The following is a 138,254-nucleotide window of genomic DNA, read 5'->3' as shown; positions in this document are numbered from 1 at the left end:
CAGCCGTTGGATATTTGGAATACCCATTTAGGTCCTTGTCTTCTTCATATATTGTATCAAGCTTTCTCCCATTGAGGTTAACAACTCTGCTTTTGCTGATCATCATTGCTGGTGCTTTCTCCATCACCGTCTGATGCTTTGACCTCCTTTCTTCCACTGTTTTTCCCATCACAATCAACAAACACTGCCCTGCGAATGAGTGAGAGAAATTTTCCATATATTTATATATAGTTAGAGATCAGAGAAATTAATACATTTATCTGTATAAGGTGTGACAGATGTACATGGCAGAAATGCCAGGTGGCGAACTTATTGAGCCCACTTGCATCATAATATCTGTATTATCCGACACTTCGGTTTGTAGGTCAGGATGAAAATGATCAATCATTTTGCTTTTTTTGTTGTGTGTGGGGCCATATATTTAATGGGTCAGTGGGGGACAGGATGAATTGTGTGATCATCAAGATCTTTGATTTACTGAGTTTGATGTGTGGGTCCACTAATTGATGGTGTTGATCGATAGGAATATGCATCCGTTCTATGCTGTCAACTTGTCATCACATAAAATAATAATTCTAGATTTGGGATACGCGGCGTTCGTGCTTATCCAAGTGGAATGGATAGGATTAGGAGAATATTTGATGAAACCCGGCCTCCTCTAAAAGCCACGTGGATTACTTTTTTGTGTTTTTTTTCTCTCATCAAACCTCAAATATATGGCGAACTTATCATATGGTTGTAAATTGGGCCGGGCTTGGATCGGGCCAAATCATAGTAAAAAAATTAATAAAATATGAAAGATTAATGATAATCTGTCGCTCTTTTTTCAAACGCCCCCATACGCTCCCTGACTTTGGCAGTTACAGAATAATAAATATTTTTCTTGTGTATCTCCAACCAAAGGATCAACAATTCTATTATGGGGGTGTACAAGGAGTGTCTGAAAAAAGAGGGTCAGATTATGCCTTTGTACGAAAACATTAAATTTAATATTTTTATCTATAAAAAATAGAGCATTAATGATTTTCTGACTTAGAAATTTTCACTCGGTCTGTACTCGATTGACATTATAAGGGCATAGAACTGTTGATCTTTTCCTTATGTGTCTCAAAGAAAAAGATCAATGGTTTTGTGCCCTTGCCACCTTAAAAGAGTACAGATCAAGTTTTCGAGTTGGAAAATTACGACTCAAAATAGAAAGCTTATATTGCCACACCATCTTTGTCTAACACCACCCCAAGTGTGTACTAATTTTTTGGTTATTTACATATGAATTGGGGTGCGGTTAGCAAAAATTGGTGTGATAATAGAATTTCTCTAAAAATAATATCAAAATAAGTCTGTCAACAATCTCAACCTTTGGAATACCTTGCCACATTTATGTATTGTGAATCCAAAGGTATGTTAACCATTTAGGGTAGCGTCGTGATAATCTGACGCTCTTTTTTTATATGCTCCCATCACAAAACAGTAGATCCTTTGCTTCAGGATACACAAGAAAAAGATTTATAGTTCTATAATTGCTAGGTCAAGGAGTGTATGGGGGCGTCTAAAAAAAGAGCGTCAGATTATCATTAGTCTTTAGAGTATGGTAAAGTCATTGACCATCATGTTGAAAAGCGCTTATTACTTGACTCAAACTTGTAGGAGAACAAGATTGGTAGATCCAAAGGTTGATGCACTCTTCACCTTCTTACTCAAAAACCCATCGATCTTCTCCATGAATGTAAGCAAGGTCTTTTGCCCAACTTGCTGATTCAATATTGGTTAGCTCAACCTTACTAATAATTGTGGCATTAACTATTTGAAAGAGAGAAAAAAAGGTAAGAATTTAAAAAAATTAACAAAAAGAAAATAAGATACGTTGAACTCAAGGCATGAGATTGTTTACTTTAAAACATTATTTCCTCCCTTCTCAAATAAAAAATCAAGTCTGCAAAAGGATTTCGAGCAAAACATTTTTAGGATATAACAAGCTCTATCTCTTGATAACAATTTTTTGTCTTGCAAATACGGAGAATTGCCTCCTCGACAACTGAAACATATTAGGTACGAGAAATGTTAAAACTGTGTCTTTTGATTTGTGACTACATGGGTGAAGAGACACACCCTTTTATGGATTTCTGAAGAGTTTGGATGCGCAATGGTCTAACTAGTATTTTGTGGTCAAACCCTCTCGACGAACATGCATTGTCCGTTAAACCTTCCAAATCACACAATTATAATCCTACACCAACTATGAAACATAGCAACAATGTGTACCTCTCAAACAAATTACTAATTTAGATATGCAAGAGAGATCTTTTAAGTTTTAGGAGAGTATTCTCTTTTTTCGATATGGGACTATCTTTGCACATTTTCTTTAAAGTATAAAATATAAAAATACCCTTCCACTTACAAAAATCAGAATTAACCCAAAAATAATAAAACAAATAATATTCTATTTTTAATTGAATCTAATAAATATTTATTTTATTTAAAAATAATAAATAAATAGTAACATTAAATTGACCTAATCCATGGACCATCTAAACTATGACTTGTCTTTGATCCAATCTGTTAGGGTAGGTCGGTCTTCCATGTCGGGTGAAGGATCGACATGTGAATGGAATTGTCACTCTCATAAGAAGAGAATCTCTGGGGAAGAACTCAAAAGAAATAGTGTCATGTCCCTACTAGTAATTATTCTCTTCTTTTTCTCTTTAGAAACATTTTTTTCAGTAATTTCTTCAAGATTTTTATGTGGAATGTTTATTTCTGATCTTTTGGGGTATAAATGAGTTTGTTCTTCTTTGTGTTTGTGTTGGTTATATCTCTCATCAGTACATAACAAGGCCTTAAACTCCTTTAGGACATCATGCTCAACACGGGCCTCGGTAAATTGATGAGTCCTATTTTCTTCATTTTAGATTGGATTATTGATTTTCTAATTGGAAAATACTATAGCAATTAGTTGACTTCTAGATAATCTGCATGTGATGGATCCACTATTGAGTACTATAGTTATATAGCATTTGTAAAGCTTGGTTACATAAATTACTGTAAAATTAGATTGAGTTCTGTTCAATCCAACTGCTCTACATGCAACAAGTTCAACACTTTGAAACACCAAGAAACAAAAGAACGTAAGCTAAGCAAAATAACAAAAGAATGCAATACAAGGGGTTGGCCTAGTGGCAAGCCGAGCCTTGATTATAAGCTTCTCAGGAAGGGTAGGTCAAATGTTCGAAACCCCATGAAGCAATGAATTCCTTAGGGCCCCCTGCAGGGTCTGGTAGGATTAGTCTCACCCGAAGGGTGGGCATACCCACGATAAGCCAAGAAAAAGAAAAAAAGATTGCAATACAAAGATATTCTTCTCAAGACCCAAGTTTTGAAGCCGCCCCCTAGTCCATTATAACAAAAGAAAGCATCTCTTGTGAAATACTTTTTTTTTCTCCTCTCATCACCGTAAAAACATATAGAGAAAGACAGAAAAACGCAAAGAGGTGGGAATCATGATAAAGAGAATCATAAATATAGGCTAGAGCTTTACAAAGATTAGCCGCCACATGCAGGAAAAAAGATGGGAAAAAGAAGCTAGAGAGGATATCCATGGCATAATCCTATAGCATATGCCACTGCTTCATGGGCTTATTCCAACTTTCGAGCCCAAATCGACATACTTATAAGCTTGCGTGCCAGTCCTTGACATGACCAAGAAGGAGCCTTGATCAGAGGTGCAGTGAGATGATGATGAGTTCGTTCATTAAGCGAAAGAGTCGTAGGGCTACTTTCCGTTTGGCATGTAATGGCTTTGCTGCATTTGCTCCCAATGACACGCCAAAGGAGAGTTGCCCTATGATTGTTTCAGCTTAGTATTATTTAATGTCCTCAATGCTTGTCTTTCCTTTGGCATGATATTACTATTATTAAACATACTTTCAATAACAAAAGACGCGGCTCATGATAGAATTTCAATGGAGGAACAAAATTTGTTTACCCGACCCCAAATCTTTGGGATTGCTCGTTTCTGATGCAAAAGGTATGGTAAGAAGAATAATTGAAGAACATATATCATCTTACTTCTTGCATTTTTACAGTAGTGAAATTTAAAAGATGAACATAGAAGACAAAGGTGTGCCAGCTTGCTAAGCCAGTTAAAGTTTGTGAGTATTGATACCACGATATGGTTTCAAAGCTCGCATTCACCAACAACTGAGAAGTACCAATCTTTCTTTCCTAACAAAACAAAAAAATAAAATAGAAAATAGAAGTGTTAGCATCCTTCCTTGGAAGAAGAGTTGTAGCAACATTGAGATATTCTTGGGTATTCACACCACACAAGCAGCAATTCTAGGGTTTATTTTTCATTTGGTATCATAAAATATATTATTTTAGATGATTAGAGGCAGTGTACGATGGGTGTGAAGTATTCATGGTCTTAAGTAAGGCTACATTTGACATTGCATGTATGGTCATCGCATGCCCTACTTTAGAGTGTAGTTTGTATATCTTTAATTTACATAATTTGAAGTAAGCAGTTAAGTTCATGATGAAACCTAGCTATTGATCACTTATGACGAGATGCGACAATAGTGACAGAACATTGGAGAGTCTAGACAAGCCTTTGTTTTGTTTTATACTCTCCCAGATTTTTTTATAAGCAAGCGGGTTAGTGGTTAGTAAATAGTAGGTGAAGGAGAATTTTGTAACTCGGGGTCATCGCGGTACCAGCCAATGTTTTATGCTCTCAATTGTTTATTGTGGAAACTAAAGAATCTAATGGTGGAAGAAGACATAAAAGATGAAAAGTTACATTAAAAACTAAAAGTGTATAAGATCTGTGTGATTTTCAAGCAAATTAAGGGCAATATGCATTGGTAACGAATGTAAAGAAATCTTATTATAAGACTTGAGTGGAGCACAGCATAACATTAACACTTTTCACACCTCTCAACACCCTTTAATCACTTCACATAAGCATATTTCTTACACTCTCACATCAATCTCAAAAGCCTCACACTCCAATTGATCAATTGGATGCTTGTAACATCTTCTAAATGGAGAAAAATTCTCCAAAAACAATTAGAGAATGAGAATAATCGGGTCCAATAAGAATAAGGAAAAAAGAATTTAAAGCACAATTATTATCAATATTTTCTTTATAATTTATGAGGGGTAAATTATCTTCATTTTCATCCCAATGTATGGTTCTAGCTAAATCATGATTTACAATCACTAATAAAGATTTAGTTAAGTTATTAATGTGTGATCATAACTACTATACCATACTACACATGCTAATAGAAGGAGATGTAGAGGTAGATATATTAGGCTTTTCATTATCCCTAGATCTTTTAAATATATTTTCAGCTTAGGGGGTAATGTAAATGCCCTTTGACTCATTTAAGTATTGTTTTTGACAAGTAGTGTTCATAAATACTTAAGGTATAAATAACATGCATGATCATAATTCATAATGAAATATAAATGTTGATTAACTAACCTTCGTGATATCTTGAATATATGAAACAATGTGATCTTCTAGTATGTGCTTGAAATCCAACAGAGTAGTTCTCACTCAACAGACCAGAGACAAGAAGGAAGAACAGGAGAAACAATGGCACATCTTCTGATTGATCTTCACCTCTTCATATCCCCACAAAGTAATGGGAATGTTGTAATATCGGCAAGAATGTGGGACTTTCCCCTTTATTGGTGTACATATAATGTCTCCCAACTTTGAAACATTATATTACAGAGATAAATTAGGGTTGCACTTTATTTGTTAAGTTGTATTCTTAATGCAATTTTACTCTTCTAAACGCAACAAAATTGCATACAAAGTCTTAAATGTATAAGTAAGTTTAGTTTAGCTTGTATATCTTTTTCAATAGTTGTTAATAAATTCTTATTTTGAAACCATGTTTAGAAAGACTCTGAATCATGGATACACATGTTGTCTCAGTCCAATCTAATATATATATATATATATATATATATATATATATATATATATAATACTCTGGATTTGACAAAAACATGTTGTCCGAGGGCTAGTACTCTTGTTATAAAATGAACTTCACTAATTATATGAATGTTTTTGTTATTAAACAACACTGTTATAATCTGAAATTCTGAATCATGGATACGTATACATGACAGCATCTGTGATCTTAAGTTCGCGTTGATTTATAAATGCAATATTCCCACTTGTCAACCTTTGTGCTTCACATACAACCTTGTATGTGTTTCATTCTATTATATCACAATTCAATCGTCCCATCTAAGATTACATTAACAACCAGAATGAAGGCTTTTAGAAAGTGATCATCATGCCCAATAATTTTCTGCCCAAAGAAATATTAATTACCTTATTAGGCCATTGTTAAAGTAAAATCAATCGATCGAGTTGACGGTAAACCCAACCAGTTTGGGTGGGTTTTCCAGGTCGGTTCAAGGTTTGACATCCTTAAAACACACCCAAAAGCCAAGCAACATAAAGTAAAGCAAGATAATAACAAAAGAATATGACCATGGATATTCCTCTCAATGTTTGCTTTGCTTCCACCTTCCAGTCCATTATAGTAAAATAAAGCATCTCTTCTGAGCTGCTTTATTTGGTCTCTTCACCATGAAAACATATAGACATGGAGAGAGGTCAAAATCATGCTAAAGAGAATCTTACATATTGGAATAGAGCTTACATTGGGGAAAAAAACTATAGCTGGAACTGGATATCCATGGCATAACCCTATAGCATATCCATTGCTTCCTGGGTTTATTCCATCTCTGAAACCCTAATCGACATACTTACAAGGCTTGCAAAGCAGCCTCTAGAATGACCAAGAAGCGGGTAGATTCAGCGGTGCAGTGAGATGATCGATCGAGTTTGTTAAGTGAACTAGTTGTAGGGTAACTTTCCTTTTGGCATATAATGCTTAGCTGTATTTGCTTCCAATGACACGCCAAAGGAGAGCTGCCCTCTGACTGCTTCATCTTAGTATTATTTCATGTCTCAATGCTTTTCCTTTGCCATGTAATGGCTGTTATTAGACACAATTTCAATAATAGAAGATATGGGGTTTTCATTTAGCCGACCCCAAATCTTTGGGATAAGGCTTCGACGATGATGATGATGATGAATATTTTCCTCTGAAGCAAAAGGTATGATAAAACGAATAATTGATGAACACAAATCTTACTTCTTGCATTTTTCAGTATACATGAAATTTAAAAGATGGTGACAATATATAGAAGAGTGTTCGCAAATCGCATTCTTCCTTGGAAAAAGATACAGTAGTAACATCAGGATAGTCATTGGAGTTCACACCACAAACAGTAATGCTATGGTTTGTTTTAGTTTTGTTTCCTAAAATATAGTATATTTTAGATGATTTGAGGCACTGTAATGGATGTGAAGGTTCATGATCTTTTTTATTTTGATTGGTAAATGGTAGTAGTAAGTCGAAGGCTCATGATCTTAAATAGGGCTAAATCTAATATTGTATGCGTGGTCATCCCATGTCCTAGTTTCGAGTTTTAAACTGATTTATGTAAGTTCATCATAAATTATATAAATCGTAACTGATCCACCAATTGTTGACAAGATGATGATGATGATAGAGTGTAAGCAAACCTTTGTTCTATGTTATCTCAATTGGTTATACATAAAAGACAGAAAATTACAATAAAAGCAAAATGATCTGTGTGATTTTCTTGCAAAAAGCTCAATTCATTTGCAACAAAAAATAAAGGAGTTTCACAATTGTAAAGAGCACGAGCATACCAGCGACATTTTTCTCACCTCTCTACACCCCTTAATCACCTCATATGAACAATCTTTCTTACACTTTCATCTCAATCTGAACTACCCCAAAATGATGCTTATAAACATTTCTAAAATCTTAGTTCGATTCCAATTAGAAAGCATTCTCCAAAAAAAAATTAAGGAATGAGACTACTTTGGGTCCAATACAAGTAAGGAAAGAGAATTTTAAACACAAATTTAATCTCATAATGTTCTTTTAATTTCTGTGGGGACAATTTAACTTCATTTGCATCCCAATGTATGGCTCTCAATCATTCTTCAACCATCACTACTTAAGATCTGTTTAAGTTAGGGTGCTAAGCTTTAAGCTTGCATACTATGTAATTTGGCTGTACAAAGGTGTATTAAGTACATAATATTGGATATTTATTTAAAATTGTGGGACTCTTCCTACGCATCTCTTCTTATTTCTAAAATAAAATCCATTTTATTGGCCCTACACATGTAGTTATTTCTAAACTTAGGTTTGAGTTGTTGCCTAAATTACTTAAGGGTATAATTGAAAACAAAGCATGCAATCTTAGCATGTTTCTAATTCATGGGATGTGGTTTCCCCTTTTATAGGAGATTGATATCTACCAAAATCCTCTACCTTCTATGATTGGTTGAAGATTGGAGGACTAAAATCTATAAGTATTGGTAGCAGTCCCCCTCCCAAATATAGATGCCATTTCACTCCCATCACCTTGGCCGTATTTAGGGATTGGGGTAGAGCTACGTATTCTAATCTTGTGTTTTGCAGGTTAAGGTGAAAGATTTTTGTGAGTTTGGACTTTGGAGCATATTGTTCAAAAGCCTTGAGGAACAAAAGAAGTTTCATTATCCATTAAGCTTGCTAATTTACAGGTATGTATCATAATTATGATCTATGGTATTCATGTTCATGAGTTGAGATTGATAGAATGTTAGAGCCAGGAACTGTGTAAATGGGTTTGAGACCCAACACATAACACGTATGCTAATGGGGAGAGGCAGAGGTAGATTAGGGTTTTCACAATTTCTAAATCCTTTTAAAATCATTTTTAGCTCATGGAGTAATGCAGAATTAGTAACAAAAGTAGGAACTGAGATTTACTGTTTCGAAAGTTATGTGTGCTAAGCTGATGAACCAATGGCATGATGCCATGTGTATTAAATGAGTAAAAGTGATTGGTCACTGAGAGAAAATTTCGGGAGTAAACAGCAAATCTTTGTTCAGTAGGAATACAAGCATGAATAACATGGTCACAAAAAGTCATAAATACCATTATCTTGAAAACATGAACAATATAATCTTCTAGTATGCGCTTGAAGTCCAACTCAGAAGCTCTCACTCAAGAAGACAAAAACAGGAGAAATGATGGTGTGCATCTTAACTATTTCCTATCTCTACAATGTAATTAATGGAACTAGTGTAATAGAGGTAATTAAGATCACATTTCTCTCAATTGTTGTATATATAATCCCTCTCACAATGTGAAGAAAAAAGAAAGTCAATATTGAATGGCCCAAGATGACAAATATTTCATTGTAGAATTTCTTTTTTCAATGAGTCCAAATCATCAAATTAATGAAGGATTGGAGAAATTCGACGACTCAACCTTTGAATCTGTGGAACATCAAAATTTCAACAGCCCTTGACCGTCGAAATTCAATTTCTAAAATTTGTCGGCCTTTGCCTGTCGAATTTTCCAGTTTTCAAGTAGTATCTCAACTTCCGAACATTGTATGAGAGACCACTTGGGGTTATACATGCATTATTCATGATCTAGTATTCCTAGAGCAATTTTACTTCTCTAATCATACCAATCTTGTGAGATAAAATTTCACATGCATGAAGAAGTAAGTTTGGTTTAGCTTGGATAAGTTCTTTGTAAATTCCCTAATTTTAAATCTTGTCCAATTTAAATATATTCAATTTTAGAGTCAAAACTATACTTTACTTTCTCCCCCATTGATTCTTACTCTTCTCTTACGTGTGGGGTCTATATGGATAACATTTTAATTTGGACGATCCAACTGTACATTGAGCCATTCTCAACATGGAGGTCATTCTTAAAATAAATAAAAAATTAATTATTACATTCTAATATTGATAAAATTATTAAAGAAATACTTTTGTTTAACAGTTTAAATGAATAATCCAAATTCTTCAAATTCATGTCAAGCTTTAGTGAAGTATGTTAGAATCAATTGAAACTTTACGAGGATAGCGTGGACAACCGAATGTCTATGACATTATCCACATAGGCCCCATAGGTGAAAATAATTGGGAGTGAGATCTATTCTAATTATTTATTTTTTCTTGCATCTTGAGGGAAAGTCAATCTATGGTTATGTACACATTGCGCCATCAGTGCAATATTGAGCGTGGTGTCGTGGGAAGTCAATTAAGAATGGCTCTTATTCAATCTATGGTTGACCACTATGTACTCTTGATATGAAAATGAACTTTCACTTAAATGGAATGTAACAAAAAATATTACCAATTTTGCAACAAAAAACTCATTCCGAGCAATGAAGGAGAAACCATAAGAGATTTTTTATATTGTTCCTATAAAGTAGAGACTAGACATAGGTTCACGAATCCCATAAATACAAATACTGAAGTTGCCTTCAATAAGGTAGGGATGATCAACAAGGAATTTCGGCCATTAACTCCGATGATTCCTTCTCCACGAGTAGAGGGGGGTTTGGAGTAATTATTAGAAATAGTGAAGGAGAAATTTTAACAGCTATTACCGGATGTGAAGTTCCAATCTCTGTCATTTCCCATGAGCTTTGGAGCATTCTTCATGGGATCAAGTTAGCAATCTCTAAATGATGCTTTAAGATTTAGATTCAATCTAATTCCTTGCTCGCTATCCAAGTCCTGAAGGGTAGGCAGAGCCCTCGTGGAGTGTATTTCTCATGATCCTTGTTATAAGGAACTTGCTTGATAGATTCAACAAAGTATCCTTCAACCACGTCTTTAGAGAGGCCAACAAGACTGTCAACATGCTTGCTTGTACTTAATTAAATTGTGAGTTGCTCTCTAGAAACCTTGTCTTATTATTTATCAGGATGTCTGTGGTATCCCGGTTCTTCAGTTGTAGTTGTCTAAGTTTGCCTTAACCCATGACCTTTCAAAAAAAAAAAAGTAGGGATGATCAAACCATCTAACGGAAGACGATTTTCAGTGCTGGAATATTTTTAATCAGATTATCCTTGAAACACATTAAATAACATTATTAAATATACACATGCATGACTAATTTAGCTCTCCTGAACATTACTATTAGTTATAAATAATATTATGCATCAAGTAAGCAAAATGTTGAGATGGCCGAGTTGGTCTAAGGCGCCAGATTAAGGTTCTGGTCCGAAAGGGCGTGGGTTCAAATCCCACTCTCAACATTTCATTTTATTATTTTATAGATCGAAACCACCTCACATTTCAAACATATATTTGAGAGTCTCTTGACCTCACGAACTGGACTCAAAAAATCAAAATCCATCTTCGTCTACTAATTATTACTAACCACCAACCCAAACAAAATACAAAAAAAGTATTTTAAAAACATCCCTTGTTAAATTGGTGATATTAGATTTACCCCTTACAAATGCAAGATTAGGTTTACACCCCTTGACCATAAGTCAACAACTAAATTTTGAAAAAAAAAAATTTTAAATCAAAATTCTCTTCAAATACTTAGATCATTAAAATCAAAATTTATAAAAATTAAAATTTTCAATGTAAAATCATCAAGAAAAAACTTCCTTGACTTAATGATAAGAGGGGTAAACCTAATCTTGTATTTTACAAGGGGCTAAACCTAATATCACCAATTTAATAGAGGGTGTTTCTGAAATACCCACAAAAAAAAAAAAGAGTTTGATTGATAGCTTTGAACATGGTTTGGGGTTTACAAAGATCTCTTTAATAACAATGGTCCCAGAGACCAGAAGGATAGAATTTGAGTGGAGAGGAGATGAGAAACAAACAGGTCCATTTACCAACCCACTTTCATGTGAATCTCATTATTGATGTGACGTGGCAATATCTTTTTTTATTATTTTTTTTATTTTTATGTTTTCTCCTATTTATGGGTCCCTTGAAAACCATTCTTTAGGACTTTTATGTACCAATGAAACCCTTATTCTAGATATAGATAGGCATCTTGAAATACAGTTCTACTTAGCCTATCTAAGCATATTTAGTTACTGTAGTGGGTCCGTAACCATCCTCTCAACGCCAAAGGGGTTGGCCAAGTGGCAAGCCAAGCTTTGATAAACTCCTCGGGAAGAGTGTTTGAAACCCCATGAAGGTATGAATTTCTTTGGACCACAATCCAAGTCCAGTGGACCTTTGTTGTACGTAGGACTTTCCAAGGGGGTGGTGCATGTGATTGCAGGATTAGTCCCTCCCGAAGGGTGGGGATACCCACGATATCAAAAAAATAAAAATAAAATATTAACCTCTCAATTTTATTTTATTTTTCGTTTAATAAACATAACTCTCTCATTTCAGGTAAAGGAGAGTTCAAATGCAAGCACTTAAGTCTATTATGGTATGAGAGTCATGGCTGGTTTTTTATGTTTTTTCATCAAATGGACATGGTCCAGGGATTTGGGTCTCCCTTCTAAATTTGTTTAGTTTTTTTTTTTTTTATTTTTTCAATAAAAATTCTCCCTTGGTTTGTCATCTAAAAAAATTTTAATTTGGACATTCACACCTCACAATTTCTTCCTCTCTTTTATCTAAAATCACTCAAACAATTTTTTTTTTTTTTTTTTTTTTTAAACTTTAATAGCAAAATCTTACTTCATATGGCCAGTGACCACCAACAAGTAGGGCAATTCAATCAATAAGGTTGGAGGTGATATTAAATGTAATTTAATCATACATTTATTATTCAAGAGAATATGCTATTGTAAAAGATATTTAAGTATATTAGCCGCCTCAATCTAACTCACCACTCACATCTATATGGATAGTGTGACCATCAACTTTTTTTTTCTCTTTTTGAAATAATGGTCTTGTTAAAGTGTGCTCTAAGAAATACACTTTGGACTTTAAGGGTATTTTGGTAAAAAAAAACAGATTTTAAAGGGTATTTTCGAAATAAAATCCAATTTCAAAGTGTAGTTATTGCACTTTAAGATGTGCCCCAAGGCACACGTTAACAAAATCCTTAAAATAAAGATGTCTTTTCTTATTGGGTGAAATAATAGTTAGGTATAAACGAACTTGCAACATTAAATAATGAGTGCTGATTTTCTACTGAGAAAGTCTTCACTACTCGACTGGTATGACAACGACACATAATCATAGATTTTTCTCGGGATATACAATTACATCTCTATAAAATATAAATAATTGTGTTTCCCGAGAAAAAGGATATATGATTTCTATGACAAGGCCAATCATTACAGACCATCGAATTGAGTCAAGCGCTGGTCACTATAACTATCCGACTGGTTAATAAGATTAGGCTAACTTGAATCAAGTATTGACGGAGTGAAGAATTTCTAGTTAGAAAATCATTTTTCTTAAATAATACTCTCTAAGTTGTGCCTTGTCAAGTCTAACGAGAGTAATTCTATAAATTAGAGATACCAAATACACGCGGCTTCACGTGATTGGTCGATCCCGGATTCTCTAAGGAAAAAAAAAACATTTTTTCTATAAGATCTGTTTTATGACTTTATTTATCGCATGTTTCTCACAAGATAAGAAACTTAACGATGTATCTAATGATTCATCAACTGTGACACATGGCATCATGAATGAGTGCCACGTGGGAAAGTATTATCATCTATCTATCTAGTTTTAAAAGTAGGAGAGACTTGACAATTGACTTGTCTACCCCTTTATATTGAAATTGAAGAGGAGACTTTAAAACATTAAACCACGACTTGGTGCAGAAGAGGACAATGTTGACTTGGTCCACAGGTAATTCAGAGATTATGTAAACAACCTAAGGGTATAAAGGGGTAAGCATTATATATACGTTAAGAAAGAACCTTCTCGCCTGCTAAGTGCCGGCCACTACAAACAGCCTACTTCTCGTCCATTTCCCCCTTGTTGCCTTCCACTAAAAAACCACATATTACCAAAATGCCCCTTTATCTCTTGGGCACAACTTCTAGAGAGTTAGTTTGTTTTCATTGTAAGGAGTTTAAGATACCCCAATATCCATCAGGATTGATACTCCCATCTCCTGAAACAAAGCATGATGCCCTCCAAGTCGTGCTGATGTCAAGTTTCTGATCGAATCGGCTTCTTGGATAGATCAAAGTATGAAAATAAAATTAATTAAGCATCAAACTTGGGATGATCAAATCAGCTTCTTAGATCATTTAAGGTAATAAAAATAATAATTTGTATTTTGTAAGAAAAGATGAAAAGACATGATTGAATAGAGAAAAATGATTCATGTTTCCCACACCAATATTTGGCGTAAAAAGTAAACGATGAAGGCAAGTCATATTTTTTTCTCATCAAAATTGATGATGGGTTCGTGGGTCCACATGGACGATATCGGGTGTATGCGAATATCAAATTTGATAAAACTAGAGAGCATCATCATCATTTACTAAGGTCTTTTGAACATAGAAAGATAAGGCTGGTTTAGTAATCTGACCCTTTCATGGATTGGCACTACCAGCCAACCTTTCCAAAACTCCAAAAACTTAATGAGACTTGGTACTTTTTTGTGACCAACAAATAATTGAATGTTGAAAAGAAGCAGCAGCAGCAGCAACAACAACAACTACTACTAGAAAGGAGAAGAAAATAAAGGAAGAAAAAAGTAGAGTATAGTGAGGAGAACAGAAAACAAGCAAAGAGAGATGCAATCACCTTGTGTTGGAGAAGTCTCAGAAGCTTGCTTTCATGGCTGCTGCCTTGCCCCTTTACTTAGCTTGCCTGAGCCCTCCAATCCCAAGTCCAAGTCAATTACGACAGTCGCAGCTTCCCGCATTGACTTCGTTGCTGCAACAGCATCATCTCTCTTCCCAAACACCCAATTCACCAACCATGAATCCCTCCCTTCTTTGCAAGAATCTTTCCCTCACTTCACCAATGCTTACCCACAATACACCCAGACCGATGAAGCTGACCATATCCGAGCACAAGACTATTACCATCTCTCCCTCTCCAACCATGTCTGCCTAGATTATATCGGTCTAGGCCTCTTCTCTCACTCCCAAGAACAACAATCTCAGTCCACATCATCTTCTCCGCCGCCTCCACTCAAATTTGAATTCCCCTTCTTTGATATCTCCTACAAGTCTACCCATCTGAATTCTCAGATACTTTACGGAGGTCGTGAATCAGAATTGGAATCTGCAGTCAAGAAAAGAATCATGGATTTCCTTAATATATCCGAAACTGATTACACCATGGTTTTCACCGCCAATCGTGCATCGGCTTTCAAGCTTCTATCAGAATATTACCCTTTCCAATCAAACAGGAGACTTCTAACAGTCTATGATTATGAGAGCGAAGCTGTCGAGGCAATGATTGATAACTCGCAGAAGCGAGGAGCTCGAATCATGTCAGCTGAGTTTTCTTGGCCAAGCATGAGAATCCAATCGGCCAAATTAAAAAAGATGGTTGTGAGCAAAAGAAAGAAGAGAAAAAGGGGGCTGTTTGTGTTTCCACTTCAATCAAGGATGACTGGAACACGGTATTCTTATCTATGGATGAGCCTGGCACAGGAGAATGGGTGGCATGTCGTACTTGACGCTTGTGCACTTGGACCAAAGGACATGGACACATTAGGTCTCTCACTCTTTCGGCCTGACTTTCTTATATGCTCATTCTTTAAGGTTTTCGGGGAAAATCCATCTGGGTTCGGTTGTCTCTTTGTGAAGAAATCAAGTGCTTCGGTCTTAGAAGCTTCGACCATGACTAGAAGCATCGGGATTGTGAGTCTTGTCCCGATAAAGAGGGACGATTCTTCGGGTACTGACTCAGAGACGCTACAAATAAATAAAGTTGAGTCAGAGGAAGATTTATCTTTCACAAGCTCGTTCTCCGGTCCTATATCTACTCACATGACCAATGGAGCAGGTGAGAGATCCTCAAGTTCGACAAGGAGACGGCAATCTGGGGTACTTGAACATGGTGAAACCTCAGAATTGCGCGACCCAGATATGAGTGCGGAAGAGAAGGGACCATCATCATCGGAAATTGTGGAATTAGAGAAGTCCACCGAATCTGTGCAATCGGAAAACACCGAAACCAGTACAAGAGAAATGGATAACGAGTTGATGATTGAATGCAAGGGGTTGGATCATGCAGATTCTTTGGGATTGATACTCATTGGTAATAGAACAAGATGCCTAATCAATTGGCTAGTACATGCAATGATGAAGCTCCGACATCCTCATTCAGAAAACGGGTTTCCCTTAATCAGAATTTATGGGCCAAAGATTAAATTTGACCGCGGACCTGCGGTAGCATTCAATGTGTTTGATTGGAAAGGTGAGAAAGTTGAACCTGTGCTTGTACAAAAGCTTGCTGATCGAAGTAATATATCTCTAAGTTATGGGTTTTTACACAACATCTGGTTTTCAGACAAGTATGAAGTAGAGAAGGGGAGAGTGCTAGAGACAAGAAGCCATGAAGTGGCAGGAACAGTAGGAAACAAGAGAGAGAAAACTGATTCGGTGGTAACTGTTGTTACAGCTACACTTGGGTTCCTGGCCAATTTCGAAGACACTTATAGGCTTTGGGCCTTTGTTGCCCAATTCCTGGATGCAGACTTTGTGGAGAAAGAGCGATGGAGATACATGGCTCTTAATCAGAAGATAATTGAAGTCTAGACAACAACTTATTCATTTATTCTTTCAAATTATTTGGATCCATAATAAAATACCGCGTGCAGTTGGCTATATCTTAATAAATCCAAAGATACAGACATCAGAATTAACAAAAGAGATTATTGCACTACTAGCTCATTTTTCTGTTTCTTTAAAGCACTTGAGTTTTACTTTTTTTCTGAACTTGACGTTACAATATACTTTCATTAACATTGTGGCAAGGGCAAATATATGATTAAATCCCGCAGCCCACTGACGTAGTTGAAATTGAATCTTTGCATGCCAAGGGTTTTTTCCTTTTAAAAGAAAAGGAAACAACGACAACAACCCACGATGTCTAAGGCATGTTTATGTCATGTAGTATGAATTTTAATGTTTATTAGTTGGACTCACAATTAATTAAGTCCTCTTCCAATTTTTTTGCTTTGTTTATAGACATTGAGGTAAATCAAACAGGAGTCTGACGTACTTCAATCGGGCATGTGCACCGTGTATGTGATTCAACAAACCCTAGCAAATAAAAGTTGTGACCCTAGCACTATATTTTAAATAATGTAAAACAAAAATAACCTTTTTATGTAAACATAAGGAAAATAATGGATAATTTGATGGGACATCTTCTAATTTGTGTCTTATATCTATAGCTAAGAGAATGCATGCATATTATGTCATATTCGTTGCATGGAAAGAACTTCAAGTGGAAAAGATACAAACATATAACCAATGGCCTGTCTGCAACTGCAACACTAATTCTTCTCTGTTCTGATCCTAACCTTATGACAGATACTGAAATTAACCATGAGATACCTCCAAGACTGTAATTGCTCTGTCCATGTTGTAGAAATTTTAGATCTGCATAACTTGGTATCTCTACCATTGAAACAAATCTCGATACCAGAACCTGAGCAGCTACTCTGTAACCAATTTCATTTCTTTCATTCGTAGCTTGAGTGCTCTTTACTTGTTTCAATCTTCTAACTTCCCAGCTCAACTTCTTTGGCCTTTTTCACTCCATACAGGTCTTTCTCTCTGTAAACAGGTTGCACGGTTTGTTCCAATGGCAAGTAATGTTACAGATCCAGAATCTGGTTAACTTGAATACAAATTATACTTGGGATCTAGTTCCTCATCTCGCCAACAAACCTGCCTTTATGTGCAAAAGGGTCTACAAAGTAAAATCTAAATCATAACTAACCCAAATGCAACAATAATCTTGACATCCATAATCTTCAATGAAAATTATCCCTACAGCACAACTTGTGACCTACCAACGCACCGAACACGATTTTTTATTGAAGGTGCTCAACCATGGGGAATAGCCCCAAATCAAAGTGATTTGAGGACCCTTTGACCGGTTGCTTTATAGACTATTTCCCGAAGCTTTAACCTTTGTCATCTAAACATTCAATTTTAGATCCAGCTTTTCCAACCAAAGCAATTTGGCTTCCTATGATCCCGTCTAAATTCTCCTTTTCCATGTGGATTGCGTCTTTGGCCAAACTTCCTACTTTGGATGATCTTAGGCATAGGGGAGTTATTGTGGTTGATTTATATTTTCTTGCATAAGTCTAGTGGGGAATTTGTGGATCATTTGCTTATCCATTCAGCATTTGCTACCTCAGTGTGGTTTTTTTTCTCTCCTTGTTCCATGTTTCCTGAAGTCCCCCTCGGTCAATTATACAGGTCTTCCATTGCTAGAGGTCCACGAAGTTGTCTGGTGGAGAGAGGTTCTTTTGAAACCTAGTTCCTTTTGCTATTTGTTGGGGCTATTATGAGCTTTATTTTTCATTGGTGTAAGCTAAATAGGGAGTTTAGGGGCTTCTCTTTTGAAGATTTTCATTTTTAGGTGGGATCTTGTTATTGATAAGAGAAGTTAGCTTTAGTAATTTCGTTGTTTGAGGCCATCTCATCCTCCTCTGATAAATTTTTGGATTTATCAAAAAAAAAAAAGTCATATAATTTCTTCATTATAAGTCTGGCTACCCCAGTGTTAACAAGAACGAAATATTTAAGATACAAAGACAGTAAAGCATCAATATCTAAAAACATTTCCTTTCATATTAGACCCTTGGATCTTGATTGGAATTAAAATACAAACTATAGATATGGTATTTGAGAATTGAAGATTCAAACTAATTCTCTCGCACTCTTAATTAGACACTTAACAATGACACTCATTAGCAGTGAGAATGTCACAATAAAGACCTTGATATTTAGACAGTATCTAACTAAACACAGCAATCGCATCATCACTAGCATAATCCTTAGATATTATCCACCATGTAAAGTTGAAATAAAAACTACCACATCCTTCTCTTCTAAAGTTGTATCAAGCTGACCACTTAGTTCCCAATCGCAATCATTTACAAGGACTAGAACACCAGGTCTCCTGCAGACATTAGAAGTAAGAAACAAAAGTTTCATCATAACACGTCAACAAGGATCCAAAAGAACAAAAGATGAGAGAAAGCAATGAGAAAAAGAAATCGGGATAATAACATAAAGTACTTGTAGTCTCTTTAACATTATTTTAAGGAAATCCAATTGTTGGAACTTACACAGAATCCCCTTTCATGAACATTTCAGGCCTCTCCTTGATCAGATTAATGCGGACCCAAGATAACAGGTCTTTCATTGTTAACTGAGAAGAATAATAGAAAATGTACATTCATTCAGTAAAACATGGAAAATCGAGAACATAATTCCAGAAATTGTTGAGATATATTCTGTTAACAAAAGGAACTCACCTTCTCTTCTTCGGCTTGCGTATCAACATCAACATTGTGGATCTTCACTGACTGGCAAAGAAGCTCAAGTCCACCACTGCATTGGAAGATTACCATTAATACAAATGGTCATAGTAGGGTGAAAAGAAAAACCAAACTTAACATTTAGGAATTCCATGTACGGAAGGAAATTATGCCATATGTCAGTCCCATATGATGCGACATGGGATTTTTCAATTGACCGTGGAAGCTAGAGTTCTGGAAGGGTCCAGAAAATTCTAGAATGTTAAAAAAAAAAAAAATACAATAATCTAGAAAAGAATGAAAAATAATCTAGAAAATTCTACGGGACTTGAATATACCATAAGAATGATACAGAGTAATGATGTTCTAAAATAGGTCTAGGATAGTTCTTGATGTTCTCAAGAAGATTTCAGATAAATATATTGATAATGGAATATTCTAGACAATCCTCCCCAAGTCTATATAAGAGGAAGAAGTCTTCATTTGTAATCATCCTCTTTGGGATCACCCAAGTTTAAAAAAGGAGAATAAAGCTTTAAGGAGTTCGTGCATTCTCTCGAGTGTGTGCGTACCTTAGTCAATCAAGAAGATTAACATGAGCGCCACATGGATGCTACGCAGCAAAGGACTACGTCTATGACACAACACAAACTAGGAGTGTTCACAAGTCGAGTTCGGGTACCAGTAATTTCATACCCAAGCTTCTTCTTTCTTTGCATAGTTTTAAGTTTCTTTGCATAGTTTTAGGTGTGAAGGTGGGGTTTTGACCCATCCCCGCCCCTAATAATTTTTCTAAGCCCCGCACCCATCCCACCCCTTTTATTTTTCTAAGCCCCGCACCCACCCCACCCCTTTTTAATGTTAATAAGTAAAAGAACTATGGTTGGAGGTTTGAACCTAAGATGTTGGAAGAATTTTTCACACATCTTACTACTTAGCTAGGTGATACTTCTTGACAGTAACTCTAATAAATGATATATAATCGGGGTGCCCCCCCCCCCCCGAAACCGAATCGGTTTTTTATTTTCCGTCTATTAGATACTTTAGAAAAAAAAAACCAATATGAGTATTTTTTTGAATGAGATAGTGATTCTTATCCTATCTACACCTTCAAAATATCAAAAAATTGTTCACGCTTCAACAAATAACATGGATTCTGTGGTTTAAACTTGAATTGTTGTTGAGGTTCAATTCTGCATATAAGCCTAAGATTGAGATAGCAATGAATACGAATTCAAGAACCACAAAGCTCAAAAAATAAATAGATTAAGAAAATACAGATTCAACAAAGAGAGAAAAACAAAAAAGAATTAGAACAAATTATTACCCGAATTCGAGGGTTAGTTGCATCTCTACTTCTTTTCAAAAACCCTAGCTCTGCTTCCCTCTTGGCGTTTAAGGCTATGTTTGGATTGAGAGAAGAGAAGAGAAACCTAATTTCTCTCCACCCTGTTTGGATTGAAAGAAAAAAAAAGAGAAAGAACCAAGTTTCTCCTGTTTGGTTAACATTCATAAGAGAAGAGAAGAGAAGAGAAATTATACTTGTCAAATGGCTATTATACCCTTCATAGTCTAAAGAACAAAGTTCTACTTGTACAATGATACAAAATATAAACACCAATAAACTCATTTATAAAGAACATGATAAATATTCATCTTCCAACCAAATATCATACCAAGCCCTATTCGGATAGATGGAAGTATAACAATACCCTTCACGACGATTTCCCAAAATTAATTCAGTTCAATTAGAATTGAAGACTTTGGATATTAATTTAGTGTTGGAAGAAATTTTAGAAAGTAATGATGAAGATAGGTGAACATCTTCTGACATTTTCCATGATTCAGCTAGTTGGGTGTTTGAATGCAAACTTAAATTATTAGATTTCAAACAATTGTACTAAGACTTCACGAATATGTAACGATGCTCAAAATACTTGAGGTTTGAATTCAAGTACACAAGAATAATGATGCACGCCTTGTCAAGAAAGAATTAGAAAGAAAAAAAATCATTGGTTTCCCATGCTGGTGATGAGCATTATCAATCAAACCTATTGTCACTTCATCTCGACTGTGTCCCAAAACCACGTTCATCAATCAAAAAATACTTCCAACAAAAAAATCCTACAAACATAATGCATGCTTTAGAAGATTAAGTGTTCCACTGACCTAAATTGAGGAATGAGAACATTTAAACTTTTAACAAAGCAAGGCAGAATACAGTAATTTCCATATTGCTCTCGGGTAAACAATCTATCACAAACCAATAAATGAGTATCACAGAAACTAAGAGAGATGGCTCATGTCGATCGAACTAACACAAAGAAACTCCTCTCTTTTTACTTAAGAACCAACAGAAAGCAAAGGAAAGAAATGCAAAGAGACTCCCCACGAAAACGTCAATAGTAATACTTTTATCACTTAGTACTCGATTCAATTTCGTTTAAGTAAATACATCTTATGCAAAGAAAATGGTACATTTTGCATTGGGCATCTACATACAAGTAATCAATCAAAACAAGGTTAAATGGAGCGACGATTATCAATAACAGTACCTATAAGCAATTCACTCAAATCAGGAAGCAAGCTCTATTGTCATAATTGAATCCAAATGCTAAAAAAATAAAAATTAATTATATATATAATTATAATAACTTCTTTATGTTTTAAAAAAATGGGTTTGGTTGTGTCAAAATTCACTGTTCTCCATTGTCTAGCCATCAGTTTCTATACATAGTGCATGTTACTAATCATTTTGAAGAAAAGCCTATATGACTTAGACAGGCTTGGGGTACGAGTTGTGTTACTAGCAATCCACATCTTCTTTCAAGTCGAAATCTAGCTTTTAGAAAACAGTTATAAAATAAGTTTAATTAATAGGATTAAAAAACTAGAGGAATATTTGAGGTTATTGGGAGACCTATGAATCATTATAATTTTTATAAACCAGTATAGCATAATTAGGGGCGGAGCCAGGATTTTCTTGTCGTGGGGGCAAACTATGGTTAGTTGTATAGTTGAAGAACTTGAAGATGAATGGTTTTAGAGAGAAATTCAGAGGTTTTTGGTTAGAAGTTGAAGAAAAGGATATTTAGGTCATTTCCAATTAGTATATGAGAAGGCCCCGGTCAAGAGGCAACGTCATCAACAAAAAATTGAAAGGGGGGGGAGGGCAAAAATTGGAGGGAGGTGAGGGTGTGGGGGCAAATGGGGAGAGAGGTGAGGGAGTGGGAACACATGGGGCATGTAATTAGCTAAAAATATAGGGGTGTCTCAAAGTTCTGTGGGGTCAATTGCCCCCACCAGCTCCTTACTAGATCTGCCCCTGAGCATCATCCTACTGTCTTCTTGTAAGAGGGACAAAAGGAGATATTAGGAATATGATTAATGAGACTCGCTAAAGAATCGATCTCCCTGCCATTAATATTTTTCCTAAAGAAGCATCTCAACAGCATCCTAGCATACGATCCTACAAGTATGACATGAGCAAATTCCATTAATATTGAATTCTTCCAGCATTTAATGCAAACTCTGTAGCCCAATGGGCGTGATAACCACAACTAATAAAATCTATAGTTGACAGACCAACAATGTCTATAGATCATCGAAGATGCTAAATTCTAATACATAAACATAAGTCAGGCTGGGCTACCTACGATTCAAAAACTCAAATCCCACATGCTTCTACTTGGTGAATCCAGCGATGACTTGGTAGAGATAAAAATAAAGATCACCAAAGATGCAGAAGAATGCCCAAAAAATATTCGTCATTGGAACCTTAGGCCACTCTAATGGAATGCAACCAGTGTGGATCAAGGTCCGGGACTTTGCCAAATTTTCTATAATGCCTACGTAGGAATATCTTCCCATTTGCGCATCACTTCTCTGTCAATCTCAAGTTGTTTCACTACCCATAGTCACTCCTTCATTTACTGTCTGTCAATCTGGAGTTGTTTATGGATTACATTAGCAAATAAAAATGTTCCACCATTAAAAAAATGAGATTTACTTATATATAAAAAATGAGATTTACATCACAATAGACTGAATAGGGGGGAAAAGTAAAATAACCAATGGGCACAATGCAGTGTTCAGTGTAATTTTGTACGAAGAAGGAAACTCAATTCTTTCATAAGAAGTTCCATTATCTCAATCGGCTGCTTCCAAGTTATAGTAATAATAAGTCTTTATTCATAACGCTAGAAAGAAAATTAAAACATAAGCATTGATTCCAAAGGGCTTGCTGGGGATCACGCTCTGTAGTATACAAAAATTATTTGGAAAACAGATCATACAGGTTAGCAGATTAAGCGGGGTTAAAGTGATGTGAGAGCCTAACTTTGAAACCTCTCTATTTTTTTTTAGTATGAGGACAGCATTGCTAGATGGGGTAAGGAACAAGAGCAATAGTTTAATTTTAACGGTCACTTCCATAGTTCCACTACAAATATTAGGCAGTAACTTAATAAACATGTTATTTTTTTCGATGGAATATCTTCCCATTTGCGCCATGTGAACCACCACGCTTTGGTCTATTATTAATTGTTATGTGTCGCTAAGACCATCCCTATGGGCTCATGGTTATATTACTTATCAGTAGTATAAACAAGGTATCAAAATACTTATAATTATGGTTTGTGCAGAGTGCTGATACATGCCCAATCAGACAAAAGTTTCCTGATTTTTCGACACTAAACATCTGCACATGTTAAATACTATTGTAATTGTAGTGGTTTAAGAAGCAGAGAATCAGAAATTCATGTTTGAACTTATCCCGAATGATCCCTTCCTATGTTTTTCAGATTCCAGCATTTGGGGCATACAAAATTTTTGGTCTCACAAAAGGATTTAACAGGTTTGGGCTTCTTAAAAGTAATGGACAGAGATTCTACATTTTTACAAAATAAATATATAAACGCACGTGTGTGGGTAGAATCAAAATATACAAGAATGACACATAAAAATATATAATGCAGCTATTGTCTCATTCACAATGGTGGACTATTAGTATTAGTAGAAGGGTGTGGAGGAGGGGATGAAGTTGAAGGTGGTGATGGTGGTGGACTAGTAGCACTAGTAGTTGGTGGGACTGCAGCAGGAGAGGAATTTGGAGAAGGAGATGCAGACGACATCTTCACCAAACCACACAATCTCCAAATCTTATTTGATATAACTTACAAAATTAGCTATAAAAATCCCCCCCAAAATTAGATATCTTTTTTTTAGACCTCATCAGTTGTAGAGAGCCTTCACTGATACCAAATCAGCAATCTATTCTATTGAGCAAAACCCAAATCTCTAAACTCTCAACTACAAATTCCCAACCACCAAACACTCATAAACCTCCAAAATCTACAGAAAAGAAATTCAAACCCAAATCAACAAACACGCTTTTAAGCACAACCCAGATTTCCAAACACAATTTTGGGGAAAACCTAGATCACCTCAACTGGAACAGAAACACACAAATCTAAAGAAAATGACTAAATTCCAAAACTTTAAGGGAGCAAATGCAGCAAACCCAGACCATCAAAAATGAGGAGAGAGAAAAACCCAAAGGCTCAAAATCCTGCAACCTTACCTACATCTCTTTTGGTCAAAGCTCTAACAGCTATGAATGATGTTTGAAAAATTCTGGTCGAATTCCCATGAAATTACTTCTTCTCCAGAACAACAATATTGAACCCATATCATTTGATAATTTATAGTATTGGTTTTTTGAAAAAAAAAAAAAAAAAAAACCAGAAGAATGAGAGAGAGAGAGAGAGAGAGAGAGGATACCTTAAGTCGTCTCCTACTCGAGTTCACCTCCTTCGTTCCACGTCTCTAGGGTTTCTTCGCCTCCTTCGTTCCACATCTCTAGGTTTCTGAAATCAGATTAAATTTGTTTTGATGCTTGGAGTGTGAGTAGGAATAGGTGGCCTCCCAATATTACTTATCTTTGAAAGTTTGAAACTAATGAGGAGAAACTTGAAATGTGAACTTTTTTCTCTTCTCTTCCGTCCTCGTCTCTCCACTTTTGGAGAGAACCAAATTTGATATTTTTTCCCTCCTCTTCCTGCATTTCTCTTCTTTTCTCTTCTCTCTCCACTTAAGAATCCAAACAAGAGAAATGCAAAAAAAATTGCAAATTTTATCTTCTTTTCTCTCAATCCAAACATGGTGTTAGTTTGAAAACGAAAGAAAATGATGCGTAAAAACTAGGCACAAGTATTGAACAAATTATTTATAGTGTCTATTTTACACAATAAATAAAAAAAGTCTCTCTTTAGATTAGACATTTGAGCTAGACATAGTTTTTCGACTTGGCCAATTGATTTTACGTTTGCGAAAAGTAAGTCCTTGTTTACTAAGACTTATATTGAAACCTACTAGGCCTAATGTTAGTTAGGGTTATCAATGGATAGGGTTGAGGTTGATTTGGTACCAATCCAATAAGGATCGGATTTAGGACTGATCCAATAAGCATCAGATCTAGGACTAATCCAATAAGCATCAAATCAAACCCTTATTGGATCGAGGTTTTATCGGAACTTTAATGTTAAGATCCAAATCTGATCCATTAACAACCACATCAAATTTGGATCGGATCAAATCCAATTTTTATATACAAAATCTAAATAAACTTCATCCATCTCAATAAATATATAATATATTTATATACTTTTTAACATACTATCGGATCGAGACATGATAGATCCAGGTCCAATCCAATAGGATATCGGATCAAATCCTTATCGAAATCCAAAACATCAATCCAAACTAAGAGTTATCGGATTGGATTTCAGTCTGACCTGATCCATTAACAATCCTAATTTCAGTTGAGCAAAAGGTGTTTAACCTAACTCAATTTACAAATAGTGATATGGATTGGTTGGATAGTAAATTATGTTGGGGTGGTGTCGAAAGTGTCAAGCCAGACAAATAAGAAAATAGTAAAAGATTGTTGATGTGGTTATATCACCTCTAGAGAAAAATATATATACCTATATATATATATAGATATAGGGTAGTTCATTTAGATGTTTTTTAGTTGATTTATCTCAAACAACTTGGAGAACTTTGATGATGAGCTTTCTTCTTTCGTGAATACACATGGACACCGATGTGGTACCTATCAAACTCCCTTCAACATTCAAGTTAGAATGGAAAGTTTCAAAGTATAATAACTAGTAGCCTTGACTACATTTTAAAAGTCCTTTCTCCCAAAGTTTTTTCTCCTATTTACAAAAGTCAACCCCTTTTCCTTAGTTGCATTTTTAGCCACATCATCTCCTTTCCTTATTCGTGGAGATTCAAGCTTATCATGGAATTATCTTCTCTTTAAATCCTTAAGCTTGTTAATGAAAAGTTCTTTTATAATAGGAAGTTCTTTTATATAACAAAGTGATTCCTTGAGATTATTTCCCACTTGAACTCAAAGATAACAAGGACAGCTTGTCTATTACTTTGCTTTGGGCTGCCCCTCCCTATCTGGGATGGGTAGACACTCAACTCAACTCAGTTACTCCATCCGAGTAGAGTCAACAAACTTCTTAGGTACCACATATTTGGGCAGCGTCAGACTTGTTTTACTTGGCTGCCAAACCTATCTCAGATTCTAACACATATTTCAAATTCTAACACGTGTAAGGTCCGGATCAAACTCATCTTTTACCCTATACAGTTTAAAACTATTTATTATGATTATATATTTGTTCAACTAAAATGTTTGGCTAATTGTATGCTTCTTATGAAAAAAAATGTTTCTTATATCAAATTTTTAATAAATTTGTTTTAACCTCTATTACATATTGCACACAGCTAAAAGCACTGGACCATCTCTCTCTCTCTCTCATTTTTATTTGCATCTTGAAAGATTTCAGCAAGGGTTTTAAGCTTTGATCTTACTTGTTTTTCTTACCCAAACACTTTCAATTAAGTCGAAGCTGTTCACATGAGAAATTTATGTTCAGTAGGTAACTATCGAATCGATTTTATAATGGTAGGTAAAAAGATTTGTTCAGTTTACCAAACCAATTTGGTAATATTTGGTAGGTACCCATCGAATTTTCTAAAACAAGTTCGATTTGAACTAACGAATAGAATTATCAAGAGTCTTCAAATTCTTTAATTAAAAAATCTGACATTTTGAGGTTTTAATAGTGTTTTTTTTTTCATCTTCCTTGCTGATTAAATGCACAAAAAAAAAAAAAAAAAACATAATGACAAAAAATTATGATTTTTTTAAAGGATCATGATTTAATCATTATTTTGATTGATGTCGATTAAATCACAATTTTTTCAAAAAATCATGAATAATAGTGATTTAATCCTGAATTTTTTAAAATAATGTATTATTTTTTATTGTTAGCATTTTTAAGTATTTTTTTATTTAATATATAAAATACATATTAGTTTTCATACTTAAAATAAATATTTTTTTTTACTTTTCAATCTATCTGATGTTTTCCCAACTTTTATTGATTCTTTTCAAAGTTTTTCTTATCGAATTATTCCTAAACTCTGACTTTGCCTCTATGCAAAAAAGTTATAAAAAATAGAATAAAATAAAAATCAAAGAAATAAGATAACCTAAGAAAAATACCTAAAACCTAATCTCCATCAATTCAACCTCTTATAAAACTCATAAGAAGATGATGAAGAAGATGAAGATGAAGAAAAAAATGGGTTTTGTGTTTTTGTTAAGTAGGTGGGTGGTGTGTGCAATAAGTCAAAACGAAAAAAGTTAAATGATAATTTACTTTTATTTGTTTACAAAAGTCATTTTAGTGGATGCAATGAGCCATTTCGATGTATACAAATAGATTAACTATATTTTTTAGTAGTCATAATATTCTAACTAAAAAATTTTCACTCAATCGACATGGCAAGTGCACAAAATCATAAATCTTTTTTCTTCGGGATACACAAGGAAAAAGATCTACGATTCTATGCACTTGCCACATTGGCCAAATGAAAATTTTCAAATCAAATTATGATTAATCTTTTTGTTATTATTTTAATCATCAAAGTTACAAAATGTGTTTTATAAACATAGTTATTTTTTATTAGACTAACACTTTCCTGACTAACATAACAAGGAAAAGGGCCTTACTAAGCATGGTTTTAAATCTTGTCCGATAGACTTGATTTGTCCATCCATCTCATTCGTAGACAATATCGAGATTTATGGGAAAAGTCACCACAACAACTTATTGGATTACTAAATCAGATTCTTATCATGCCACAATCATAAGAGTCATGTTGGAGTATTGAGATCTCAATGAAAAGCATCAATGATTCTACACACTTCCACGTCAGAAATGTCTCTACCATGTTACAGCATTTTCCCAATTTTAGTTGGTCGATCTGAAATTATCGGGTCAAGTCGGATCGGATTTAAGGTCCGATCCGATCCATTGGCAGCTCTATCATCGACAACGATGGTCCTCGTGTTCAATATGGGCAATCCACGTGCACCACACATCCTACCTACTCGTTGGCTGACAGTAAGCTTTTATAAGAGTTACCGTCATCCCTACCTTCGGATTTCGGACCACCGTCCACATCTTTGGAGTCTTGCTATTTTACAATGCGACAAAGTAATAGATAGTAGGGCATGATTTGACAAAGGTCATTTTCAAAAGAATCCAACTAACCTTACTAACTTAGTAACAATTTCACCCTTACAAAGATTTTTGGACTAACTTTGTGACATCTAAAATTATGATCCAATTCTTCAGAGTTGTAGTAGACAAAATTCTATAAATTAAAAAAAAAAAAAAAATTAACTCTTAAATTTTAATTTTAAATTTGAGAGTTAGATTAAAGTTCAATAATCGTCCATTCTCATGAAATCTAGAGATTTGTGAATTTTTCTTGTATCAAGAATTTTTTATTTTTATTTTTTGAATTTTTGTTATTTAGTCTGAGTTTTCCCATGAAATCTAGAGATTTGTGTTGTTAGATTGCTACTGTTGTAATACATTTGAGCAAAACCACCCTTAGTAAGCCTTAAAATCTTACTATGACAGTAAGGAAAATATTTCTCTTTTCCAAAGTTCATGTGGGACCCACCCCTCACATGTTGAAAAGCGAATTCCTATATACTATTGTAGATCCGCACTACGAAACTTTGGTGAGACAAGAACACAAAATAACTTTGGCAAACAATTCTTAATATCATTTTACCGAAATAGCCTTTGTAATATTTGAAATTTCAAAAATAACATTACGTATAGAAGTTTGGTCATGGATTGGGTTTGGGTAGTGTAACTACACCAATTTGTTAACTTTGAAAAACTTACTTATAAATTAAAAATACTTAAGACCATCAAGGAATTTGCCCCCTCACAAAATATTTTAAATTTTGAAGGAGTTAATAGTGATTTAATTTTTATTTTATAATGTCCCATGTTAGAATTTTACCCCCACAAAGAAAAAATCTTGGCTTTGCCCCTACCTCTTCCCATAAGGTTTCAGTCCTTAGAATGCCATTTTAGTAATATGGAAGCCAAACAATGTTTGAAATCTCCTAATTAGGAAGCATTCATTTGTATGTTTATCCTTAAATCAATTCAAATCAATTGGAATGAACACGACATCGACAACTCCATGACATGAGGCTTGCTTCAAATCAATGTTTATCAATTGATTGCAATCTGGCTCGAAAATAAAGATGTTGAGAATAACCTCCTAAAGGTAGGAGTCCAATCGAATGGAATCCTGACAAAGTAATCATCGTTAAAAAAATATGATTCTTGAAAAAAAAATAAAAATGCTCATAAAAATGGTGTCATTGGCATGACCGCAACACTAGGAGATAAATCAATAGACTTCAAAAAAAAAAAAAAAAAAAAATTTAAAAGAGAATGAGGTTAATTAAGGCTGTAAATCCGACTTAAGTATTAGATACTCATTGATAGGTGCATCGATGCCGGGAGACAAAAGGGAAACCTAGGAGTGAAGACCTCATTGAAAGCTTTTGAGTTGTTTGATTGACAAAAAAATTCCACTATAAGATAAATATCCAATTTTTAAACAATTTTGTTGAATTGGATATAAATTTTTGAAACTATGCTAACATAACATTTTCATTATTTTTTGATTTTTTTTTTGTCAAACTTTTATCTCCATCATAGGCATGTGACATGAACTACAACAACATATCTTCAATGAGTCAAACTTGATACGAGCTTTTTGGCATCAAACTTATGCGAAACCAGAGGAGAGTTAGTTACGCATCATCATATGCGACGTACGAGTTGCATGTCCTCCCTTAATATAATGTGGCACATTCAATTAGACTCACGATCTCTATGGGAAGATCTTTTGAAGGAACTTAAAACTTTGGTGCTAACATTCCTTTACTAATTTACTCCACATTATCTCATTATGTTAGAAATTATATAAATAAGGTCACCTAAATCAACAAATAAATAAATAAGTTTTGTGGACTTTACGAAAAATTTAATAAAATTATTATGTCACGATGGACTCAAATTTTATGAGGATGGTTTATGAGGTATGTATGGATTTAACCCACCGGGGGTTAGCTGAGATGGTAAAGAGGGACTAGTTATACTCCTTAGGTCCTAACTTTGAGTCTTTATATATATATATATATATATATATATGAAGAACAGTGTTATTACGACCCCTATTACGATTCATATTGCGACACACCATTTTGTCTTATATGGGCAAAAATGTTTGAAATGGGCTGATTTTTTGTGAGGATGATCTCTGTGATTAGAGGATCATCCTGGCAAAAAATCATCCAATTTCAAAACTTCTAACCCCATCAAAATTGATTTACAAAAATTGGACGGTCTAGAAATTTCATAATGAGCTGATTTTTGGCAATGATGATCTCCTCACCATAGAGATCATCCTCACAAAAAATCAGCGCATTCCAAACATTTTTGCCCATATAAGACAAAATGGTGTGTCGCAATATGAGTCGTAATAAGGGTCGTAAGAACCCGACCCATATATGAATATATATGTGGGAGTGTTTGGAGGTCCTAAAGAAAGCCAAATACTTTTCAAAACATGGGTTAACAGTTTTGGAATGGACTGATTTTTTGTGAGGATGATCTTTATGATGAAAATATCATCCTCACCAAAAATTAGTTCATTTCGAAAATTTTAACCATAATTTACAAGTTGAAGAATCGTGGACCATCTAATTTTTGTAAATTACTTTTGATAGGGTTAAAAGTTTCAGAATGGGATGATTTTTTGTGAGGATGATCTCATCATTATAGAGATTAACCTCACAAAAAAATCAGCCAATTCCAAAACTTCTAACTCATGTTTGGAAAAATGTTTGGCTCTCTTTACGACCTCCAAATGCCGTTCATACATCTATATATGAGGAATAAGAATAAGAATAAGTAGCAACACATTTGTTACTTGTAAGAGGAGTGGGGATCTAATAAAGAGGGTACTATTATTTGCTATAAGTGTAATATATCAGTCTCATGTGTTTGATTCTCACAATGTCTTTATGAAATCTGAGAAAATCACTGATTTAATAACAAAAGCACGGTTGTCTATAATCTAATAGGTAACATCGATGAGAGGAATGGTGTGAAAAAATATGATAATAAATGTGGTAGGTAACCAAAAAAATATAAAATAAAAGAGTGGTAGGTAATTAAGACTGGACTCCACCGTTTAATTATTTAAACCAAATAATTTTAATTTATTTATGCCATATTAAATAACATATATGATCTATTGTTAGTTAATGTGAGCTACCAAAATGGGTTGAAGGGTAATCTAGACATATCCCTCCACATTTTGGAGAATAATTTAGATACTTTATGTTTTTAAATTGATGGCATATCCCACTTAAACGCAGCCTTTAATGATTGTTTAATAAAAAAAAATGACCTAACTGCTCTTATCTTCGGCTTCTTAGTCAAAACTTGAAACTCATTTATTCCCTTTCAATCCCAACTATCTCTTAATATTAATTTTTTATATATTTAAAATCAGTAATTTTCAATTTTAAGAGTTTACCTGCTTCACCATTTAAACTAAAGACAAGTTATAAATAAAATTAGGGTATACATTAAAGTGCAATAAATACAGTTTGAAAATTGGTATTTAAAGATATTTTGGTAAAAAATAGGTTTTTTAAGTTTTTATACAAAATCCAATTTTCGAAGTATATTTATTGCACTTTAACATGTACCCTAAATGAGTTAACAAGACCTATAAAATTATAAAATTTGGATACAAAAATCAATTTTTTTTTTTTTTTTTTTTTTTAAGATGATAAACAGAGGTTAAAGGGTATGCCATCAATTTAAAAATTCTATCATTTTTATCATCAGGAATTAACTAAAATGGTAAAGACGACTAAATTTGTTCTTCAGCTCCTGCTTTCGAATTTTTATATACCTCTCCACACAAAAGTGACTATATTTAACTATTGAACATGTGGTAGGGTGGTTGGTATATACGATCCGCCAATGCAGAAAATAAAAATGTTATCAATTTAAAAACAAAAGGGTATCTCAAATATTCACCAAACCCTAATGTTGTACACATGCAATTTTTAATATTCCAAAATTGGATCTAATTTGATGATCACGAGGTTGTCTACGTAGAATTTTTCTTTTGGGAGTGGGGGACCATTGGTAATAATTTTGGGCACTGTCGTTGATGTAAACTTCCCATGAAAAGTTGGACTAATCAGTGATTTTCAATCGTTATATTTTGGCATTATTTGTGGACCCCATGATTCATGAACCATTTGATGGTATGCCACTTGGCATTTTGGTTGGACTCATGACACGTGGTGTTTTGCTAGCAAGTGTAATAAAAAAAACAAAATAACTGTGATTCACATGTTACTAGATATTAATCATATTACACCATTGATTGATATTTCGAGGCCCACGAGCTATTTAAATATCATAACTAACAGCCTACCTAATTTTTTGTATGGAGACAATGGAAAAAACTTTGAAGTCAACAGGTCGCTTCAAAATTTTGAAGAAACCCTTTCCATTGGACTGCACGTGGCATTTTCAAAGAGGTGTTTCAAATTTTGATGGAAATATAGGTTCAAAACGTCACGTGTCTTGTAATGAAGAAGGTTCTTTCAATATTTGAAAGCGGCATGCTCGCTTCAAAGTCGGACTCGGAGGCAATTGCCAAAAACAGAGGTACCTAACTTCATCCTCATTCCATTAAATTATCATTAAAGTCCAAACGATCATCTGTCCCCCCCACCCCCCACTCCCCACCCCACCCCACCCAACTATATTCCTAAAGATTTGTACACATCTTTAAGATCATTTCAACTCATTCATTAATATAGTAGCAAACCACAAATTGGTACCAATCAAGCCAATTCGATGTTCAATTTATAGTGGATTCATAAAAGATAATGAACCTAACAAACCCCCCTTAGTTAGTTGAGTTTTGGACTAGTCGTGGTTTTCTGATGCCCCCTCTGACATACTCCTTGGTGTGGCATGGGCTAGAACTTTTCCTCAGGATATACAATTGCACATCCCCATAAATATGTGTAATTGTGTATCATGAGAAAGAAGATTTATGGTTCTAGCACATGCCATGTCAAGGGAATATGGGATTGTATGTCAAAGGGGGTGTCACAAATCATTATTCATTTTAGACATACCCGAATGCTCTGGTCAATATTAGATAGAATCCTTGTTTTAGAAATTCTAAGAATAAATCAATATTTAATATATCCATTTGTTTTTAAATCGATTATATGCCCTGTGGCTTGAATCTTCTTTTATTAGATTAATGACTTAAATACTTGTCATGAACTAATTTTATCAATCGGGTTTATTCAAGAGTGACGAACCATAAACCTGAATTCAATTTGAGCCAACCAACCATGTAACATGGGTTTGGATCTTATGTAGATGCTCATGATATCCTTGATGGGGCACGAGCATCCTCTTTTGCGTTGAAGGGGTAAAAGAGAAAAAAATATTAAAATTAGAGAAATATTATTAAAAAAATTTGGGGTTGAAGGGGTAAAAGAGGAAAGATTGTAAAGTCATGGGGTATTATAGAAAAAAAAAGAGGAAGCATCTAGGGGAGGAGGATTTCGCTTGGCAGACAATGTTAGAGAGACAACGTTTGTCCCGTATGAGTTAGAAGTTTTGATTTGAACAAATTTTTTGTGAGGATTATCTCTACGTCGAAGAGATCATCCTTACAAAAATTCAGCTCAATCTGATACTTCTAACCCCATCAAAAGGGATTTAAAATTGTAGATTTTCGATTTTTTATTATTAATTTGTAAATAATTTTTGATAGGTTAGAAGTTTCAGATTGAGCTAATTTTTTTATGAGGATGATCTCCTCACCATAGAGATCATTCTCACAAAAATCAATCAATTCTAAAACTTCTAACCCATATGGGATAAGCATTGTCTCCTAGCCTTATTAAGTTAATAAGGATTTCACCTTTTCTAAGTGGCATCAAAAACATGATCCGATTCTTTAAGGTTGTAGAGGAAAATTTTCTATGAATTTAAAAAAAAATAAATTTTCAAGAAAAATTATTTTTCATCATTGAATTTTAATTTTAAGTTTGGGGTGTTAGGTGGAAGTTCGATAGCCGTCAATTTTCAAAATTTTGGATTAAACTCAAAATAAATTATTTTTTGAAAAAAAAAAGAAATCTGAATTTTTCAATGAAACTTAAAGAGTAAGACCCTTACTCGTAAGGTTTAAAATGTTTCCCATGCTATGTAAGGAAAGTATTTCTCATATTTTTTTTTTTTTGTGAGTTATCATGCGTGCATGTGTACTACCCAAACGTGGTACATTTTTTTATTATTTTCTTTCGTAATTGGACAGCGAGGGTTCCTGATTCCCTGCACACTCACATGGAGAGACAATTGGATGGGTCCCACCTAATTATTTAAAGAAGGTCCCACCAAGATTCAAAAGATTGTGTTGATTTGGATTCCATCCACTCTGCTACTTCAGGTTGTAATAATTTTGCTATGTTCCTCTTCCACTAAATTATGATGCTACGTTTCCTTTCTTTCGTTGAAAAAAATTAAATGTACGAATACGATTAGTTCAGGTGATCTTGGATGTTTGCACCTTTTTCATAATCAATAAATCTCTGCCGCTTAGAGCACTCAACTAATTCTTGGGGCATTTACGCATGAAATTCTATAAAATTTTATTTTAAATAATGTAAATGACGTATATTTGATATTATTAGTTATCTATTTATGATTTTCGAGTATTTAATCATAAAATGGATTTGTCTGATTATTTTAATTGTAGAGATGTTGATATGTGTCCGTATTAAAGTTTTGTTTTGTGATTTTTTTCCTAATGTTTGCTACATGTCGGAACAATGTTATACTTTGTCATTCATTTGGGCGTATGTTACAACTCAAAGATTTGCGTCTTAAAATGTTACCTATCAAATACATTATTACAGCCAAACGAAGCCATCACAATCTATCTGTCAATTACGTATCTCGAGGCTTAGTTCTAAGTGATGGAAACATAACAACATAGTTTTAAGTATCTGACGGTGTATTGGGTCATTTTAAAAGCTAATTGCAGTAGGTTTGGTACTCAAAATGGCATAATTCGTAAAAACAAAAAGAGTCATGTCTGAAAGAGTAAAATCAAATCTTATAATTTTTCTATAGCGAGTCTCTGGCCGTTGAAATTCATGTAGTCTGCATTTGGGGTCCTCCGGTCCTCCCGTCTCTTAGTTCTATATATACTGCTTTGTCACTGGACCTCTGCATCTCTCTCTCTCTCTCTTTAGAACTTGAGCTCCGTTTCTAGGGTTCGTAAGAGAGAAATCTGATCTTAGAGAAGATATGGGTTCGAACCAGAAGGATGTTGGAATTCTCGCCATGGAAATCTACTTCCCACCTACTTGTGTTCAACAGGTGAGGATCGATTTCGTCTTGTTCTGTTTTTTTCTTCTTCTCATTTTTTCCTTAATTTATGTGAAGGAAGTAAAAAAAATTGAATCTTTTATGTCTAATTTGATGTTTTATTTTGGTTTGGTTCTATAAATGTAGTGTTTAGGAATGGATTTTACTGCATTTTTTTTTTTTGCTTATTTTTTACTTGATTATTGGATTAGATTGTGTTTTTTTTTGGGATCAGTTATCATTGAAAGAGGTTTTTGGTCGATTGTGAAACTTTTTTATTTTTTATTTTTGATTTTGCCGTTTGGATGCTTAGTTGAGTGAAATGGGATGGATTACTGTTGCTTTTGAATGCATGGTGGTACTTATTAGCTTTGAACATTCGGATTCATAGTTAACTCTGATTTTGGAAGCCTACGTATGATTTCGCTTCGCAAGAGCTTGAAGTTTATGTTTAGTTGTTTGTTAATTGTACTGAATTTTTTTTTTCTAGTTTTATGGCATTAATTTTAATTATTTTGTGTCACACTGTTGATGGTTTTATATAGAAATACATAATACATCCTCCAAGCTAAAAAACATATGTGAAGGGAAAACATATCCATGGTTGATGGTTCAAAGCATGGCACGTTCTCCTTCGACTGTCTCGATCCAGTAGAGTAGTGAGATATAAACAATGCATGCATTGTCTCATACTAATCCTAAATTAAGTAAATAAAACCTTCTTTTTATGATTTATGTATTTAATAACTTGTATAAAATACAAAAGATGTACTACTTGACTTAATTAAAGAACTAATCAGTGTAGTGTCTATCGTTATCAGTAGATTGGGCAAAGTAGCACCCCCCACCCCACCATAGTGCCTACATGGCCACCGTGACTCAAGAGTTTGCTTCCTAGTGGATGCTAGATGAGAGGGATCACAATGAAAAATGTAGGACCCTCAAATTTGATCAAAGGGAGATGGGGACGGCCACACTATAGGGAGAATATATATATATCCCCACGCATCGGGTGAAACTAATTCCACTCCACGGTCACACGCACCGCCCCCTTGAAAAGTCCTACGTGCAATTGGTTGAGTTGAGGGTCAACCAGACTCTGGAGGGTGGCCCCAAGTAATTCATAGCTTCGTGAGGTTTCAAACACTTGACCTACCCTTCTTGAGGAGCTTATCAAGGCTCAGCTTGCCACTGGGCCAACTCCTTGAGGTTACATACATATAAGTTCCCTGGCCAAAGTTTTTTTTATATGAGTTAAAAGTTTTAGAATGGGCTGATTTTTTGTGAGGATGATCTCTATGGTGAGGAGATCATCTTCACAAAAAATCGGCCCATTCTGAAACTTCTAACCCCATCAAAAATGATTTTCAAAATAACGGTAAAAACTAACAGTCCATGATTCTTCAACTTATAAACTGGGGTTAGAAGTATCAGAATTGACTGATTTTTTGTGAGGATGATCTCCTCACCATAGAGATCCTCCTCACAAAAAATCAGCCCATTCTGAAATATTTAACCTATAAAAGACAAAACACTTTGGCTAGCAAAGAATATGCTGCCACGTGGTAGGTGAAGACACCTAATACAACCTAATTTCATGGTTGACAGCCTGTCACGTTAACAGATATGAAAGGAGAGATACTCCTCAGATGTCAACGTTGACAAGGGTAGGTAGGATAGTTGGCAGATTCGCCATGTCATCGGTTGACATGCCAAGCCTGATCTATGCTAGAGTAGGTCGCTACACCATGAGGTGCCGGATGTGCAGTGATACAACTTGGGGATCTCTTCCTTGAAGCAAGTGAATGTGACCTCATCCACTTACCTTTGACGAAGATATGACCGAGGAAACGGGGACGGACTTCAAGCTTTGTAGTATAATGCATGCCCTTAGGCCAAGGAGAAGATACTGGATCGATCAAAGAAGAAGGGAAGAAGACTCCCATCAACATCAATTTTTTTCACATTGCATAACTTGCCACCCTGGGCACTTCCCCAAGTAGGTCTCCCAATGGCACACAAGTGGTTTAGGTGGAAGCGTGATTTCCCTTTTTACGAATTCTTCACGCCTCATGAGCTAAGTTCTCATCTGCGTCAATCACCTCTTAGAATTGTATCTTAATGTCTTGTCTTGCTATGTTCTTTTTATTTTTTATTTTTCGAGTGTCTCAATCAAGACTTCTCATCTCTGAACTTATCGAGATGCTCAACAAGCTAAGATTTTGAGTATCGCACAAATCATGGTCAGTAGAACTCTTGGATTCTTAAAACAAGAGGTGGGCGGACAATGATCAATATCATTGACATTGAGTGCTTCATCACTAATTCGTATGTGTAATCATAAAATGTCCTCCGTGTTCACAACATAAAGTGCAATCTATTATTCTATTTGAGAAAAAGACTCGTTGTTTCGTGCCCACTTCTACAAATGTATCATATGGGGCATACATTAAAATAATTCTACCACACTTTAAATTTTCAACTGGCTTCAATGTTTTATTCAAAGTGGATGGAATTTGCTATTTTAAGTTCAGCAGGGTTTTCTTGGCAAATTATTTTGTTGTCTGGGCTGTTCAAGCACATTCCTTGGACACATGTCGTTATGCATCATATTTCTGTGATATTCCAAATTATATATTCACCCATCTTTTTTGGTCATCATCAAAGTTTTATCACAAAAAATTGGGGTCGGCTGAATGAATTTTGTTCCTTCATTCAATCTCGTCTAAAGCCCTGATAAATTTGGAGGGTTGCATTCAGTTGGCAGCGGGTGTAAAAGCTCTTCCATGTCCTAAAATGAATCCTAATCCCACTATTTATTTTTGGTAGGAAAAATTGAGTACAATGTTTTGGTTCTAATCCCAAAATTAATGCATGTTGGTTGGTGTGTTTTTTTATGTTCCCTTCAATTTAACAATTACTGTTTAAGTTAGATATTCTTTTTTGTTTATACAAGGGCTTGCTAAATTAAAGTACTTAAACTGTGCATTATTCTTTGTATTTACCTTTCCCTTTTGTGTGCAACTATAGGAAGCATTGGAGGCTCATGATGGTGTAAGTAAGGGAAAATATACTATTGGTCTTGGGCAAGACTGCATGGCGTTTTGTACTGATTTGGAAGATGTCATTTCAATGAGGTTTGAACTCTCTATTTGATCCCTGACGTTCTTTTACTGCCAATAGTTTCTTTGCAATTCTTTGAGGGATAAAGGTTGTGATAAACATTTGTTTATTCTTATAACTCTAGAAGCATAGAATTCTGTAGTAGGCAGGACATACTCCTAATATTAGCTTTGCATTTGAATCCTCTTAATTTTTCAAGAAATTCACGCATAGTTTGACATGAGACTACATGTGAATTTTGAAGGGGTTGTTTCTCTGTCTTCAACTTACTTACACATCAACAGTGTTTTGAAGAATTTTTATTGACCAATGCTCCCTCTTTCTCTCTCTCATCCAGTTTGACAGCTGTTACTACCCTTCTTGAAAAGTATGGGATTGACCCTAAACAGATTGGTCGCCTTGAAGTAGGCAGTGAGACTGTTATAGACAAGAGCAAGTCCATAAAGACCTTCCTGATGCAAATCTTTGAGGTATTATTCCAATTCCTTTGGAGGAGCATGCTTTTTCTCAATTGAAATTAGAGCCAAATTTCATTTTTTTCCTTATGACATTGAGTGGTCTATAAATCCAAGCACTCCACCCCACTATAAAAATATGTATTGCTACATATTGAGCCGACTGACTGATTACCCAGAATTGGGGACCTCCTCCAGTTGTGGGTCCCTAAGAAAATCCTACGTTTTCCTGAAGGGTGAAACTGGATTTAGCAGCTAATCTTATAATTCACAGCGAAGACCTAGGTTTTATTATCATGATCAAAGCTTTATCCCCAAAGTTTGGGATTAGCTGAACGAAGATTGTTCGTCCATTCAATTCTGTCTAAAGCCATAATACCTGGGTTCTATCAGTGAGGTTAATGTTAGCCTCAACAAGGTAAAATCTACGGTTTTCGCAGGGCTGAATTGGAGCACAACTGATGCAGGCAGTTCCAGTTTTTTTTTTTGAAAAGTGATGCAGGCAGTTCCAGTTCTTTTGTGATGTAACAAGTTCCTAAAACAAATTTTCCTGTGTGTCCTTGCTTGCTATTCTGTAGGGAGTTCCTTGATTTGATCCACAACATTTAAAAAGAAAAAAAATTATTTCTTCTCTGCGGGCCTTATTTTGTTAATAACCTTTTTTTTTTGAAAGGTATCAAGGGTTGGAAGAGTGGAACTTGAGACATATTGCACCCGATGCAACTATCATACCACTCTACCATGAACTTATTTGAATTTTGTTAAAAACTTGCTTTTGCACATTTTGTTATTACCGTTCTACTGTTCTTAACTTCATATTCTTTGCTTTGCTGACATCTTCTGCTCTCAACCTAATGTAAAACAAGCAGGAATCTGGTAATACCGACATTGAAGGAGTTGACTCAACAAATGCATGCTACGGGGGAACTGCAGCTTTATTCAATGTTGTGAATTGGGTGGAGAGTAGTTCTTGGGATGGGCGCTATGGACTTGTTGTGTGCACAGATAGTGCGGTAGGCCCTTTTCTTTAGACATTTGCAATTTACCTTCCAGTGGAACCGATCATAAAAAATCACAAGTTCTTTGTATGTTTTAAGCGGTCATGATCTTAACATAATCAACAGCCTGAAGAGTATCTGGCTGTAGTGAATTTGCTCGGCTCTGTCAACAGGAACTCTTAGTGTTTCAGTTTTGATATATGAGTTTTATGTTCAATTTACCTTTTTGATGTTTCATTATGTTGACCATCTGTCTCATATATCTATTAATGGGAATGTGCATTCATATAATGCTAAACTTGTTTTCATGTTCTAAATGTCCTATTTTCTAACTGGTATCTTCTTTATTTAGGTCTATGCAGAAGGACCAGCCCGGCCTACTGGAGGGGCAGCTGCTATTGCTATGTTAATAGGTCCAGACGCACCAATTGCATTGGAAAGCAAATTTAGAGGGTCACACATGTCTCATGTCTATGATTTTTACAAGCCTAACCTTGCAAGTGAATACCCGGTATGCTTTTCGATTCTTTTGTTGTTTTGTTTTAGTTTTATATGAAACATGTAAAAAACAAAAATTTCACGCTACTTTGCCATTATTTTTAGTAGTGACTTGCTTGTCATGCATCAATATATAAGTTTGTTCTCACTTCATCTACAATTATGTGTAGGTTGTTGACGGGAAGCTTTCACAAACTTGCTATCTCATGGCACTTGATTCTTGCTACAAACGTTTCTGTGCTAAGTAAGTTTCTAATGAAATTAGTTAAATCATTTCTATCTGTTTTACATTTTTTGATTAACTTTTTATGTTCCTTGTCTTGCTATCTGTAGGTTTGAGAAATTGCAGGGCAAGCCGTTTTCAATGTCTGACGGAGACTATTATGTATTTCATTCTCCATATAACAAGGTATTGCATTTGATGAAGTCTTAATCTTTACATCCATGTTTCCTTGTGTTTATCAATTAAAAATCATGAATATGAAAGCAATATAATTGACGAGTTATTTCTTGAACTGGAATTGCAGCTTGTGCAGAAAAGCTTTTCTCGATTGTACTTCATCGACTTCTTGAGGAATGCCAGGTCCCTTACTTTCACGACTACTTGATTATTTTATTTATTTCTCTTTTTTAGGTTAATCAGAATTTGTAACTATTGGATGTTTATTCAACGCACACACACACTTGCCATGTAACTGATTTTATTTTGCATCTGTGCTCATATCGATCAGCTATGTTGAGGAGGATGCAAAAGAAAAACTAGCGCCATTTTCAGCTTTGTCTGACGATGAGAGCTATGCTAGCCGGGATCTTGAAAAGGTTACTCCAGCTTTCCATAACTCTTTCTAGTGCAACCCTGTATTCTACTAAAAGGTTTCTTTTGTGGAACTCATTTGCTGATAATTTATCTAACGTCGTGTATCCATAGGCATCCCAACAAGTTTCAAAAAAGCTATATGATGTAAAGGTGCAACCAGCCACTTTGTTACCAAAACAAGTGGGCAATATGTACACTGCATCACTTTATGCAGCATTTATATCCCTTGTTCACAACAAACATAGCACACTGGTAACATATTTTATCTACTTTTTCTGAGTTGGTGTTTTGTTCTTATGAGTCCAATATGATTCACATTTCTTTCCTAAACGTGATTCTTTTTAAACTTACAGGACGGTAAGCGTGTAATGATGTTCTCATATGGGAGTGGTTTAACTTCCACAATGTTTGCTTTCCGAATGAGGGAAGGTCAACATCCCTTCAGCCTGTCAAACATTGTAAAAGTGATGGATGTCTCTGGGAAGTTGAAGTCAAGGCATGAGGTGGTGTTCTTGTTCCTTAATTTCTTAGATGTGATTAATTTTTGTTAGTGGTCTGTCAACTATGATAATTGATTGGTTTTATATTTAGTTTCCCTAAGCATAGTGAGCCTTTCATGCAGGCTTCCCCAGAAAAATTTGTCGAAACTATGCAACTAATGGAGCATCGGTATGGGGGCAAGGACTTTGTGACGAGCAAGGACAGGAGCCTTTTAACTCCCGGCACTTTCTATCTCACCCAGGTTGACACCATGTACCGGAGATTCTATGCCAAGAAGGCCGCAGACGACACCACTACTGCTGCCAAATGTGAGAATGGTGTACTAAATGGCCACTAAAGCTAGTATGCACGCATGTCAGGAATGGAATGGAATGGAACGGAACGACACGGCCGGTCGAAGACTGCATTTTCGAAATGTTGTTGTTAGTACTTGAATAAAATATGTGGTTTATGTTTGTTTGTTGCATATGTTGTAATGAGAATGTTCTGTTAGTGCATGATAATTCATTGAGAAAATTGCCGTTTTAGCATTTAATTTCTTGTGATTGGGTTTGAGTCTAGTGACCAGAAAGGATTTACAGTCTTGTGTTACTAGAAATAGTGCTTTGACTTTTGGTGTGTAAGTTCATCAGATGGTCAAACAAAGATGGGTCAATGGGTCACAAAATAGTGTATGTGGATTGATGTGCAAAATCAGCAATAAACTCCAACAAACTATCGAGGGACACGAGTATGCACGATCGATGTACAAGACTACAAAAGAGGCATCTAGAAGTATCTTATCTATTATTTAGTATTTTTATGCTATACAAGGTAACACAAAAAATTAGGGATAGCAACAGATCGGTTCAGTGGTGGATCAGTACCACTTCAATACTGATCCGATTAATGAATATGTAAAATTGTAAATCTCATCCAATCTAATCTGTTTCACCAAATTGATCCGATTCAAACACATGCCTAATTTTTAAATTATCAATGTTCAAAATATTTACAAAAAAAAATTTAAAATCACATAAAATTAAAAAAAAAAAAATCCATTTTTCAACTACAAATATAGAGGGTAATAAAAAAGACTAAAACGTTTGATCTTATATGTATTTATATGAAATCAAGAATAATAATAAAAATATTAAAATATGTTCGAATCAGATTTTTTTGGGAGTAGATTGGGGTATATCCGAATTTATATCGGTTTTAAGATTTCAATCTGAATCTGATCCAAAAATTTGATTTTTCATATTTTTTTCACAATAGATCAGATCGATTCAAACATCAGATATATTTCGTATCATTGCCAACCCTACATAAAACATGAGAGAATCCCGGGTTGCTTAAGTGATCATGACACAATCATTCATGTTAAGAAGATTGACTCCCACTTCAAGCTTCGGTGATCCCAAAGAGGATGGTTACAAATGAATAGCCCCTTGTACAAAGTTTTTGGAAAGTTATAATAAAAAACTATAATTAACCATACTTTCTATGATCTTTCTAAAACTAACGTTCTAAACATATAAATGGTTTATATAACCATTTAGGTACATAAGAGAATCTTTTAGAATCATTGAGATTCTTTTAGATCTCCCAAGAAAATTTTAGTCTTTTAGAATTGTTTATTAACTTGAGAAACCATAGTAACCAAAGTCAGATCCAATGGTTATTAGGTGGGAGGGGTGTTAATTCAATTAATTTGGATAAATTTAAAACAGTTCACGAGCAAATTTCAAGAAATGTACAAATGGTGTTTTTGAATTTTTTCTTATAACAGCCCCATAATTTTAAGGTACAAGTAACAAAGTTCAGACTCATTAATTATTTGGTGGGGGTTTAGTTCGGTTAATTCGAAAAAAAATTATGAAAATTCCGACAAAATTTCTTATATTAAAATGTTTTTGTGTTTTTTTTATATCAAAACCCATCATTTTCAATAGAGTTGTGATAATTTGACTACCCCACGTGGCATACTCTATTGACTACTTGACGTGACAAGTTCGACAATCGTAGATTTGCACTTCTTGAAATACACAATTCTCTCGAGATACACTTTTTATGGGGAAGTACAACAGTGTATCTTGGTGGGCACAAGTCTAAGTTTCCAAACTTGTGATGTCAGGTAATCAATTGAGTTTGTCAAATGGGATAGTTAGATTATCACGATTTTTTTCAATATGTATATATAGGGCATGTTCGACACTCTATTATTTATCCTACGTTTTGTCTTACGTGTTTTGTCAAAAAATCAGATCATTTTGAAACTGCTAACCTCATAAAAAATGATTTACAAAAAATGAATGATTCATAATTTTTCAACTTGTAAACATAGGATTAAAAGTTTCAGAATGAACTGATTTTTGGCGAAGATGATCTTCTCATTATTGAGATGATCCTCACAAAAAATTAACTCATTTCAAAATTTCTAGCCTATGTAAGATAAAACATGTAGGTTTGGGTAAATAGTAGGACAAGGAATCAAGATTTTCTTGTACTTAAAAAGGTAAATTACGATTTTGTGCTTCAGTCTAAAAATAATCATAGAAACGTGAGTTTTACAGCTACCTTCATATTCAAAAAAAAACCCTCATCGATTTCTAAGTTCTAATTGGATGAAAATCAGGATTAGAGACCATATCTGTAGTTTTGACGGTCAGGATTAAAATATATGTTTGATGCCAGGATTAGAGACCATATCTGTAGTTTTGACGGTCAGGATTAAAATATATGTTTGATGCCTAGAAGGTTAAACATATCGAATAATAACTCATCTTCTGGCTATTATTTGTCTATTTTTTCTTCTCTTCGAGGCGTTTGATCACAGTAGAGATCGGAAAGCAGAATCGAATCAAAAAGGAAGTTTTTTTTTTTTTCGAAGAACAGACTTACGTTTCTGTGTTCTGTTCTTTGGGGTTTCTCTCTCTGCGAAACAACTCTACCAAAGTACCACGGTCCACGAATGAAATTGTAGATATATAAATTAGGGTTTTTTTTTCGGTCGAGATATAATATTAGAAGGGCTGAGTCCAATTCTGCAAAATTTTGAAGTTATGGAGGCTTACAAGAAATGGGTTAGGAGGAACAAGGACTATGTCCACTCATTGGAGTCTCTGGCCAATGTAAGCTCTTTCTCCAGTCTTATTTGTTTGTTTTCTTAGTTTTTGGCTTTGTTGGGGTTTCTTCTTGCTTTTCCAATTCATCCATGATAGTTCAGTGATGTAAAAAAACTGAAAAAAGTAAACTTGAATCGTTTTTAAACGTCTAAATAAAGTTTCCTGATTTGGGTATTTCAAATTAATGTCCAGGGGTTGACATGGCTTCTCCCAGAACGCTTCTCAGCATCAGAAATAGGACCAGAAGCAGGTTTTGTGAAACTTTGGTAACACTTGCTTCTTCTTGGTAGCTTAAAAACTGTAAAACTTGTGTGCGTGTGTGTGTAATTTAGTGGAAAAGGTAAGAATTGAAATGGGTATTGAAGAATGTGTGGAAAAATTTGAATCTACCTTTTGTTTTGTTTAATGGGTTTTAGTGTAAAAGGTAGGAATTGATATGGGTATTGAAGAATTTCAATTTTATTATGCAGTTACTGCTATTTTGGGTATAATCACTGCTACAAATGAACATATAATCGATACAGCTCCAACCCAAAGGGAAACGGGTTCTGTGGAGACATCGCCGTTCCCTTGGTCCTTATGCATTTCCATGCTTAAAGACTTGGAGACATTGATTGAAGTTGTGGCTCAGCACTTCTATGGTGATGAGAAGAAATGGAATTTCATTGCTGTCACAGAGGCTACCAAGTAAGCCATATGTCAAATATAGCGAGGTTTTATTGTTAGTTGAAATTAATAAAATATTGGCTAAGAATTGCGCATACTGTTTGATTCAGGGTGTGTGTTAGGTTAGCTTTGTTCAGGGATAGTGGATACAAGATGCTCCTGCATGGAGGGGAGACACCTAATGTGGAAAAGAGTCCTAATGCTTTGGATCGCCAACATAGAATGGGGGGTTTTGCAAAGCCGGACGGGCATCATGGGCCTGGTTACTTACAGGACTATTATGCTCGTGATCCAAACAATCTGGAAGGAAGGGCATTGTCTGCGTTAAGTAGGTTTGGAGAGAATGCGAGGATGGCCTCTGATCCGACAAGGTTGAACAAGCTCCAACACCGGCAAGCTTCAACTGTGGGGCCTTCAAGTAATAGTGTTTTGGAGAACATAGTATTTGGAAAAGATAAAGAGTTTGAAGGATATTTATACCCACTTTATACCCACTTTTTTTTTGTTGGTTCTTGCAGCTTTAGGGATCGAGAGGCCTACACTTTCCACCATTTGGTCTGAGAAGGGAATGTATGGCGGCTTGTTTTTGACGGCGGAGGTGTTGCATATCATGAGACCACTAATTTATGTTCTATTTATTAGGAAATTTGGAGTGCGGTCATGGATACCTTGGCTACTTTCACTATCCATGGATGTGACCGGAATGAGCATTCTTTCCTGTCTTTCACATCCATGGCATAGTGGAAAAAAAGGATATTTTCCTCTTAGCACCCTTGAAAAGAATGAGGTGAGTGATCTTTGGCTTCTTACCTTGTAAACTTTTGAGCTCAACCCTCCATTGTCCTCTTTGGGTATCACAAAGGGTTGTTAGTTCCTGATGGATAAAGTCCTCTTTTAATATTTACATGGGATTCCATAATATGGGCTTGATGCAGGTAAATAGGCGAAAGCTGTTGTGGGCACTTTACCTCATGAGAGATCCATTCTTTAGCAAGTACACCCGGTAATGATTTATGCTATCTTCAAGCCAATTTCAAATTTGTGCAGTTTCTTTGCTAGATTTGTTCACCTTACATCTAATAATATTTCAGGCAAAGACTTGAACAGACCGAGAAATTAGTTGAACCTGTTCCTCTTATAGGGCTCTTGACAGGTGTGTTTAGTGTTTGCTTTTTTGAGTCTCTTATATTTATTCCTTCATCTTGATTTTTTCGTTAGTTATGACTTGAAGGTTTCAAATCAAATTTCATAATGGGAACTCCATTTATTTTACATGTGCAGATAAACTTATTGAGCTTATTATTGGAGCTCAGACACGGTACACTTACATGTCGGGATCATAAGAATGAATTTGCATAAAGTTTGTTTCTTCCAGTCGGTCCTTGATGAGGTGTAGTCATCTTCCTATTGTAGGAATAAATTTGGATCTTTTTTTTTTTATTATTCTCAACATCCTCTTTTGGATAATTTTCGAAAAAAGAAGAAAACATTCTCATTTGGATACAATTCTGTATCAAGTTCACCTAATACCCAATATAAATTAAAATTCAGTTACTTGTAATTCCATCACATTTTACTGTGTGAAACAATTTTCACGTGCTACATAATCTTTTTTTCATAGTCATTATTTAAAATTGTGCATAGCCTTCTCCTACTTATATGTTAAAAAAAAATTGCGCATAGCCTTTGTAACAGATTATTTTTTGTTAATTATGTCAAGCAACACTAATCATCTCTTAGTAATTACCCTTATTATATTGATGTCCCTTGTTCTTCTGTGGTTAAATCTTAAGAGACTTTTGTAATTATTCTATAAATGTGTGCACGAGGTATGAAAAGATTCTTCGCAGCCTGATGGTAGATATGCCTCAGAGATGTGGTAAGTGTTAGCATGGAGCTTTCATCATGGGCATGTGTGGATCGGCAGATATACATTAAGTTTTGTTGCCACTTGTCACAATTAAAACATTTTGACTCTTCATTTTGTTCCATTTACTATATCGTCATTGGAGCCTTATCTCAACTATTCAGCATCAAATACAAGAATCACATTCCACTGGTTCAGTTTATCTAGGTCTATATCTTTTATTGAAGCACACACCTGCAACTCTTTTTCATACAACCTTGATCAACATCCTTTATCATCTGCCCATTGCCATTTTTGGTTATTTGTCATCCCTATGTTTTTTTCCCTCAATGATCTTCATTGCACATGATTGAACCATCCTCTCTCTCCATCTCTCCTTTTTTTTTTAATGATAAAACCAAATAATCTCAGTTTTTAACTTTATTTAACACTACTTTCTTGTATGATAAAGACGGTAGTAAGACAGCTATGCTTTATGGAACTTAATATTGGGTGGTCAAGAGAGATCATGTTACTAAATTAAGCATAATTAGAAGATGGTGTTGAGATGGATGAGTGGAAAGACTAGAAAGATAAAGTTAAAATTGAACGCATTTAGGTAAATGTAGTAGTAGCTCCAAAAGACGGTGAACAAAGAAAAAGTCGACAGATGGTTTGGGAGAAGAAATATGAAAATTGAAGGTCCTAAAAGAAGTAAAGGAAGACCCAAAAGAATATTGATGAAGATAGTGGAACCATATATAAACCAACTCCCTTTCAATAACTAAAGGCTCAGTTAGCTCTAGACGAAGTGGAATGGAGGAACAAGATTGGTTTGGTCAACCCCAAATGTTTGGGATAAGGCTTTGTTGTTATTGTCTTCTTGGGCTGTTCCTAGGTTTCTTTTGATCATTCACTTTTAATTCCCCCCACGCCCCCCCCCCCCCCCCCCCCCCTCTTTTTTTTTTTTTTCTTTTCTTGTTAGGCAAAGATAGTAGTTTGCTTCCAAAAAAAAGAAAAAGAAAACATATAGTATTTGTATTATTAGGGAAAACTGACCTAGATTATGCTAGAAGCAAATTTCTTTTCTTCGCTAGCACTTAAAGTATACGCATACACATTGCAACCAATACAAACTGCTAGTCAAAGGTACCATTAACTAATGTATCCCAATCTGGAACTAGCATTTCAAAATGACGATTTTGAGCTCCTTGAAGATCAAAAGCCAATGGAAAAACAAAGATTTAGTCCTAAGTATTTACCATCTTTTCTTCCAAATTATATTTATCTTGAGATACCATTTTTTTAATTTTCTTTTGCTTTCAAGTGCCCAACAAACATGAAGAGCATTCCCCATTGAATATGACCTCTATCTCATATTGAAGGCACTTAAAAACTATCTAATGGCGAAGTGGCATTACAATGTTTTCCATACAAGGGTTGATGGCCAAGTAAATGGTCCAAGGTTTAACAAATCCTTTGAACACATTATTACCATCATCATAAATATCATAAAAAACTGGGGTTGGTTGTTTGAATCCTATCCCTCCATTCAATTCTATCTGGAGTCATGTATTTTGTCAGTTAGTGTTGTTAAATCTATTCTTACTACCTTAATCCTCATTCTTTTTTATTTTCATCTCGCTCTTTTAGGATCTTCAATACGCACGTGCCTTTTAACTAGGGGTTGTTATTGGTCTTTGTTGTCATAATCAAGCAGTTTACTTTATGATTTTGAGTCTTGCACCTTGGGGACGGGATGGTTCCTGAAAATAGACCGTCGGATAAGATATGTCCACCTAGTTTATAAATATCAATTAAGAAAATTGCAACAAAAATACCCATAGAAAAAACGAAAGCAATAAAAATTGCATTTTATTTGATCTTCGAACGCACCTATCATTATTATGATTGGGTAAAAAAATAATGCCAACGTGAACATATCTTCATCATACATAGTCCCAATTATTGGGTTTAGAAACATGAATATTGCTTTGCCATTTTACTTTATCATGAATTACATCTTCAGTCAAGGCATTCTCCTTTACATCGTTTTTTAGTTCCTCTATCCATTTTATTTTCGGTGTTCCTTTTGCCTTTTAAGAGTCCTTAACTTGCACCTAGATGCTCCTACTCATTAGTGTTTTTATTAATTTTATCTGTACATGTCCAAACCATCTCAAATGACTCACTTATGTTATCTCTTATTGTACCTATTCTTAAATTTCCTCGAATGTACTCATTTTTTATTTTGATATTTTTGAAATAAAATTTTGGTATTCCTATTCTTATAACTCAGCTATCTCAATATCCCCATATTTGCTATGCTCATCATATGAACATTTTTTCTTGACATCCCAGCATTCAGTTTCCTAAAGCATTGCTATTCTTATTGTTGACTTGTAAAATTTTTTCATTTACTTTGATCCATGTTGATGATGTCATCCACCCTATACTAATTGTAGGTCACATACATCTTCACCAATTTCTCCCAATAATTGAAGACTCCTCTAAACTTCGGTTTCTGATCGACCTAACATCTTCCACTACATAGGAAATCACTTTCGAACGCTTCTTAATGGTGTATTGTACTATTACCGATAAAAAACGCTGTGTCATCATTAAGGTTCAAAATTATATTTGGGAGGAGCATCCTTACACACTCATCCTCTTGGAATCTCATTTATTCTATTCTACCTTAAACCAAATGGCTTTATGGTAATCTTCGTAATATTTAAAATTTCTTTGACACATACTAACACATTGCATGAACGAATTTCAGTAACGTGCCATCTAATGTTCTGTTTTATATTCTTGCTTTCATTAACCCTCCTCTGAAGACTTCTGATTTCTTCTCAAACCTAGAGGGCCATTACTAGCAAGTTCCCACCTATATGTCCAAGGTCTAATGCCAAGGCCATTGTCCTTGGGACAACAAATCTTCCATAAACTATAGATGTTATTTCTCTCATCCTAATTTCCATGCTATCATGTTCAAGGTTTCTGTAGCCCATTTTCTATAGACAACCAAATTCAAAGATGGCAACTAAGTGGGAAGACTAGAAAACATACTTAGGGTCAAAGTAACCTTAACCACAATTCATTAGATATCCTTTCTTTCAAGAGTAAGTCGCCTTTCAATGCAACCCAAAGCATTAGGCAAGTCTATTGCATAATCTTCTCCACCCATAGTTAAAGCTATGTTCTTACCAAAAATTTATGTTTTGGTCCTAAATCACCCCAAAGCACTCCTTGACAGTAATAACGTGTATGATGTAGAAATCAATGGTCATATTAGAATTCCTAGCCTGTGAAGTATCAGAGATGAGAGAAGATCCTCGCTAATGAATTGGGCTCTTAGCGTGGCTAAAATTTGGTCATTTGCAGAGAATAATCCCACATTCTTTTAGGTATACCCATTGAGCTTCCGGAGGTGTTTGGTTGATTGGCGCGACTTAGCAAGTCTTGACACCAATGAACATTAACTTTTTAGGAGATGGTTTATGACAAATTCTTTAATATTTTACAAGACTTTACAGTGCTTTGCCTTTTTTTTTTTTTGACTTCTATTCTTATAGTGCGTTTGGTCTGCTTTATTCTTTTTAGTAAATGATTATTGTGATAATTCAAAGGTGGGTAGTCGTCATGTGTTTGGTGTGGACTACTAATTTTTTTTGGTTTGCCACCCATCGTATCTTTGTTAATAAATTTATTTTTTATTAATTGAAAATCTATCTGCAATATTTTCATTTGTCTAAAAAATAGTATTTTGTTGATCTTCTGCATGATTGTAGCCATCGTAATCCATGTTTGAGATTTCTTCGTTTTGTTAAAAAGATAGGTTTAGAAACTTGTTCCTTATTTCCTGGAAACCGAATTAATGTATGCTGTTGGAGTGGTCAAGTTCATGTACTTGCAGATAGCTCATCACTTGAAGTGCTCCTCATGTACATGTTCACATAGTGACCTAATCTGACAGATTGGGTTCTATCAATGAGGCCAATTTTGAAGTAAAAAAATCGAAGTGGCTTGTGAACTGGATAATGCACCCTCAAATGGAAACTTTGTTCGAAAACAAGAAAATAATTCTGAGTATCAAGGCCACTATTGAATCCAAGATTCCCCGTATGGGGTGGTGATATTGTTGAAGAACTTTGTCGTTCATCAAATTTGGATGTCATGTGTCATGTCTTAAGGTCTTAGTGTATCGAACAATTTTGTGAGTTGTATCGAACAACTATGACATGCCAAATTTTATTATATACAAAGATTGATTGCCTATCGGACCAACTTTAGACATGCGTGTGCATGTTGGACATGTTGCACATGTAATGAAAGTAGCACGGCATGATAAAGAAAAGAGATGGTCGAGATGAGGATTTTCTTGACATGGTTTGAGCATATTCAATGAAAATCGATTATAGGCCCATTTAGAATAAATATTTAAATTTGAAGAACTGAAAAGATTTAGAGGAAAATGACGTGGATGGAGATACTAAAAATTTACATGGATCTCTAGGTAGAGTATAATAGAGGAACACCCTTCATCTAACCAACCCTAAATCTTCGGGATAATGATTTATCGATGATGGTGGTGAAGAGGATTTAACAGATCAGATTGTGGTTTTAAAAATCGTTTGAGACCTAAATTAAATGTGAGTGTTCCATGAAAGAGACGAGACGGTTTTCTGAGATATAAAACAATGGATCAGATTGTTTTTAGCATTCTCTTTAGTTGTTTTAGAGGTGGACCACTACTGAATTGAGTCAGTGATTATAACTACAATAGGCAGCATTTGAGTCATCAAGTGGTTGTAGAGCAGTGGGACCATGGTACCATGGTATTTGGACCACCACTGGATAAGTTATAGTTTCAAGGGTAAAGAATAAGGGGTGTTTGGTTGCCGATGAAAGATATAACTTGTATCCAAACATAGTTTTCAGTGCAGCTAAATGATCAAAAAGTCAAAAGTCAAAGTTTATAGATTGGATAATGAAAGATGGCTTATTTCTCTGATTGTCTAGAACAGTGGAGGGGATCCAATGGTTGTGATGCTCTGATGGATGGTGGGAGAGATTAGATTACTGTGTTTATCACTAATACAAGTAAGTGGTGTCAAATTATTCTTGGTTTGGATCACTTTATGTTACATCATCATCAGCTTTACAAGAAAGACATGTGGACATAAATTGGGGTTGGGGGTTGGTGGGTCCTATACCTTCTGATCATCAGCAATAACTAATGGTGTTGTACACAGGATAACAAAGTTGCCTCTATTAGCAGGGAACAACCCCAACTTTTCCTCATATTCTTTATTTGTTTTAGTTTGCTCTGAAGTGCTATAGTGAGACAAGGGCTCTGTGGGCCCATCCACTATCCCATGGTCCTTGATACATACTTATCTACACTTGTTAAACAATACAACTTTATTGTGATATATATACATAGAGTGAAACATTTTTCTTGCTAACTTGGTAAAGATTTTAAGCCTTATTAAGGGTCGTTTTGCTCAAATTGATTACCACCTTCGTACTCCAACACTAAAGCCCTCTAGATTTCATAGAAAAACTTAAATCCCCTGAACCCTTAAAAAAAAAAAAATCAATTTTTTCCCTGTTGAACTTGATCCAAGGTCTCAAAAATGGACGACTACCAAACTTCTACATAACTCCCAAATTTTAAATTAAAATTCAACGGTGAAAAATATATATATTTTTTTTCAAAATTTATAAAATTTGATCCTCTACAATCCTGAAGCATCGGATCATGATTTTGTATGCTACAAGTTGAGCCCAAGGACTCATAGTGAAGGTGAAATCCTTACTAACTTAGTAAGGCTAATTGGACTCATATATATATATATATATATATATATATTTTAACTGATGGGAAGTAAATTTCGATTTTATTTGTTAAATGGTTCAAAATCATTTAAGAGTTTTCCACCGAACGGTCTTGCTTGAAAAAAAAAATTGCATAAAGAAAAGTAATTCCTTGAGAAGTTTTTATGTATGAAAAAGTCAATTCGAAATTTCACATAATCAAGGATGTTGTGTGTATTAAGGATATCCAAATTTACAAAAATATCCCTATTAGAAAACTCTCAATTTGTTGGACGTAAAACCACTGAATCATTTCTCTTTGGTATATAAATACAGTATTTATTTATGTTCCGGGAAAATCAAGAGATCGCGATAACGTTGCAATTTAGAAAGCTGGGCTACACTTAAATATCTCCTATTAAAATGATAATATATTAGAAATTAAAAAAAAAAAAAAAAGATTAACACGTGTCAATCTTTCATTTGGTGGATTCACTGGGCACTTTTCTAATACAGGGGCAACGCGCATGCGAAAGTTCATTCTTTCAAGATGAGTGGGGACAACATTAGCAAGTGGGGTCGTGGTCATTTAGACGTGGCCTACGAGGTGGCCCCCCACACAGCATCAGTGGAGGGCCAGGCTTCGAGACGAACAAGTGGGCGGGGTCCACCCCACTAGCCCTAATGGGTGGACCACCAAAACTTTGTTTTGGACACGCATGTTAATGGGCCCCACCTCTATTTGCTTCGGTAAAGACGTTGCTGGGTACAGCAGCCTTTAAGCCCTTAATCCTGTCGTAAAGAATAAAAAATGATAAAAAGAGGTTGTTAACGTGTGCCCTAAGGGCATATGTTAAGATGCATTATATACACCCTGAAAATAAGCATTTGAGGGTATTTTTGGTAGGATATTTTTTTTAAGGGCTTGTTCAGGGTGTATTTACTGCATGTGAACGTGTGGCCTTAAGTGCACATGTTAACAGTACCCATAAAAATAAATAAGGGTTAGGATCTGGTGAGAATGACTCTTGAAAACAAAAAAACACACCATCCCTTCCCTTTAAACACAAAATCTAATGATTGAGATTTAGGAGTATCTTGATAACACAAATCTCGGAGATACGTCAATCATTATATTTTGCATTTAAAGAGTTGGGATCTGTGTTTTTTTCATTAGTCATTCCTAGGGAGCTGCTATTGGCACCTCAACTTTTACTTATTACACCCCAATTAAAAATAATGAAAATAAGTAAATTTGTTGACAGTAAATAAAAGTTTGGGTGCCAATAGTAACTCTCTCTAGTTAATTTTTTTTCTTCTACATTTCTATTTTTTTGGGTTCAAGATTTTACATGAGGTTAATCATAATGGTAAACAAATGTTGAACTTGTTTGAAGAAGTTTTACACTCTTTTGTAATGCTTAGATAATAATTTGATCCAAATCTTTGTAATGTTTGAGTGAAGTGTTTTAATCTTTAATTGGGGTGTGATAAATAATTTAAGAAATTGGAGTGTAATAAGTGAAAGTTGGCAGTGTCAATAACAGTTTTTTTTTTTTTAAATATATCTGAGAAATATTTTGTCCAGAAAAGCAATTCGGGATTTCTCATAATCCCACAAGACCTAATTTTTTTTGTTTGCTTGTTTGTTTTTTGTCTGTTAATTAAAGATGTCCTCAATACATGTGGATTCATGTAATTGTTTGGATTCCGGATTCTCTAAAGCCTTATATTTACTATTCTATAACATTTTCCCCCTTTTATTTCATCCATTCAAGTGCACTTTAGTATTTAAATAGAGGCAATTTTTTGCGTGGTGTGCATAAAGTGGGAAGTCAATTTTTTGTCTCTCTGAAATTAAGGTATCTGAACTTCTTAGAACACCCGACTAATTCTTAGGACACGTGCAATCCCCTTCCCCCTGCACACACAAGGTGATTTCTGTGATAAATCCCTGAGTGTGGACCCTTGGGAGTAATTTGAATTCAAGACCTTTGAGATGTGGTCTTGGTCATCTCACCACCTCTTTCGGTTTGGAAGGCAAAATTTGTGGTGATTTAGTCATGTAGCTCTATGTTTTCATGAATATTCTAGCTATTCACCTTGTTTTCAAATTGATATCATATCTCCTGAACTCAGTCTTCTCTAATAGATTGATGGAAAATGACCTACATGCTTTCATATTCAACCTTTATACCTCACAAATAAGATAGAGTTTTGAAGGATAACAACTTTGCAAAGTTGATAAGGTTTGACCACTAATCTCCTTGTTTACCTATAGAGAGAGAGAGAGAGAGAGAGAGAGAGAGAGAGAGAAAAGATTAGATATAATTTGACGTAGAAGATGGAATATTGGGGAAAAAAAAAATCAATGATTTTCTGCAAGAGATTAAATTGACGTTCAAACGATAGATTGAAGATGAGACTAATAGATTAGAAGTAATTTATTATAAAAATTGAAGATAAGGGCATTTAAGTCATTTTCATTAGTCTAAGATGAAGATCGAGGTCAAAGGGCAGAAGAGTAACTAAAATATTGGTATACCAATACTTTTGCCATGTGCCCCTAGTGGGGTTCATGATTTGAATGGATGACCAACATTGACCACCATAGTGATCCTATGATTAGTAGGGTAGGTCCAGTTGATTGGCAATTTTCAATATGTGGGACATCAAGTTACGATAATGATGCGACCATCTTGCAACCTAAAGAGCTAAAACCATAGCCAATAGGTTCCATAAATGTAATCGTATGGGCCCAGGGTTTCGATAAATGATGATATGGCTCTCGTGAAAGTCAGATACGATATCTATTGAAAAATCTCAGCCATCAAATCAATAGATTTTTTTTTTTTAATCTAGATTAATCAAAAGATACTTTTGATTGGTCAGCATGATTGGTATGGCTAGAAATAGAAATGGAAGGCTGTGAGAATGGGTAGGACCCATCAAACAGTAATTGCAAATGAAGAGATGTCGTGGAGTTTGGTTGGGGTCCATCACGATTCACCATTCACGATCTGTCTGCATGCGTAGACAACATAGCAAAAAACAGGTCCCACCCATTACCTGCTTTAAATGGTCTGCCAAGTAGTGGTAGGTCCTCACAAGAAAGTATGAAAGATAGAGATCCAAATCCTCAATCAACACAAACCCTTTTTAATTTTTTTAATTTTTTTTAATTTTTTAATTAGTATTCCTGTAATTTGTATCGTTGATAGTCGATTGATTTCTCCTTCTTCTACGGATATAGACAATTTGTCGAATCATGTAAATTCTTGTGTTTTTTGTGTGATATACCTTGCAGAGGAATCTTTGAGCATCTATAACTGTCAAATTCCTGATCTATAAGAGTCTATATAGGCTTAGGTCCTCAAAACTGCCGTGTGGATCATTCTAGGGTCGTCAATGGATTGGTCCGGATTGGATTGGAGTCGATCTGTGACCAATCTGGTAAGGATTGGATCTCAATATTAATATCCAATCCTAATCCAATAACAATTGGATCAGGTCAAGATCGGATTTGATATACAAAATTTGAATAAACTTTATAATTTTTTTTCACATTTTATCTATTCGGTATATGGTTGATCCAAAACCAATCCAATTGGTTATTGTATTGGATCCTTTGGAACCCAAATCCTCAATCTGTATACGAACCAATCCAATTGTCTTATAAGCTTTTGGCCCACCGTTTGACTGATCTACTTAACCAAAATCAGCCTGATTGGTATTGGATTTGAAAATTTTCCATGTGGGCTTGAAACCCTTTGTTTTTAACTAATGGGCCTAGCTTATGATTAAAAAAAAAGTTCAAATCAACGGCTATATATCAATCATATCGTCGGTCGATGTCCTGGGCCACCGTTTTTTGGTGGTGCCTATTCCATTAGATAGAGAAACTATTGTATTATTGTGATGTGGGGTCCAGACACTATAGAGTATAGATCATACAAAGTCTATGTTCAACAGTTGAATTTAGCCATCAAACATTTATCTATGTTTGTGGCAAGTGGGCCCCCAACACCTTTGATCAGCTTTGCGATCATATTTTAATAGATCAGGATGGAATTGGTACATTGTGGGTCCAATGAAACGTCGACATAATGGTGGACACAAAAATCCAAACACCACTAGTGGTCCCACAAAAGTTGGCCATCCCATTGCCTTTCAAGAGATAAGGCCTGAAGCTACTTTATAAAGGTATCTTGAATTAATTTTCTAATATTGCAAATTTAACATCTAATAATGATGTTTAAGTTAGTTTGATTTCATCATCAGCCACGTATTTGATGAGGTCAGTCTGTTTCAAACAAAATTTATTTTAAATTGGAAGCAATTTAATAAGGTATGTAGCAGAAGAAAGGTTTCAAAACTCTTTCGAGATCGAGACCGAGACGTATCGTCCGAGTCGTCTCGATATCAGGCATGGACAAGACGGACAAACTAATTTTTCGGACGAGATTTAAAATCCCAATTTATTTTTCTCATTTTTGAATGAGATATTTCAAATATATCGGAAAACTTGTCTGAAACTACTAGGTATTTGGCATGGACGAGACAAGAAGCAAAATCGAGTTTTAAAACCATGAGTAGAAGACTACATAATTGGGTTGGATGTTTTTTCAAAGAGACTTACTAGTTGCACATCATCTAAGTACCAACTGCACTCCATCTTGAATTTTTTTTTGTGGGCAAGTGAGATTATTGGTTGGTAATGAATATTATGGGAGATCAATGAGTTGGGCCAGATCTATGGACATAAGCCGTTTGATCACAACCTAATTGGAATCGACAGATCCTAACCAATTTGTCGACGTTGTGGGATGTAAAAATACATCGAAAGGGAAGCGTTTCACCTAAGGGAGAGTAAAGATCGCTTTCTCGACACATCATTTGCTAGTATGGAAATACAGATCATTTCGTCTACTAACTGGCATCATATTTAATAACTGCTTCATGGTATTGATAAAATTCCAATATCTACTAAACATTCATGCACACTTTACCAATTCAACGTTTACATATCTACTTAGGGATTCTGGTAAAAGCGTGTTCAAATTGCATGACAAATGAAGAATCATACGTTGGGAAATATTTTTTTATTTTTTTTCTCTTGAAATCAAACGAACAAATTGAAAAGTAAAGGGAATCTTTACAATATTTAGTGTAGTACAATAGTGTTTATTTTAGGCCGAAGGTTGCACGACTTTAAAACACGTTATACCATGTAAGATTTGGTTTGTCCTAGCATACATTTTGAATATTTTCATGTTCGATGTGGGAGTAATCACACCTTTTCTCGCAATTCCACCTTAAAACGTGATGGGTTTACTTTAATTTTTAAGTCTCTGTAACCCTTTTCACATCTAGTCAATGATACATCAACGAGATTGTGAGAACCTGGATTTAAGGGCAAACTAGACCTTATATGATACAATGCATTTTTAAGTCATGCAAACTTTGACAAAAAATGAATAATATTATAATATTGTGGGTCTAGGATTTATATTTAAAGTAAGATTTTATCAGCAATTTCATGACCTATTGATAAACCTCAAGACCTTCTAAAAAAAGGACAGATTCTTGTAGTGGGGCCATCCCAAAATCATACTGATCGAGTATTTCTTTGCATCTAATAAATGGAATAATGTAAGGCATTTCGTAATTCCGTGTTAATAAGTACAACATCAACATAACCTTATCACAAATATTTGGGGTCAGTTAAACGAATCGTATTCTTCTATTTGACTCAAAAGCTTCCTTCTCACTTTGTTTAAAGTGAAGTATTCTATTACTTAAGAGTAATTCCACCTTAGTAAGTCATAAACCAATGTGAAATAAAATAAAAGGGCACTCAGAAAAGTCATTGATGCCAATTGTTTGTTGGTTATCAAGAAATCTTCAAGAATGTTATATATTGGAGGGGTAAAATTGAAAATGAGAAAGATTTTGAGGCACATTTAGAAAGAAGGCGAGTCAAACATGAGGTTGCCCACTAAACGGTTTGTACTTTGCCCCATTAATGGCGTAAGTGCGAAAATATTTAAAAACTAAAGGAAATGATTCAGTGTTGTGCAAGTACAAAATCTCTTCACTAAATCAATGATCTTCCCTATCGATGATCATATGATCAACATTTTTAGATCTATGCTATTGCACATTGAGGGTTTGGTAATAGTTGGTACTCTAATGATTATCCTATTCGAATATTTTCACTCGATCAATACTCAGTTGACGTGGCAAGGGCACAAAACCGTTGATCTTTTTCTTATTTATCCCAAAGAAAAAGATCTATGGTTCTGTGCCCTTTTCACATCAATCGTATACAAATCGAGTGAAAATTTTCTAGTCAGGAAATCACGACTCTAGTTGGTTAAATTTGTGAGAGTTGATACCGTCTTCACCCCTCTAACGACTAACCATTAATTTGTTGATCTATTAAAAAAAAAAAAAGAATAATGGGGGATTAATTGTATACAACACAACTATAAGACAAATTTATAAGGCATGGACTCTTATTACATGTTTTATTAAATTATATAATTATGTTTCTTGATTTTATTAAACTATTAAATATGTGACTTTACAAAGAATTGGATGGAGAAACAAGAATCATTCACACACTAATAAGTGTGGAATAGGTTTATTATTTGTCTCATCCCTTGAGATACGTTAAGTTGGACAACAATGTTGAGTCTTCCTACTTTGACTGTAGCAATGTTGCTGCAATTCCATTGATGATATACCATAGATCTGGGTAAGGTTGGCAACGGATCAGTTTGGTACCCATATCAGATTAGTACCACTCCAATACCGATCCAATTTTTAAACATGTACCCAATCTAATTGGATTAATGAATATGCGAACTGAATCCGATCTGTTTCATTTCATCCTTAATCCAAAATTGATCCGAACACATGCCTTATTTTCAAATTATCAATGTTAAAAAAAATTAAAATTAAACAAAAAAATCTACTTTTCAACTACAAATATAGAGGGAAACCAAAAAGACTAAAACGTTTTTTTTTTTTCTATATGTATTTATATGAAATTAAGTATTAAAAAAAATATTAATATATATTTGGATTAGAGTTTGTTTGGAGTGAATTGGGGTATATCTGAGTTTAGTCCAAAAATCTAGTTTTTCATGTGTTTTGGATTAGTTCAGATCAATTCAAACATCAGGTATATTTTGAATAATTGCCAGTTGTAGATCTAGGTTCATACTTACATATATATAAAAAAAAAAAAATCCAACAACAGTTTGACAAGGTTTCAAGAAAAATTAAGAAAAAAATTGCATATCATATCTTTTAATAAGGGTAGCTAGATGTTCCATCTACCGCCTTGTATACTATATAGTTAATGAGAAGTCATCGCACTTCCATGCACTTGATCGCTTTGGTCCATACTCATCCATAGAATATGACTCAACTTGTAACTGTTCTGCATTCTAAATATCGTAATTGTCTTGTCTTATTCCATACACTAATGCTCGGGTGACATTTGATTTACTGTGATTCTCATATTTCTGACGTGGATGTGCACACATAACCATAGATGTTTTTTTTTACTTGTATTTCGAGGAAACACATCTACGATTATGTGTGCATCCCAAGTCAGAAATGTGAGACTTGCAGTAAATCCCAATGTCACCCAAGCACGACTCTATTTCATATTTGCTTGTTGGGCACATGTGCTCCTCTTTAAAGACCTGAATTACTCCTAACATGTGTCTCATTTTCATAAGTCGAATCAAGAACAAGAAGTTGGACTCAACTCCCATCTTTGAGATGACATATTTCCTTATTAGGCTAATGCTACTTTCTTATCATTAGGTTTAATTGGTAGAATCTTCCATTTGATCACTATTCCTCAATATATTAAGTGTTCAAGTCCAACCTTAGAACCTCTTTGGTCATATCAAGCCTAAATAAAATCATCTTCATTATTTTAATGAGAGAAAGTGGAGTAGAAGTGATTCACCTTCAAAATTTTGAAGTCACAAAAGCCGTCACTTTTATATTTAAAGTTAAATACAATTAAGGTCATTTTAATCAAAAGCAAAAAAATTGCAATTCCAAACATTAGCTAGTTTCTAAAATTACAAAAATACCATTTTTCTCAAGTAATCTTCAAAATCTCCTTTAATTAACATTATAAATTACAAATAAACTCTTATGAGATATGTGCATTTGCACGTGCCACCTTCTAATTTAATTATAGAGTATTGATTTTATAACTCAACTTCAATGGGTAACTCAAAAACTCACTAACGTGGTAAGTACAAGAATCGAAGATTTTTTTTCTTACGATATACAATTACACATGTTTTATAGGGATGTGCAATTGTGTATCTCAAAGGAAAAAATGCAAGGTTTACACTTAACTATAATATATATATAGTTTTGTAACTAAGAAGGGTAGCACTGTAAACTAGGAATGCTATTGAATACCCGTGAGCTCATGTGGTTAAAAGATCTCGGATTCTGTGAGCAATGTGAGTAAATTTTTTTTACCTCAACTCCAACCTTAAGTTAAATTAGGGTTCGTAGGTTTAAAAGCACAAACCCAATTTTGAACTAACAAATTTTTAAAAACTTTGCACCGTGGTTTAGTGGTTAACACTTTTCAACGTAACTTATTCGTCCAACTTTAATGTCCCATGTGGACAGTTGAATTAAGCACGTGTCATCAATCTGTTTTTTTTTTTCTGTCGAGAGAGATTTATTGGTCGTTGGACGTTGAGTGTCCAACGACATTGTACACCTAAAATTTTATAATTTATATATCTTTCAAGACATATTGGATGGCGTAAATGGTATTTATTGAGAGTGTGTGTGGGTGTGGAAGGAGAGGGAGGAGGTGTAGGGTCGGACATTTGAGTCTCCGAGAAGGACAACAAGAAGAGGTACCACAACCAATACAAATTCTTTTTTTTTTTTTTTTGTTTCGAGATGATGACTTCGATTCAGAAACAAGAAGCATACGAAGACGAAGAAATGGTTACTAATAATAGCTGTAACGGTCAACAAAACAAGAATCCTTCTTCATCTTCTTCTTTTGATGCTCCAATGGCCGCCACGTCATCATCACCACCACCACCACAATCAGTCCCACTTGCTTATCTAAAAGAAGAACCCACTGAAGAAACAGAACCAGATATAGAAGAGATACCAAAACCAATTGGACTCTTATCGGTAACAAAACCGATACCAACGCCTCTACCCATGCCGATACAGATACAAAAACCAACAACCGCTACACAAACAAAAAGGGCATTTACCAAGGATCGCCACACAAAGGTCGAAGGCCGAGGACGAAGGATTCGTATGCCAGCCACATGTGCGGCACGTGTGTTCCAATTAACAAGAGAACTCGGCCACAAATCTGATGGTGAAACCATTAGATGGCTCCTTGAACATGCCGAACCAGCCATAATTTCCGCTACGGGAACTGGTACCGTTCCAGCAATCGCCATGTCGGTTGATGGAACTCTAAAGATCCCAACAACATCTTCAAACCCAGAATCCGAAACAACGAAGAAGAAAAGAAAACGACCTGTAACAAGTGAGTTCTTCGAACCCAACAACAACAACAACCACAACGATGGAGTCTCGATTTCTTCAGGTCTCGCTCCTATTGGGCCTCAAGGGCTCGTACCCATGTGGGCTGTGAGCGGTGGAGGAACATTTTGGATGATTCCGCCTTCGGCCGCCATTGCTGGACCTTCGAATCAACCTCAACTATGGACGTTTCCTACAGCTATGACCCCTCTCGTTAATATCTCTGCCAGACCTATTTCTCCTTCTTTCATCTCTGCTATTCAACCTGGAATCAATTTAGCTACAGCTGTTGAAGTTCAAACTCCATCACCAGTTTCGGTTGTTGGGGTAAAACCTGCAAAAGCATCAACCATGGCTTCGAGTTCTAATAACTCTGTTACTACGACAACTACTACTCAGTTACTTAGAGATTTCTCTTTGGAAATTTTAGAAAAACAAGAGTTTCAATTTATGGGTCGATCAGCAAAGCAACGTCAACAACAAGATCAAACTACCCATTCGAATTCTTGAACAAGACAGGAGTTAATTTTAAATCTTAAAAGAGCTGATTTTTTCATCTCGAATCGAAAAAGGTCTGTAAATCTTCGTTCAATCCGCCATTGTTGAGCTTCGTTCGAGCTTTTCTCCTAATTTTCGACCGTAAGTTAAAGTTGGCACGTGTGCCCGTGGACGTTTTAAGCTTCGCACGTGTAACGTCGGATAAGTGGAGCCCACACAGACCATAATAGCGTTTTGTGGTCCCCGGATTTTTCTCTACTCCCGAGGTAGGTGCAATACGTTTGGTAGATCAAAAGAGAGAGATGTGAAGCTTGGCCATCATTGGTGACACGTGTCTGTGATTAGAGATGTAATGTTTTGATCAAGTTATTTGTGGTATTTACACGTGGAAGCTGTATGTATGTATGTATGTATGTATGTATCATCTTTGATGATGGCATCTCTGATACAATGGAGTTTTCTAGTTTATCTTATTGTATTTCGTCACGATGTATAATTTGAAACTCAATTTCTCGTTATTTGGTTGGTGGCAATAGCACAACCATCGATGGTGGTGGGCTCCAAGACATTGATGCACCAATTCATTTCGTGAAGGGCCAACTAATTGTGGGTCCCAATATTCTTAACCACTAACTCTTCCATTTGGTGAAGGCCCACCTGTAATTTGACGTTGTGAATTAAGACCCTTTGGTCCTACCAAAGAGTCTTCCATGTTAAATCATTAATTAATTTAAATTAAAGAATTAATCCTTTTTTATTTATGAATATTTGAAGGTGGCATGTGCAAATACATGTCTCTAAAGGGCTCATTTGCAAGTTAAAATATTAGTTAAATGTTTTTATAATTTTAATAACTAACCAACATGATTTAAGGGACATGGGATTGAAAATGTCTCTATCTTTGATCAAAATGAATTTCATTATATTAATTTTATATGTTAAGATGTGGGCATTTATGCCAACTTTAAATTCGGTGTTAAACCACTTCTACTTCACCTCCTCTCATTTTCATAGTAAAGATAATTATCTTCTTTCTTAAGTCAATCTTTAATCTTTAGAATTTACGATAATCAAATCCTTAGATTTTATTATTATCCAATAAGTAGTTAGAGTATGTAGGTTGTGTGTTCGATACCCAGTATGAGTACTGGCTCATTTAGGCCACTCGTGAGGGCATACCCTCACTTGCCTTGGTTTAGACGCTGGCTCACCGATCCCACTAGTTGATTGTACGTTTGGATATCCCTCTAAAAAAAATCCTTGGATTTTCAGCATCATTTTGACTAAATATTTTATTTTACAATGTCGATTAAGTCATACACGCAAATGGAAATTTCACATCTTGTCTTGCGATATAGAATTATAGATTGAATGAACAAAGTTAGATATGCCCTTACTCAGATCATTTTTGTTCCAAGGTACCACTATCCATCCCCTGTTTTCATCGAACTATCTAACACGACATTTTGATCATCCTATTCAATGAGAATCTCTAACTAATCACGTGTACTCTTGATTTAACTGCATAATTTTACCTATACAGTAGAGGATGATACCCAACAACTTCAACAAAGACATTTTCCTTTTCATTTGTAAAAAAATATATCATTTTTACAAGAAAACATTTTGATTATTTGAATTTTAATTGTAAAATAAGATGTTAAAAAATATTTAAGAAATAAAATCTTAAAAAAATTCAAAATTTGAGACTATTTATTTCTTTATTTTGATTATTTATCATTTGAGCCAACGTAGGGGAGGATTTAGAATGGGTGTTATGGGGGCACTTGCCCTACAAGAAATTTTAAAGACTATAAATTAGTGAGATATTGTAACATATTTTAATGACGGATAAAAGAAATCTGTCACTATTACCTCCACAATTTATTTATTTTTCAATCTTAATTACCCTCACAATTTTTTTTTTTTTTTCACTTCTAGTTGTACCCACAAAAAATTTCTTCTCTTTGATTGCCCCACCCCACATGGACAAAACAAAATGCTAGCTCGGCTACTGAGCCTACGAGCGGATTAGATGAGACGCATACACCAAAGCTAGAAAATAATAGATTGAGAAAGAAATGAAGTGAGAGGGTTGACAATGAAGAGGGTTGACCATGGTATTTTGACCATCTTTAATTTTTTGGGAGGGGGAGCTAAATAAGCCTGTAATTTTATTTCCTCTTGGTATCTTAAGTCTCTACTTGCTTATCCATTGTCAAAGTCAACCAATTAGAAGCTTTTTTTTAAAGTGACGTCAACTACCTAATATGATTCTTAGTTGAGAGTTGACTGTTGAACTAGTGAGGCCGTTGGTCCAATTGGTTTGGTCAAAAACTGACGTAATTAGGTAATTGAGTTGTTCAATTAAGTGGTAACTTTTTTTAATTTTTTATTAACTTCTAATAAATAGTGACCTAAATTTTAATTTTTGTGAGCTTTACCTATTAAGCAATTAGAGCCTTTTAATTTATTATTATTATTATTTTATGTCGACCCTCACGAGTTTATTTCCGATCAAATTCTCTCAATCATTTTTTTATTTTCAATTTATAATTTATTCTACGATTTCCTCCTTTGTCGTCATGCCATGTGTCACGTTTCAAGGCAAGATGCTTCTTATCAATTGACCAAAGCCAACTGCATCCACAATTCTGAATTGGATTCCCTATTTGACCATTTTTTAATCAAAGATCGACTTGCCACCGTTCATAATTCCGCCACTAAAATGGTAATAGGGTTGTAATCTCAAGATTGACTTCAATTCACACTTTGCTGACGTGGAGGTGCACACAAAATCATTGATTTTTATTTATTTATCGGGATATGTTATTCATGGCAATATCTAAGGTGAGGAGACCCCCAAATAAGAGTCTTAAGCTTTTAAGGCTTCTTATAATCTTAACTTGTTTGGTCAAGATCACTGAAACTGTCTGGCTATAATAGGAGAGAGCATCCAAGGCAAAGGTATGTAATACTTGATCAGAAGATCGTGACCGTCAATAACTCCTACTTTGATCACAAAGACTGTAAATAATCCTTGTGTGTGGGGACACGTGAATGCCTACTTGTATCATTGTGACCAATCAAATTTGGGCCCACAATTAGGTTGACAACCTGGACCAGTGCATTTTGTATGCCACGTGTTAGCTGAACATAATGCTCTAAGCAAGTCAATTGCTGCTCGCTCACATGCAAATTTTGTTACGCTAGCCATTGTTTTATTTAAGGAGAACATGGACCAGTGGCCCATCTTCATCAACACTTCCACCAACAAATCTAATCAGTAGGTCCACCTTGTTTCGGATGGACCATTTAGCAAATGTATCGAACTAGTAAGATTATCTAGATCATCAATAAGGTACATTTTCGATGATCAAATTTATATAAAATCCAATACAATAAGGACATTTTTTAAGAGAAATTACCTACATTTTCTTTCAAATATTATATTATTTATAATAGAGATTGTTCGATTAAATATCATCACATAGATGTTGATACATATATGATAATACATGTGTCAACATTATATCAAATCCTACCCTTTATATGTCCATATGTTATGGACATTCGTTAGTGTGTTAATAAGCATGTCTTGTGTCGATTAACTTCCTCGATTCATGATAGAGTGACATTGATTTGCAACAAAGATTAGTGCACCTAGTTGGGCAAATCTACTAATTAAGTTAGTGCCCGTGCATGGATAGGTTACCGACACATATTTCTCAGGCTCAATTCATCTCTTGCCTTATCGATTGGATGCCTTGATATCTCAGACTTGGACTTGACGCCTCTCATTTGAGTTTGAGTGAATTTTTCATATCCAACAATCGCAATTCGACGGATAAAAATAATTTTTATAAAATAAAATACGACAAAAATCAATGATCCAATCGTATAAAAAATTATTTTTAAAGGTAAAGATACATAATTTTCTACCTTAATTTTGTTATAACGTCAAAATTAATATCATAAAAAATATAAAAAAGAGTTGAAGGACTTGTTACTTGAGGGGTGAGAATAAAATTTCATCGAGATATTTTATCCACCCTTGGTTCTACTTAAAATCACTGCCCTATATAGTAAGGAATCGATACATCGTAAGAGATGTATGAGATTCACAATCTTAGGTTGGGCCCATTATTAGACGATCAAAATGATGGGCGGGTCCACAATTTGGCGGTAAGAAGTGGAAAGCGCACCCATCTTTCCAAACACCATATTTCCACCATTGACTTTCCACAGTGGTACCCTGGACAGGCACACAGAGTTGAGTCCCTGCGGAGGCATAGTGCTTATGTCTAAAAGCCCATACTGACCTATGTATTAAAACCAAGCCCATACTGATTAAGCCTAAAGGCCCATTGACATCCATTGGTGCTTGGGTGGGATAAATCCATGGCCCAAGTTGATTATGTTGGAGAATAATAGTTTTGAATCTAAAAATCTAAGAAAAATTGTGCACCATGGGGATTGAATTCTAGATACATAATCGATGTCTTTAAAACGTTTGTTTATCTATTCGAATATAAACATGATTTTACAAAATGATTCCAACGAAATGTCTCCAAAATACGATGAATTTGATCTTTTGGTGATCATAATTCGTCATTTTGCAAAGATGGAGAATTTTAAAATAACTTAATTAGATTGAGCACCAAAAAAAGATTATAAGAATTCGGGAGTTACATCCATTGTATGCATTATGTTATAATAATATGATTTGTTCCTATATGTTCCATTTTATAAGAGTCGGGATAATCTCCCCCCCCCCGACATACTTCCCCATCACAGAATCGTAGAAAATTTGCCTCAGAATATATAAGAAAAAGATTTATGATTCTACGTATCCCAAAGTAAATGATTTACGGTTTTGTGATGGGAGTGCAGAGGGGCGTATGTCAGAGGGGGGTGTCAGAAAATCATTATTCATTTTATAAATCTAAATGTGACTGTCCAAACAGTTGTCATGGTTGTTGCCTCGACGATTATGATTTAGACACCCTGGATCACTTTGATTAATTGACCATAAGAAAATAAATCTCACACTTTTGGCAGGACTCTAAGTACCAACTGTCAACTTAGAAGATTGAAAACTACTTAACAAATATATAAATAAATAAATATGATATCCTCTATATAGTCTTGCAAGAGTTAAATATAATCAAACTTTTACAAAAATCCTATTAAGATTGAAAATACTAATTATTTGAATCTAATAAAATTATTTATATTAGTTTCTAATGGAAAGTCTAAACTCTGAACAAGATCTGTCATATTTCTGCAATCAGATCTTATAGATCAAATGGTAACAACCAATATGGTCCTTTGTTATTGAGTTAGGCCTCATCATCATAACCATCATGGAAGTCTTATCCAAAAATTTGGAGTTTGACTAAATGAATATTGTTGGATTATAAACAAGTTGGATTGCTTTGTTAGGAGTCTGAGGTGTTCAAAATTCCAACTAAAGCTTGCCATGTAGACATTGTTCCTATTTCATAGGAACGGGACACCATATTGGATCCTGAGTCTTTTATAATTTTCAATTTGCACATTTATTTTGGTGTGAAATGAGGTAGACAACTCAATCTTAACTTATACGTTTGTTGAGTTAAGTTTTTTTTTTTTATTTTTTATTTCTTTCTGTTTAGTTGACTCTTAAAGTTATAAATATTATAAACATTGGAGATAGAATTTATTGAAAGACAAAATGTGATAAAAAAAAAATGTTAAATAAATATTTTTGCGATAAGCGAGTCAGCGGGAATTGAACCCAACTCGTGATTACTATACTCAGACATTACCAAATTGGCACCTTCAATGTTTAAAAATACATTCTTATAAATTTTTTTTACTTTATTCATGTTCCGTCGATAATCAACTTAAATTTCGTAATTGATTCACAATGTTACTCAACATCAAAGCCTTAATTGTACGAATTTGGGATTAGTTAATCGAATTTTATTGAGTAATTGTCATGTATTCTATTTTTGAGGATTTTCTTTTTAGGATTATTAAAAAGAAATTATGAAAAAAAAATCTAAGGGTATGTTTGATTGCACATGGAAAATAGGGTGGAAAATCAATTTCTATGGAAAATGACATTTTTCAAGTGTTTGATTGCACATGGAAATGGAAATTCATTTTCCACCCCATTCAAAAAGTCCACTAAATCATGGATTTCACTTTCCCACTCATATGGGTGGGAAAATGAAATCCACTCATATTTTCCATCCTTAATTCTTCCCTACCACCACCACCATTACACTAACCTCGCCGTCACCGTTGTCGTCATCGCCGTCGCCGACCACCTTTTTCTCTCTCTCTTCTTCTTTTTCTTCTTCTCCTTCTTCTTCATCCCTCACCTCTTCCGCCACCACTACCACCACGTTCTCCCCCCATCTTCCTCACTTACCTCCGCCGCTGCCGCCGCCACCGCCACCGTCGCCGTCGTTGCCGCCACCACCTTCGTCGCCACCACCACTTTTGTCCCCACCGTCACCACATCCTCCCCCCTCCCTCTTCCTCGTCATCTTCTTCTTCCTCTCCCCCTCCTCTCATCTTCTTTCTCTTTCTCCTCTTTTTCTTTTTTCTCATGATTTTATCCAAGTGAAATCAAATAATGGAATTTGATTTTCCAACCCTACCTATTTTCTACAACTAATTTTCCATGGATTTCAAATTCCATGGAAAGTGACTTTCCATGCAATCAAACATACCCTAAGTGATTTTTCTATTTTGGGGTTTTAGACATATTTTAGTAACTCCAAGTTTCTAAATAAAGATCTCTAAGGTTGTAAAAATTACAAGAGATTTTCTTTTTCTAGAATTTAAAAAGAAAGGTGTTTGGGCTTGGCTTGGGATTAAAACCCTAAGTGTTTTTCTTTTTTGTAAAATTCTCTTTTGATTTCTTAGTGACAAAATTAGTTTTGATCTGCGAAAATATAGGCACATTGCCAAATCACTTAAATCCTTGTGTCTTCATGTGTGATTTTTTTTATTCTTAACTACTTCGTTATTTCACAAATCCTATTCCTCCATTTCATTTTTTCTAAAGTCAGATCTTCTGTTATAGAAAATATGTTCATATCCGATTTTACTATCTAAATCCAAATTCTTTTGGGATCTTCCTCAAGGTCGGTTAGAATAATTATTTCTTCTAATTGGGATTATAACAAGTTTAAATTAATCTTTTTAAATGTAATCCAAAATAGTCAAAATTCTTATAAAATCAAGTCCATAAGACCTGGTTGTGAGTTGAATAAAACTTTAATTTATTCTCTCTTGTGAGCAAGATGGAGCCCACAAAGCTGGCCATCCTTCATCAATTAAACTACCATGCAAGACATGATCTAAACAGCAATAATAACAATAACTTAGCCTATCAAACAAACAAACAAACAAACAAAAAAAAAAAAAAATCCCGATAAGAACAATATGAATGTTTGATTAGAGAGAGAGACCCACCAAAGGAATAATTTCTATGTTTTTAAGTACATAGTGTGGCGATGATCACAATCTAAAGTCTAAACTACATGCGAGCAAGGACGGCCTTTTGCCTTGCAATGTCCCATATGAGATATGTAGCGGATAAACCAAGTTATGTGTAGTAGCTCACACACATAATAAATACATCACATATCTAATACTTGATAGGACACAACCAGCCTACACAAATATTTCCCAATAACTTGGAATCTGGCTGGACTCAATGGCCACAACTTGGAAGCTCACTCTCCTCTACCCATTGTTGATTGCAGCTCTTGTCCTCAATTGCCATTGCCATGACAAGAAAGTAAGTTGGGTTTCTTTTCGAGAATTAGAATTTTCAGTGTTAAGGGCCGATCCCATATATAGTGGTGCCACTATGGGATCACTTATATTTGCAGAATGAGTCACGATCCAAGACGGTGTCCCAGTCCTATAACAACATACAGCGTCTACATGGCACATGCAATTTGCTTGGAGATTGAACACATTGGGCTATGTACACTACGCGAAAAAAAGGGATAAATTAAATGTCAAGGTTGTCGAATTATGCTAAATTCAACATGCCTTGATGTCAGATTTATCATTTTTTCACGTAATGGTCACATGTAAAAAAAAAAATAGCTTGATTAAGAGCCGGATGTTTTTTAAACTCCAACCAATACGTGCCACATAGACATCATTCTTATTCGAGTGGTGATAATATGACTCCCCCACATGGCATACTCAATCGACTCCCTTGATGTGGGGTGTGCTAGAACCATATACTTTATGCCTCGGGATACACTACCGCACATCCCCATAAATCTGTGCAGTTGTGTATCCCGATGAAAGAAAATCTAAAGTTCTGGCACTCCCCACTTCAGGAGAGTCGATTGAGTATGCCATGTCGGGGAGTCAGATTATCATGACTCTTCCCATTCTTTCAGTATTTCTAACTTAGGTGAGTGTGTGCAGGTTCATGTCGTATATATGGGAGAGCGTCTCAAGGAAGATACATCTTTCTCGACTGTGCATCATTCCATGCTAGAAGATGTCCTTGGAAGGTTACTACTTTAATTACCATACAACCACTAATTAATGCTACACTAAGGTCTTGTACCGAAGCTTAGAAATATTTTGTTTTAAAAATTTCCAAATTCCTATTTAATTTAATGGATTAATTGAGAGGTTGAAGTTTAGATTGGTGATCAAGGGATGCAAGAAAGAGTGTAGTGTAATAAGAAATATTTCAGTACCAAAGTTTTGACAACAATGGTCGGGTGTGAACCCCAAATAAGAGGTTTACACCGGCTGCTAATCCGATGGATTCCTCCTATTTCACTCGTGCTCGGGCACATGTATTGATTGTCTGGTGCCAAGAACAAATTGACACAAACAACTCAGAGAATCCATAACTTTGTCAATGCAAGTCAAGGTATCAAATGATTTCGAAAACCATGCTTGGGACTGGGCAATTTATTGGCAAGTAACATTAAACCGACCGTCAAACCAACAAACCCCAACTAATAAATCTGCTCACTTCAGATTCAATCCATTTGAAAATGGAATTACCATGCCATGGCTATATATGAAATAATGTGAGGTTTCTCTTCATTTTCTAAGACATAAACTTATCAAATTTCAGTCACTCCGCGGCAAAAGATTCACTAGTTCACAGCTATGGGAGGAGTTTTAATGGATTTGCAGCTAAATTATCAGATGAGGAAGTTGCAAGGTTTTCAGGTGAGATGATTATACACTTGTAATGGAACCGATGCATGTCTTTTATGACTATAATCGCTACTTATAGCCATTGAAATGGGGTTACAGAGATGGAAGGAGTGGTTTCAGTGCTTCCAAACACCATATTTAAGCTTCACACTACAAGATCGTGGGAATTCATGGGTCTTACACAATCCCATGTTGGTGGGTCTCACGCAGGAGACATCATTGTTGGTGTTCTAGACACAGGTGAACTTATAAACACCATTGACTCTTATTATTTGTTTAATTTTTAGATTTTTTTTTCCTTGAACTTACACCCTTGTGTGTGTTATTTTCCTCAGGAATCTGGCCAGAGTCTGCGAGCTTTGACGATGAAGGATTTGGCCCTCCTCCGGCAAAATGGACTGGGACTTGCCAGACTGCAAATAATAATTTCACCTGCAACAAGTGCTCTCTCTCTCTCTCTCAATGCTTTTATTTTATATAATAAATGTTAAGAGCATTTTAATATTTTATTTGGAACAAATACTTTGACAATTAATGCAACAATATTTTTATAAATATGTCAATAAGATTTTTTATATTTATAACAACGTCATCGCACAAAGATCAACATATCTTTATCTTTTTTATTAAAAAATTTAATGAGCAAAGGTATTATTGAAAAATAAATGTGGTGGAGAATACTAACATCCCCATGAGATCTTGTATGGGTAATTTTGATCCTCATATTTGTTAAGACTGATGAAATTGTTGAATTCTCAGCAAGGTCATTGGAGCTCGATTCTACAATAGTGATGACGAGTACTATGTCACTGACATCAAATCTCCGAGGGACTCCGAGGGACATGGAAGCCATACTGCTTCAACCGCAGCAGGACAAATTGTGAATGGAGCAAGCTACTATGGCCTAGCTGAAGGAGTTGCAAGAGGTGGAGTACCTACCGCAAGGATTGCTGTGTACAAAGTGTGTTGGGCCTACGGATGCGCTCTTGCAGATATCTTGGCTGCCTTCGATGATGCTATAGCAGATGGTGTTGACATCATATCAGTTTCACTTGGAACTGATCAGCCGCTCCAATACTTTGAAGACCCTATAGCGATTGGGTCATTCCATGCCATGAAGTCCGGAATATTAACATCCAATTCTGCCGGAAATTCTGGTCCACTTCCAGCGACGGTCTCCAACTACTCACCTTGGTCTCTAACAGTGGCTGCCAGCACCATCGACAGGAAATTTGTGTCCCAAGTAGTGCTTGGAAATGGGCAATCGTTTGTCGTAAGTTCTTGTCAAAGATTTTTAATTCGTAGTAATTTATGGTTTGATCTTCACCAACACCATTCTTGTTTTTTTTTTAAGGGAACTTCCATTAATAGCTTTGCACTCAATGGAACCTCTTTCCCCTTGATCTATGGAGGTGACGCTCCAAACGTATCTAGTAATGCTAATTCTGAAATTTCAAGATTCTGCCTCCCCGAAACTCTGAGTTCCCTCAAAATAGAGGGAAAGATTGTCTTTTGTGATGCCCTATGGGATGGTTCAGGGGTTCTGATGTCGAAGGGATTGGGCGTCATAATGGCTGATGTTGTCGATGACTTTGCCTTCTCTTTCCCATTACCAGCAACCCTGATTAGTAATGAAGATGGCGCCCAAGTATTGGACTACATTAAATCTACCGAGTAAATAAATCACTAATCCCATTTCTGTCACTCCTAGAAAGGTTGGACAAGATCATAACCAGCTTACTGAGTCACCATTTTTTCAGGAATCCCTTTGGAACCATTGTGGTTGGTGAAACTCCGAAGGACTATGTGGCTCCTAGAGTAGTCTCTTTCTCGTCTAGAGGGCGCAACCCGATCACTCCTGACATTCTTAAGGTAAACTGTATTTAGAACTTGATTTGACTTTTTTGTCATTGTTTCTCAATTGATAGTGTTTCGAAAAATGTTTTAAGACGTTGAAATATTGGATGAACAACAAACAAACAGCCTGATCTCACAGCCCCCGGTGTGGACATCCTTGCTGCCTGGTCTCCTCTTTCACCTCCTTCAATCTACTATGATGACACGAGGAGCGTTAATTACAACATTATCTCTGGCACATCTATGTCTTGCCCTCATGCAAGCGGTGCCGCAGCATATGTCAAGTCTGTGCACCCAACCTGGTCTCCCGCTGCCATTAAGTCTGCCCTCATGACTACAACTACGGTCATGGACCCAAGGAAGCATGATGACTTAGAGTTTGCATACGGTTCTGGTCACATCAACCCATTGAAGGCTGTGGACCCAGGACTAGTCTTCGATGCATATGAGACAGACTATGTGGATTTCCTCTGCAAGCAGGGTTACAACACCTCGACATTAAGACTCGTCACAGGTGATTCCAGTGTCTGCAACACTACAGCTGGCAAAGCCTGGGACCTTAACTACCCATCGTTCTCTTTAGCGATAGAGGATGGTCAGCAGATCATGGGCACCTTCACTAGGACGGTCACCAATGTAGGAACAAACTATTCGACCTACTATGCTTGGGTCGACATGCCCAGTCCCCTCACTGTCAAGGTAGTGCCTTCTGTTCTGCCCTTCACAGCCGTGGGAGAGAAGAGATCGTTCACAGTTAAGGTGTATGGACCTAAGATAACGCAACAACCTATCATGTCAGGTTCGATCGTGTGGAAGGATGAAACTCATAAAGTGAGGACCCCACTTGTGGTTTACACAGTCCTCCCTTCTGATGCCTACTTAGTTACACCTACTCCATTCCAACGAAGAAACCTAATTTCAAAGGTTCCTTCAAGAATGGGATCGTTGGAGGAAACTAAATCCTAATTGCCTAATTAAAATGTTTTCGCGGTGCAAACACCGCAAAATTGGAATAATGCCACTGTCTTGAAACAGTGATTGAAATGTACTTCCTATTTCCTCATGCCTTACTTCTGTACTGAAATATCAATGCTTTGCTTCTTTCTCAACCACAGATGCAATTATCATGGAAAAAAATCACCTTCAAGTTTGTCCCATGAGCCTGTCATTTAGTGCATAAAAAATCTGCTGGGAATCATTGAAAAGATCTTCACAAAAGATTCGTAGATTTGAAAAAAAAAAAAATTTACACACACACACTAAAAAAGGGAAAAAGAAATGAAAAAGAAAGAGAGTCTGTGTTGGTGAGGTGGGGGAAGAGGAAGAGATTAATTTACAACATCATCGTTTAGGAATGAATAGTAAAAATTTTAAATACAGATTTCCCCAAGACGCCTATTTCTCAACCCACTCCATTTTCATACACTAATGTCTCTTATGGGTTCAATTTGGGCTGTGTGACCCGACCTTGGCCAATCCAGACTTGAAGTACTCAAGCTCAAAACTAGCCTAATTTTATCAAGTTGGAGTAAAATACTTAATCCATGCCATTTTTTTTTTTCTTTCTGTATCAGGTCTTAAACTCAAACCAATGATCTGATCACAAAAGCCTATACTTCTGCTGTTATTTGCAGTGTGAGGATAGGTGATAACCCAAATCACCAATCCAATGATCTAAGCCATGGTGATTGCCTGATTGGCCAGTTAGGCCCTTCCCATGTGGGTAGACCATACATGTTTACAAAACCCAAGGTTTTAAAACACAGAACCTAAACAAACATTGACTACTGGCAGACTTCATCAATCCCTATTATAAGATTAGAAACAAGTGAGTGCCACCAAGCCATTGCAGTTCTCATGGTTGACCCTCAAAAAAGTATTAAGCAACTCAAGACTTTCAACGACAACGAGAAGAAACTAACTCAACAACAACTTCCACCAATTTATTTCTGATCAAGAAAAATAAGAATACACAATTAAGATAAGATACGACCCTTCATGCATATATAATGAGACTTTGCGCTGAGAGAAGTACAACAGCACAACCCCATCAACTCCACCATTCCTTAGTCCATACCCATACCCCAATTCATAAGAGCTAGAGTTCATAAATAAGACAAGTGAACCCAAAAGACTGAAACTACAAATTTCAAGCTACAGGGGTCTTCTGATTTGGCTTGAACACATACTGTATGAGCGACTCCTTAATTGGTAAGAGTTCAGGGAATTCCTTCTTCAACTTGGAAGCATCCATCTCATTGTTGCTCCTTTGCGCAACGATCACCTTCGCCTGCTCCTCCAAAGTGAAATTCTTCCATGTGAAGTTGGAGTCAATGTAGTCCCTGTACATCTCCAAGACCTCGTTGTGGCTGACCACTCCAGGGTTGGTGAAGTTCCAGATGCCAGTGAGGTTCCTTTTCGCCATTTCAATGGATATGGGGATGAGTTCATCCAAAATTGTCATCGAGTTAGGAATGTCGACCACCTTCTCATATCGTGAGATCTTCGTGATGAAGTTGCGTGGGTTGGTCAAATCAGAAGAAATGGGCATCCTGACACGTAGGGTGCAAACATTCTCATAGTTCTTAAGCAACTCTTCCACCTGTAAAAAATTAGGGAAGATAAACCAACAGGGAAAAAGGCTTAATCATGTAATTTATCATGCAAGTTATTTTGAAAAAAGAGCATTGAAAAGGATATTAATGGCAGATTTTGTGCATATATGATTATCTCAGTAGAGTATTCCATCCATTCCCTATAAAAGATGACGATGTTGAGTGTGTCAAGATGCTTGCATGTTTGGGTTGGTATAGGGAAGAGAGGGTTTGGCTTCACTTTTTGTGGGTTCACTCCCACCTCACGCAAAAGTAAATGAAAATGCCCTAATTTCATGGAATGGAACAAATTATCATCAATGCTCATTAGTAGATTTCTAGAACTTAAAAGTGAGCAACTGATTATTTTGGAATGAAATGAGGGTATTAGGAAACCAGCCTTATCTTCCACAGTTTCCAAAGGAAACTCCTCAAAAAGACCAATGGTGTGCATCATAAAAGACAATTTAAGGAAAAATTACAAAAGTAAGCATTTTTATTCATAATTAATATGCGATCTTCAAAAATATGGTTCATGAAATTTACAGATCAGAGCATTCCACCTAACAAAAACAGATCAGAAATATACAAAAGTAAGCATTTTTATTCATAATTAATATGCGATCTTCACAAATATGGATCAGAAATATACAGATCAGAGCATTCTAATTAACAAAAACAGCTACAAAACTTTAAAACATGCAATAGATCAATCCTTCACAAATCGAAAATGCAGATATAATACGTTTAACAGATCCAAATCTTGAAACACGTATCTACAAATATTCAACGAATTAAGATCCCAATTAGCCAGAATTACACATACTAGATCAACTAAATCTTATAAAAGTAAATCAACAAGATCAAGATAGAGAATCAAGAGATCACCATAGCCTTGGTCTTGGAGTAAAACGAGCCGATGAAATTCGGCGTATCTTCCTCCTTGAATCCAATCCCCGATCCGAGCGGATGGTTCTGATCATACTCGAAGATGCAACCAGTGGCGTAATTGATCAAAATCAAACCTTTCTCTCTGCAAACATCAGCTAGGGTTAGGGTTCCAACAACGTTGGTACGGATAGTCTCCACCTTGTGAGACTCGCACCAGTCCACGTTGGGCCTACCGGTAACTCCAGCAGCGTTGAACACGTGAGTCGGTCGGACCGTTGCGAGGTCCGACTCTAATGAGGATCGGTTCTCGAGTCGACCTGAACCGTAAATGTGCTCGATGCCCTGAGCTTCACAGCACTTACCAATTAAACCGCCTAACCATCCGGTCCGACCGTAGATCAGGAACTTCAATGGCTTATTGGATTCAGATGAACCGTTCGATGGATACCCCATGAGAGAGAGAAAGAGAGAGTGTGTGTGTGTGTCTCAGTGGAGTGCAGAAAGGAGAAAGCGAGATCGGATCTGGAATTACTCTTTGGGCATGTTGAGCTTTAAATATTGACGACATGTCAGTGTGGTCTCGAAGTTGGAGATCCTGTACTCCCGGGAGTTCAGTATCAACTGATTCCCTTCAATTAATCACCACGTGTCAATCTATGTTCCTGTATTTTTTTTTTTTTTTGTAACCGAGGGAGTATCCCATGAACACTCTCACGTAAGCGTGACGGACTAATCTCCCTTGGGGGCCCCGCATGACCAACCCCATACGAGATTTAAGGGGACTAACCCAAACCCATTTAAGTGCCACACAAGGTGGTGGGAAGGGGATTCGAAGACAAGACCTGGGGAGCACACCCAGTCTTACCATTTATGTTCCTGTATTCTTCCTCAGTTATTCGATTAAAGTAATTTTTCTTCGAAACTTTGACCAGCAGTTAAGATTCTTTTATGAGTCGTGCTGGAGTTTAGGACATTGTTGTGCAGAGAATCATAGATGTTTCTCACTCGTATCTCGATGAAAAGAATCTATAATTCTATATTCACATCCACGTCAACAATGTCTGAAACAATATCAATTTAACGGTACTTCAGCATTTTCCTTCTTTTGAGAAAGTATAATATGCTTCTTGGAGCACTAAGAATAAATGCTTCCAATCTTTTTTAGCGTAGTTACGCTGATTTAGATGAACGATGATGCAAAGTATATGAAGGTGTACCTTTCTTAATACATAGATGAGGTATTGTAAAATCTCCTATTTGAAATTCATAAATAATAAATTAACTATATTTATTTATTTGGGATCTTTTGTCCAGAAAAATGATTGTTAGAAAAAGAGAGCCTAGTTTTCGGCAACCCTTCAATTTTGTTTTGGTTAAAAATAATAAAAGTGGATCTGCCGATTCAGAGATATTTTCTAGTGCAGCAGTAAGTAGTGTTCCAAAATTTGCCCCCTTCCAGTGATTGAAAGGTAATTTGAGCGGGAAAATTTTGATGGGGACCATTTTATATGTGAGAGATTTACAAGAAAGACCCTACTGTTGCATTTTTATTACAAAAACTCCGGAGTTTTTGACAACCCCAAGGATACCTTTATTTATTTATTTATTATTTTTTTAATGTAATTTCTTATATTACCTTAAGATCTTCATCTTTTGCTTCATATTTGTAACTCCTATGCTCATATGTGTATCTGCAACACAATTTCTTTGACGCTCTAATTAGATTGAGTATAAAAATTGATAAAATTTTGTGTAGGAGAAAATACATACATTTTAATATCTCTACTCCCGATATTTATAGAGGTGAAATTCTATGATCCTTTTATTGATATCATCTTCCTTCCAATTCGGAATTAGAATCCAAAGTGGAATGTATCTCCTTTAAGATCAAGTCTAGATTCATTGGACTAATTTAACAACGGATTCCCCACATCTAGGGTAATCCTTGATTTTTCGAATCTATAGTGGATAATATCTTAATCAAATCCCTTACATTTCAGAATTCGAATCTCTTATTGCATCTGATTCGTTTTTCTGATTTCAAGCTTCGAGCTGGACATCTGTACTAATCTGATTTGGAACTATGAGACGCGATTTGTTTTGTCCCTTAGACCTTGGCTTTAATCCCAGGTGTTTGTTAACCTCCTTTAAACTCAGATGATGTGATGTCACATCCTGATCTTGGGACTCGATTTCATTATCACATGTCACTATGTATTGCATTCATGAAAATAGTCATCCACACCCACCAAACCTCACTTTGACACTTTATCAAGTTTGTTACCATGCAAACTTGATGATCCATGTCATAAAATTCATGATTTTTATTTCTAATTTTTTTTTTAATATTTTGAATCTAAATTGTACCATAAAACTTAAAAGGTTGCGTCGTTGGATTACTAATTTGATAGTGGTCCAACGATTTGATTTGAACTCTTACTAAGTTAGTCATGATTGTATGATTTATAAAGTAAAGTTTATTCTATTGATAAAGTAAAGCTATTTTTATTATAAAATTGCAACATCTCTTTATATGTGGAGTAGTTGACCCCACCCCAACAAAAAGTTTCGGTGGTGCGTATTTGGCTTCTTTTATGAGGTTGAATCCACAATTTCACGTAGAAAACGTGGCCATATTAAAAAGTCTCCTGATTTTCTTAGTTAAAATTATCATTAAATGAAAATTATTTGAAAATAAATAAAAGATAAAAGCATCTATACCATTCAAACTAGATGTGCCACCGAAGACATCGTCTTCTTCAAATAAATTCAAATTTACCTTAATTTTATTTGTTATTTATATTATTCGATCTGCTTCATTCTCTTTAAAAATTGCCTCATACCATTGCTCTCGATCCTTTTTTTTTTGTTTTTTCAATAATTTTCCTACATAACTCATACCATAAAATAGAAATAATGAGAGATTTGTGATTTTTGTATGCTAGAAAATACTCATTTTTATGTGCCTAGATCTATGTCGAATCACATTAGATTCAATCTAATGACCTAAGGTTATGTTTGGATTGGGAGAAGTGGAGAAAAGAGAAGTTCGTTAAGAGAAAAGAAGAGAAACTCAATTTCTTTTCACCATATTTGGATTGACAAAAGAGAACTTGGGATAATTTTGAAATTTTAAAATACTTTAAAAAGATATTTAGGGGCAGAGTTGAAATTCTAAAATATTTTAAAAGGGCTTCTCTCCATTTCTTTCCTCTTCTCTCCACTTTTGGAAAACTCACTTTTTTTTTCTCCTCTTCTCTCCAATTCTTTTCTTTTCTCTCCCCACTTAACAATCCAAACAAGAGAAATGGAGAGAAGCTCATTTATTTTCTCTTCCCTTCTCTTCTCTTCTCTCCATTTTTCTCAATCCAAACATAGCGTAAGGGATGAAAAGAGACATTCTTTCAACTTTTGTAGAGAATTACAACTATTCATGAACCAACAATCATTTGATTCGAACATGATCAAACCTCTTTAATCAATAATAACCTCTTTTGAGTGTTGCCAATGATGTGGGTAGTGAAAAGTACACCTCGAGAGCATCTACATACAATACACACTTAGTAATAATAAAGTATTGGTTCTTTTACTTACATAATTAAATAATAAGTAAGAGGCCCTATATAAACTTATGGAAACTCTTTTATTTTTTTATTCAATATGAGACCATTTTTTAGGAGTAAGTTACTTAACTTAAACATTAATCTTTTTAAATATACAATACAAAAATAGTCGGACGCTTACGAAGATCCTTTTTACCCAAACTATAAAAATAAAAATGATATTTTATTTTTAATTAATCTAATAATATCTTATTTTATTTAAATAAATATAATAATAATAAACACTTACAAGGGATAACACCAACTATGATATTTACAAGAGAGGGAGAAACATTGGTTTTATTTTTAATAGTTTCAATCTTTGCATATGGGATCCTTCAAATTGACTTAAGAAGAAAAAGAAAACCTTTTTTGTCCCTTTTTCAAAGGAAATCTTCAATGCTATATACATTTCAATTTTACACTAAGTTATAATTCAAAAATAATTGAGAAATAACAAAAATATTCCAAAAAAATGTAAAAATATTTTTAATGTTGTCCATGGATTATTGAATTCGTTAGTGCCTAAGTTCACACAACTTATATTTATGAGGTAGGGTTCGGTGACCCATGGAGAATGAATCATGAGAAAAAAAAATATGATCCTAATTATGTAAAAACAAAATACAACTATTGGGATTTATATGTATCTTGATAATACATATATTGGGGATTCTTACCCTAAAGGATAAAACCTGGTAGTTGGATTTCATTTTTACAGAGTTGGGGTCATGTGTTTTGTCCATGAATTAGGAGAATTGAACATGGAAAAAAAATAAAGAAAAAGAGAGAGAGAGAAAGCAGATGTATGATATTGTTTAAGAGGATGAAATTAATAATCTCTTTCTTTTAGGAAGTCTTACTTTTTTCGGTATAAAATAATTGAAGACATTTAAAAAATTATATATCATCATTTTTTTCAAAATTCATAGGTTACAATAGTCAATGAGGTCTGGGGTTCATTCAGTTAATATTCATGCCTTTTGTGTCAACCGACCATTTTTCCTTCGAAAGCGTAGTGATTATGATTGCCTCGATGTTCAATGTTATTTAACGTGTTGACCTCGTTGCATACCTTGATATCTTTTTTCTTAAATTCTATTTCTATTTCTCCATTTTTTTTATTCCTCGTTTTTATCCATGTACTCATTTTTTGTAATAACAAATATATTTTCTTATCGACCCTTAATGGTCAGCCTTGGTTTCTCTGTGAACTAAAGCTCCTAATCCAATAAATCCAACCTCCAAAGATCGGACTTTGTTCCCCCATGAACCAAGTCTTAAATAATTGACCCTCAACAATTGGGCTTGGTTTCCCAAATGAACTAAGTCTTAAGTAAATAAGAACAAAACCAAGCTTGGTTCCCCTTATGAGCCAAGGTTTTAAATCATAAATCGACCCCCATACGATTGAGCTTGGCTCTCCTTTATGAGCCAAGGTTTCTTGATGTAAACCGACCCCAAATCGGTCAGGCTTAGCTTCCCTTTATGAGCCAAGGCTTTTTCAATCCCGAATGATCGGTATTAGTTTCCATAATGAGCCAAGATTTTTTCAACCCCCAAATGGTTAGGCTTAGTTCTCGTAATGAGTCAGGACTTTTCCAACCACCAAACGGTCGGGCTTGGTTCCTATAATGAGCCAAGACTTTCGTTGTAAGTCGATTCCATTACGATCGAATTTGCCTTTTTTTACGAGTTAAGGCTTTCATTTTAAATCGACTCCCTTACGGTTGGGTTTGCCTTGACTCCCTTACGATTGACTTAGGATGTAAACTGGACTATCAAATAAGTTTGGTGTGTGTGCGCTAAGTGATCTCATACAACCAACTTAAGATGTGGACCGGACTTCCCATATGAGTTGAGTGTTGTACTAAGTGGTTTCGCACAACTGACTTAGGAGGTGGACCAACATATGAATCGGGTGCTACATTAAGTGATCTCATACGATTGACTTATAATGTAGACCAAACTCCCCATATGAATCGGATGTTGCACTAAGTGCTCCCATACGACCGACTTAAGATGTGGACCGAACTCCCCATATGAGTCAGATGTTGCACTGGGTAGTCCTGCACGATTGACTTAAGAGGTGGAACAGACTCCCCATATGAGTCGAGTGTTGCATTAAGTGATCCCATATGACCGACTTAGGAGGTGGACCAGACTCCCCATATGAGTCGGGTGTCGTCAAGTTCTTCTACAACCTGTTAGTATCACAATTGGTGTGACATTGTTCCCTTCTGTTCATCAAATCGTGAGTTGACACCACCAGCCCGAGCCATTGTGTTTTTCCACCCATGGTATAAGACGAGTCCAAGGGCTGCTTGTTGGGTCAGGCCACACCATCACCTTACTTTCCTTGTGGTCAAATGAATAATAGACCAAGCACACCAGCACAACACCTTCCTATTTCTCAATGGGTCTCAAATCACCAAACATTATACTAGGCCAACAATTCCATTGTACTTGGAGCCACAAACTCAACTCGTCCTTAATTATGTATTAACTTTGTTCTACCTTAGTGCTACCATTATGTTGTTACCCCTTTTATCTACTTTGTGTTACAAAACAAAATGAAACTCCAAATGTGAAGGATAAGTCGGTTAGTATCTTTCTTGAACCCTCCCCTTCTCCACCACATACACACAGGTAAATTTCTTACTTGAAAGAATCCACTTCCAAAATTGATCTCAATTGTTGAAGAAGAGATGGAAAAATGTAGAATTCGTCCATAGACGTATCTCATCACTTTATCAAATGAATCTAACCATTTTTTGCTAATTGAATAATTTTAGTCTTACCAATCTTTTCGAGCAAATCTAATGATTAAAAAATTTCCTTCACCAAACCTAATCAGTCCCATTTGCACCACAAAAACAAACAGAAACCCTAAAATTGAAAGGGTTGATGTTTAGGGAAACCCCATCTCTGAAACACATGGTTTCTCGTGGTTCATCGTTCCTTCCCACTGATGACATCAAATTGTAGATGCAGAAACTTACACTACCTTAGGATCTATGACGATATCTTATAATCTTCACTCCTCGTGCCCTAGGTGTGCTTGAACAACACCTCTCCGATGTCCAAGTCAGAATCTTAGTATAAAAATAATGTAAAATTTAAAGGGGGGAGAATCCTTCCCTTGTAGTGCATCTGTCTATATATTTATAGAGGTCAATTAAAATCTTATAATCTTTTTTTTTTTTTTTTATCCTCTTTCCAATTGTGTTATTATTTATTTTAGTAGATTGTTTTGATTAGGAATGTCTCTAATTGATATCATTTCCCTATTCAACCCTTCTTTTTTGGGATTTTTCTTTGAAAAAAATTCTTACTTCATTAGTCACGTCTAATCTCAAATTTTGTTAGGATTTGAGTTGCCTAAGTCATTCTACCACGTAATCTTGACCCAATATTTCCCCGATCAAAAGGAATCCGATTCCATGGTCAATTTGCGATCGAGTTACCGAACTTACCCTCGAATCTCCATACTAAATCCAAATCTTTAAGTGCCACATGTTACCCCACATGTTACCCCTCAATACCCAACGAAAAATATCCTCTACTAGTATTACAAACATTCTCAACAACCTCAAAATGCCACATGACATACAATTTCCAGGCCAATTAGTACCATTGTTTTGGCATTTCGTGGTGTCGTGGTGGTAGTTGGAGTCTTGTACGCTGTATTTTAATGACTTTACAGACATTTGGGAGCGGTGGGCCTAACAATCCAGATTCCTTGAGTTGAGGACACTTTATTGTGGGAAAGTATAATTTGCTTCAAGGAGCATTGAGAATAAATGCATCTAATATCCAGCGTAGATAGGGTGGGGTGATTAGCTGATTGATGCTTCAAACAGATAAGGGTCAGGTGTGAGGTGTAGGTTGTAGGGTGTACCATTCTCAGTACTAAAATCTCTTATTTGAAATTCCTATAATGTAAATGAGCTTCGTCGCGGGTTACTTTCCTCCAGAAAAAATAAATAAATTATATATATAGTTTTCGTTAACCGCTAAATTATTTATCTTTCTAAAAAAAAATAATAATAATAAAATCTCTATAGAGATATTTTCTAATGTAGAAGTAGTAATTCAAATTGGTTTCTTTTAAGACTCCGAGTCGGACTTTGAAGTGGACTGGCCACTTCAGCATTTTGAAAGGACTTCTTCGTTACAGGTGGGAATTTATTTCACACCCTTATATTTCTATTAAAATTTAAAATACATCCTTAAAAATACCACGTTTAATCCAACAGAGAGGGTTCCTTGAAAGTTTTGAAACGGCCTACCCATTTCAGAGTTGTTTCCCCTTTCAGGGGATTAAAAGTAGAATAAAGATATGCCATGAGATGTGGCATGGGCTAGAAGCATAGATCTTTTTTCTAAAGATATACAATTACACCTATTTATGGGGATGTGCTGTTATGTATTCCGAGAAAAAATTTATGATTCTAGCCTATGCCACATCAAGAAGTGTATGTTAGAGGAGATGTCAAAAAATCACAACTCATAACAAATAATAAGAGCGGGAAAAATTGGCGAGGAGTCATTTTCTTGGTTAATTTACATTAGAACAATGTTAGAGTGATTGTACAAAATACTACCTTTCACATTGAGCTAATGTAGTGGTATGCACGGAGACATATATAGATGTTTTGCTTGTATCTCTAGGAAAGCATATATGATTATGAGCACACCTCCACATTAGCACAGTGTTAAATGCAATATTATAGGAAATCACTTTAGCATTTTTCATTACTTCATGAATATTATTGAATACAAAATATAAAATAATTATAGAAGAAAGTAACTTTGGGATAAATGTACCATTCAGAAAATAGAAAATAGAAAATAATTTTCATTTTTTACTATTAAAAAATTTGAATTTTTTACTTTTGAAAAATATTTTTTAGAATTAATCCAAACAAATTCTTTTTAATTTTTTAAAAAAACTTTTAAATGTAAAAAAATTATTATTATTATTTTTTTTTATAATGTGGGTTTCAAGAGTTACGTCCGATTAGGGGGATCGGATGAGCCAAGGCCAAAACCAAAGCCTATGGGACCCTCCCTCAGGCACGTACAACACCTGCACGTCATGTTGCACGCCATCACATGCAACAGGTAAATGAGAGAGCCTTCGCAGGTGGCTTGAGGAAATATTGCTCGTACTAGGTATCGTAACCTGTGGATTATCACTGCATTTTTATAATTCATTAATAGGGCTTAAAACAGGTTTGGAGAGAGATATTAATCACTATACCAATCATTGTTAGTTGATGAAAGATGACTTAAAAAATATATAATACAACTTGTAAAGTAATTTATCATTCAGATATTGATGGATATAAGGATGAACTCGTATCTAATTTAGATCCGACTCGGATCAATGAACATCAATCCATATCCGAACCATATTTTAGTTCAGATATACTTTATGAAATCAAATCTATTAAATTCAAATTTAGATCATTAGGTTTTCGGGAGAAAATTCGTACCATTTTAAGCCCTATCCATTAATTAATCTTTTTTCTTTCTTTAATGCCCCTTACCTCTTTCAAACATTGAGATTGAGATTTGATTAGATCCAATTGTGGAGATCTGACCATTTACGATCGTTTTGATGAATTATTTAAATGGTGGATCTCTTCTCAACCATTTCAATTATCGAGGATTTGATCTTAATTTTTCATAAGGTTGAGAGAGCATAAAGAAAGATTTTTCTAAAAATCTGGGAGCATTAAGTAAGTTTTGCATTTACTATGGGAAGCAGTGGTCCCCACACCCCCCAAAATGCCGAGTGGCACTTTTGGCACCTACTTTTTTGTCCCGATCCCAGTACAAAGTTTCACGTGAATAAAATGTGCCCACGTCATTTTAACGAGTTGCGATCCAGAGCGGTGACGTGTCCCCACAACAACATTTTGTTGTCCACGTGGTAGGTTTGCATCCAAACTTATACACATCAAGTCGTGTGCTTAAGTAGGTAATAGATGTTTTAGACTCCAACCAAAATGTACCACGTAGACATTGTAACTATATTACAGGAACATTCTATATTCTATGGTATTAATGAATACACATTTCTGATGAAAGAGGGAATCTTAAGAATATTCTATTCCATCTCTAATCATCATTACTAAATGTATAACTAAAAGGAAAATTTTATTGACTCACCGTGTAAGTCTATTGGCCTCCAATTTTTAGAGGCACCCTTAAAGATCAATTTTTTTTTTTGTTTTTTTTGTAGGCACTCCTCTCACCCTATAACGACTCTGACGACTTAGGTGAGGAGGAGAATCGAAGGAAAGGGAGGGGGAGGAGGAGAATCAAAGGTTAGGAGAAGAAGAAGAAGACGAAGATGAAAAACAGAGAGAGAAAGATTGGAGGAGGAAGATCCGAGGAAAGGGAAGAGGAGGAGAAGAAGAAAATAGAGAGAGATTAGAGTAGGAGAGCCCTTAAAAGAAAAAGAAAAAACTAAAACTTTGATTTGCTTTTAAAGTTCATGGCGTGTCAATATAACTTCTCTAACTAAAAATATATTACATAATAATAAGTTTATTCTCATCTCTAATCATTTTTCAATTAGAGCAGGAGATTGGCCCCTAATTTTTTTTAGAGAAATATTTTTCTTACTAAGATAGTGAGATTTTAAACCTTACTAAGGTTTTGCTCAAATAGATTACCACATCTGTAATCCAACACCATAGCCCTCTAAGTTTCTTCGTAAAACTCAAATCCAAGAAAAAAGAAAACAAATTTTTTTTTCTATTGAGATTGATTGAAGGTTTTGGAAATGGACAGCTACTAAACTTCCACATAACTCCCAAACTTCAAATTTAAATTCAATGATGCAAAATAATAACTTTTTTGGAATTTTTTTTTTTCATAAATTCATAGAATCTTGTCCTCTACAACTCTGAAGCGTCGGATCACGTTTTTGGATGCCAAAAGGTGAGCCCAAAGACCCTTAGTGAGAGTGAAATCCTTACTAACTTAGTAAGGTTAGTCTGACTCTATTTCCTATTAAAAACCAAAAAAAAAAAAAAACAGCTCATGATGTTTTTGAAAAGTGCATGGATTTCCTTTCTTTTATAAAGTTTAAAAATCAATTCGAGCCCAACCTTGTTCCAACCAGGTTTGGGCTTAGCCAACTCCGGTCTATAAAAGTTTAAGGATGGTCTAAGACACAATCTGCCTCTTTAGGCTTGGGCTCCACGAACCTCGACCTTAACCCGTCCATTGACATTCAAATGATCATAGTGCTTCTTGTTCATCGAATGCAAGGTTAGATCATCGGCACTTGAATAAAAGTTAGCATGATTGAATATTAGAAAATGATTTTGCAGAATTAAATATAGTGTTTTTATTGCCACGCCAGTTTTTACTAATGCCACACCAACTGTGCATTTTTTGCATGATTTATATACATATTGGTGTGGCATTAGTAACTCCCTTAAATTACCATTTTAATTTTTCTTAAGAGAAGAAAGCATCCCATCGTTAGCTCAGAGATCAAACAGTTGCATACAAAATTGCTTCTCACATAAATGATGGAAAACCCTGCAATTAAATCCTTATGTTCTTGCAAAATTAAATCCATGTCATTGATCATAAATCCTGAACAAAGAGAGCAAACCAACCCCCTAACCAAACATTATTGACATATACAACGTCAGGAAGGTTATTCACATTGATCGAAACAAGTAATGCTATTGTATAAACAAATGGAGTGATGATAACTCCATGTAATTATATATTTATAAGAACATCAATCGCCAACCTTACCAACATAACATTTGCAAAAAGTTCAATTCCAGCTCTTGCTTCCATCAATTTCCACGGTGCATAAGAACAATCCCCGAATCAGATGGTAAGATTTTCTTGAATGGCAAAAAAAGTTCCTACTATGGTCCCTCCGACATCTGGAAAAGATTCACATCCAGGTAGAGGCTTCACCTTGCCTTTCGCATCAACTTCAACCGGGTACTTCAACAAGTGACCCCTCATTTCTGTTACATCATCTGACACAAATTGTCTCCAATTCAACTCTCCCATTGACCTAACCCACCGCACACATTCTAGACTTTCAGGTTGTGTAAAACATTCCTCGAGGGTTCCTGTGTGCTCTGCCCACAATGACATTCTATAACCATAGATCTACACGAACACAAGTAAAAAAATTAGGTAGAATCAACAATAGTAAATCAAATCTACAAAAATCTATGAATCAGTGAACTTAAGCTAACATAATGTACAAGTTATTTGTATGAAAGATTACCTGTCCAAGAGGTCTAGAGAGTTTACTTGCCCACGTGTTCCGAGGCTGGTATGCACCCATCGCAATTTCTGTGTCTCGGGTGCCCTCCATGGAGCGCTGATTGATGTTTGCAGACCCTATTATGACATACTCATCATCCACTATCATGCCTTTTGAATGAACATAGATCATGAAGCGCCGACTCTTCCGTGTGAGTGCCTATGTACCAACATATGAAATTTATTTTTTAAGTCATGTTGAACATAATAGAATAATAAATTTGGCTGAAACATGATGCGATACCAATAGGCAAAGATTAATAAATGTCTTGCAGCTGTAAGAAAACTTGACTGATGGATTTATGGTTGCAAAGTATTTAAATACTTGCAAAAGAACCAGAGTTAGGCGTCATAATGTAGTTGTTATTACAGCATATGGTTTCAATAAATTTGTGGTTTAGAAATCATCCAAAACAACAAAAGAGAAAAGAAATTTTAGATTTTTATCTTTTTAAATTTATCAGATGGGTTTGTTAAATTAAGAGAGAAAAAGATACTTGAGGGGTGTTTGATGTAGTAGGACTGCCACCATCATTTCCGTTTGGAGCCTCACGATTGCCAAGGCAGAAGAAGTTCAAATAGTCTTCTGGCACGTATGTCTTCTCAAGCCCAACCTCTTCTAAAGCCTTGTAAATAGTCTCGTACATCATTTGCATAGTTTTATTCTGCAGAAATCAACAATGACTCAATAAACCGAACATTGAAGTAAGAAGTTATTGGTTGTCCATTGAAACTAGTAGATTTCATGAAATTAAATTAAATATCAGTACCAGATGGAACTAAAACAAAACTACAATGGCATTCCAATCTTTTTTTCTTCTTTTAGGGTAGGAAAGTGGGTGAAAGCATGGTTTTGATCCCAGACTGGTATTACTTCCACAGACTTCAGCATGGCACCTTTTGGCTTCCACTTTTTCTTCGACAAATCTTGTGGCTTCAACTTTCCATTGGTGAATAATACGTATTCAGCTTTTTTTTTTAAAAAGGCACTTAGGCTTTGATACATATGAACGTGTGATATGCTACAGTTGACATACACAAGATTTGAGATTTATAAGCCAGTAGGTAGTTTAACGCATGAATCTATATGCCATGTTCAAGCTCTTGAGGTCATATGTTGCACCTACCATCAAAATTTTAGGGCCTTGAGTCTACAGCTCAATTGATTGAAGTTCAGGATGGCAATTATAAGGTCGTGGGCTCTAGCCTCCATGCCAGCTAACCCACTCGAAATGGGGGACAAAAGGATAAATTCTATTGCCACACCAATCCTTTTGAAATTAAGTATTGTTTACATGTGGATTGGTGTATTTTAAGTAAAATTTGGTGTGCTAATAGTAGCTCTAAAAAATATCCCTGGAAAGTAAGTCAAATTTGTAACAACTTATTGGTTGAACCACTTTCGCCAAAAGAATCAGATTTCAATGTATCAATGATCTATTGGTATACTGACGCTTGTAAACTTCAAGATAGTTGTTGGACCTTACCTGCCAAAAAAGAATCCTTTGTGTAGCAGTACCTGTCGGAACACCCTCTGGCCACATTGGGATAACTATGTAGACAGCAAATCTCTCATTTGCTCTAATTTTATTAGCAATTTTGAGAGCAATTTCCATTGGTATTAAATTGTTTGCACCTGTGTGTAAAAATGCTTACAAAAATCAGCAATTTCACTGTTAAAAGTTTGCTATATAAAAGATAAACTAAGAGACTACTTGCTACATTCTGTGTCACATAAATATGCTATAGGTCATTGTATGAAAAAACATGAATAAATGTTAAATTCTCATAAGAATGACCAAGGTATTAAATTTCAGTTTTGGTGTCTATTTCGGTTAGTATAGAAATGAAAATGTTTCCATCAGCGTGAAAAAAATTGCTGTTCTGTGGAGACTAGCGGATTTAAATCACTTACTAACAATTTTTATTGTTTTTTTTTGGTTCTTTGTATTCTTCTTGTTTGGGGGCCCATCTCAGCTCCCTTTTTCTCTCTTTCCTCTTAATGAAATTATTACACTTATCAAAAAAAAAAGACTTGGCTATCTACTCATGGTTGATGTAAGAATAAAAAAAAAAAAAAACAGCAGATGTGATTTTCACAGTGAAAAAGAACTCCCTTGCTAGGAAAATATCTTTCCAAAGGGGAAAAGAATGAACTTGATAAAATAGCTCTCTTGCTAGTATCTCAGTCTACTTTCTCTTACTATTCACAATGCCTAGAAATGCAGTAAAGAGAAAAGATAAGTTTATTCGGGATTTTCTTTTGTGTGACTGATCAGGTAATCGTAAAATTTATTTGGTGAAGTTGAAAAATATTTTTCAACCCAAAGAGCAAGGGGTTTGGTTTTCCGCAAACTAAAAGAAATGAATGTGGCACTGTTAGGTAAATGGTTGTGGAGGTTCGGGTTGGAACACAGTTGTTTGTAGAATGGAGTTACTAAGGCCAAATTCAGGGAAAAATTTGTGGGTGGGAGAGTGGGGAACCAAGGTCATTTGGATGCAGGGTCTAGAAAGGTATCTGTAAGAATCTTCCAGCGTATAGGAAAAAAGTTAACATTTAGAGTTAGGAGGGAACAAAATCCGACTCTGGGAGGATAGATGGTGCAGCTCAGTCAAGAGCTTCATGAGGTAAAGCAGAGAGGAGTGTTGTTGGGATTTGGGATTCAGAAAAAATTTCAATGATTGGGTAATACCTCTAGCCATTCGACTTAACAGAGCTACTATCCCATGTTACCATAGTCCCCATTGAGGAAGATCGACCAAAAACAAAATTCCCTCAAGAGTTTCTCTCTTTATTTGGTCTACGGTGGCGAATAAAATCTTTTACAATTGATAATCTTATGTCTCATGTACAAATCATCCGGTGAGTAAGTCAATCTCATCCTAACCAATTCGATATTGCATATATATTGTATGGTCTTATTTTATGTCATTATTCCATTTCTTGAGGATGTCTTTCTTTATGTTCAGTCTTGTTGGTGTTTGAAAGTTGGCTTAGTCAGGCCTTTCAAGAAAGAGAGAGGATTCTATGGCATTTACCATCTTTTTTCTGTGTTGGGACCTTTGGAAAGAGATAAATTCAAGTGTCTTCGAAGGGAAGGAACCATCGGTCCAAGAGGTTATCATTAGTATTTTGAGTTCTATATACATTTGTACTTTTGTGTTTAACAACCATTTTTAATACAATATTACACTTTATCTTTCAAAAAAAAATTAAAGATTAAAAATTAAAAATTAAAGGTTATAGCACGCACCTAAGTCTTTGTATGCAGCCCAATTATACGATGACCCAAGGAAGTATTGGTTCTCAATATAAATGAAATGTTGGGCAGCTCGAATGGCCTTTACATATGCTGTATGAATACTCATATCAATTAGTACATTCTTGCCACAGACCAGGTTCTGCTGCATAAAGGAAGTAGTTAAATAGCTGCCACAGAAGAAGGACTTAGAAATACAGTAATAGATGTAACGGTTAGCTAATTATTGAATTCTCTCTCACCTTGAATCTAGCATCTTTTGGATCCTTTGGAAAGCCTTTCACAGAATTTGAATCAATTGAACGAAAAATCTTCGGTTGTTGGGAGTTATCACCAAAAAAGATTAGAGAATTTCTCAAAAACCAGCACAAAAGGAAAAGTGATACTGGAAATGGGTATTTTAGAAACACCCCTCTGTTAAATTGGTGATATTAGGTTTACCCCCTTGACCGTAAGTCAAGGTTGCTTTTTCTTGATGATGTAACAGTGATTTTTTTCCTCCAAATTTTGATTTAGTAATTTTAGTATTCGAAGAGCATTTTGAAAAAAGAAAAAAGAAAAAAAAAAATTCACCATTAAATCATCAAGAAAACGGAACGTTGACTTATGGTCAAAGGAGGTAAACCAACTATCACCAATTTAATGGGTATTTCTAAAATACTCTAGTGGAAATTAATTGACAAGCTATATTACCTGGACATCCCAAGCCTCTGGATCATTCTCATTTAGACATGGAGCTTCAAGCATCCCAAGAATATCAGGAATTCTTTCAATTTTTAGCAAAGCATCATCGCTTGATCTCTTGAGTTTTTTTATCCCATGGCGATTTGAAGCCTTGTCCCAGCGCTCCTGAAAGTTGGTGAGAACGTCGTATGCTGCTGGACCATCGATTTTACTGTGCAAATCATGCCACGGTTCTCTTGGACAACCAGCAGTAGGCCCCTGCGTAGATAAACACCAAAGACATGGTTAATGTTAAAAAAAAAACAAAAAAAGTTCTAAGTTAGAAAACAGCAGCATTGAAGAAAAATGATGGAAAGATCAATCACCGTAAAAGTAGGGTTATGATAGTCATCTTTATGCAGTGTTTGTAATGTCTTAAATAAGGGATGTTTTGGAGTATCATATCGCCCATCGCAAAGATCAAGTCCTCCAACAAAAGCAATGATTTTCCTCTTATTGCCACCGGCATCAGCATCGACAATCACAGTTTTCTGATGGTGCGTATAGATTGTTCCAACTTCCTGATAATAAATTGGGGACAAGATTCGTGCAAATTTCCCATATGAGAAGGTTAAACTGGTAAAATAAAATAGTAAAAGACATCCTAAACAGAAATCGAAAAACACTACAAAAGTAGCCCAAAATATGTATTCAGAACAGCTAAATAGTTACACTGAAAAAATGGCAATAATATAATGTCGCTAAACAACGCAATTTTAGCAAGGATTACATTGTGAACGGTTTTATTGAGAAAAGAAAATATGGGGAAGATTGTTTCCTATACGCAAGGACTTCATGTCTTCCAATGAGTAGGCTTGATGACAGCTTATTGGAAGAATACACCTGTACAAAATGTCAAAGACTCATGAAATCTACAATATGATTTCACATGTTATGTATCAATAAATCTCTCAAGAGATCATGTACATATACACACAAAAGAGAAGAAAAATGGTTTGATGACTTTTGGTTTTGTTCTTGCATTTGGAATACTTCATAGAGATCTTAGAAGGTTGCACTCTAGCTGTATTCTAATTAAAGCTTATATTTTCACCTGAAATTCTGAGTTTTTTTTACATGTACGATGCAAAATTTGGGCTATTTGCAGGCAGACCAAGCAGGACCATAATTTTATAAGCCCGACAAAATGCACACCCATAAAAATTTCCTAAAGTAGTATAACACATGTAATTATTCTAAATATAATTCAATCTTTAGAAAAATGCATATCAAGATAAATTCTGCAACGATTCAAGAACAAAAGAATAAATAAAGAAGAAGACTTGACAACCATAGGGTTTTGTAATATATGGGGTATTCCCCTTATCATTTAAAAAAAATATATTTTCCCTTGCTCGATTAACAACAGATGCTTCGGTGGAGATAAGTAGACTGTGGATTCCAAAGAAAAAAATTTCCCATCTAGAGTCCAATAGAAACTTAGTGGGAAAAATATCACCACTATATGGACAAACAACATTTCAAGCTAACAAGCTTCAACTTTCCAGTCAAAACTAATTAGAACTGGCTGATCCCAAACGAATTTGGAAAAAAAACAATGAAGATTAAAATCAAACAAAATTATGCATAGTATCATTTAATATCTAACCTGCTGTTTGGCCCAGCTATGTCGTTTTCCAGCAGATCGAGGACAAAGTAACACTTGCACTGAAGAGTGCTTGAAAAAACGCCGAGTCTCCTCATCATGTGTTTGCATGAGTCCATCCTGGACATCATAAAAATTTGATGAGCAAACTAGTAAAAAAAAAAATACTATAAAGCTCTCACTAACTTTAAATAGGTGAGGAAAACACAACCAAAATGAGAAAATAAGTGGAATATCTAAGGATACTAAGCTAACCAAAAGTCATCAAAGAACCATTTATGACCAATGTTAAGGAAAAAAAGGACAGTAGAAAGCTTGCACAGGGGCATAAGCATACAAAATAAGTATGCTACATGAAATGCTTTGTTGTGCCAGCTGGATGTATATAATTTAATAGCTGAAGGGATTGTAACAACCATTGATAACTATCAATACATACCTCACTACTTGAGAACAATTTAAAAGTTTTGAAATCCTATCTTTGAAGCCTTGAAGTTAATTTTAACTTATACACTCTAACCTTCAAACAAGCTTTTGGGTACTCATCCTCGTCATCTATGGCTCATACCAAATATTTGGGTCGCAACACGAATCCATTTTTCCCATTGAGCCCTATATAAAGCTATATCTTTGTCAAGAAATTCAGTTCAATCATCACAATATATCCCCTTATCCCAAATATTTGATTACAATTAACAAACATTAGTCTCAAAAGGATCGAATTTACCCAGAATGGCAAGCTACCAAATTACAATGAAGGCTAAAAGGCTCATTATTTTCAATGTCTTTGCAACTCATACAGCAAGCGAGGAGTTCCTCTACGAGTGAAAAATCAGGAGCCTTCCGTATACTAACTTATGCTAGGTTCTTCCAAAATCACCAAATAGGAATATTCAACAATCACACTGAGAAATATAGTAAACCAAGCAAAACAATTTGCATGCCATTTGAGATTGAATGATGCTAGGAAATAAAATACACCAACATCATTAATAAAAACAAGGCTGATTCACCTTACCGTTTGATAACCCAAGATGCTCCTTGAAGTAGGATCATCCCATACAAGAAGCAACACTCTTACACCCTCCTGTGACTTGGACTTGAGAAGATCCCCGAGGGTGCAGTCTGACAAATGACCAACATCTCGAACCAATCTGACTTTGTGGTACACGGACCACCCAGTAATGTAAATTAAACGACGTGCCCGACTAATTGCATCAAAGATATCAAGCCAACACTTCCCATGCACATAGTTCAACCCGTGATCGAGCTTTAGAGCCGGAAGGCTACCATCAGGAACATTGGCATCTTGGTAAAGTGTAACTTTTCCACCTCTCCGAAGAGGAAAGTATGTACCTGGAACCCCAACCAAATTTGGACCAGAACCCACTCCATACTGGTAATCTGTTAGTCTATCAATTGGTGTATATTGGATTGAAATCCTTAATTCAGCTCCGGGCTTACAAGGCTTCCCATTTGAATTGAGAATTTGGAAAGATCCCTCAATTTTTGCTCCTGAGTAGATTTGCTCAACTGGGATTGCCACAACCCCTATAATCTGGGAACCTACGACGTCGCTATCTTTAACAACAAAATGTACTTCCGCAGCACAATGTGCAACGGGCACATAAAAATGTTGCATCCAAACCGGATTCTCACTATTACTGATCACAAAAGTCCGCCCAATTACAGCATTGGACAGCGAAATCGTGACATATGGATCGCTGGTTATCATATTTGGCATGTGCCCATCAATTTTGCTTGCTACACTCCCTGGTAACTTCTTCCCAAACATTCCAGTTAACGTCTTATGAAACATGTCCATGTTTGGAAGGTTTTTCGCCTCGCACACCCAAATATCTAAATTCCCATGTAATAGCAAAACTTTCAAAGACCCTTTAGATGACTGAACCGGCACTATTTGTAGACACTGACTATGCTGTGAACCTTCTGAAGACATCGGCGACGAGGCATACCCACTACTTGAGAGTGAATTATTAGTATAACCATGCATATCCATTTGGTTATTACTGTACCCCGCGCTGCTCTGATAATTAGGTGATGAATTCGAAACTGACGAAATTGATGGTGATTGAGGGGCAGAAGGGTAATTATCAGACAATCTTAAATTATCTAATAGATTGTCCAAAGGAGGATAAAGAGAAGGGTGAGATGGGGATGTCCACGTCGACCCATTGATGCTATCCTGATTGGTTGATGGTTTAACACTTATAGAAGCCAAATTATCCTCTCTGTGATAACCAGAGAAGCTATTTGCACGGGCGGGATGCTGTGGGAAACTTTCGGGCTGCTGATAATGCGACGAACCATATTGAAAACTACTATGTTGTTGTAAACTCGGCTGAGGAGAAGTCTGAGTAGCCGAGTGGGGAAATTGAGGATTCGGGTACGGGTACGGATACGGATACGGGTGGGGGTTTGAGGTGGTGGGGGGTATAGATACTGATAATCCAAGGGTCCAGAATGACTCTGGTAGGGTGGTGGTGGTGGTTGATGATGTGGGTATGGGGGAGAATAAGATGAATTGTAGGGATAAAGATGAGAACTTGGAGCAGAGGGTTGTGGATATGGATCTGGGTTTTGAGGATGAAGAGGTGATGGTGGAGGATATCGATATGGGTCTCCGTAAGAATACGGAGAACTGTAATTCTCCATCAAAATTTGGAGGTTTTTGTCCCCTTTTAATGAATTTTTCTATGCTAAATTCTCAAGCAAAAAAAAAAAAAAAGGGGGATGAAGAAGAGAAAAGAAATCAAAGTGGATACTTTAATTCTAAGTTTTGTTCCTATTGTTTGGGTGTTTGAGTAGAGATTTTTAATGGGTTTGTTGGATTTAACTTGAATTGGGTTTCTGGGTTTGGGTGATTTTGTAGAATTAAGAAAAGATAATTATAGAAATTGAGAGAGAAAGGTTACCTGTGATAATCATTTACAAGTTACAACAGCTGAGGAGAGAAAGGGAGAGAGAGTTGTTATCGAATCCGCCTTTTTCTTCGTAGATGAAGTTTCATCTCTGTTTTTCAGCTTTGGAACGAAATCTTATTGGTTGGAAGAATCAACACTCTACAGTAAATTTAATGTAAAAGAGAAGACGTTTCATCGGTAAACAAGAAAAACATGACGGTGTTTTATTAACTCGTAAGTTACGTAATAAGGATTAAAACTTTTAAAATTAATTTAAAAGATTATTTTTAAAAAAAAATTAAATATATGATATAATTTTATAATTCGTTGTTATGTAATAATTTTAATGTAATAAAGAGTTTTTTTTTTTTTTTTTTAATTTTATAAAATAATTAAGAAGCGTGATAATCTGACTATCCCATTGGCAAACTCAATCGACTACCTGACCTGACAAGTTCAAGAATAATAGATTTATGCTCCTCGAGATACACAATTGCACTTATTCATAACAAGTGTATCTCGATGGAATTGTGTATCTCGAAGAGGATAAATCTATTGTTTTCGAGTTTCTCACGTCAGGTAATTGATTGAGTTTGCCACATGGGATAGTTAAATTATCATGACTCAATAATTAATTATAATTTTTGTCAATAATGCTCACCCTATAATTATAATTTAAAGAAATTGTTTGTTATGAATTTACTTTAACAGTACTTATATTTCTTAATATATAAATGATAATGATAACAAGATCCAAAGATAATTTTGAAAATAAATGAAGGTGGATTTGAGCAAAGAATACTCACCTTCTTTCATTATAATAATTACAAGAAGGTGGTATATATGCAAATGCAAATATATTAAAAAAAAGATTTATTTATAATTTAAAATATTGATTAAAGGATTTCTCAAGATTTTATTAATAAAAAGAAGATATTTTTATAATTTTGAAAATTAAGAAATGTAATTGTATGCCCATGGGCTACAATTTTCTTTATTTATCATAAAAAGTAACTCCATTTATTTTAAATATAAATATAAAAATAGGGGCATTTATGACCACTCAAATTTTGGTGATGAACCACTTCTTCTCTGCCTTCTCTCATTATAGATTTTCTCTATGTTTAAAATTTTATAATAAGTTACGTGCGTGTATTTGCAATGACATAGTATTTGATAAATCAAAAGAGTTGCTATTGCCACACCAATTAATAAAATTCCATGTGCCCCACTAATAAAAAAGAATGTGCCCACCATTTACCGTTGTTTTAAGTACACACCAATGCTTTAGAACAAAAAATCTGAGATGAATTGATACTCCTTTGCATCCATTCTTCTTTTATACATTTCATTAAATACCTTAACGATGAGAGATGTGACATGGATTCTAGAGTTTCATGTTCGAGCTCCTCAAATGAATTGACCAACATAAAGAATGATTTTGACAGATTATCGAATTGTCCCAAGATGACTTTCTTTAGTGAAACATAGAGAGTTGATGGAATAAAAAAAACTTGATACTTTGTCTAATTTCAAAGTGGGCAAACCAAGGAGATTTGGTTGTTCTACTGTTAGGAAAGATGTTAATCGATGGAAATGGTGGTAGTAAATTGAGTAGACCGCACATGATTGAACCTGTAACATGGCATATGGGATCCCCAAATTGGTTGTCACATTAGACACCCAAGGTACAAAAGGGTTGTTAACGATGCAAGAAACGGATCGAGCCTTTTCAAGCTTATTTCTTAATGAGACGAGTGAGTGCGTGAGTCACTACAGACAATCTCGAGTTGATGCATCCATCCATCCGTCTAGATCAAGTCATTTAGGTTCATCATAGTCCCAACCATCTGTGAAGACCTCAAATTTGAGGTGACCATCACTTATAGGGGTGGAGGTGGTGTTTTTGTTTGTGGCATTTTGCATCATTTGGCCGATCGATTCCAATCTCCAAAGACTTCATAGATTTTGAGTTTCTTCAAATCTCTGATCTTGGAACAAACTTTGGGTTTTTGGAAAGAAGGGTTTTTTGGTAGGGTGAAGATTATGAGAGAGAGAGAGAGAGAGAGAGAGAGAGTATCTCTTCCAACTTGTTAGAGAGAGAGAGTATCTCTTCCAACTTGTTCTTCTCTTAGATGAGAAGGAAAAAAACAGAAAAAAAAAGTGTTTTTTGGATTTACTTCTCACACCCCATATTATTTATTGGAGATTTTAAATTGGTGTGACAATAGTAGCTAAATCAAATTAGATATGAATAATTTCAAAATCAATTTTATGGAGGGTGACAAATGCAATGTAACTTTAATAACTAGAGATACAACATTATTAATTAATTAATGTCGTAGGACGTGAGTTTGATACCCACTGTGAGCATTAATTCCTCAGGGGCACTAGTGAGGGTGCACTCTCACTTACCAGACAAGTGTGATGTGAGGGTGTTTCACATGCCCCAGGAGTAGACCTTGGTCTATGGCTTGGACAAAGCACAATTACGGGCTCAGCCCACTGTTTACAAAGATACCTGATTATCGAAAAAAAAACATTAATTGAGGGCTTAAGGTAAACAAATATATATATATATATATATACTTCTTCTATTATTTAAGTTCACTAATACATAAAAGATCGAAAAAAATAATTAAGGATGTGATTTATAGAATCAATACTTAAAAATAAAATGGACACTTCTTCGATATTATGTAATTGACATATTTAGATTGGATTAAATATATATAATCATCAGAAGAGTTGAATGATAATGATTAATAAATATAATAATGATAAACTGGCGCGCTTGATGTGTCATGTGCACAGAACCATAAATCTTTTTCCTTGTATTTCTCGAAGAAAAATATCTATGGTTTTGTGCAATGCCATGTCTAGAGCATCAATCAAGTATGTCAATTTTGCACTTCAATTTATCACGACTCTAATAAATAACAAATTCATAGAACGCACTTCTAGAGGGGTTTGGATGGCACGGCATATGAGTTATTGGGAAAAGATTTAAGAGCCGCTCTAAAGCAATTTCTTATATACAAGGAAAAATCTATGGTTATGTGCGCACTTCAACATTAGCGCAATGTAGTAGAAAGTCAATTTAAAATTTTTCTCGAGAAAATTTTGAAATAACTCTACTAGAGAAAACAAAAAAGAAATGTCGGTCATGTGTGCATAAGGTCAATAACATTATTGAGAACATATGTTTTTCATAAAATTTGAGAGCTCTAGAAAGAAGAGAAGAAGGATAATAAATAATAATAATTTATATTAGAGTTAAATAATCAAATATGATTAATAATAATTTTTTACTATACCTGACAATATAAAAAGGATGACTGACAATAGCACTATTTTTTCTTTTTCTTTTATTTTATTGTATTTTTGATATCTAGACCTGTCAAGGAATACAACCCTCCCAAGTTTCTAACAACCTTATTTATAATAAAAAATTAATTGGAAATAAGCATCTGTTCTAGAATTAAATTAGATTAGATAGGAATGACGACTGTGACCTAGAAATTCTAGAATTTGACTAAGTCAAAGTCTTATTTATATTATTTTCATACTTTAGAATATAGTTTAATAAATCTAAGTATGCAAGGAATGATGTTATGCTGAATGGGGTACCATATTAACAATATCTCACCACTAAGACACCATCCGATCGGATGACCATCAATCAATTATTTATCATTGTTTTTATTTTTATTTTTTATTTTTTTTGCTGAACAAATCTCCCCTTAGGGACTTTTTAACATTTGTTTAGTTTAGGTACATTAAATACACTTTAGAAATAAGTATTTGAAGGTATTTCTCATATATATAAAAAAAAAAAAAAAAAATCTTTCCAGGGTATTTATTTATTTATTTTTTGTTAGGAATTTCAATTTACAAAGCATATTTAATGCACCTAAATGTTTGCCCTTAGGGCACATGTTAAAAAAACGATCCCTTTATTACAAAGTTGCTATTGCACACCAACTTTTACTAATGTCACACCACTTCTGATGTAAAGAAATTACAGAGTTTGTGTGGCGTTAGTAAAAGTTGGTGTGGTAATAGTAACTCTCCTTTATTATGTTGAAAAAATCAAAGCAGGTTTACTGGATTGCGACATTAGAAGAATTTTTTTTTCTCCAAGTGACTAAGTCTAACAATTATTAAACTTATCGTCATCATTAAAGGCTTATGGTGAAAGAATCATAAATGTTCCCCCATTAAATCATGAATAATTATTTTTTGACTCCCCCATGTGGCGTATTCAAAATACTCTCCTGATGTGACATGTGTTAGAATCATAAATTTTTTGCCTTGGATACACAATTACACATATTTATGGAGATGTGTAGATATGTATCTCGAGGCAAACGATCTATGGTTTTGATACATGCACATCAAGAGAATATTTTGAGCATGTCACGTGGGGGAGTCAGATCATCACGACTCTTAAATTATATATTGTGACCTTTGTCATTGTGTTGTGTGTAGGGGTGACAATGGGTCGTGTTGTGTTCGTGTCATGTTGAGGTAAAGACATTATGAAATTTTATCAAACCCAAACCCATCCCATTTAATAATCGTGTCAGAAACTTAAGTCAAACCCATTTATAAATAGGTATACTTGATCCAATCCATATGTAACATGTTTAACAAAATTATATTTTTTATTGAAAAAAATAAGTTTCACTTTCTTGATAAAAAAAATAAAATACCATTACTAAAAATAAAGTCACACAACCATAAACTAAGTTCAATGGTGAAAATTGACTTTCTTTTAATAATTTTTTTTTTCAAAATTCATATAATTTTGTCTTTTACAAACCATTTGTGGCATTGGGTCATGTTTTTGGATGTCATAAGATGAAGTGGTGAGAAAACTTTCCTTAATAACTTAGTAAGGAAAGGAAAGTGTTTTTCATTATTATTGGGAAAGCAAGGCATATTTCATTATGGCATACTTACCTTATTTAGCAAGATCATAAATCTTACTAAGGGTCATTTTGCCCAAACACGGATCACCATATAAGGAATCAAGCATTACACGTCCTTAAATTTCAATGAAAAAATAAATTCAAAAAGTATAAATAAATAAATAGACAACTTAATAAATAAAATATTTTTTTTCTTTCCCAAATTAAATGCTTAACTATTAATTATTTGAAAAATATGTTAAAAACACCCTTTATATTTTATAGAATTTGAAAAAATAATGTATTGTGAAAAAATTCTAAAAAATTTTAGTACAAAAAAAAAAAAAATTGTAATTTAAAACAGGGGAATCCTACCGTCGAAGACCTCATGGAGATATTAGCATTGTCCAACACTTTTTTTTTTTCCAATAATACTCCTCAAAATTTTGTCTTTTAATGAAAAAGACAAGGGGATGTTAGTCTTTTACACAATAAATACATTTATTACTTCAATAATAAATACATTGATTATTATATCGGTATTGATTGCCAAAGCATTTACTACATATAAAAAAAATTAATTCAAAATACTTAAATACTTATAGTATTTATTATGTAAACAATCATTTATAGTGTAAAAGACCAATACATTTTTTTCTTTTTCACTAAAGGACAAAATGAGGAAGCGTATTATTAGAAAAAAAAAAGTATTGAATAATGTTAATGTTCCCATGAGGTTTTGGACGTTAGCATTCACTTTTAAAAAATTCTTTTTTTTTTTTTTTTTGATACATATAAAACTTCACGTTAATGATAGAATAACTAAACGTGTCAAAATGGGTCAAACGGGTTGACACCCCTAACCTAGACCCGATAGGACTTAAAATGGTACGGATTTAATCTGAAATCCGAGTGAAACTTGCTCTCTATTGCTTATGTCATTCGCACCACATGTCAAACTTCTATTGGACCGTGACAAAAAAAATCACTCATAATTGGAATGTATAATCAATTGAGGGTATCATGGTAATTTCATAAATAAAATTTAAAATGTGGTGTGTGATGCTTAAACAGTGAGCAATGTTGTTAGGTGACGTTAACTTGTGTCTTGGTTTCTCTCTAACATAAGCAATAAAGGGTGTTTTAAAATGGGTAGAAATTAAATGGTATTAATTAGTTTCCTTTAGACTTTTCTTCTTCATTGAGAGGGTTTAGTTCTTTTTAGTTTCCTATGATTTCGTGTCCATCATAACTTCTATCTACTGCTGCAAAAGTCTAATTTACAATGGTCGAAAATCCAAATCAAGGTGAGTTTCTCTAAATAAATAGTTTTTTTTTTTTGTAACGAGGTGGCCCCTGTGGTAACGGGTCAGCCCTTGGTCCATCGGGTTTTGCCCTACCCAAAAATCAACCTTATCCAACAGGACTAATCTCTTGACCGCACGCACCATCCCACCTTGTCACATGAAGCCATAAAATAGCTACCTTTTGGTTGAGAGGCATATAGAGATTTGAAGTCATGACTTGGGAACACTCCTAGTCGCTTCTTACCCTCTCAACTAACTCCCCATGGGTAAGTAAAGAGTCTTGTTAATGTGTTTGTAGGTGCATTAAATCCACTTTGGTATAAAGCATTTGAGGGTATTTTTAGTATGAGAAAAGTCTTTTGAAGGCCTTTTACAAAAGACTTTTTTTAGTAGGTCTTGTAAATGTGTGCCCCACACGTTAAAGTGCAATAAATATACTTTGGAAATTGGATTTTGTATGGAAAATGACCTTTGAAAAAAAATAATTTTTATCAAAATATCCTAGATTCCAATTTTCAAATTGTATTTATCGCACTTTTAACGAAATCCTTAAATCATATATTGTGACTCTAGTTATGTCTTTTATTATCACTTGTGTTGTGTGCATATCCTCTCAATAAAATACACCTATAAAATTAAAATGTTCTACTCGGTATGAGCATTAACTCCACATAGGCCTCTCGCGAGAGTGCACCCTTACGGACCTGATGCGTGTGATGTGCAAGCGTGCACATGCCCCGAGACTAGTCCTTGGACAAGACCATGATCTATGGACTAGGCAAAACCCATACATACGAGCCCAATCCGTTGTCTACTAAGATACCTGGTTATCAAAAAAATATAAAAATTGTTCATCCGCTAGTCCCTTGAAAGTGAGAAATTTACTTCCGAGGGGCATTAATTTGATAATATAGTTTTAAAACTCGATCTCACCCAAAAACTTGGCTTGTGATCTTTCATCAAGGACTTTAAGAACTTCCAAAACCCACAAAGAAAATGCTTGAATCCAACATTTTAAAAATGTATATAGTCACAAAATTCTCTGAAATTTTCAAAATTTTGACAAATTCCCCAAATAAGGGACCAACCAATTAATCAGCAATTTATTAATAGGTGAATATGGTCAAATTCATATCCGTTATATATCTTCTATATTTTATCTAATTTCTTTGACCTTTAAATCTCAAGGACAAAATTTGACTTTTATATCCAAAACATTATTCATATAAAAATAATGATAAATGCATGCGGTTGGGTATGTGACCAATGTGACAAGGGCATAAAACCGCACATCTTTTTCTTGTATATCCTGATGAAAAAGATTTATGTTATGTGCCCTTGACATGCCAGTCGCGCACTGCTTTCATCACGACTCTTCATATAATCACCCCAAATTTTCCCAAATGTTTTACGAACTCATCTAAATTAACCAAATTGAAACCCCAACCAATAATTGCCGAATCCGACTTGGTTACTATGCTTGGAAATTGCTAGTCAGGCTGACCTTTAAGCATCCACCTCACAAAAGGGTGAGCCAACCCATAGTTTTAAAATTCGTTGAGTCAACTTAAAATTCAGTCGATTCGATTGGACTTCAGGGTGGTTTGCATCCAAAATTTAATGGAATTAACTAAGTCAATTGAAGAAATAATCTAGTAAACTTATCAACTCAATCGACGCACTTATTTGGGACCCGAACTTAGTATATGTATTTTTTCATGGTGAGTCAATATTTGAGTTTTAAAACTATGAGCCAAACATGCATGAATCAATAGTGTTTAATTAAGATGTCATCTAACATCAGAAATTTTCAAAGACCCCATCCTTCTATGAAAATGCTACATATGTATCATATTTCAACAACATATATTACATTTTGTATTTGATTCCAAACTTCTAATCAAATTTCCAGAGATTTAGTGATGTTTGGGTAGAACCACCTTTCACAGATCTTACATTTAACACCTATTATCTGCAATAAGTATTATGTTCTTGTTCATCATTTGGAACAAATAGATGATTTGGTCTACCTTTTTCGCTTAGACTTTAACGCTGTAACTGATTGAGAGTTACTGTGCCAATTTCTTTTTCTTTGGTTGATGAACCAATTGTTAATTTGTTTCAGCTGTAAACCTGTCTCCTCCACAAGTTTGGCTTTGTCGTCTTCCTGTAAAAACATTACATATCAATCACCAAATGATCATCAAGAACTTCCCATTCACTGAGGAACAAATCACCAATCAGTCAGATTTTATTTTTTAAAGTCTAGCAAGAAATGGGTGAAACAATCGAAGTTTTGGATCCCAATGAACTCATAATAAATATTTTTTAAAAGAGAGAATAAGAAAGAGCACTCGTGCATACAACAAAGATTTTACATGGTTCACTACTAAGGACCATATTCAAGAGATTTCACTCCAAGTGAACTAATAGTCCCAAATCGATAAGGAAGACCAATGAAACATCACCAAAAAAATAATTCGATGTCGTGATAGCCCCTCCACCCCTTAACACTATAGGCCGTGGGATCACCACCCAATTGGATCACAAGCCTCACCCGGAAGATAAAATTCGAGATACCCAATTCACATGCAATAAAAGATAATAGAGCTCATATTGTGACACAAACAATAAATGAAATATGATGCACAAGACGTGGCGAGTAACCATTGTATTTTTTTTTTCTTAATGATCGTGATTCCTTTTCATTTCTTTTTCTTCTTCGCTCTTCGATCATTAAAGGACTGGTAGTTAATGAGAGTGACAAAGTGATTTAGGAAGAAACTGAAGGTTCCCTTTTTTTATGTGTCTACATCCTTATTTGGTGGGCAATATATAATTTCAGTTCTAGTTGGTGTGGCAATATATATGCTCTCAAAGAAAATAAGGAATGTAGTTACTTTACTTACAGTTGGGTAAGGCCATTTTGAGTGTTGTTGCCACCAATTTTTCAACACTGTAGTTGTATCACCAGGCAACTTGCCTGCCCTTCTCTTTCGAAGTATCTCCTCTCTTACATCTTCAATTCTAGATCGAAAACCCTGCACCACATAGGAATTTTTCTTAGTTCAACTGCCCATGAATCAACATAGATTACAAAGTCCACTCGGTTTAATTAAGTTCAATGTGAAAAGAATCACCTGTTTCAGTTCAATCTTCAATTCTTGTCGAACTCTCTCCATTAGTGACCTCTCAGATTCTGTAGGAACCAATGGACCGAAACCCATCATGTCATGTCCATCAGCACCTAATTGATCTAAAGAGCAATCCATCTGCAATTCATCTTCATCGTCAGACATTGTTGCACTGCTTCCTTCACTGAGATTTACGCCTGAAACATGTCATGGAATTTTTTAGGAGAATTTAGTAGTTGATGGCCTATAAAATTTTCACATCATCCTCTTTTTGTCGAAAATTTTGAGATGTGTTTGGAATCCTTCACGAATCCCGTAGGACTATTTTGGGAAATATGGCAACCGCACCAAGGGTGGGCCTACACTCTCTTATGTTGAGCAGAAACCTAGCATTGGGGCTCCGGGATTCAGGTTTTCCTTGTAAAAAAAGGGGAGAGGGACTCGGCACAAGCATGGATCCCACACAATGGAGGCGTCCCAAGGTCTTCTACAAGCCTCCTAGAAGGGTTACAAACATTGGATATGTATCTCCATATAGACTTGTGTTTAAAATCGGCCCTCACCCATGTTACTGATAAAAAACAGCCTTACTCGGTGGCAACACCGAAATGAAGCTAATTAAGTGGGAGATGCTTCTTCAAGAAGTTCTAAGAAGAAATTAGTAGTTAATGGCTAGTTGTGATTAAAATGACGTATTTAATAGTAGTGCTACACATATACTATCCCATAGGTCATGGGTTAGTATTTATGAAGTTTGTGAGGGTGGCCAGGTGTTGATGGACAATGACTCCAAATGGCGATAAAGAAAGTTGGTTTTCGTTCACTTGGGAATGCTTAATCACTCCATTCAAATGTTCGAGGACAATCAACATGGCTAAGGTTGAAGAGGAATCTTTGTTTCTCTTTGTTACAAGTTCCTTGAGCAATATGGAGTTGTGAGAAATGATTTAGAAGTCATATGGTGGAGTTTTGTCTAGGATGGCATGTCTGAAGCTAGCAAAGAGAGTTAAGCACGATTTCGGTTTGTTAGACAATTTAATGGCCCATATATCACACCAAAACTCAGCATTTCAATTGCTGATCTACATTTATCCGAGCTAGAAAACTACTTATTATGGTACTAGAGTTCTGGGGACCAATTTTTCCCATAAATAAGGGTTGAGGAACGTGGCATTAACACTCTATATCAATGTAGAGGCATTTCAAAATGTGGATCTCTTAAATAGATTCTGGGAGGGCTACAGATATTGAAGAGAGATTCGGATACTCCATGTTAGTGGAGTTGGATCCAAATGATTAGGGTGGTTCATGCATCTTGGAGAAGGCAAGCAAGAGAGTTTCTATTAGGGATTAAATTGGGATTGTGAATCGAGTGTCTTAGACTCATAGGTTTAGAAGGGTAGGGTTTGGGTCACTCTTTTACCATGATCAACCAAATAATGGAATTTCTTGATCATCAACACCCATGGACTAACCCTGGTGATTAGTTATGTAAGTTCGTTATTTGCTTTCTTTTTTTCCTATTTATTTATTGTTATTATCACTTGTTTGCTTTCTAATTTTATGAATTCTATAAATTAAAGAAAATCGTAATTAAGGAATCCAAGTTGAATTAGAATTTTAGAAAGATCCTCATTATGTTTTACAAATTCCATTACAAAACACTAATAACTGAAATCGTTGAAGGTTTTTTAACTCGAAACAAAGTCATCTCCATCAATCACAAAAAAACCTAGCCGTTCCAAGCATCACGAGAGTAGAAAGTGAGTCTAGTATTCAAGGAAGATGAATCAATCTAAGTCAGAACACAAGAGGTATTGGACATTATTCTACGAGTTTTTTATTGTTTGACCAACCGATTCAATGGCACAAGGTACGCCTTCTATTAACCCTAACACTAGGATTAACTTATTGTAGGAATTTTTTTAGATAAAGTTTGAGTGTTTATTTGGAATGGATTTTGTATATATAGGAAAAAAAAATCTCACAATTGTGGGACAAGTACTAGGCCTTTTAGTTTTTCCTAGCAAATCTTAGGAGAATGCATACATTTGGAGAAGTGTAGCTTGGAATCATTTAGGTGGAATTAATAGTTTATATGTTCCCAAGGCTTGCCTCATTCTCTATTTTAACTATAGGCAAGGGGGCACATTCCATGTAGAATTGAATTGGAGAATTGTGTATTAGGACTTTTGTCCTTGAGAACACCTTTAGGTGGATTGAAATTGATCCCCTCTAATATTTTGTAGCCAACCTCATCATTTGGTATCAGATCTTGCACTCATCATGCTCTCCTTGGTAGAAGTCTCTGAGTTCCATTGTCGATTACACGCCGGAGAATTTCTTGTTTAGCTTGGTGCCATGGAGAAAATTTTGAATTTAAGGAGATTATGAAGAGTTTCGCCTTAGAAAAGGTAAGCCTAAAATATCATCATGGGATAAAATGAAGTCAAGACTGAAAGAAAAGTTATTTCCCATTGATTATAATAAAATCCTATTTTCTCAATTTAACAATATTCATCAAGAATTAAAAGGTATGATCATCTACTAAGCATTTCGGGGAAAAACTCATGGTTCAAAATGACATATGAGAAATTGAAGATAAATTCTCAGCTCGATATGGGGTTATGCTCGTCATTTCGTGATGACATCGAGATGCATTGTATAAGGAAACTTAATGATCATAGCGATTCAATTTTAAAATGAAGGCTAAGATTGCTCTAAAGGGGGAGCAGCATTTGTGGCGAATCTTCAAGAGGAAGGGGTGGTAGTCTTGTCAATAACACTAAGAACCCTACTAAAACATCTACACCAATCTGAAACCTAATTGCATTCCTGCTAATATGGTGGTTGTGAAAATCAACCATTATATATTTTTTTTCTTGTGGCCAAGTTAGTTATTGTGTGAGGGATTGTCCCAATCGTCAAGTGGGCACTCGTGTGAACTATGTTAAAGGGGAAGAACAGGATGGTGTAACTAATGAGTCTTTTGATCTCGTTCATGATAATGATGTAGACGAGGAAGAAATTAAACTCACAGCTGAAAAAAGCTTGGTGATTCCTCAAGCTTTGACTACTTCAAGAGTAAGTGGTGATGAAAGCTAGGTTGTGGTGCAAACAAAAATCAAGAAGATCAAATTGAAACATTTTGGGGAATTTTAACTTGATGGGGATCATTTTGGACTTTTGTTCGATTGACTTATGAATCCATTGAGCCAAGTCCAAGGTCTTTTAGGTTTTTTGCATTCCCTAAGTCGATATTGGAAGAGTGCATACTCTCAGGAAAAAAATACCTAGGATCCATGTTGGTGGAAATTAATTGTTTCTTTGTTCTTGAGGCCTAGTTTATTCTCTATTTAATGGAAAAAAACTTTGAAGTTGCCATCCCGCTTCAAAATTTTGGTAGAACCCTCTCCTTTGTATAACACGTGATGTTTCTAAGGAGATATCCCAAGTATTAACAAAAAAGTAGGAATGTGAAATAAATACAAAAAGCCACATCATGTTATGGTCAAGAGGATTTCTCCAAAATTTTGAAGCGGCCTGGAGACTCCTATTTAATTGAGTCCGGATCCTTTGCACCCAGGGTGGAAGAATGAAACTCTACCCCCACACCTCAATACATCTCATGTAAGCCACAACCTTAGAAATTAAAGCCTAAAATATCTCCTTTTCATAATTTCCTAGGATTGTGGCTTATATAGCATGTAAATATTGAGGTTTAAGTGGAGGGTTTCATTCCTACACTCTGGATGCGCAAGATTTGGGCTCTTTTTAACTATAGCCAAAGGAGGGAGGAGGAATATAATTGATCCTCCGCTAGTTTCTCTTTGTTTCAACAAGTTCTTGTCTCCAACCTCATCAGTTTATCACTTGTGGTATTCCAATATTGTTATGTTGGCTTACTATATATACTATGTGGCAATTGTTCTAAAAAATGGTACAAGGGTGAAGCAGCCTCAATCCCTATATAGCAATTAGTATCTGAGTTACATGATTTTGGGGTGTACTAAGGCCCACTTACAACTTATTCAAACTTGTCATCTATTTTTATCTATTAATCCTTATTATCTCCCACATATAATAGCTTTTTTTTTCTTTCTTTTGATATTACAACAAGTCCATATAATGGGTTTTTTTTTTCCATTTGTATTAAATCTATGAAGACAAACTATTACCAGTTTTCTATTTACTCTAAATGCCACATTTTAAACCTTAAAGTTAGACACATGAAGCAGATTCTAATCAAGAAGGTTTCATTGCTTAACTTGCAATCAAACAGAATAAAAGTATTCTAGAAATCCAATCTTAACCAGCTATCGTCACTCTGTTCCCCTCCAACACCTAACTAACTAACCCTCCTAACTAAAATTTATATATATTAGGTGGCTCCCACTCCACCCAACTCTTATACCCACCAAACGCACCAAACATTAAAATTAAGAGAATCAACTTCACCATAAATAAAATCCCATTAGAGATTTTATCTTATTTAATAACATTATCATCTCTAACACCAAACCAATAATTATATTTTATAAAATAAGTAGAAATAAGAGAGAGAGAGAGAAAGATACCAGTGAGAGCTTGAAAAGATTGTTCAATCTCACGGCAAGCCATTACAGCTTCCACAGCATGGACTCTAACATGTTGTTGGAGCTGTTCTTTAAAGGAAGACAGTAAAAACAAATATTGTTCCTGTAACACCACATCAACAGATTATTTAAAAAAAATTAAAAACATAGAGGTGCATAAGGGTATAAAAATCACCAAATCAGAAAATATGGCAACTTATGGTTGTAATTTAGAGATTAATAAGAAATAAAAATTTTAAGCAACCTCTAAAAGTTAATAAGGATTTTTATTTAAAAAAATTTCAAATTAATTTTATATTTTTTCAATATGTTATCAGAGCCAGTTCTTCCCCGCACGATAAATTAAACTTTTTTTTATTAAAGACTATTGAACATAATGCACCAAAATGTTCTAATAAATTTTTTTTAAAATATATATTAATGAAAAAAACTAGGAGAAGTTAATTACCAAGAAGTTGTCTAGGACTTGTCTCTCATGAGGAGGGAGAAGATGTTGATGATGATGTTGAGAAGCGTAGAATCGAAAAAGATGATGAGATTGAGCGAGCTGCGCATCGATAAGTGGTAAGTGATCGATAGGTGTAGCGACACGGAGACACCCAACATGGGCTCCTAGTAGTTGCTCATACAAAGGGTGTGTAACAATTTCTGCCTTGAGTTGCCTTTGATGCTCAGCAGATAAGGACACAGTTACTTCATCGTTTAATCCACTAATTCCTCCACCACCCAACATACCCAAACCTTGTTCTTGCATTTCTAACTCTTAACAAGTCTATAAATGAAGTTTTTTTTTTTAAGAATTTAAAGACTTTGGTATAGTTGGAACAAAATACAAATGATGAACAAAAGGTTAGGCTAAGAATGAAGAAAAGAGAGAGAGAGAGAGAGAGAGAGAGAGAGAGAGAGAGAGAGAGAGAGAAATACGAAAGAAAAAGAAAAGAACACACACACATAAATGAGCAAACAACCCTAAATGATCACCAGTGCGGTGAGAGTTGCTTTTGTAAGAAAAAGCAGGAAGTTTTCTCGATATTGGTGTAAGAACTTATATTGGGATCCCAAACACATAAACTTTCTGCACCATCTGCATCCAACACTGATCCTACAAAGAAAGAAAGCTTTGATGGTTTAGCTCAGTATAGAGTTTGGAGTTTTTGACTGTTTCTGCTTTGTTTGAGAGAGAGAGAGAGAAAGGGGAGAGAGGTGTATCAGTGTCTCTGTAAATCAGAATCAAACCATCAAAACCACACCATTATGAGGAAACAACCTGACATGGGTACCTAAGATTTGATTTTTTTTTTTTTTTTTTTATTTCTTTGAGATGAAGAGCTTATCAGTACCTAATCTAAGCTATGGGTCTGAATAGGTTTCATAAATCTCTCAAGGTGGGGTTTCTCATTCTTTCTTTCTTTTTCTCTCTCTATCTTTGAATTTTCAATTGTCGTTGTTTGTTTATTTATGAGAGAGAGAGTCGGCTGAGGGTTGAGCTGTCCCTTTTGGCTGGCATTTGCTTTTGGTTTGGTTTTCTTTCTATGTATTTCAAATTTCAATCCATTTTTCTTGGACTTTTGTGCTCTTTAATGCACAAACTAACGGCTGAGATTGGAAGAAAATCATATGTTTTTTTCCTAGAAATATGTATTTTTAAGATGTACGTCAAACGACGTTTTAGGTTGAGAGGAAAAATGTGAAGGTAACACCGTTTGTTAGAACTTAAATGACTCTCCACCAACTTTACACCGGCAAAGGTGGCGTACATGCAAAGCTATTGGGGCCCACTTATTTGATGATGATGGAACATCAAAGTGGAGCCATCCGATCACGTGACTTTAATAGATTTGTTGATCGTCTATGAAAGATATGTACAACTGTTTAGTACTGAATAGTATGGATCTCGTATGCTCAGTAGTTAGTTAACTAACCGAGTTTTATCTCTCCTTAACAGCCACGTGGATCAATGACAATTAATATTGATGGACCTACGTAAATATTGTGCCACGTGGTATGCAAAGATATCCGGAAGTCTAAAAGTCTTGAGTGCCAATTGTAAGATCAAAAATGGGTCCTCTCGCACCATGTGAACGTGTCGTGGAATGGGTTTCGTACACCATATTCAAGGTCTACCAGATTTTTGATTGGTAAATTTCGCAAAATTGAAGGGTTGAGATCGGTAGACTTATGGGAAGAGATTCATCTATAGACACAAAATCCAGACAGTTATAATCATTGGTTTTGTTAATCTGTACCCTAAGGGCACACATTAAAGTGCAATAAACACACTTTGGGAATAAGTATTTGAGGGTATTTTGATAATAAAATATTTTTTAAGGGCAGTTTCAATAAAAAAATCCAATTTTCAAAGTGTATTTCTTGCACTTATGGCACACGTTAACAAGACCTTATAATAACACGAAATCAAAGGTCATAACAAAGCACATATCATATAGATTTGACATTTGCTCTAAAATAAACCATCGAGAGAAGCAATGAGAGTGAGTGGAGAAATTTGTGACTACATAAGATTCTATTAAAAATGAATCCCAGTGATTTATTTGGTGGGATGGCGGAATGAACTACAAATCATTCATTTATTCTGATAGGTTATGGAATGCCCTTATGAATGAAACATGCATTGAAAAAATAAATATTTGCTATTGAAAACCTTATTAAATTTCAAATCTAGAAGTTTGTTTCTTTGTAAATACTTTTTTTTTATTATTATCGATAAACCTGTTTTTAATGAGTTCAATAACTTAGTGCTAGTGGGATTTGATATATCTAACGATCTGATTTGATAAGTTATTGAATTGAATAATGATGATTGCGCGAGCTTTTGGTACATTGTTGGGTATGTGGCTAACATGACAAACACATAGAACTGCATATCATTTTTCCTATGTATCCCAATGAAAAAGATGAGTCATGATGAATGCACGCGGTCTTCGTATGCGGTTGGGTACGTGGTTGACGTGGTAAGGGCATAGAACCATAGATCGCTTACATCGAGATACACAAGAAACATATGTGTGGTTTTATGCCCTTGCCACATCAACCACGAACCCAACTGCATACCAAGACTGTGTGCATTCATCATTATTCGAAAAAGATTTATGATTTTTTCCCCTTGTCAAGTCAGCCATTTACCAAAATCGCGTGCATTCATTACCATTTGAAAAAGATTTATGATTTTTCCCCTTGCCAAGTCAGTCGTGTACCAAAACCGCGTGCATTCATCACAACTATTGAATTAGCTCGTGATCTATAGTGATCTAATTAATAATAAATCAATCTAGTCAATCCAATGCATCAATTATAAAATAAATGTATTCTATCACATAAGTATATGTTAATAAAAAAGAGCTTATATTTCCACATCAATAAATAATTATCGATTTTGTTAATATGTGGCCTGCAAGCACAAGTTAAGGTGCATTTAAATACACTTACAAGCTTTATTTTCCCATAAAAAATGCCCTCGAAAAAATGACCACCAAAAATACCCTTAAATGCTTATTTCCAAGGTGTATTTAATGCATCTTAACATGTGCCTTAAGGGAAATGTTAGGAAACTGCTAAATTGACTTCCTTCGACATTGTGTTGACATGATAGTGTGCAAATGACCATAGATTTCTTATTTTGTATCTCAAGGGGAAAAAAATCTATAATATTCTACACAATGACACATCAATGTAGTGTCGAAAGAAGTCTATTTAGAACAACTCCACACATTAACAAAATCCAATAATTATTTAGAGGAAGGTCCTCGATGTGCAACCATTTGAACACACACCAAAATCGTCTAAGTAATCCCTAGTACTCTTAGTGCTAGTAAAGAAGAGTAGTTCAAATCATGGTTTTAAAACTCGATTTTGCGTCTCATCTCGTCCATGCCAAATATCAAGTCATCTCGAACGAGTTTTTCGATACGTTTGAGATGTCTTCTTTCAAAATTTGAAAAATGAACATGAGGTCTTAAATCTCGTTTGAAAATTTTACTTGTCCATGCCCAATACCGAGACGTCTCGGGTGATCATCTCGGTCTCGAACGAGTTTTGAAGCCATGAGTTCAATGCAGTCACTTTTGGGAAATCCAAAATCATATAACAATAAACATGTCAAATCCCATTAATTATGGGATTGGATCATTGACTTTTGTTATTTTGGGTTTTAATTAAAATTTTGATTGATTATTGAGAATTTTATATTGTGTATGGATTGGCTCCAAATATATATTCTAACTCCTACAAGAAGTTGGGAGTGCTTTAGCTAAATTTTACACTCCAAACAAGTATATTTGCAACACAAACACTTTCCTAACAAAATTAATAAAGAAAAGAAAAGGGGAATCTTCAGGTTTTTTTATGGTGGATGAGCCTTAGTAAGGCCTATTTTCCTTGCTAAGTTAGCCAGGCTAGTTTCTACTATGTTTGCTGTACGATGAGGATAGTTTTTTTTATTAGTCTATAAGAGTGATTAAATTCCATAAAATGGTTGGTATCTCACATATCTAAATTAGAGATTTGGAATTTATATAAGGGTTGGGATCCGATGGACTCATGAAAGTAAATTCATCTGATCACACACAATTCTGTGAATAGAGGGGCTGAGCTAATAAGGAGCTTGTGGGGGCAATTGCTCCCATTAAACTTTGAGACAGTCTTGTATTTATGTATTTGCAACTAAATACATACATCATTTGCTCCCACTCACTCATCTCCCTCCTTATTTGCCCCCACCTCATCACCTTCCTCCAATTTTTTTCCCCATCCCCCTTACAGTTTTTGAAAATGACATTATTTCTTAATTGGACTTTCTCTCATGGACTAATTAGAAAAGACCTAAATAGCATTTTCTTCAACTTCCAACCAAATTTTTTTCAATTTCTTCCTAAAACTATTCATATTCAAGCTTTTTCAACTGTACTATTAATTATAATTTGCCCCCACTACAATAAAATCCTAGTTTTGATTGCTTGAATACCTCCACGTCAACTCACTATCTTGTGCAAAAGCGCAATCCATATAAGGTGACTCATATAAAAAGAAGAGAGATTTATCCAACAAACCTAATTGTTACATTTTTATTACAAAAACTCCCCTGGAGTTTTGTCAACTCTAAGGGAACCCTACTTTATGAAGTTGGTTATCCACTAAAGCTTATTTTATCAAGTTTGTTACCTAACATACCTTGGAGTGGGTATCACAACATGAAATTTAAATTGATATGGTTAATTTGTTACTTGACATATCTTCAAGTAGATTGTAAATACATCAATTGTGGCATTCAAAAACATGATATGACGCTACAATGCTATAAGGGACAAAATTCTACGAATTATAAAAAAAGAATTTTAAAAAAGAATTAATTTTTACTATTGCATTTTAATTTTAAATTTAGGAGTTCAATAGCCATCTATATCAGGAGACTTTAGATCAACTCAAAAGAGGATTTTATTTTTACTTTTTTCTTTGAATCTGAGTTTTTTCATGCTAGAGTGATTCACAAAATAAAGTTTGGTTAAGTAACAAATTTGACAAAATAAGGGACTTTTGTAATAAAATTACAAGAGATAGGTCTGCCCATTAAATCTCCCTAAAAATAAATATAAAAAAAATGCCGAAGTGACTAACGTAGAGGTGTGCACAAAACCTTAGATACTTTTCCTCGAATCAGAGTGAGATATGGGCACTATGTGATGTATCTTATCTGTTTACTTTCATTTGTAGTTATATAATCGCGTAATCGGATGTGACGTTGGACACTAGGATGGTACAGCACTAATAAAAATTATAAAAAAAAAATGAAGTGGGCTCCACCAACAAGAAGGTGGGCCTAACTAAAGTTACTGGTGGATCAATCCATTTGCAGACTTTAGGACTGTAGTCCTATGATGGTGAGCCCCACCATACTATGGTCCTTCTAAACACCAAAGATGTGGTTTCAGGCTTTCAGCTTTCAAGTACAGTATCTCATTAACTATGTCCGTACGAAATGAGATATGTTGATGAACCAGACGCCCCCACGTGTTTATAAAAAAGTCCATTGACACGGCTCCATGTGGAACCTACATTAAACAAGTCAAAATCTTGTGTTTGGACTGGTCTCCTGCCGTAGATTTTTACTGGTAAAAAAAGATCCATTGATCTTAATCATCAAGTCTTGATTAAACTGTGCATCCAGGGCATGTACAGCTGAGATGCTACATAGATATGGTATCAAAAGTTTCCATCCCATCTTAGTAATCACTTGTATCCAACGTCGTAGGACCATAGCAAAAACCTTTTTGAATGTTGTTTTTTAAATGGTGAAAGTGAGTGGAGCTATTTAAATATCTTATAATCTGCGCCGAGATGAGGTGAGTTGAGTTGAGCTGAGCCTAGCTGAGCCAAAAATAATGGGGGGATGATTATCGATGACGTATTAGAATAAATAAACCGCGCCTACAGCTGTACTCTTTGTCGTTTTGTGGTTGCAAGGTAGCGGTAGAGGGTGCTGTGGTCCCCAAATTTCCCAATATCAAAATCACGTGTCGTCGTTTTCAAGCCACAATCCCTCTATTGACGATCTTGATCCTCCCACCACATTATATCTATTTCTAAGAAACAAATTAGTTGTTGTCATCCTCAGGAGGACACTTTCACGAGTTCTAAACTATTGGACAAATACTCGTCAAGCCACGCGCGAAACACTCTACGCACAACACACACCAAAAAAAAAAAAAATTATATATATTTGTTTTATAAATAACAAAAGAGAAAATAATTTAAAAATAAAAAAAAATGCAAAACTGAGGCGTTGAAGCTAGACAACAGTGAGACAAGTGTCGGTGCAATGAGATGTGACGTGGTAGAATCGCATTCGTCTGCTAGCGTGGGTCCCAATTCATTAGATGAGGAGTAGGGTAGTTTGTTTATGAATAGGGATAATCTAACTACCCCACATGGCACAATCAATCGACTGTCGTGACGTGACAAGTTTGAAAATTATAGATTTGTACGGTTTAAGATACAAAATTGCACTTCCTCGTAAAAATGTGTATCTCAAATTAATCTTATATCTCAAGACGTACAGTTCTACAATTCTCAAACTTCTTGAATTGATTGAGTGTTCCACGTGGGGTAGTTAGATTATCTCAACTCTTTAACGCCACTCAATGCTAAGACACAAAATCATCTTTGATATGTGGTCTAAATTTATCTTTTGATAACTAAAATCGAACGGCCTTGACCAATGAATAGGTGATTCACATGAGGTAGCTTTTCTTTTTTTAAGGTTTAGCTGTTATAGAGAGGTGTCCCATACTAAAATTGTGACTAAGATCCCAATATACAGAATGTTGCGTATGAAAATTATTTGCTTCTAAGAGTATTTAGATAATCACGTCGAAGTATAAATATAGGTCAAATTGTAAGAAAACAGATTTAAGAGATAAGATGAATGAGAAAATTTTTCTTTGAAACCTTTTATAGCAGGAACGGAGTCACTAAGAGTGGAAATCTTTTGAGGAGGCAACCAAAGGAGGAAATTTTTTGTGGGGATAATGGTGATAGATTTTTTTATTTGTCGTTCATATCTTTCTCAATAACTAACAAATCTTAATAAATTAAGAAAATTCTTGTGGAGGTGAAGAAGATCAATTGCCATAGACATAATCTGAAAATGGGTGAACCTTACAAATAATTGTATTTTTATATGAGTAATGATTTTCTAACTCCCTCATGTGGCATACTCAAAATACTCTCCTGATGTGGCATGAGTTAGAGCCATAGATATTTTTTTCTTGAGACATACAACTGCACATATTTATGAAGATGTGTAGATGTGTATCCCAAGATATAAAATCTATGGTTCTAACACATGCCACATCAGGAGAGTATGCCACGTGGTCCCTAGAGATATCTTCCATCTCAACACTCACGTTGGACAGTATAAATCTCCGAACACAAGTAATCATGGAGTCGTGGGGACCAAGTATGTGGCATACAAGTGTGAAAATTGTGACCACCACAAAACAGTATGACTTGGAAACCTGAGTCAACTTGGTGTGACTTAAAATTCTACTCCATTTGCATGCATGGTTAAAATTAAAGAATTTTTATTACTATGCCAACTTTTACTTATAACACTAATTATAATTAAAGAGATATCACATATCTCATCTAGAGTCTTGTTCATGGACCTTTTTTTTTTTCCCCTTATTGTAGGTATCCTCACCCGAAAGGTAAGGCTAATCCCGCGGTCACACACAATATCACCCCCTCAGAAAGTCCTACTTGCAATTGATTCAGTCGAAGGTAAATCGAAACCTAGAGGTTGGCCTCAAGAAATTCATTGCTTCGTGGAGTTTTGAAGACTTGACCTATCCTTCCTGAGGAACTTATCAAGGCTTTCCACTGAGCCAACCCCTTGGGGACTTCTTAAAAAGCCCTAGCTAGAAGAATAATATTCCTCTCTAATAAGTATTGTTCTTTCTATAAGACTATTAGACCAAATAAAATAATCGACAAGGTGGGTAGTTATCCAAAGCTTTGATTTATTTTTCCAAGTTGATTTTAAAAACATATTAAATTCACTCTAACCACACATTCCTCATTTATATTCAAATCCATCTATCTAAACTTGATTCCAAATATCTAAGTTACTCTTAAAATATAGATAACATGAGATCAAGTTGGTCAAATATTGATCCCTGAGAGTTATTCAATTACCGAGTCTTCTAAGGCAAAATTGTTCATCTCTTCATGGTATTCTTGTGGGAGAAAAAAAGTAGGATTTCCATCGTTGACGCTTTTTTTTAATTTTTTTTTGTGAAATAAAACCGGGACTTTGATAGAAAAATTATTGAAGAAATTTCTTATTCTTGTGTGATAAAACTAGGGTATTCATGACAACACCATTTTGATCAATAATGCTCGAGTCATGAGAGAAGAACCTAGAATTTTTGGAGAGGAAAAATTGAGACACGAAAAATGAATCCTTAGGGTTTTAGATGATATCTAATTTCGCATTGAAGGTGGATGACGGTTTGGTCATTCTCTTCTAAGAAAAGAATTAGAATAATAGAGTGAGAACATCCAAAACAAATCTTTTTTTTTTGCTCACATAAAGATGATCAATTCGGGATTTCACAGAATTCTGGATTGACCAATCACACGAATCCAGGTGTACTGAGGACTCCAATTAACAAAACTACTCTCGTAAGCTTCATGTGAGATTATGTGAAATCACAGATTAACTTTTCTATGAGCAAACGAATCTCTTGTTAGAAACATAGAATGTCTATCAAGTAGACTTCGATTTGGAAGATTAGTGTGTTACATGTAAAAGTTGGTATCGTAATAGATATTTTTACAATGTTAATATAAAAATATTTTAAATTTTTAGTTTTTTACCACTTTTGAAAAAAAAAAAAAAGGGATATATCACTCAAAGTTTTGGGTTTGGTCATTTTAATATTTCTTTATTTTTCCTTTTTGTTTTTTTTTTAATCCAAGAAGTCTTTATAGTACTAATTTCTGGTATTAGATTTTTCAAAATATGTTAAATTTTAATTTATAAATTGGTTAGTGACAAAAATTATAGCGCTAGAAGACTATCTCAAAGGTCGTTACAGAAATACCTATTAGTAAGTATTTCTATCTGAATATAAAATTATTATTTCCCATAATTTAATTATTTCTTGTAAATCTTATAAACTTCTCTCTCTTTTGTTTTTTTTTTTAATTAAAAAAACTACTAAGAATGAGGTACACAATTAGAATGTAGAAAATATGATCAATTAAATCGTCACAAGAGTGGGCCAGCCATTTTCACTGGGCCTCACTTTGAGTATCAGTTATGGGCCCAAAAGAATCTTTTAGGTGCAATATTTGGCCTTCAAATACTTTCGGCCCGATACAAGGTCCAAAACATAAATGAGCCCTCCATTAGGGCTGCAACCTGGGTGGGTTGCAGGGTAAACCCAGGCTCTATGGGTCAAGTTTCAGGCTCACAAGGTTTTTTTTTCATGGAAATCAAGCAATTGTTCATATATGGATTGGCGTGGGTGAGTCCGATTGGTGGATGTCTTAGTCCAAGCCTAACCTAAATATTGATCGAAATCAAAATCTCAACCCAACCATATAAGAAAATATGGTCATATACTAAAAGAGAGATTCTATTGGCACAACAATCCCTTTGAAATCAAGCAATTGTCCATACATATATTGATTGGTGTGATATAAGTAAAAGTTGGTGTGTTATACGAAAAAGTGGTTCGTCCTTTGTATGTGGACACAACAGATTTTAACTTCTTTAAAGACATGGTAAGGTCTTTACTGATGTTAAATGCCAAGTAGCACGCGCGAGGAGTTGTTAAGTAAGATCGGGACTCTAATAGACCGCCTCAATCAAGTCACATTGATTTAATCACTCGGGTTCTTCCCCTTTTATACATGTTTTGAACTCTTATGTTCAGTGAGTTAGTGAGGAAAGGAAAGACTTATCACAAGCTTGGTCATGCTAGCTTATAGTTAAGCATGGTAGGTAGGATGTCTTATAGGTAACACCGCCATTACGTTGATGCTAGACTATGTCGTTGGTTGAGCCTTTATATATGTCATTTTGTCATTGAGGGTGATTATGGGCTAAGTCGACAAGTATTATAAGGTGTATTATCTCCACATAAAGTCGACAACCATTAGTGTTCGTGCCAAGTTATGTTTCTCTTTGTGGCCTCAAAACCTAAATTCTATTAAATCCGCCCCAATTTGGTGGCTTTGAGAATTCCTTAATCATGGTAGGTGCCATATGGATAAGGCAAGTTTGGTGAGTGTTGATGTAGAAAGAACAAACAAGTGCTTACTGAGTGGTTTTGTGGTGGTAGATGGCTTACATATATAACAAGTGATACAAATGAGTTGGGCTTAAATATCGGGCCATCTTTGCAAGTTTCGGCCCATTTGGCAAGTTCTGGATCTTGTAGTCCTTAAAGTTTACTATTTGACTTCAGTCTTATGAGTTTAGGCCTAGCACATAAATTAAAGTTTGATTTGGGACTTCTAATAAATAAATAAATAAATAAATAATTTTTTTTTTATTTGATCTAAGATTTTGGAAATGGATGGGTACCGAACTTTCACTTAACTCCCAAACTTTAAATTAAAATTCAATGGGAAAAAATAACTTCTTTTTTGAATATTTTTCTCAAAGTTCATAAAATTTTGTCCTCTACAGCTCTGAAGCACCAAATCATATTTTTGAATGTCACAAGATGAGCCCAAGGACCCTTAGGAAGGGTGAAATCCTTACTAGCTTAGTAAGGTTAGTCAGACTCTTTTCATTTTTGTGTGCAACAAGAGAAGTCCAAATGAGTCTCACTAACCTTACTAAGTAAGAATTTCACCCTTACTAAGGGTCCTTTATTCGTGGCATCCAAAAAATTATGATATGATGCTTCAGGATTATAGAGGTAAAACTTTTATAAAATTTCAAATAAAAAAAAAAAAAATCCAAAAAACGTTATTTTGTATGATTGAATTTTAATTTAAAATTTGTGAATTTGGTGAAAGTTTAGTAGTCATCAATTTTCTAAACGTTAGATCAAGTCCAAACCTTGTGTTTTGGTATCTGAGTTTTTCCATGAAATCTAGAGATTGTTGTGTTGGATTGCCAATGTGGTAATCCATTTTACCAAGACGACACTTTGTAAGGGTAAAATCTTACTAAATTAATAAGTAAAGCATTAGTGTATAAATAGAATGCCACGTCGCAACAAATAAGAGTGTGAGCAGGGAAAATGCTATTCATGAATGGAGTACAAAGTTCGCACGTTTCTATGACCGCGTGTGTCACGTGTACAAGTTTGGTCTAAGTGGCCAAATCAAGTCGTATACACGAAAGATATTCTAGTCTTACTTATACTTATCACTTCAAAAAATTTGGATCACAAACGAATTTTCGCTGTTTGATTATGGCTCAATAAAAAAGTGACACGTCTTGATAAGTACACGTGTCATCAATTTATTAAAACAGAAAGAAATGGAAGAAAACTGAAAAAGAACGAAAAATTTCATGCTCACTCAGGGTATGAACCCTGCACTGACAACCCAGAAAACTTGTCGCCTTTTGCAAAAGTTTATTACTTTTTCTGCAAAGATGTCTTCCTTCACTAGACCTTCTGGATTTGTAGCAGAGACACACTTCATCTCTCTCTCTCGATCGAATTTCATGGCGAGATTTGATCTAAAAGCACCACTTCTCGCATCAGAGCGTTTCAATCGATCCTCAGAAGAAGCTGAAGTGGTCGTAAACATCGAATCCAACGGCCAATATGATCGAGAAGAAGTAGGAATCACTCAATTAGGGCAAGAGAATCCATTCGATTTCATTGGAGTTGGTTCCTTCTCGATTCCACATCCAACACCACTAAATCCATTTCGAAATCATACACCTCACGTTGAAGGTCTTTACGAATGGTTGAAGATCATAATCTGCATCCCTATTGCTCTTATTCGCCTCTTCTTCTTCGGTCTCTCTCTTGCCATAGGTTTCATCGTCACTAAACTTGCTCTCTTGGGTTGGAAAGACAAGCAGAACCCGATGCCTCAATGGCGATGTAGGATTTTGTGGATCACTCGTCTCTGTTCTCGTTGTATTCTCTTTAGTTTTGGGTAAAAATCCTAACTTTTCTCTGATTTCTTAGTTTAATTGAAGATTTAAGCTACCATTGGATGAGGCGAAATTAGCCCCTTTTGTTTTGGTTAAAAAACATCGCTTTTGTTTTAGTTTCCAACTTTAATATAAGTTTTTAAAATTTGCCCCTTTTCAAATGTTTGATTTATGCGTTTTTTTTTTTCTTGATTTAAGATACCATTGGATAAGGCGAAAAGGAAGGCCAGCTTCAAGAGAGACTGCTCCAATTGTTGTATCTAATCACGTATCCTACATCGATCCTATTTTCTATTTCTATGAATTGTTCCCGACTATTGTTGCGTCCGAATCCCATGATTCCACCCCCTTTGTGGGAACAATTATCAGAGCAATGCAGGTAATTTTGTGCCTTAGAAAGATTTGATCAAATTTATTGCACTTGATGTACTTTGATGTTCTATGATGAGGTTAATTCCTGAACCTGAGTCCTGAACTGTGCTTTTTAGGTTATTTATGTTGATAGATTCTCAGCACCATCAAGGAAACATGCTGTCAATGAAATAAAGGTAGAAAGACTACACATTGTGATTGAATTAACTGTTCTGGTTGTTTAATTTCTGTAAGAAATTTGAACTTTATTTTCGGATCAGTCATTCCATCAAGATAACATATGGAATTATACTTATGTTTATAGAAATAAAGACACGCCTAGGTACATCATAGACATGACATTTATACTTACAAAATGAAGTGTCTAGCATTCTTTTCAGGTTGTTTGCGGAACATAGTTCAAATGTCACACTATAACACCTTTACTCTAAATTATGGGAAGTTCAAGAAGTCATGAGAAATTTTATAGGTGAATATAACTTGCAAAATATGGACTGATTTATGAATATTTGGCACCATATGATTCATCCAGTTGCCTCATTAGTTTGGTTTTAATGCTATATACCCATGGCGTATACTCCAATAACTCCAGGGAGTTGGATTTCATACCAAACTCCAGATACATTAATGCCCCTGTGTTGCCACTGACAAATGGCTGAATTATTTTTGGGTACCGTGACTAAGCCATCAGTAAGTGGGATACATGGTGGTGGTGTGTCTGAAGGAGTTGGATTTGAAATCGACTCTGAAGAGTAAAGGATATTGGCTCATAATGCTTGTGAACTCTACTGCAGTTATATGCTCTTAAAAGAAAATGAGCTATCACTTCATCAAAAAATGTGACTAGAAAATAATTTAATGAGAAGCGTGGTTATATTGTTAATGGTTTTGGTGCTTTTCTTTTGGAAACATCAATTCATCATATGACATTACTACAGCAGTAATATCAATTTCAGTGAATTTCCAAGCAGTTCCCCTTTTTCCTCTTACCAAGATTGTGTTTAATGTAATATTTCTTGGTTGATATGCTTTTAGAACTTACCGAAACTTGTGATAGGTGAATAGATATTATAGTTTTCTCAACTGATGATTTTTTTCCTCTTCTCTCTATCTGCAATTACGTCACATTGTATCAATTCTTTTCCTTTTCCCCATTTTGTTTCTGTAACTGCAGAACATGGTTACTCTTGTTATCAAGGTTACCTTCATATACTCTTGGGATCAATGTCTAAGGACAACTTTTTAGCTTTCAAATAGAAGCAATAATATTTTGAATGCATACTCATGAATTTTTGTATGTTGACCAAACTTTGAAGGAATAAATTTATATCACTTTATTAGCTATTTGATACAGAAATGTTTTTTCAAGGATCTAAATACAGAGAAAGGCTTCGTGCTATAAATTTCCACAAGTTCTATTGTTTCCTGAGGGTACTACAACTAATGGGAGGGTCCTTATCTCATTTCAACTTGGTGCATTCATTCCTGGTTACCCTATCCAACCAGTGGTTGTCCGCTATCCACATGTACACTTTGACCAATCATGGTAGGACTTCTATCTTATGTAAACGATTCTGTCAATGGTATCTCAAATAGTATCTCACAGGCCTTGTGTCTTTTGACATTTCTTTTTGTTTAGGGGAGATGTTTCTTTGCCAATGCTCATGTTCAGAATGTTCACTCAATTTCACAATTTCATGGAGGTATAATTTCTCTTATTGTCTATAGTTACATTCCATTTTTATTAGATAATGCTTGATATCTTGTATTATGCTATTTTTTCCTTATAAAATATATGCATAAACTAATGATGCTAATTGGCTAGTTATATATTGGTTGTTTATCTGATATTTTTCTCAACTTAATGCTTGAATGCCATCGTTCTTACTACATTGCCCTTTACTCATACGAACACTACCCCCTCATCTTGTCTCACTTTTGTTGAAATTGTATTCTTTGTGTAAAGCTGATATTGATATAACCATAGTTTCATGTGCAATCACATATGCGATTTAGTTATTTTGGGCCATTATGCAATCACATACTACAATGGTAAAAAATTTGACCATTGGATTGTTACATTAATTTTTTTGAACTTATCATCAGCTGTTAAATATCTTATTCCCAACCCTTATTCCTACATCATCCTAAGCTATTTCTTTCACTCTTGTACTCATATACTATCTTTAAATCAAATTTTCACTATTCTTTGAATTGGACTACTAACTGGTGGTTGATACTATTGAAAACTTATTTTCTTTAGATTTCAAGGCCTTGGGTTAGTTCATTGTGCTATATTATCAATTGTTTCTTGTATCGAGTATTAAATTTTTAATTGAGGCCTCTTGTTTTGGAATCAACAGGTGGAATACCTTCCCGTGATCGTGCCACTTGAGAACAAAAAAGAGGGTGCTGTCCATTTTGCTGAGAGGGTGAGGGTTATTCTGTTATTTAGTTATTTATTGTGATGGGCCTTTGACAAAGTTGGTTTACTCTTAGTTTCCTTGTACGTACTTGAAAATGTTAAATGTTGTGGTGTAATGGAAAATTTTCTTTTGTAAATAGTCATATTGTGCCATTCACTTTCATAATCATATTTGGCACTTCAACTACATGTGTTAACTCAGTGATCTCACATGCAAGTAACACTCTCTTCTCTAGAGCTAATTTTGGTGAATTTATGAGGTGAACCTATAAGAAATGTATATTTCTATATTCGCAACGTACACCAACTAAGAGAGTCATTTCAGGGTTGATCCCTTTTGTTTGTGGGGTTTTTGGAAGGGGAGAACAATTGGTGGATTTTTTATGGGGAGGAACTTGCTCCTCACGATGCCATCATCAATGTGAAAGCACTTCTTTTTTTCTGCTCTAAGAATTTTGAGGACTTGAAGCATTTCTTTTCTGAAGAATTTTATTTAGGTGGGAGCAAGTTTAACGGCGACCTATGTATTGCTTGGTTTTTGTTGTTTTCTGCTTTTTTCTGCCTTGTTATTTGTATGGGTAGGTCTTCAGGACCGGCTTTGTATCTCCATTTTTCTGTTCTTAATGAGTTTATATTTATCAAAGATTGGCATAAAACATGAATATTAGTGAAACTAAAAATGATAAATTGCTTTCAACACATGCTCCATCTCTTGCTCCTGCCATACTACCACTTTTACTTCTACATGCATCCACCTTTACTATGTTACATTTTGTACGAGGTAGCCAGATTGATCACCAATTGAGTAAACTTAGACGTTAAAGTGCACCTACTCAACAGTATTAATTACAGTTCTAAGATCTGTCATATTAGCATGGGTTTTACATTGACAAGTGAGAGACAAAGCTGCATTGATCAAAAGTGCTTGATAGCCCTATCATTAAATATTAAAAAGTAGGTATTTAGACCTATGCATCATCTTGGAGTATATACCATCTTAGTAGTAAGGGATTCACGTATAGCTAATTTGCTGTTTAATGATGATGTCTTCTTTAGATTATTTATTTCTGATCAATCACTTCATTCATGTGGGTGATGCCTTGTAGACGAGCTATGCTGTTGCAAATGCACTCAATGTTGTACAAACATTTCATTCCTATGGAGATTTGATGCTTCTCACAAAAGCATCCCAAATGAAACAGGTAAGAATACCTTTCTTATCCTATGCTCTACCTTTTGAAACCTGCTTCACTATAGGTTGCTTATTTCATATGTTTGGTTATTCTTGGAAGGGCTTCATTCTTGTTTGATATAGATCTCCACCCAGCCAGTGATCCCGGACCTCTGTACTTATGTGAGATTCTAAAAGTGAAGTTGCATCCCGTTGAATTGCTTCTTACGAGTAGTATTAAAAGCCAATCAAATGTACATATTTCAGTTAATAAAGGAAAAAAAATTAGGAAATAGTTCTGGTTCCCTAATTTGTAATATCTTTCTGGAAACATGTTTCAAGAAATGGATACTATTTTGTGGAACTAAGCTATAATCAAACTCCTGAGTAACTGTGGTTAATGATAACAACTTATTGAGATGGCAGTGCAACATGTTTATGAGCTGTACACAATTCTCATAGTTCAACGGATCTACAACTGCTTTTCCAAGTTTGATATTTAAGTTTGGTCGTTGTAAACATGTTGAAGATTTGTTTAGATCTGTCATTTATCAAGAAAGAAAAAAAGGAAATGAACAAAATCTGTTTCCTTCCACTATAGAAGAAATTTTGTAAGTTGTGTCTTCTCATCCACTTTTATTTTTTTTTAAACCGGTTATAATTGAATTAATATTCATTGGTTCAAGTATTGATGTGGATAAATTAGTTTGAACTTCTACAGTCTAAATAGTTGGGTACTTCTGTTTGCTGTAAATTTTAAGCAGTTCAGCTTCAAATTCGTGTAGTAGAATTTATACAGTTGTTTTTGAATGTGTTTGAATTCAAAATTTCATGCAGTAAACCACATTTATTTTCTTAATATTATTGTTATTTAGCATTTTTATGGTACAATACATGTGTTTTGCAGGAGAATCCCTCAAGCTATATGGTGGAAATGGCTAGAGTGGAAAATGTGAGCTGTTATATTTAAATACCGTTACAACTAAACACTTCTTTTTATTGTTCTCTACTAGCACTAGTTTAAAAGGAAAAGTAAATTTCTTCTCTTGCTTTCTACAGTCACTCAACATAAGCACAATGGAAGCTGTGGAATTTCTAGATAAGTTTCTTTCTATGAATCCAAATCCTAGGTAATGTCTAAGTATTGCTGTGGAAACATTTGAATAATTTCTTTACTCCTTTATTAGTACAAGGATCAAATTTAGGCATGATACCCATAAGAACTTACCAACGGAGATTTCGTAATCAATATCCTGTGATTCCTCGTTTTTAATGGATAATGTTATTTGTTAAAGGGGAATGTTAACGTCCAATACTTCGTGGGGACGCTAGCATTGTCCAACACTTTTTTTTTTTTCAATAATACCCCTTCTCGTTTTGTCTTTTAGTGAAAAATACAAGGGTGTTATTGGTCTTTTACACAATGAATGCTATGAACATTTAAGTATTTTGAATTAAATATCTTTTTTGTAGTAAATGCTTTGGCAATCAATGTTAGATAAATGCATTTATTACTGGTATAATGAATGTATTTATAGTGTAAAAGACTAACATGCTTGTCTTTTTCACTAAATGACAAAACGAGGAGGGGCATTATTGAAAAAGAAAAGGTGTTGGATAATGCTAATGTCCCCAAGAAGTATTGAACATTAGAATTCCCCTTTGTTAAATATTTCATTTTTATTGTTCACGTTTTGTTATGGTTAAATTTTTTTTTTCCTTTTTTTTATAATGTGGAATCTCAATGTTGAATTCTTTCCTTCTGATCACTTGCTTGTGCCATTATCATTTGTGACTTCAAGTGCATGCAAGAACTGAAAATAATACATGTATTTTGTGCCACAGAACTGAAATATAAGCCTTGTGACATATTATATTTAGAGTCGTGCTGGAGTGACCGCAGCAGGGGACACCTTGACGTGGTGGTGCGTGCATGTCCATAGATGCGTTTTACTCGCATCTCGGAGAAAACCCATCTACGTGCATGCGTGCGCCACCATGTCAAGATGTCCCCTGTGTGTCCCACTCTGAGGTCCCTCCAGCATTAATCTTATGTGTATCATATTCGTTACTTGTTGATCTTTCTGATTGGCCCTTGATTAGTTTTCATTCAAATTCAATTCTCCAAAAGAAGAGGTTGTATCCTCAGATTTGAAACTACTGAAGCAATTAGATGATCTTTGGCAGCATTTTGATGTGAGGAAATTTCTAAGATGTCATTCCCTATATGAACACTAGCTTTAATCTCTCTCAACGCTTTTCCATTGTATAGCTTTAAGAGTCTGGGATACATGGTTTTATTTTTGGCCCCATTGGATGCAAGTTGACTGAGTTGTCTTGGTTTAGTGGGGTATCTATATGAGATATGTCATAATAAATTTCATGCGGTGACCAAGCAAACCGAAATTTGGTACTTGCCTGCATTGATTTGTTGTAATTAAGTCCCATCGTGGAACCCATTCTTCAATCCTTTCTAGGATAGCTTCAACCTGAGGAATCTTTTATCTTTTCTCAAGCCACAGCTCATTGCAGTTCGGTGATTTACTATCATTCTCACTTTAGATGCCTGGTTATAGGAAAAAGATATATCTTGTCTGTATAGGATTTTTTTTGTTGTCCTGTAATTCATTAAAAAAAATTGAATGGAGAAACAAGACTCGTTCAGCCAACCCCAAACTTTTGGGCTAAGGCTTTGATGTTGATGATTGTAAACTATGTTAGGACTCAATTAGGATGGCCACTATTGCATACTAATGGCATGGGTAATCCATGTCCTTTTTGTTAGGATGTGCTCATCAAAACCGACAATCTTGACATAAATTAATTTTTTCTACTATTTGCGAGTTAAATTGTTTGGTGTTGATTAATTTACATGATCCTCAAAATGTCTATATTTTATAGTTTGACTATGATCAAATGGTTATCTTTTTTTTTTCTTTTCTTTTTCCGAAAGGTATCAAATGATTCTCAGTTATCCATTCAAGTTATAGGAAAGAAAGATTTTTCATATTCATCATTATATCATCCTGTTAACAGTGGACATGTTAAAATACTTGATTTTCTGAGGGTTCTGAAGCTGCGGCAGTGTCCTCTTTCTGAGAAGGTCAGTTGCTTGAGTATTCTGTATTTTTCCACAAGCTTCCTCATATCAATTGTTGACACTTATTTTATTTTGCATATACTCAAGAACTGCTCCAATTTAGCATGATGTGTCAGTAGTTAACCCTTGTAAACCCAAATTTCATCTGTTTTCTTTTCAAATAATAATAGCTGTTCACTTGTCATGATAAAACTGCCCGAGGGTTGACCTGATCGACTGATTGTACTTCAGGAAAATACCTGATCACTTTGATATTTTGAAGATTTAATTTCCACTGAATATAAATGTATCTAAGCTACTGCATCATCACAATCTTACTTTGACAAACAGGAATGCCTTTACTGTAGGTTGGTTCTGTGAAGTTTCAGCTAAAGTGGGTGAGAACTAGTGTAATAGGCCCTTTTCACTGTATTTAACTGGAGTGTGTTTCTACAGTAATTGGCCTTACATAGTAAAGCTTCTAACATGTGGCCTTGGGAAAGGAAAACTCACCAAGTCCTTACATGTACACATTGAGTGCCAGATGTCAATAGAAAATTATGTTGTATCATGAAGTAACGAGGGAAAAAAAGGGAAATGTTTTAATTGAGTTTACAACTGGAACATTTGTTAAGACCTGGTGGCTTATGTTTTAACTGGTTTGCTACAAATCCAATGCTTCCCTCACTGTGATTTATATACTTTTGATTGGTATCCACACAGTTTTTCCCTTCTGAGGACATGTGCATTTGCTTTTACTCTTGCAATCATGTCAACCTTACCTTGTTACTTATCTAATTAATAATAAAAATCATCAACCTAGTTTTGTTCAGCTGAGCTATACTGAAGTTTGAACAAACCATGGATAATGATAAAGGTGAATCTACAATAAGAATGGTACCACTATTAGCTCTATAGTCACTCTTCTTACACCTTTCCCTACACGCTTCTATAATTCAATGACACATCAATGTTACTCAGTAACATTCTTAGGAAACTCCACAAGCATAGCATTTTCTGGTAGGAATGACTATTTTAAACATTTAGTCGTATTATTGAGACTATGAAACATGGAAATCTCAAATAACAAAATCCAAAATCAATAAAGTAAATAAGTTGATGCAGAATGAAAATCAATAAAGTAAATAAGTTGATGCAGAATGGTGGTATGGATAGGAACACCACTTAGCAAGATTCAATTTCTTGTATGTGGATTGGAAAAAGGCAGGGGAAAGAGAAAGAGAAGAAAGCAAACCGTAGTTTATAGATTTAAGGAAAGGCAATCAATGGGTGAGGGAAGGTCACAGATGACAGAGTTTGTTGCCTTCTTGTTCAGTTCTGGCTCTAAAGTGCTGAAGGTCAGTTTCCACAGCCTTAGCTAGTGAAAGTGGGAAACCGAATGGATAAATGAATCGAAGAAGAGGAACTCGCAACTTCATTAATTGGGGCCAGATGCACGGTAAGCAATGCTTGAGGACCTTAACTAAGGTGGCCATGTTGACACCGTTGACATGAGCCACAGGCGGGGTCAAGGGGAAGGTGCCTCTCTATTATATTGCAATTTAATTAACGACATACTTCTCAATTTGCTTTACGTCTTTCTATTGATACCTTCGTTTTGATTAGATTACATATCATATTTTCTTCTGTTCTCGAGATTTGGTGCATATTTGTGTGCAGATTGATGTCACCTTCACCTTTTACTAAAGAATATCGACTATAAAAAAAAGTATCCTGAAGTTGATCATATAATGACCTAGAGTTCTATGTAGATGGTCAAGGTGTTGCTGTTATAATAGGGTTCGGCATGTCTGTTTATTGAACACCTCATTCCAAGGCCTATGTGCTACGTACTTCTCTAATTTCTCCCATATTTAACGATATTTCCATATATGTTCAATCTTTCCATATGTTAAAATCTGTCGTTAGTTGTTACTGGGTCCATTATATTTTTTATTGAAATTTTACTCTTATCGATTGAAGCGTATTTTTGTATGTTCACCATTCCAGATCTTTGGGTTCATCGATTTGGAAAAGCTTGGGTTGATTACATTTAGACAGGTAATCTGCTGATATCTATACTTAACATATTTGTAGAAGTTTCTCTAAGTTCCACCAAGGGATATTTCTAAATTTTAAAACTCAGCAATAATCTGTAAGCTGCTTAAAATTCATCCAAGCACTAAATTAAAACTATAGTTGTCTTTATAATATTTGGTTTACACATCATACGTTCCATCTATAATTCTAATATATGCTGCATATGCATAGTTTATCTTTCTGCTAGTGGTATAAGTCTTGTGTTGCATATACACTGCTTCACATGTTTTGTTTTTATTAAAAACATGCAGTTTCTTTTCGGATCATCTCATGTCATGAAGCAGCCATTATTCTGGCAAGCCTGTGAATTAGCCTTCGCAGAATGTGATGCCCGAGGATCTGGTTATATCTCAAAACAACAGGTGAATTTGTCACTCTCTTCACACACTAGTTACTGTTTTAAAACTTTGATAAGCTCTAACACTTGATGCATCTTGGCACAGTTGGGCGATTACATTCAACCAGCAATGCCAGATATGAATGAAGAAGAGGTTAGTAGTAAATAAATGACTTCATCAAAATGTGACATAAAACCACTTGGGTTCAAATTGACCAATCCGACGTCAATCAGAAACTCACAAGATCCGAACTTGATAATGGTATATTCACATGGATCGGGTTGCCAGACCAACTCGACCTATAACTTTTCGTTATCACCTTATCTCCTCACTTAGTTTCTATTCATAGCCACACTCCTTAAGCTTTTTTGTGTTGCTGCAGATGTGTGCACTTTTCAGTTTATTTGACACTGATGGTGATGGGAGGGTCAGCAAGGTTGATTTCATGTCATGCCTAAGACAAAACCCGCTGCTGGTAGCTCTTTTCTCTCCTAAATTGGTGCACCGCCACAGTTTAGTTGAAGCTGGTGGTAGATGGCCAGAAGTCGTGTGATGTGTCTGGCCACCATGGTGTGTTTGAAATCATTTTAAGTGTGGGGTTTGAAGGGGACTGCTATAGAGTTTTATTTGAAATATAGCAGCTTCTTGAAATTTGAAAAATTTTACCTTGTAAACTGCCCATTAGGCAGCTATGGAAACAGCACCTTTAATATTTATATGTTTTTTTTTTTTGAATTGCATCTACAACTGGCTAGAGAGGAGAGCTATAATGTATTTGATGAGATATAAAACAGATTGCAAAAATATACAGTTAACATGATAGTGCCTACTGTGTTGTCTCACAATTCATTTATATATCTTTTGATTTTGCTTCCTCTCTGCTTGGAAGATAAAAGTTAATGCTGGTGATGCATTATAGCCTCGTAACCACAAATAGATGTGCACAGATGCCACTGGTCCTGAATTGTCAGTGCTAGCTAGCAAGCAAGATAGCCCTGAGTTTCTTAGATCACGAGTTTCCTGAGGAATTTGACATGACACCTTTTAAAACCGTAGTTATATTTATTATTTGAAGATTATTTCAGTAAAAGCTAACGTTGGATGTTAAACAACTCTACCACTACTACCACTACTACAAGATCGAAAAATCTTGGGCTATGCTTTTGATTTTAGGAATCCCTCGTATCCGATTCAGCTACCATTGAGCCATCCTTTAACCTTATTATTCAAATTAGTTTATGAGAGGGTAAGCTGGACTTGAACTCACATGCCCCCCTTACACCCCAATCACAGAATCGTAGATCATTTGCCTTGGGATATGCATAACCATAGATCTTTTTCTTGTGTATCCAAAAGCAAATGATCTACAGTTCTGTGAGGGAGGGGGGTGGCGTGTGTCATATTATGACGACACGTAACTTAAGAATAACCTTCCAGATCAAATCCAAACTCAAAATTGTCCGAATGCTAATATCAAGGTTACTCATTGAAAAAACAGTAAATCAAGGTTTGGTTTATATAAAAACATGATAGGCTGTAACTGACCTTGCTTGAACGTGATGCTGTAGTGTTTGTTGGGTAAAAGAACATACAGTTTGCATTCCTCCAGACCCCCTCTTACATGCAAAATGAATGAAATCTCCTAACAGTCGGCATAGCTGAGAAGAGAGGGCTCATATCAGAAAGAAATGTTAAAAAAAAAAGCAAAACATAATTCAGCATATTTCATACATACATGGTCAACTACACACAAAGACAGATCTATGGCATATTCTTACATGTTAAGGAGGGAATATTCTTATCAATCCAACGTGTCCAACTCCTGGGCCCATCAAACTTATAACTACAAGGATCAGGGCGGCAATTTTGAGAGAAAAATGTTTGTATAATATTAGCTCCAACTTCATCTTAAATATTTCTTTTTAATTATAACTTGCCATCATTGAACATGTACAAATCATCTCTCTTGATTTTCTCTTAATTCATTATCTATTAGAGTTTTTTCCAATTCCCTCATTATCTTCATTTTATGTTCAATTTATTACCTTGAATATTTTGGACAATATCGCCATCAAACTTTCTTTTTTAACACATCAAATAATTAAATTAAGGGACTGACTAGTCGCACATCGCTGATGGTTAGTTGCATAATCTTTATTTTAACCTATTAATTGCACTTCATTGTCAGTAACATTAAGATTTAGGGTTATTCACCTTTTTGTGACTTAGTCTTCTCTATGTTTATAGGGCTAAGTAATTCTTAAAACAATGATTGAACCAATAATTAATCATTTATTTGAGCATGTTCGAAGAAAAACGAAAAAAAATAAAATAAAGAAGTACAGTATTTTTATTTTTATTTCAATGCAATCATCCAAATGGAATGCAAAGGAAAATTTGTTTAGTGATGGAGAGCAATTGATAGTAAGTGGTGTGCAAATAATTGGTCCCTTAAATTAATTATGATGTGTATGCTGTCATACCTTTTTTATATTTCTTATTCTCCTAATAAATTCTTTGATTTGGATTTTTACTCATGGCTTTAAAGGATTCAACTATAAGAACATGAGAGAGAGAGAGAGAGAGGGTCTCTCTCTTCCACAAACATTATATGGTGAATTTAAAACTTGGGCTGTCGATAGATGGTTTCACCTTTAGTTCCTAAAGAAACCATAACCAAAATCATTAAATTTTTTTGTTCCTGATTTCTGTCGATTATGGTTCCGATTCTCAGATTAATGGAATCAAAATTGAAGTCTTAAAAAATTCTCTCTAAATAATTTGGGTTCTTGTTTCTGGTTCTCAATTGACCCAATTCTAATGAAAAAGGGAACCAAAAACCATCCTATTGAATCGAATTCGGCTCTAATTAAATTATTACCCCATTCACATTCATTTCTATAACTAATATGATATATACGTTGGTAAAAAAAAGTTTGCCGCTATAAGTTTTATAGTTTGGTGTGACGTACAATTTCATTAATTGACATGAAACGTGGTAAAAAATATGTACAATAATGCTAGTTTTGTAT

At 35.0% G+C, this 138,254-nt stretch overlaps 9 protein-coding genes, 1 non-coding gene and 1 pseudogene across 13 annotated transcripts; 7 read left to right on the top strand and 4 right to left on the bottom strand.

Annotated features, from left to right (window-relative positions):
* Window positions 1-11,107: 11,107 nt before the first annotated feature.
* TRNAL-AAG (transfer RNA leucine (anticodon AAG)) lies at window positions 11,108-11,188 on the top strand. The gene has a single exon. It is a non-coding gene; the product is annotated as a tRNA-Leu (tRNA).
* Window positions 11,189-14,479: 3,291 nt separating this feature from the next.
* LOC147389616 (uncharacterized) lies at window positions 14,480-16,813 on the top strand. Of its 2 annotated transcripts, XM_086417816.1 has the most exons (2): window positions 14,480-16,265; window positions 16,359-16,813. In XM_086417816.1, the coding sequence occupies exons 1-2, from the start codon at window positions 14,627-14,629 to the stop codon at window positions 16,604-16,606; spliced, it is 1,887 nt and encodes a 628-aa protein (XP_086273942.1). In that variant the 5' UTR covers window positions 14,480-14,626; the 3' UTR covers window positions 16,607-16,813. The 2 variants fall into 2 exon arrangements, with proteins under 2 accessions (XP_086273942.1, XP_086273941.1); XM_086417815.1 differs by having other exon boundaries at window positions 14,482-16,813.
* A 1,828-nt stretch (window positions 16,814-18,641) lies between these two features.
* Window positions 18,642-25,321, bottom strand: LOC147389615 (ubiquitin-related modifier 1 homolog 2-like). Of its 2 annotated transcripts, none has more exons than XM_086417817.1 (5): window positions 25,135-25,321; window positions 20,681-20,802; window positions 19,351-19,426; window positions 19,162-19,244; window positions 18,642-18,992 (listed from the first exon to the last, which is right to left on the bottom strand). In XM_086417817.1, exons 2-5 carry the CDS (start codon window positions 20,701-20,703, stop codon window positions 18,875-18,877), a joined length of 300 nt encoding a protein of 99 aa, XP_086273943.1. In that variant the 5' UTR covers window positions 20,704-20,802; window positions 25,135-25,321; the 3' UTR covers window positions 18,642-18,874. The 2 variants fall into 2 exon arrangements, with proteins under 2 accessions (XP_086273943.1, XP_086273944.1); XM_086417818.1 differs by lacking the exon at window positions 25,135-25,321 and adding an exon at window positions 24,935-25,062.
* Window positions 25,322-36,101: 10,780 nt separating this feature from the next.
* On the top strand, window positions 36,102-43,173 carry LOC147389614 (hydroxymethylglutaryl-CoA synthase-like). Its single transcript, XM_086418410.1, has 12 exons — window positions 36,102-36,263; window positions 39,282-39,388; window positions 39,712-39,844; window positions 40,699-40,842; window positions 41,180-41,338; window positions 41,496-41,569; window positions 41,659-41,734; window positions 41,853-41,908; window positions 42,057-42,144; window positions 42,254-42,394; window positions 42,496-42,645; window positions 42,765-43,173. Exons 1-12 carry the CDS (start codon window positions 36,192-36,194, stop codon window positions 42,978-42,980), a joined length of 1,416 nt encoding a protein of 471 aa, XP_086274536.1. The 5' UTR covers window positions 36,102-36,191; the 3' UTR covers window positions 42,981-43,173.
* Window positions 43,174-45,441: 2,268 nt separating this feature from the next.
* SSE1 (shrunken seed protein (SSE1)) lies at window positions 45,442-47,985 on the top strand. The gene is made up of 8 exons (XM_086418576.1): window positions 45,442-45,756; window positions 45,943-46,000; window positions 46,221-46,437; window positions 46,527-46,834; window positions 46,935-47,203; window positions 47,352-47,419; window positions 47,508-47,569; window positions 47,698-47,985. The coding sequence occupies exons 1-8, from the start codon at window positions 45,688-45,690 to the stop codon at window positions 47,757-47,759; spliced, it is 1,113 nt and encodes a 370-aa protein (XP_086274702.1). The 5' UTR covers window positions 45,442-45,687; the 3' UTR covers window positions 47,760-47,985.
* A 14,939-nt stretch (window positions 47,986-62,924) lies between these two features.
* Window positions 62,925-64,626, top strand: LOC147389612 (transcription factor TCP9 pseudogene; annotated as a pseudogene).
* Window positions 64,627-71,870: 7,244 nt separating this feature from the next.
* On the top strand, window positions 71,871-76,183 carry LOC147389611 (cucumisin-like). The gene is made up of 9 exons (XM_086419781.1): window positions 71,871-71,954; window positions 72,605-72,693; window positions 73,275-73,372; window positions 73,460-73,600; window positions 73,696-73,801; window positions 74,120-74,633; window positions 74,715-75,034; window positions 75,121-75,232; window positions 75,344-76,183. The coding sequence occupies exons 1-9, from the start codon at window positions 71,871-71,873 to the stop codon at window positions 76,181-76,183; spliced, it is 2,304 nt and encodes a 767-aa protein (XP_086275907.1).
* Window positions 76,184-77,135: 952 nt separating this feature from the next.
* On the bottom strand, window positions 77,136-79,233 carry NRS/ER (nucleotide-rhamnose synthase/epimerase-reductase). Its single transcript, XM_086418557.1, has 2 exons — window positions 78,700-79,233; window positions 77,136-77,819 (listed from the first exon to the last, which is right to left on the bottom strand). The coding sequence occupies exons 1-2, from the start codon at window positions 79,153-79,155 to the stop codon at window positions 77,367-77,369; spliced, it is 909 nt and encodes a 302-aa protein (XP_086274683.1). The 5' UTR covers window positions 79,156-79,233; the 3' UTR covers window positions 77,136-77,366.
* Window positions 79,234-89,846: 10,613 nt separating this feature from the next.
* Window positions 89,847-98,943, bottom strand: LOC147389609 (phospholipase D beta 1-like). 2 transcript variants are annotated; one of them, XM_086418279.1, is made up of 10 exons: window positions 97,234-98,943; window positions 96,219-96,335; window positions 94,936-95,130; window positions 94,580-94,828; window positions 94,129-94,197; window positions 93,881-94,031; window positions 92,114-92,262; window positions 91,124-91,291; window positions 90,589-90,786; window positions 89,847-90,467 (listed from the first exon to the last, which is right to left on the bottom strand). In XM_086418279.1, exons 1-10 carry the CDS (start codon window positions 98,233-98,235, stop codon window positions 90,174-90,176), a joined length of 2,592 nt encoding a protein of 863 aa, XP_086274405.1. In that variant the 5' UTR covers window positions 98,236-98,943; the 3' UTR covers window positions 89,847-90,173. The 2 variants fall into 2 exon arrangements, with proteins under 2 accessions (XP_086274405.1, XP_086274406.1); XM_086418280.1 differs by having other exon boundaries at window positions 93,881-94,028.
* An 8,241-nt stretch (window positions 98,944-107,184) lies between these two features.
* On the bottom strand, window positions 107,185-114,526 carry LOC147389608 (homeobox protein knotted-1-like 7). Its single transcript, XM_086418281.1, has 5 exons — window positions 113,537-114,526; window positions 113,071-113,191; window positions 108,500-108,690; window positions 108,269-108,400; window positions 107,185-107,526 (listed from the first exon to the last, which is right to left on the bottom strand). Exons 1-5 carry the CDS (start codon window positions 113,840-113,842, stop codon window positions 107,386-107,388), a joined length of 891 nt encoding a protein of 296 aa, XP_086274407.1. The 5' UTR covers window positions 113,843-114,526; the 3' UTR covers window positions 107,185-107,385.
* A 10,696-nt stretch (window positions 114,527-125,222) lies between these two features.
* Window positions 125,223-136,097, top strand: LOC147389607 (lysophospholipid acyltransferase LPEAT2-like). The gene is made up of 14 exons (XM_086417534.1): window positions 125,223-125,739; window positions 125,936-126,116; window positions 126,226-126,285; window positions 127,492-127,655; window positions 127,749-127,812; window positions 128,473-128,541; window positions 129,641-129,736; window positions 130,613-130,657; window positions 130,765-130,835; window positions 132,742-132,808; window positions 134,795-134,845; window positions 135,136-135,246; window positions 135,328-135,375; window positions 135,605-136,097. The coding sequence occupies exons 1-14, from the start codon at window positions 125,225-125,227 to the stop codon at window positions 135,773-135,775; spliced, it is 1,713 nt and encodes a 570-aa protein (XP_086273660.1). The 5' UTR covers window positions 125,223-125,224; the 3' UTR covers window positions 135,776-136,097.
* The last annotated feature ends 2,157 nt before the right edge of the window (window positions 136,098-138,254 follow it).

Source organism: Akebia trifoliata, chromosome 12 (assembly GCF_017979445.1).
Source record: "Akebia trifoliata isolate Shusen 1 chromosome 12, ASM1797944v1, whole genome shotgun sequence".
Taxonomy (NCBI): domain Eukaryota; kingdom Viridiplantae; phylum Streptophyta; class Magnoliopsida; order Ranunculales; family Lardizabalaceae; genus Akebia; species Akebia trifoliata.
This window is presented reverse-complemented; position numbering and strand designations above follow the sequence as displayed.

Bases quoted from the DNA above. Each gene is read 5' to 3' on its own strand.
- LOC147389616 (XM_086417815.1), top strand. From the start codon at position 14,627: ATGCAATCACCTTGTGTTGGAGAAGTCTCAGAAGCTTGCTTTCATGGC.
- LOC147389615 (XM_086417817.1), bottom strand. From the start codon at position 20,703: ATGCAACTAACCCTCGAATTCGG. The intron at 19,245-19,350 runs GTGAGTTCCTTT...TATTCTTCTCAG, and splicing joins CGCAAGCCGAAGAAGAGAAG to TTAACAATGAAAGACCTGTT. The intron at 18,993-19,161 runs GTAAGTTCCAAC...TAATGTCTGCAG, and splicing joins TTCATGAAAGGGGATTCTGT to GAGACCTGGTGTTCTAGTCC.
- LOC147389614 (XM_086418410.1), top strand. From the start codon at position 36,192: ATGGGTTCGAACCAGAAGGATGTTGGAATTCTCGCCATGGAAATCTAC. The intron at 36,264-39,281 runs GTGAGGATCGAT...GTGCAACTATAG, and splicing joins CACCTACTTGTGTTCAACAG to GAAGCATTGGAGGCTCATGA. The intron at 42,395-42,495 runs GTAACATATTTT...TTAAACTTACAG, and splicing joins ACAACAAACATAGCACACTG to GACGGTAAGCGTGTAATGAT.
- SSE1 (XM_086418576.1), top strand. From the start codon at position 45,688: ATGGAGGCTTACAAGAAATGGGTTAGGAGGAACAAGGACTATGTCCAC. The intron at 46,835-46,934 runs GTAATAGTGTTT...TGGTTCTTGCAG, and splicing joins TTCAACTGTGGGGCCTTCAA to CTTTAGGGATCGAGAGGCCT. The intron at 47,420-47,507 runs GTAATGATTTAT...ATAATATTTCAG, and splicing joins TTCTTTAGCAAGTACACCCG to GCAAAGACTTGAACAGACCG.
- LOC147389611 (XM_086419781.1), top strand. From the start codon at position 71,871: ATGGCCACAACTTGGAAGCTCACTCTCCTCTACCCATTGTTGATTGCA. The intron at 73,373-73,459 runs GTGAGATGATTA...ATGGGGTTACAG, and splicing joins GGAAGTTGCAAGGTTTTCAG to AGATGGAAGGAGTGGTTTCA. The intron at 73,802-74,119 runs GTGCTCTCTCTC...TTGAATTCTCAG, and splicing joins AATAATTTCACCTGCAACAA to CAAGGTCATTGGAGCTCGAT.
- NRS/ER (XM_086418557.1), bottom strand. From the start codon at position 79,155: ATGGGGTATCCATCGAACGGTTCATCTGAATCCAATAAGCCATTGAAG. The intron at 77,820-78,699 runs GTGATCTCTTGA...AATTTTTTACAG, and splicing joins ACTCCAAGACCAAGGCTATG to GTGGAAGAGTTGCTTAAGAA.
- LOC147389609 (XM_086418279.1), bottom strand. From the start codon at position 98,235: ATGGATATGCATGGTTATACTAATAATTCACTCTCAAGTAGTGGGTAT. The intron at 94,032-94,128 runs GTGAGAGAGAAT...TCCTTTATGCAG, and splicing joins CAAAAGATGCTAGATTCAAG to CAGAACCTGGTCTGTGGCAA. The intron at 92,263-93,880 runs GTGCGTGCTATA...TTTTACACACAG, and splicing joins GGCTGCATACAAAGACTTAG to GTGCAAACAATTTAATACCA.
- LOC147389608 (XM_086418281.1), bottom strand. From the start codon at position 113,842: ATGCAAGAACAAGGTTTGGGTATGTTGGGTGGTGGAGGAATTAGTGGA. The intron at 113,192-113,536 runs GTAATTAACTTC...GTGGTGTTACAG, and splicing joins AAGTCCTAGACAACTTCTTG to GAACAATATTTGTTTTTACT. The intron at 107,527-108,268 runs GTAAGTAAAGTA...ATGTTTTTACAG, and splicing joins CAAAATGGCCTTACCCAACT to GAAGACGACAAAGCCAAACT.
- LOC147389607 (XM_086417534.1), top strand. From the start codon at position 125,225: ATGTCTTCCTTCACTAGACCTTCTGGATTTGTAGCAGAGACACACTTC. The intron at 127,813-128,472 runs GTATAATTTCTC...TGGAATCAACAG, and splicing joins AATTTCACAATTTCATGGAG to GTGGAATACCTTCCCGTGAT. The intron at 129,737-130,612 runs GTAAGAATACCT...TGTGTTTTGCAG, and splicing joins AAGCATCCCAAATGAAACAG to GAGAATCCCTCAAGCTATAT.